The sequence below is a fragment of the Ylistrum balloti genome, unplaced genomic scaffold, assembly GCF_031769215.1.
Source record: "Ylistrum balloti isolate Yb309-2 unplaced genomic scaffold, AGI_CSIRO_Ybal_v1 Utg370208, whole genome shotgun sequence".
NCBI lineage: Eukaryota > Metazoa > Mollusca > Bivalvia > Pectinida > Pectinidae > Ylistrum > Ylistrum balloti.
In genome coordinates, this window is record NW_026782179.1 from 359695 (window position 1) to 481590 (window position 121896).

The 121896-nt window shown below is 35.4% G+C and overlaps 4 protein-coding genes across 7 annotated transcripts; 2 read left to right on the forward strand and 2 right to left on the reverse strand.

Annotated features, from left to right (window-relative positions):
• Positions 1-1722: 1722 nt before the first annotated feature.
• Positions 1723-3593, forward strand: LOC132551582 (angiomotin-like). Its single transcript, XM_060215736.1, has one exon. It carries the CDS (start codon positions 1851-1853, stop codon positions 2826-2828), a length of 978 nt encoding a protein of 325 aa, XP_060071719.1. The 5' UTR covers positions 1723-1850; the 3' UTR covers positions 2829-3593.
• Positions 3594-32508: 28915 nt separating this feature from the next.
• Positions 32509-34602, reverse strand: LOC132551630 (inter-alpha-trypsin inhibitor heavy chain H4-like). The gene has a single exon (XM_060215807.1). The coding sequence runs from the start codon at positions 34600-34602 to the stop codon at positions 32509-32511; it is 2094 nt and encodes a 697-aa protein (XP_060071790.1).
• A 9774-nt stretch (positions 34603-44376) lies between these two features.
• On the reverse strand, positions 44377-47633 carry LOC132551631 (inter-alpha-trypsin inhibitor heavy chain H4-like; the record flags this gene model as incomplete). Its single annotated transcript, XM_060215808.1, has 1 exon — positions 44377-47633. A coding segment is annotated over one exon (1947 nt), but the record flags the coding sequence as incomplete, so codon positions are not given.
• Positions 47634-48689: 1056 nt separating this feature from the next.
• Positions 48690-121589, forward strand: LOC132551577 (phenazine biosynthesis-like domain-containing protein 1). Of its 4 annotated transcripts, none has more exons than XR_009554250.1 (10): positions 48690-48879; positions 51003-51105; positions 51753-51851; positions 53004-53113; positions 55860-55889; positions 56571-56659; positions 57097-57278; positions 57680-57742; positions 120128-120266; positions 120474-121589. XR_009554250.1 is itself a non-coding variant. In XM_060215731.1 (9 exons), the coding sequence occupies exons 1-9, from the start codon at positions 48781-48783 to the stop codon at positions 57959-57961; spliced, it is 888 nt and encodes a 295-aa protein (XP_060071714.1). In that variant the 5' UTR covers positions 48698-48780; the 3' UTR covers positions 57962-58818. The 4 variants fall into 4 exon arrangements, 1 of the variants encoding a protein (XP_060071714.1); XR_009554249.1 differs by having other exon boundaries at positions 120904-121589; XR_009554248.1 differs by lacking the exons at positions 120128-120266; positions 120474-121589 and adding exons at positions 57849-58530; positions 58630-58818 and having other exon boundaries at positions 48698-48879.
• Positions 121590-121896: the final 307 nt, after the last annotated feature.

The window sequence follows — 121896 nt, forward strand, 5'->3', positions numbered from 1 at the left end:
AGAAAACCTGGAGCTCGCCATGTTTTGTGTCAGAAACTTGACGTGTATCCAGCCATTAGTGGAAGGCCTATACGGTACAGCATTAAGCACGTTAGACCTCATAACCTGTTACATTATGTAAATGAAACTCTTTTGCTGAAAGCCACTTTGCAGACAGGTTTTTGTTTTAGAGTGTGTGTATGTATTATGTATATATATATATATATATATTACACATATATATACATAGTATAAGGTTAGGAAAAAACACGATAAACCAAAAGTAGATAAATTAGTGTAAATATAGGGATATATCTACAGGAAAAATAGAATCCCAAAGCAACTTCTTTGATTACATAGAGTAGCTGTATTTATTTTGGGTCGAGGAAGTATTGGTGAAGAACAATATTAACATTACTAATTGGTACAGTCTAACTATCCATTAATATGTTTCTCTGCCTGATACACTCCCGTGTGCCCAACCATTTGGTCTTTATGTTACCGGTGTTAAATATTTAATTGATAATTGTCTGAAGTATGTTATCGGATACGATCTCAGTATAAACAATACAAAGTATCGACATGGACTCATATCTCTCGGTGTTAACCTGTTATGTGCTCTCGTAAGTATCCATTACTTACCTCTTGAAGTAGGGCTACACCTGGTGAGTTTGCGAATTATATACACAGGTGAAAAAAACACAGGTAACAGAAAATGTTTAATATAATCATTTACTACAACGCATTAGTAATAATTATTACCGCAACTATTAAGGACATACCATCGAATTAATTATTTAAGCACATGATTATTCTATGTACAATTTATTAACACGTATTATACACATTTAAAACAGAACCTTTTAATTTGTACTATAGCAATTTACGTCTCATGTAAAAACATTGGCAGTTGGTGTCAGATATAATACCTTCAAGTGTTAATCTTTATCTTCATTATTTACGGCTGCTCAAACCCTTTAATATTGGTAAGAACATTTAAATCCTTACCATTGTTCATGTTTATAAAATATGAGATTAAAATAAAAGTGTTTAAGGACATAACTGATATTCTATCCTGAATATGTGCTGAGGTTACTCAAGAGCACTCAATGGTGTATTACAGTAAAGATTGGCTTTCGCCCCCCAGATGTGTTGGCGTATTAACACACAAATCCTCGTAGAAATACTTTCACGCGAACCTAAAATCCTCTTACTTTTTCTAACAAAAGCAATGGCGAGAAAGAGCAGTATTTCTTGAGCCTTAGGCGAGAGATAAGGTAACCCAACCTGGCGACTTCGGAAATCATCATAATCTCTCATCTTGTTGACGGCGGCTAATCCGCGCGGCAACATTAACACTTCAATAAAAACATTTCTTCTTTATTGTCGTGTGTCTCACCCCGTGTTTCACAGTGGACTCATCCACTAACTGAAACATATTGAATTTGCCCAACAACTAGCAAAAACCTTGTACGCAACCACCTGGCGAAGCTATTATATAGGTGGAGTATTAAAGGCGAATAAAACACCCGCTTTCTAATTTCCATATTCTAATTACTTTGAACAGATGAAACCGTACAAGTACGGCTGACTACGACGGTAATGTAGATATATAACAGTTAGGTTTGTACCGCAGCAGTGGTGGACCCACACAGCCCACGTCTATATCGCCTCAATTGCCGGTATGAAAGATAGCCATCTGAATAAGATTAGTCAATAAATAACACGCATCCGAGGAATTCTTTAACATTTAACATCTGGCCGACTGTATGACTAGGTCGCTGGTGTAAACAAGTTGGCGCTGTATAGACCGAGCCACACAGCACAGCGAGACGATCAGTCAGTCGTGTACTAGCGCCACACAGCACAGGATGACTACTGCCTCGTCCACCTGTAGTGGTGCTTACCCTCGCTCGCCCTCCCCGGGGGAGCTTAGTCCGGATCCCGACACTCACGGGCGCGTGTTGGATTCTAAGAAAATGTTTCAAATATCGGATGTTAATAGTTCACCTATGAAGAAAAACAAAAGGAAACGGAGTGAACCAAGGAAAAGAACGGACTTTAGTATTAAACGGTTTTGTCCAGATAGTCCAGGAGGGGGTAGTGCTGGGTCAGAGAGTGGTCGGAGTAGTGAGGATGTTCAGGAGGATCCTCCGGACACTCCTGATCGGTCAAACACTTCATCTGAACAGGAAGTTTCCTTACAAGGTCCTAGTGATTCTAACATTACACCACCTGTTGTTCCTCATGGGATGTTTCTGTTTCCTGGACATTTTCCTCCCAATTATCTTGTTCCTAATCTTCATTACAAACACCCAGCTTTCCTCCCTAATGGAACTGGCTACGGTAGGATGGATTTAATTAATAGTGCTAATATTCAAAGGGATTCTCAACAACAGCAACGTCAACAGCAACAACAACAACTTCGTCATCATGAACATCATAACGAGATGGAGGAAAATCAGGATTACGACGAAGATGACTATATGAACGATGGTAATAAAAATGGTAAAAAGACCAGAAAAAATTATAAGAACATGACACGAGAAAGGCGTGTGGAAGCAAATGCACGTGAAAGGACAAGAGTTCATACAATTAGTGCAGCATTTGACAGCTTACGCCGGGCTGTCCCGTCGTATTCTTACAATCAGAAACTCTCTAAATTAGCAATTTTAAGGATAGCCAGTAGCTATATCAATGCTCTGGGTAGACTTGCGGACATTGACTACAGCAGTAGTTCTAGTAGTACTGCTTCGTCTCCAACTAATAGTGATTTGTCCTTTTCCGAATTAGTGGATGTGTGTACTCGGACGATACAGACAGAAGGACGGGCTAGACGCCGACACTAGTCACAATATAAGTATGTATGGTAACACAAGTGGGTGGAAGAGAAGTACGAGGAATGTATGTTAGGTTTGCATCAGACAAATAGATATGGATTATATTTACAACACAAGTAGATATTGGGAGAGAAAGGGGAGCTAGATGGAGCCGCGAGGCCGCCAAGTGAACACCTCTGTGCTAGGGAATGGAACATCTGGACAACATGCTTCTATGTTTAGCAGACGACGTATTCTATATACAAGTGAGTAGGAACCACCGACTGCTGATCCTAACTGATAATGTCCAACTAGATCCCCAGATGGCAACACGGCTGTATAATCTGATAGCGGCGCTTTGCGCAGAGGATGTGTATGAAATGGTGTAGAAACGTCATTTACGAGGGGTGCGCAATGCAGAACCTGTGTTGAAAGCTAAACTCTGACGCTGCCAAATTTTCGACATCAAGACTTCGCCAGATGTTTTGTTTCTTGCGTTTCTGTGATATTTTTACATTTTACTTAAGTCCTACCTGTTTTTGATTTGAAATACTTTATTTCTATATGTGAGTAAAGAAATAACTTTTATGTTCGGGAAGGAAACAGCTGAGATTTGGATAGATCTTTATCGATAAGAATTAATTACTGAGAGACGTCTCCCGAACATGGGCTGTGAACTGAACAATATGTTAGCTTCTAGAAGTCGAAGTGTGTTCAATGAATTATTGATTCAGTTCTTAGTTGATGTGTGTTTTGTTAAATGGTGCTAGATTAAACGTACAAAACTGCTGAATATTTAATGAATTCGTCTTTTTTCCCTTCTGCAGATGTTTTTTTTTATAAACGATTTAAAACTAGCACTTTTGGCTTAGGGTACAATGCTGATACCTGTGATTGCTATAAAAATAATACTTTAGCCATTTCCAGATTATATTTCCATTTTTGTGATGATACTGTTTTTTTTTTCAAAATTTCACTTTCCGATTATACATGGTATTTCCTTTTTCATGACGATGCTATTTTTCAACATTTTTTAAAAATATGTATACTTCTTAATAAATCAATTTGTTGAAATGAATCATCAAGATAAATTTTAAATATAAAAAAAGTCTTGAACTCATTCTATAGATATCCATGATATCATGTGAAATGTTTCCTACGCCTTCTAACAGGTGTTTATAGCAATCAGAACGTACCCTCTGACACTAAGTGTTGATTTCACCTCGGTAGACAGGTGCGCGGTGTCGACCGTCAGATATCATAGGTATTACCTGTTTGCACCTGTAGGTTATTTCCATAAATGTCTCTACCTGGTCTTCAGGTAGCATTGTCAGATTAATTAACCCCTAGATTGGTGATAATATTCATAATAACGAACATAACAGAGCATTATCAGAGACGGTTCATTAACAATATAGTAACACCAAGATTGCCAACATTTGGTATACTTAAATTTCACTTTCGTGAACTTTTAAGTGTTTAACTGCTTGCGATGACTGGGTGAACATGGTCACTATTGATTAATCAGCTATGTCGTATTATGCAACGCAGAAACGCAATTTTTATTTTACCTTAACAACATAAACTTGATTGATATGAGCTTGGTATATAACCTTGTTAGAAAAGTATTTTTCTGGTCAGAAGAATTGGTTTTAATGTTCACTAAAGTTATATGGTTTTGGCAACCAAAATGTACAAAGATAAGTTTTGTTGAAAATTTATTTATGATAAATTAGAATAGTAAATTGAATGTAACACAAAATTAGCTTAGATTGGGATAACTAAGATTAAATTGAGAGAGGTGTCTTATCAACAGTGAAGACTCAATTTTAAAAAAGTGATACATGTAAAAGAAATTATTAATGAAGATTATTGGAGGATCGATTTGTTGGATTAGGTCATTCAGACAAATGGGAATTTTAATTCACTTCAGATAAATAGAGAACTTGAATACCAACATATGGTGAGCCTGTCCCACACAACGTTGATAATTCACAGACCTATTAAATGATGCCTGAGACATGTATAGAATACCATGTTGTCTAAAATGAGACAAAGACAAGACGGGAGTCACCTGGTCGACACCTTCCACAGCTGCCTGTGTCCGCTAACTCCTTTTTACGTTCAGTCACTGTAAGCCAGGTTGTGTGCAGTCCTCTTTGTTTGTCACTTTCTCTCTCCTGGACAGCAGGGATGCAATCAAGCGTGACGGATGCACACCTGGACTATAGTTACCGGAGGCTTCCCATCTGTAACCAACAAAGCAAAGAGAACAACAATGAAATGTTGGATTCATAAATCATTATTCAATGACTACATCTGGCTAAGAAATCATAATGTTCATTACAATATTTTCTCCAAATTACTTAAAAAGCAACATAATAATCATATTACCAAGTTGCTTAAAGCTGGGTAAATTATATACATTTCTGGAAAAGGAATCATTGCAGTAAATTTTATTTTACATTTAAAGATAAAATGAACTACTTCTTTAAAAGTGTTTCAAAATTTGCAAAGAAGGATTTCAACCAAGAGTCAATTGGCAATGCTTATATAATCTGTGAACGGGGTTTGTCTCCAGAAAAAAGAAGTGATTGAATTTACACAATTGAAAAAGGGCATTTGAATGTATTCAAGTGACATTCAATTAATGCATTCCAGCATGTCTCAGTGAATAATAATTTCTAAATACGGGGGTGGGTGGTGTAAAAGTCTCAGGACTGTCTACTCTTTAATCAAGAAACCAAAAATTGGTAAAGCATACAAAACCTGAAACAATAGTAACACCACAATAATTCGTAATATATTTATTTAGACATGTACTCGAAACTTCTCGACCAGTGCTACTGATTAAACTTAAATACCTCCTAAGCGGGTATTACCTGGCCATACCTAATAACACTTGTACACTCATACACAGATAATGCGGTCTAGGTACGTGCTCGAGGGATTCGTTTTTATAACTTAACCACTTTGGTTGTGCATCAGTCGTTTTGGAAACACCTGTTGTAAAAGTGTTAATAACTATGGAATATTTAAGCAGGTATTATATAATTATAACATATAATATATATATATATATCCTGTTTTACTACGTTCCGCACTACCTCGTACAGAAGTCTGTCTTTAATTAATCTCAGTGTCAATACTTTGGTGTAAGTGTGTGCAAGTTGTTGTATGCATAAGAGATATAGTTGTGGGTCTTCACTGTTCAGCGCACGTTAAAACCTGTCTAGCTAACAGGTGGCAATAACTCTTTATATTCTAACAAGAGCCGTATATTTACCTCTGGCTTCAAAAGCCCCGAACAAACACGAGGTGTCTAATGTCATATGTAATATAAACGGAATCAGACATACCGGAGACAGGTGTTTATCTCGTGGTTTTTATGACTGCCACCTTTCACCAGATTTTACCTGAGGCGACTGGCACGGATCACCTACGCTTTACGCTTAACTATCTCTCCTACATTCAATTTAAACTAAAAATCCACCTATGTGAAAGTAGCTCTTATAAAGCGTTAGTTTCCTCAACATATATATAAGAATAGGGAAAGTGACAATTAAAATGATATTTGAAAAGTCTGACTGCTGTGAAATTTGACACTATTTGTGAACTAGCCGTATGTGGGTGTTCTGCGCCAGTGCCCCTGGGAGGTGTATGGTTTCTAATTATCTCTCTCGTTACGATCGCTCTGGCGCCGAGTAGACCGAGCGCTATTCTGCCCTGCCGTATATAACTGAGTGCAGAGGCATTGTTAACACGTGCTGAACATGCAAGGTAAGGTCTCCCCGTCAACATCCCCAAATACCACACACCACCACACCAAGCAATAAGGTCATTTGAATGTAGCAAGATTGTCGCCAGTGGTCGATCGACTTGTTGAATCGAAACTGCTCCTTGAAAGGGGCCGAAAGATTAAACCTTTCAAACACAAAACACATGGTTTATGTCAGCCTTCCCATTTACTATCCCCAGTTATGTTAGATAGGTGAAGATAAAATAGCTATCTTGTCGTTCAATTAGGCCGTTAATACACCAATTAAGAATTTATCGAGTAGAGGATTGTAAGAATATGTTTCCTGACATGTATGAAATATTGCACCTGGACTAAAAAATAACTATGATTAAACTGTTTACATAAATAAAATGAATTTTAAAGAAGCACACCTTAACAATGATGTATATATACAGCAGCATCTCGATTTAACGCCGCGCTATCTAATGACGCATTCCTTACTTCCAACGTTTCCCATTTTGTTTAATTAACATTTTAAGCAAGGTCATTGCACATATCGCTCAACCTTAAATCAATTGACATCAAATTGCTTTATGTTACTAAAGTTTGTCTGAACTAATAGTGACATTAGACGGAGGTTTTGCTCTAACATGAAATGCATTTTGATACATAACATGCAGAACTAACTATTAACTTATTCATTATAATCAATGATTTCTTAATTTTCAAGCATGGGCTGTGCTCAAACATTTTACATTTTGAATCACTGACTTACAAATACTAAATTTAACTGTATCCTGTAGCCACATAACATTCATTTTTCGTATGTCGAAAAATGAATCTTAAGAAATGATGTCTGTTCTTAAATCTTAAAAGTATAAGACGCGTTCATGACAATACATTCAAAATTTAATCGATAAATGTCATCTACAAATCCGGTAGCTATATTTGATATTATAAGGTTGGAATGACTTCTCCAAGAGACATTCAAGTGTAAATGTAGACGTCGATCAGCATAGATCCATTAAGTTAACTCCCCAAAGTGATAAATTATCTATAGGGCAAAACCTATATCATCGCTGTGAAACTAATGCCAAATGTTCATGGTGTCAGAAGAATGGGTTTGTTTTTACACATATGTAATGTACATTGCAATTCACCTACAATTGAAAATTGATGTTGTGTTCTACATGACAGGATATTTTCGTAATATTTTGTAAGGTTTTAAATTATAGTGTTTATCATTACATAAAGTTAATTTCTTTTTTTGTCAACACAGCTAAAACTTTATATGATATTTTTTGTAGTTCTCCATCAAAATATTTATGAGACGGTCTCTGTAAGTCAGTTTACGGAAGAAAGTTGGTTAGTCGCTCAATGTTTGTCTCTCTTTATGAAGATATCAACATAATACAACTAGATTGTCATTATAAAGTGTACCTTCGATAACATACTCTTTGCCCCCTACCTATGGTGTTTACATGTCGCAGCTGATTCGATATTCAAGTGCTTGTTACCATTGTCACGATATACTTGCACGATACCGACAGCTGAAAGATTAACTCACAATAAAAGGTTTCGAGAGATGATGAGTTATGAAGACTATGGAGAAGTTTTATCTTGGAAAATATTCTGTTTCCTTGAACGATGTCAAGTTGGATGTCTTCAATACTCTCAAGCATACCTGGTAGATCTATTGTTTGTATTGTTATCATTGGGAACGAGACATTACGTAGTTTTTATTTACACATTTGACAAAAAACTTGCCAGCTAGACCTTCGTGATATTTTCCATGCATATTTTACATGACCATAGTGAATCCATCAATGGGTTTTTACATGTGTTGATGGAAATAGTTCATCTTCAAGAAAGAAGTTATTGTCTTTAAAATGATGTAGATATCAACTGGAAATGAATACAAATTAGATGTTGTAATGCTGTTAGGGTTTCTTCCTTCCTGTGTAAAACATGACTGACGATGGTTTTTTCATAAATAGTGGTTGTGTTGGTGTTAAATGTTTATCGATCGCTATCTACTTGGGGAAAAATACACATTAAAATCCTTAGATGATAGTTTGTGATATATTTTGCAATAACGGCGATCTTGAATGAAAAAAATAATTCTTTTCTTTTTGCATTAGCAAATCTTCTAGAGCAGCCCTTGAACATTGTATTGCTACCCAGACATGCTAATAGTTTACATTTCGTTTCTTAAGGGGAGAGTTTAATTAAATTATTGATCTAAAAGCTTACTTAATTTTGACTTAATGCTGTCATATCAACATTGAACTGAAAATTTGAAATCAATACTATAGACTGTCTGTATATCTCTCTCTATATAGAGTTTTTCGTTCTGCAAAACTCCCAAGTCATCTAACCTCACATCATCTTCCTTTGCTGTTATAGAGATACATTAAACAATACGAATATGCAAATGTAAAGAGTAGGAATAAAATTGGCTTAAGATGTTATACAGATGCTGGAGCTGAGTTTAGAAATCTTCAGCGCTGATTTCCACTAACACGCATACACATAATTCCCCCAAATATATCTATGAATTACAATTATTGTAGCATGGTTCCCTGAAGTATTATTCCTTTTAAGCCGTTTAAAAACTTCCTGATCGATAAAGAAAAACATTATTCACTGCATACATTGAAAACGTTCACTATTTCAATGATATGATCCTCTCGAGAAAAGATATTAAGATGCTTAATTGCAGTTTTGAACATCTTTTCCAGCTATCAATGTGTGGAAATGTTTTATGCGTCGTTAGTTTTCCACTTATGCTTGCGTTAATGGCCGATTTTCAAAACTAGTTAAGTGATAAGTGCAACGATAAATGTGTCTCGGTTATCATTTTCATAGCATTACGTCACAGATGTCACCAACAGTATTATTTAAAACACCATTACAGGGATTGTTTTAATATCACTATCAAAATAGCACCGACTCGTTAAAAATTTACCTGTTACAGATACATTTTCTCGTGAATGATATCGGATACATAGCTATCACAGAAACCTCCACAGACCTGTAATAATGTTATTTAATTGAAACAGCGGAGAATGCATGGTCATTTAACTTTTCTTTAATGAAAATAACGAAGGAATATTGTCTTAACTGAATCTCTTTGTGTAAAATAATTGTAAATCCATTTCTCCGTTATCAATACTTATCAAATAACAGCAAATTGACGACAGACTTACTGACACCTTATTTAAGTTAAAAAAAAAACCCAGATGAGTCGAGCGATCATACAAACAAACGTTTGCAGTGATTATCAAGGAACTCTCTAATTAGATTGTAACTTGGCTGTCTCTACATTAATGAGTTTATCGGTGTGAGACACCTGCTTTCCCCACCTCGGGCTAATAGATGTGTCCTGCCACTTGTGTTATTTACATATAAACACTCCAGAACAAGTTAATATAGCAGCACTTGATGTCACCTGTAATCCTTATAAAGAATGTAGTCATATTCTCCACTTCCGTGAATTCCATAATTACAGCGCATTCCTCTTTTAACTTTAGGTTGGTGTCTTTTGATATAATTTTAATTCATTTAAATAAATCACATGTTATCGGTATAATGTAAAATATGATCATGAAGACCTGGCGAGAGAGTTTGTCGATTCGGGCAGTAAGTTTAGGTAGGTGATCTTTGTTCGTTTAGCACTTTTACCTGTTTCACTGATATTTTTTTATTTGGGAGAGAGAGAGAGAGAGAGAGAGAGAGAGAGAGAGAGAGAGAGAGAGAGAGAGAGAGAGAGAGAGAGAGAGAGAGAGAGAGGGGTGTTAGGGAGGGAGTGGGGTGTGTGTGTGTTGCAAAATCAGTTTGGCAATTCATTGATATAGCATTTTCTGATCAAAATATTTTCATTTACAACATGATCTCAAGTGTCTTTAATTACACCTCGCTCTTATATTTCAAACTTTAAGGATCAGTTTACCAACAACCTCAAAAACATTAGAGTAAAAATAGAGATACAATGATTAATATCCTTCTGCATTCTCCATTCTCTATGACTCCTACTCGTTAAAGACTTGTGAAAACTACACAACCCCATTATCTAATTCTGGCGCCGAGTATATGCCTGGCTCACAGTAAGACGAAACCACAACTACTGCCATACATAAGATGTTTTACGATCTAATGTGTTTTCATCACTTAGAAAGAAGGGGATAGAGCTGTAATATTTCAATTACGTATCTCTTCCAGATGGAAACTATTTTTTATCGTTTTCGGATTTTTTACATACAAATTATCTAACAAATAACCTTGTACATGGAAAGTAGTTTTTTTATTGCATTATATCAACTTCGAACTTGCTACACCACTCGTATAGGAAAGTATCAACGATTTTGTCAATATGTTCAATATTCATACTCGATGTAATTTTTGTTTTAAATCATTTGATGAATTCATCGCAGTTTCAGCATACGGCAAAGGATTTAAAAAGTCTTTGAAATTAAGGGGTTCCTCTGTTGCTTAATATATGTTTATCACCTAACTCTTTAATCACTGTAATTTTATCACTTACGTAAATTATGTTATGAAAACAAGTACTACAACATCTAGCGGATCGGTAATTGGCTAAAAGTATTCATTATTTAAATTATGACCTATGATAATTTAATTATGGATTTCTTTTATATAATAGGAATTTCATAAATAAGCCTTCTATCATGAACAATATGGTGGATGTCTTGAAACATCATCGGAAATCAGCTTGATGATGATTCCCTTTATTCTGCTGAATGTATGAATGTGTATAAAAATGGTGCGTTACGTTTGTAATCTGTTGTTTCTTCACCAGATGCTAATATTTCAGGAATGAACCACTGCTACCCACACCTCCTCCTGTGTATTACGGTGTTAGTAGGATGGTATGTAGACACGCTGTCCATCCTAACTCTATGATGTGTGGAAGTACACACAAGTCTGGAACAGTTCCCTGTCAGTTCTGTCACCTGTTGCTGTAGCTATACCAGCGAAAATAAACGCACCGTGCATTACCGTCTACAGTGGCATATCCGGTGAGCCCCAGATCGAAATCTTTTAAATACAAAATTCTGCTTTCCCATCTTTTTGTTTGATGTTTTTAAACAAATAGTTTTATTCAGTTAGATGTGTACTATACAATGCATATATTTTTTCAGATCAGTAAGTATGCGATGTGTGCATTCGATTATAAAATCTATTCATTCGAAACTGTCAAAATTCAAAATGGAAAAAAAAAATATAAGATTGATTATATTTTTGATAAATATACTTTATATTTTATATATTAATCAAATTCATGATCAATAACACCAGTTGTTATGTATGACGCGTGTGTTTGGTGCAATGTATATAAAAAACGAGACCGATTAACTAGAATTCAACTATGGTCTACCATGTTATCCTTGTATAAAATATAAAACATTAACGGTGGATAGCATGTACATATTTGCATAAGTATACGGTGCGTTTCATAGTAATTATATTTCAAGTTTATTAAATATCAGACGGGAAGGTGAGATCTGACTACGCCAAAGTATATAGGTAAATATAAACTACCGCTCCCTTCCTTATATCGGTTACAACATACGACCACCTGTTGTAATGTCTCAGCTTTCTAGAAAAGAGACTTAGTCCCGTTTATAAATGTTATAATTTGATCCATATGTGGTCGTTGACAAGTATATAACAAGAGGCATCTGTCGCTGTACTTACATAGATTCTTCTCAGTTTATCAATAATGACATGTTGTGATTTTATCATTTTTTACCTGGTACGATAAGATACATAATGTGTCCCATCACAAGATGGCGTCACTAAATACAGGTTGACTGAAAGTAGATAAGACAAGTTGCACAAATGTATGCAAAATCTACAGGTAAGATAGAAAGATATCTGTCGACGTCAAACGTCTTGGATAAAAAAATTCAATGAACTCATGAATATTTATTCAGAGATAAAAGCAGAATGAATTTGATGTGAAGGATGTATTCTGTAAATTAGAAAGTATATACGGAATTCATATAACTGAAAAAAATAACCATAACTTTCATCTCATACTTGCATGTTTTTATAATGAGGTTTGTATACAGTTACTTGTGGTAAACACATAAGTACCATTTCTGGATCTTGTATGTCTGTCTATGAAAAAATAAGTTTTGGGGTAGATCGGTTTTATCTTGTATTGCTAAGCGGTAACTGTCATTTTCACATTTCAAATGTGCTTTTTCTATGTGTCTTTAGTAGCTCTAACGGTAAGGGTCAAACGTTCCTTATGTAACCTTTAAAAAATTCTTTTTGAGATGCGTTTTCGTATAATTATCAAATTAATTGGCTTGCGATAAATACTTATTTGTTATAGTTAACATTTAACCTAGTTCCTCACCAGGTTTGATTAACGCCATGCTAGCCTGTTTAATTGGCATTGCGATAACACCCACTTGGGGAGCGTGCCCTGAAACTACTTAATAAATATATACATAACGAGTCTGTAACAATATAAGTTGATCACAATACTTAAATAATAGACTCGATGAACTACGACGAATTAAATGGATCTAATGATATCTATATAATCAGTGATAGATTTAGAACCTAATCATTTAAAGTATTCATTTCAATCGATAAAAAAGAGTTCATTTGACGGTTTATTGTTGGGTAGGGGTGTTGTCAAAGTGTGTAGATACCGTGTGAAATGTTCATCAAGCCGTTGAAACTAGGCATCATTGTCTGGCATATATTTATCAGGGTGCCAAACGTATAAATTGGTTTTAACGGTCTATAGATTACAGGCGCTTCTGGCAGATATCTGATGATCAGATAGAAATGTCTGTACCACCTATCCACCCAGTGGTAGGCCATTACCGGCTGGTGGAGATGTTAACAGGTGTCCGAACTGGTCTCTCCTCGTCCGGAGGTTATGGATCACCACGCTCCACTGGCCTCCAATACGGCTCTGGTAATTTGAGCATACATTCCCGCAAGTAGTAAACATCTTCTCATTTTCTGGAAATAAAATACTCGGGTTCTAGAATAAATTGAACGGAAGGTAACGTATCTCTTCACACGCAGTAGCATTTTCGCCTGCAATGGAATTCCCAGCGCTTGTAATTGAAATACATTTGTTTGAAAGCAAACTATAGACCATAATCTTAGGTTTTGTGGTAGCATGGATTTTTTCTTTTGTGCATTTAGGAAATGTTGGGATTATTATTATTATTGTTATTATCATTATTATTATTATTATTAATAATAAAAAAAAATAGATAAATAAATAAATATGATACATCAGTAAATATTTCTATTTTTGGAGAGAAATATTAAGACATGGAGATAATGACATTATTTTAAAAAAAAAAGCAAATGAAAAAAATCTTTAAACCAAGAAAGAAGTATTTCAGTATAAAAATCCTATGTCAAATGATATTTGATGATCGTAGTATGTAAAATACCTTCTCAATTAGGTCAACCGAATGCACCGTTTCCCCCCCCATCTGAGAGTAAAAGAATTGTATACAAGGCGTGGAATTTTATATGTGAGTATTTTTTCTATCAGTTAACAAGTTTAAATCCCTTTCTTTATATATTTCTTTCTGGTTCCATGATGTCTGAACGCTTTCGTTCTTGGTGTTATCCTACACATTATCTTCCCTTTGACACTTGCTATTATACATAATACCTTCCTATCATATTAACTTCAGTCTGTGTAGACTTGGATCACACCTGTTTCACTGTGCAGTGTGAAACTCTATAGGTAAGATCTTGTCAAGATAGGCCGAATTCGCCTTTTCTGAATGGCGTTTAATTTCTCAAATGTAAACAGACCAACCTCACAGGTAAATGGGGCTACTAGAGGAAATTCCTTATGGTAAAAGGTAACGCTATCATTTCAACACAGAAAATGATGATCCTATCGAAAGACTGGCGAGACAGTCTGGAATTAGGTGATACGGTTTGGTGTTCAGGGAGTCTTCTGAAGGATGATAAAGAAATGCAAAATATGCATCGACTAGACAGGCCGACGAGTAATCATTTCTATTTATGTTAACATAATGGATATATCAAACATAACGTTCAGTTGCCGTTTGGCCCTTCTTTTTTATTCATAAGTTCTGGAATATTTCACTCTTTTGCTGTATCAAAGTATTTTCCTTTTCATTCAAAAGCAATATATAGATAATGATAAATATCTTTATAACATAACTACTATATTACCAGTGCAACAACAGCAAATCCTATTATTACCATACGGGTATTGTGACGTCACCAAAGATGAAAATAAGGAGTGAAAATATCTCGAATTTCTACGTAATGTCATAGAAAACATTTCAACGAATGCCTGCAAATCTGAAATTAATTCCATTTCATATTGACAACGTTTTATTAAACTCTGATTCACCAGACAATTAAAAAATGAAAAATAGAATCAAATATAACCTTGCTTCTTCAGGATCTATAGAAAAATTTCATTGAGATTCTTCATTTATAGTATTTTTGGAAAATTGAATGTATGGCCCAAATTTTTGCGAAGAAACGCAAATCTACGTTTTGCGAAACATAATTGATTAACAATGGGTGTAATTCATATTTTTATGGGTGAATACTCAGCCACCTCTTTGCAACCTAATAAAAGTAGGAGGCGGAATGTGCTTGTATTGACAGGTCTTGCGATCATTATCAGTGAACTCCACCCCGGGTCGTTGTAATGGATCCCACCATGCCATTACCTGCTGTTTACAGAGGCTATATCTGACACAAACACACAATTACAAACCAGACCTATCGCCATCATACATGCTATACCCGATCAACTGTAGGGCTTCGAGTTCTTGCTTAATCGAGTGTAAATTTTATCAAAGCACATGTCCAGTGCCATATCCATTTATGTGTGTTTGCCCTTCAGTTATCCTTCCAGTCAGGGGATGCCTCAATCCTTTGACAATGGTAATTGGATAGTCAATCAAACCAATTATTTCATGATATAAAAATATAGATTAATAATCAAATGTCAAGGGATCTCCCGCTGGTACCTGAATTGTTACGTTAAAGATGGTCAATAAACTAGTACCAGCAGAATCTCTGGTGATATGCCGATACATCAATACAACTGCACAGTGGTGATAGCTTTCATTCAGTATAGGGATCACTCATTGTTATTACTACTTCAGTTGACAAAATCCCTTGATCCAGATTACATATTAATGATATATTACTGTCATAAAAAAACAATCGGATTAATAAGGTGTGATTTTTTTTATCCAGCTGAAGATTTATTATTCGTGTAATTCAAACGAATCTCCTAGTTTTATCTCTGCTGATAAATTGCTCATAATAACAATAGTAGGAAGCTCAGTTTGATTAATCCAATGTTTAACGATTCAACTTGATGGGAAGGTCTGTTTATAAGATCAGCACATACACAAAAGAAAAAGATATCGTATTCGGAAATATCTTATGGGGAGATATTTACCCTTACCAATTACGTTATGACCTTCTTTTGTAATGAAGTAGCACATATACAATATTCAACGTCAATGCCTGATCGTCCACTCAAGTCCTTAGTGTGCAAAACAAATTTCCAGTCGAAATGGTGCCCGTTTACGGAAAATTAACATCTTCCAAATACCTTTTATTATATACATGTGGTTGACATGTAACTTGGGTTACTGCTATCGAAATCAAAAGGTTTCATTGGATAAATTGGAAATCAAAGATCCAAAGTGATGTGAATATACATATACAGTTTATATAGAAACTCGGTTTTCCTACACATGTTGCTTCTTTGATGTAAAGGGATTCAGAAGGTATAGTTTTCTCTGATCTTGAAAAGGGAAGTAGAGAGAAACTATTGATACAAGGAATGGCTTTAACACCTGAGATATGATATACATGTACATTTACAGATAAAAAATATACCGAAAATAAGAAAAATATCGATACTGTCTACGTGGACACAAAAAGGAGCAAATCATAGACCTGACGAGTTGAAGACGTGGTGACTGGGAAATAGAAACATTTTCTGTATCGTATGTAACAACAACTCTTTAATACCTAGATCTCTCTTATCCTAGATGTTAGAGACAGTGAACAGGTGTTTTAATCCTGGCAGACACCGAATGTTTAAAAATGATTAAGGATCCCTTCTGTTTCTCTCTTTCTTATGAAGACTTGGCGTCGTTTTGCTCCACTTGTTTGACGTCTCATCTGCAATATGAAGGCTTGTGAAAGGAGAGTGTGTATATTTTTCACAGTTATGATGGTATTCAGAGAAGCTGTTTACATAACTATTCTGCAGGTTTAGCTAACACGAAATGCGTAAGGGTCAACTGAATTGGGCCTTGTCAGTAACCAAATAATACACCAAAGCTATTTACAGCGAGATTTCCTATTACACTCTATATGATATTTATCAAAATATACGCAAGCTACGGTTCATAATTATCTGATCAACAAATCAGCCAAACAATCATTTAATACATACTTATGTGGGGGAATTGTAAATAACAAACATTTACATAATTTTCTAGAGATCAAGTGGACGGACGAACTTTTCCGTTTTTGCTGTGTAATTCTCAATATACTGGATACTTATCAGCATTGTTAACCTCTCTCAAACAGGATAAGATGGTTAGTTTTGAACTACTTGATAATTAAGTAAAACTTTTATTTACTATCATGTTTAAATTCGACAACTGTATTCAAGAATTGCGAAATAAAGAATATATTCGTGTTATCACTGGTAAATGGTGAACTCTGTCTGGACCTGCATGCATATGTGGTAGAGTCAACGGGGAATTCGTAATGTATTCCATGAAGGCTTGATATTATTTAACATGTGGTGTTATAAGTGATTAAGACTATGATAAATGTCTTTGAGTGCACATTAATGATAGATTTCAACTCTTAAGTACTAATACATTAACGTTTTCAGGAATTTAAATTGGTTGAAAAATGATAGGAAGATGTCCTTGAACCGAATTTCTAGTATTTGTCTTGTCATATCGATTTCAACATCCATTTATCTCGTGCTGATCGTTATGTCATTTAAGAAGTCAATGTGTAGAAAGAATACATCATTTGGGAGCTCCAAGTCAAACTTTTAGGAAAAAAATTTCTACAGATGTTTTATCAGTTGACATAATACCTTGTACTTCTAGAAGGAGAAATCTGTCTACATGAGAGTCAGAGGTTATGCCATTCATACAGGGCATTGCTGACAGCCATAATAGACAGTGAAGAGACACGGGATCTTAGTCTTACTAATAACGAGGCTGTGACGTCACTTTTACAGGTGTTTATGTCGATGTGAGTGAGTCCGTTTCGAGACCTACCGTGACGAGAGGTCAAATGTTATATGTACCCATGTCACGTCTAGGCAGGTAAAAACCGTATCAAATTATCAACCTGTCTAACATATCACCTGGCGAGTTATACTGTATAGTTGCATGACAATTCTCATTATCTGTATAAAAGTGTTCTAACTACCCCATTAGATATATTAGATTTTAGAAATGAAATATTGATTATTACTACAACAACGGCCCTGACTGACGCCAAATGAATTCAAAATGATTACATATGCTTAATCACAAAATGGTTTTGTCATTTTAATTTTTTACCTGTAATTTCAAATATTTAATTTTTCTTTGTCGATCGATCCCGTGTGTACTTAGTTCTTGTTTTGATTGGTGTAATATGCTGCAATACAACGTCCTCTTTAACTCAGTAACAATGGATACCAGAGATAGAAATTAAGAATCGATATTGTTGAGATCACTTTTTTGTTACATAGGATCACAGAAAAAAAAATTCATGTAAGATTAATGAAATGCATTAAATTCTTCCTATTTCATCGAGCTTAATTGACCAATATATCGTCTCGATATTTCAACATTCCAAAAGACGACATTTTGATCTCTCACTTTTTCCTATTGTGAGCTGACAATATAGCCGGAGGTCAAAAATGTCATCAAGTCGTGACGTCACAGTAGAAAGTAGAAAAATCATGTGACGTAATTATGACAACTAATATATAGCCTTTAAGTAAAAAGACACTTTGGTAATGCTCATTTAACCTTTAACCACCAATTTTTATTGGTAAGCCATGACTCAGAAAAGACATGTCGCACTTATTCAATAGTCAATACTCGTTATGTTTTCCTTGTTTTCCATGAATGATGAAACACATATATGCCTCAAAGGTTTTCTAAAGGCGTAGGATAAGGAAAACATCGTGGGTCACTTTCGGAATCACATTTTACTAAGATATCTTGGGTCTCTTTCGGAATTATATTTACTAACAGTGAACTTTATGGGTCTCTAACCCGTTTCTCTAAGAGCCGTAATTTACATGATTACATCAATGAAACAGAAACCTATACGCTAATTTGTCTTATGCTAACGTCACTACAGTGAAGAGTCCCTTTGTAAATGTTTCCTTTTATTTCGTTTGCCGTAATCATTATTTATGTATTGAGATATGGATTTGCTGACAAGTTGGTGTTCTCCAGTTTTCGAATAAACGCATTTGATGCACCATGTTGTTAAACCTTTTCGAACAATTCCGGAAAAGACACGTATACATATACCTGTACTCTATGTCGCTTTGTAAGGAGAGATTTCTTGTGTGAGTCACGCTGGCAAAATTTGTCCCCACCAAATCTTTGTTTCTGCTTTATTTTTGTTTGACATTGAATAAATGAATAATATTAATAACAAACTGATATGATTTGTAAAATATTTGCAGATTTGAGTCTTGTAATTATGACGTCTGAACGTCTGATTTACACAAAGGTCTCCAGTAAAAGGTATATATACATGTATAATGCGTAGATCAGATTTAGAATTTCATCGTCTTTTTCGTCCATATTCTTTTGATATATGAAAAGCCGTTTGTTTTTGCCTTTTTCTTTTTTTTTTTTTTTAATAAATTCTTCAAAATAACACCAAGTTTTAATGTGCTCATCATGGAGTATATTTAATTAGACACCTCAAATAGATGTTTTCATTTCCTTTATCTTAAATTATCTTTCAAAATGTTTATACACAGACATGTATATAAATATACGTACGTACATTAAAATACCACTCTAGCAGTTATTTACCATTATATTGCACAGAGATAGGAATTTAGCTGGATGCAAAGGACATTAATGTAAACTTGATGTTAAAAACCCAAATTAGTGATTGGATAATAGTATGTGTAACATTTATATAGAAATGTACATTTTTCTATCTCAAATCAATAAATGAAAAAAAGAAAGCTCTGCCTAGATTAACAACACAAGAAGTAGAATAATGTGTGAGAACAGGTGTTAGTCTGATTAATATCTACGGCTGTTTTCAGAACTTCTACATATTTAGGTACCTCACTTGTTAATGATGGTGATAAACTCGCTGGGCATTTACCACAATTTGTACAACATCACTCGGCTAAAATTTCATAATCTTGACAATGATATTTAATTACGTCATTTTATTTTGACTTGTTTAAAGCTGTGTTATTGCTGCCATTAAAATGTGTATATATTTGAAGTACTGGATGTTGATTTAGGTGGCCATTTTCAGTATCTAAATGGATTATAGTTTAAGGAACATGAAGAAATGGAGAAAAAGAATGCAAATCTAATAAAATACTTAAATGTTGTTTGAAATGACGAACATGAATATAAGTAGACAATTGCAGCTGGATGAAGAATATCCGACGAAGGATACTCGATACGCGTCGACTTCCTTGTGACGTCGTTGGAGGTTGGCGAGAAGGAAAAGCGCTATCAGAAAACTGAACATGGTGGGCGAATGTGTTACTTGGGGATTCATACAAGATGACTCTATCGAATTTATTGTGATTTACGTGTGAAACAATCCTGTTCCTGGTAAGCTCTGGTGTGATTATAACACTATTAGGATAAGTACCGTCACCCTGACGTGTCCAAGACATCTACAGTGAATGTCCTCTACACCAGCGATATTTCCGTATTTTGCCGTGGCGGTATAGTCAACACCGTATTGACAACCTCCACTGCCCGCGAGGGATATGGATCTCATTCTTTAGTTAATTTACGCGTGGATAAAAAAATCCCTGTTTGTTGAACACATCGAGATGGAAACATCTGGCCAGTATCGATTCAATCTCGCGACAAAAATCGATGGTGCTTTCCTTTCAGCGACAGCCAGAAACATCAGACAATTAGAGTTAGTATACCAACCCCATACACCCATGTAGAAATATTCCTACCATATAAAGGTATACCACCGGCGGACAATATATGAAAAATTGATCGAAAATATGTTGGCCCGCTGGTGCGAATTTGATTTTTTTTAATATTAAAGAGAAGACCACTGATAATCCGGCACTCTATGCACTCGATCTTTACAAAGGATGTGGAACTTGAATAGAGCATTAACGGCGCGTGCATCTATTCATTAGCCTTAATCAATAATGTTAATAAAAATTGTAATTTTCACTTGTTCGATAAAAAAATATGGTTATAATGGAGAAGTATAAACCATCTGTTGTGTTAGTGAGGAAGAGAGTGTGTGTGAAGGATGGCACTAGATAACGAGAGTTGTCGTATCGATCTTGGTCCAAACAAGACTAGCCATCTAACCTTCCAGCTGTTGGAATCAAAAGACGTTCACAACGTGCCAGCTTCCGTCAAGCTCGAAGTCTTTCATTATCTCATCATCGCTCATTAGCTCCGTGTATAAAATAGGTTTGGTGTTAAACGTGCAACCTTAGTTGTGACTGTGTTAATACTACTGTATCATTGTTTTATTAAATAGTATTTCAGTTACATTTTATTGTAAAATAATTGTTTTAAAATATTACATAAGTGTGATAAAGCAACGGACTTACAAGTGTTTTTTTTTATTTTTTTAAAAAAAATAAAGTCTGTTCAAAAGTAGGGAAAGATATTTATTGTATGAAGAATTTCCTTGGTCCCATGTTTTCATTTTTCAGAGTCAGTTTGTGTCCTTTTAGCTTTTGATTTGAGACCTACATTTTTCAAATGATTACCCTACACGTAAATTGAACACGTAAACAGATGATGCTTACCCTCTTCCGCGGCACCTGGTTTCAATAATTCATTCAAACATATTTTATTGACAATACATCAAATAGATTAGTTACAAAATCTTTAAACATACAAGGGCTCTCCCAACATTACCATGCACCTGGTCTCATTATCCGTGTAATTTCTCGCTAGAATCTCAATGGAAATCTGTCATTTGTTCCCGTGTTATCCTCGTTTCATCGATTTTGAGTTTGAGTTAATATTTTGCTACTATCATTTTTATTTTGTTTTGTTTTTGTTTATATATGTACCATTGTATATAATATATAAATACCTTAATCCTGTTTAATTCAGATTTTCCTTAATTTATCAATTAAATATACATACATATATATATATATATATATATATGTGTGTGTGTGTGTGTGTGTGTGTGTGTGTGTGTGTGTGTGTGTGTGTGTGTGTGTGTGTGTGTGTGTGTGTGTAATATTCGTGTCTTGATAAAGGGGCCTCGAAAATTTGACAATTCACTTGTGCGTACTGTTGATATTACATTGATCACATATCTGTCCCAGTAATACTGATCCAAAGAACATATGTATGTTAGGATCCAGTACCAATATAGGACCATACCGTCGATGTTACTTACTAGATTCTGTATATAGAAGGTCCAGTACCAATATTGGACCATACCGTCGATATTACTTACTAGATTCTATATTACCTTTGATATATATATATATCCCTGCGATTGGTCACGTCTTCGCGCTATATTGGAAAGAAATAAATCATTTATCATTTCATTTCACAATTGAAAGAAAATAACAATAAGATTTAGGACACCCTGTTGAAGCATCTTTTCTAGATCAGGGACTACAATTTATTTGTGGATTCGTGTTAGGTTTTATTTTATTTACGTTGTTTTGCTATTTTGTTCGTATCAAAAATACACTCTGACGCTCGATCATATATGTGAAGGGTGTACGAATCAATCCATGGCTTTTAAATGTTTGCAATCCTCTTGTGCAGCAAGTGACATTATGGGAAATGTCAGTATGGTTAGGTTATAGCTCAGTAGTATTTTGACTGTTTGCATGTAAAAATGCCTTTATTGGTTCAAAGTACGTGAAGGGAATCGGTATCTTGGTATCTGGTTTTTGTTTGTATTAATTGGACCAGAATAGACCACATTATACGAATCGCACAACCTCGGCAGCTGTCGCGCCCGAACATCGATCCGAATTTGCGCCTCTTTTCCAGCGCCCTTGTGGAGAGGTTGCGCTCCACCTGGCCACGATCGATACTTGCGCGTGTAGCACCCGTCGGGCACGTGCTGTATGGTGACATGTCCCCTTGTTGAGCGTCATGCAACTGTGTTATAATTTTCGAAGCATCCTTAATCATGTTTATTTAGATTTTTCTTTATTTATTTAAAACAATTAACCTTTGTGAGATATTACCTTTCATTAGTTAGTACAACACCGGTTGTGAGCCTGATGATAAAGTACATGATGTAACCAACCAAAGTAATTCTTTGATATTCGCGGCTTAACTTGTTTGTCAATTATTTGAACTTCTTGATTATACCTTTATAGACGTACACACGTTACACCATTTTTGCTATAATTTGTTGTACAATAAATCAGTTATAGATATGTCTTAAATTCAGTTTTCTGGAAGATGGCCTTAGAGCATCACACTATTTAGCTTAGAACCCTGCTTTGTCGAACAATCATCTTTCAGGGATTTAGGAAGTATTTTACTTTCGCTTTCGTTATGTTATTGGTGAAACACCTGCTACTCAGATTTACCTACATCACGTTGTATGTTCTGAGTGTCAAAATATAAGGAGGTGTGGACATAGTAACACCACCACAATGTCGTAATTTGTTTCACGACTTATTTCTGACGTTGTTTATCGTTAATTGTAGAATGCAAACTGCGGCCCAACAGTTTTGTACGTCTAATAAGACATCATGGATCATAAGGGAGGGAGCAAGTGGGCCTGAAGCAATTCAAAACTGTTTCCTACATTTTAGTTATTATTATTGTTTTTTAACATTTTCATTCTTAAATCTTATTTAGATATAATTTTTGACACTGATTAAATGTGGCTGAAAGCGACTGATTGCTCTTAGCTTTCAGGATTTTCCCTGTAGGCGGTGTACCAATATCAACCCACTGTTGCTTTGGACCTAAAACGAACCATCTGGATATGGAAATATGTAAAACCCTACATATTAAAGGGAGGTAATCGCATCGCAATCTAATAATGATCTGAACATTCAGTTGCATATTATTTTTTCATAAATTCTATTCTGCGGCGAAAACAAGACAGATGGAATATTTTTTAGATAACTGATGAATTGCCTCACGAGAAGGTGTTCACGTTGGGCAACAAAAGCATTTTCCTAATACAGAAGTTACTTTTTTGACCCTTTGGTATTTGACTGTGGCGTTAGACAATCCTGTCCGCCATGCGTCAGTGATGGTCAGGAACTGACGAAATAAGAGACCGGGTTTTGACATTGAAGGAGGATGTCTTGAGCTGATATATGAGCAAATATCAATCAATGTTTTTATTTCGAAGAGAATAAAACGAAAGTAGACATAATGTAGACACATGTGCTCGTATATGAGTGTTCAGCTAATACTGAGAGAAAAATTGCTTGATTTTCCCATTTTTTAGAGCACGTAACCCTGCCAAATGATCATTCGTAGGTATTTTCTATATTTCAGAATGATGAAGTAGAAAATGTTAATCTTTACACAGAAATATTCATTTTTGTAATGTTTTATTTTTAGGTATTATAAATATACGGCCATTTTCTTAATTTGGCAATGAACTTTATCCTATATCAGTCATGTTCCCTTGTGGTTTTGTGTACAATTGTATACGTATACGGGAAATATTGTCTAATATCTCTTAATTTTAATTAGCATGATCTGTTTTTACTGAAGTATCACTCAATTTAATTTAATTTTCCCAACGATTTGTTTGTAGTTTCTTAAGTACCATCACACAGGAAACTATGACTTAAATTTGTACACTGCAGCCCTTACCAAATATAGTAGATGAACGTTAAACAGAGGCCAGTACCCGAGGCACCGAATTTATGGGTTTTAATTTTGCGAAGTCAAGGGAAACACTCCATGTCCTTCCTCTCTTCCTTTAGGCTTCATGTACTGAACAAGCTGTTTATTGCAATAAATAAAGTTTATTCTGCGATATCTTTGTGATGTCGATGAGTCATGATTCATCATTTGTACATATTAAGTCTCTGATCTACATGTGCATTGTTTCTTTTGTGTCTTGTCGGCGTGTCGGTGTCATTTTCTTGTCACAAATACATAAAACTCCTCTTTCATTATTTATTTGATTTAAATTTGATTTTTCTTATATTGATTCTGTCATCATATTGTTATCGTTGTTCTTGACAACATTGTGATACATCATCAATGATATTTAGTATAGAAAGAGTAAAATTCGTGGTCTTTCTTAAGTGAAATTCACTTTACGTCTTGTTGTTATACATATCAACAAGACGTATCGCTAACTTTCTTGTCACTTTATTTATGGAAATCCTCTTAAAATAATTATTTGATTTGAATTTTGCTTTCTTAAATTGGTTCTATCATATTTCAATCGTCTTTCCTTACAACGTTGTAATACAGCTTCAATCATACTTGATAATTAAGAAGAGAAAAGTCGGTATTTCCACAACATAGTTGTCTTGGCGACTGTCTACCTGTGTCGCCAATCTAGTCTTCGGATTAATACAAGTTCTCTCTTTACTCCCTTATTTCGTTTAAGATTATTTCTAATTCAATAGCAAGATAATCAGATCTCAATATCGTTGTGATATATCCCTGTTAAAATTCAATAATTAGAGCTACGAAATGGGGCGCTACCAAACCTTGCGCTCGATACATTTCCTTCACGAAGACAGTGCAGTCATGCGTGATCTTACGAGATAGGAGGTAGTTGCCAATCTCTCTGTTATATATGTCTCTGATAAAGCATATTATATAGATTTCTTGGCGTGAAACTCTTTTAACTGTGAATATCACAGTTCACGATATATTAGGACATTCACTGCCTTTCATTTCCCGTTTCGTACGGTTTACATGTCAATCCGGTCATCGTTTGATTCTATTTCCTGCTCAGTATTTTCCTTACTTCATGCTGTGCTTGCTATCCACATTAAAAAAAGAGTATTAGTATATATCGAGGCTGCCTGGATACCAGAAATGTTGTATGTATCGAATCCCGCGTTCTGAAAACGTTTTAGATCTTCGATTCCCAATATCATATTCTAGACTTAGTCGTGACAACCTGCTATCTGTGTGTGACATGCAAAGGACTTAACTTTGCCTCTTTTGTATCGATAGTTGCCGTGCTCCCGAGATCTCCGTTTACAGACTAAAACTTTATGTGATGTTAAAAGCCGACACATTTTGACAAACAGACTCCGGAGATTTCCCAGCTCCAGTACACGGCATGATGTTCAAAGCGATGGGCGGCAAAGATTCAACAGAGTGAAAATTCGGATTTTTTTTCTCCTACTCTTAAATATTGATCGTCGTGTTAGCAATGAAATGATTGTGTGCAGTTTATACATGATTTATAAATGTCTTTCAGTCCGTTTTGTTTTATTTCTAAAGGGTTTGAAATCTCAGTGCTGCTGAATTGTTCATGGTGGTTAAGACATCTGTGTCATCACTATGGTAATTCCTGTGTAGTTACATTTGAATTACTACAGACCAATATCAGGCAGGTGAATATTCTGTTAACATGACAACCTACTAAGAACTTTGATATAGTCGATATACATAAGACATTTTTTTATTGTAGAAATCAATGTTAGTGATACTTAAAACACTCGTCCTTGAAAATACCCATCCAAAAGAGCAGAACGCTTTCGCATATGCATTGTACAGCATGTAAATCCAAGTTTGTTGGAGGAATGTGTGAAATAAAACAAGGACAAAAAAAAATGACACCTTTAAAAATAATTTATCACAGAATATTAAAGTATGAACTTTATTTTTATTTCCTTCCGAGCATTACACCAGTATTCAGTTATAAACAATATCTTATTTTTCATTTCTGAGTTCAGTATAAACGTAGATCTCATAACATTCACCAGATATATAATGATAATTGCCTGTATTTTCTCCGCTGAATTCTGAATAGAGGTAGATGTCACCATGTTTGAATATCCTTCGTAAGTGCTAACCCAGACATTTCGAGACATGTAATTCTGTTATAGTTTTAGAGAACAGGGTATGGAACATCTACGAACATTAGGGAATCCAAATTGTTGGCTCTCTAGTTACATGAACTTCTGATGGCGTTAACAGGCAGTGTTTATCGCACCTGAGAGTGGACAGGTGTGTGTATGTTATGCCGTTGTCGCCGTGGTGTTGATAAGCATTCAGACAGGTGACCATGTATCATAACCTCAGGTGGGAATTAATAGTAGCTTTACATTTAATTCAAATCTGTCAAAAAAAAAGGGTTTCCCGGGCCTTAAATGCCAATTTGGCTACGTCAGGTACAAAATAAAGCCTGGCAATAGTGTGAAATCCATTGGGTGCATGACATTGAAAGCACTCTTGAAGGCCGTTGTATAATTGGTAGGTCACAGCATGGTGAAAGGATTACAGTCATCGCACCCTGAGGTCCTCACAAGAGTTACTATATTAAACTTAATACTAAAGCAAATACCGATTACTTACAGTGCATCGCGTTTGCACAAAAAGCTAAGTGCTAGTTTTCTCGCCTTTGCAATAGGTTTGTCCGGAGCGCCCGAGGTAGGATTTGAGAATTATAAAGTAAGAACTATTACTAGTGTCCTACCTAACCTGTGGAAAAGTGTTGTTTTGAACTAGCCCGCCCAGGTGGTAATGTACAATCGTTAGGATCGTCGTATCTCTTTTACCTAGTCGTTTGTATCTGTGAGAGATAAAGATAGTGTACGGAAACACGGTGGCACCGGAGTTTACGTTTAAGATTAACAACAAAAAAAAAAAAAAAAGAAAAGAAAAAACACACATAAAATGCATTGAATCTTTCATCTCAACATTCCTGAAAAGTTTTTATTATTACTTGATAACAAACTTACTTTTATGATATAAATAGCAGAATTTTGAAATAATTATTGTATTAATTGAAACTAGGATCTAAAGGATAGGCATTCACCACGCAACAGAACATTAGACTTAGTACACATTATTTTACATTGTTTCTATCCTAAGAATGGGTCTGCGATATTTGACAAACATGTAAAATACATGTAATTGTATACTGATTGGGTCGGAGGGGGGGGGTGATAAATTCTAAAAAAGAGTGAACATCATAATCTATATTTGATTCTATTCCGAACGTGACCTGTAGACGAAAAAAGTGGTTGACTTCTAAATATGGCGATTGTCCTACAGGGGTGATTGGAGTCTGTGGGAGCCGTGTCTATCTTGGCGGCCATCAGGCCTGAACAGGACCCACCCATTATCAAAGTTGTAATCAAAGAGTTGTGGGAAACAACTAGGTGTCCGAAAAGTGTCACTGTTGTCAATGGACCAAGGGACGTAACTCTTACTCTGACATCATATTTATTCAATATTAGATTGATAATAAGTGATTTCAAGTCGTTGCATCGGATACACGTAGCCTTTATTTTCAAAAATCAACGATGAACAGCATACATATATATTTTGCATTGATATTGGCAAGTATATACGAGAATAAATTCAATTAACAAATTTTGAAACAATTTTAAATAATATCTCTAGACATAATAAAAAATAAGATTTGTAGGGGTTTTTTTTGTCCAGAAATTCTATATCAAGGAGTTATCCTAACATTTAGATGTATCGATTAAAAATATGAAACTTTCTCCTGTTCGTGATCAGAAATTGATAAAACACTTTAACAATTTAAAACACACAGAAATCAAGAAAGACATAATGAAAAATGAAGGAAAAAATTTAATTTAATTTCTGCTGAAAATCTTATAGTTAATGGTGTGTAAAGTTGAGATGTTACAATACTTACAGCTAGAATTCTGTATAACAATATCAATATGCTCAGTGTCTGGTTAAAACATATATATTTATAAAATGTTTAATGACAACAAAGTATGTAGAAAATTAAACAGAATTTAATACATATGTATCTTTTTCTTTTTGCAAAAGCTATTGCTTTGAAATAGCTAACACTTTTAAAAGCTAGTAACAGGATTAAGACCATAAAAATACATATAATTTTAACAATTCTAAAAGTCTTCAGATAAAGCTCTGTAAGATCATTAAGCTCATCAAACAATGATGTACACATATTTTTAATGTAGAAATCTAATCTTCAGTGGGTTCTCAACATATGAACACTTAAGTTATATTCAGAATAGAAGACAACTGCGATTAACAAGGGAAGACATTTCAAGCAAGGGATTCCGTATCGTTGTTTGAATATAGATTAACGATAAAATGGAGAAAGTTAAGAATTTTTGTGTCGGTATAGTGTCTTCAGTTTGGTCTCAATTAAGTATTAAGTCGATGTATGTGCGTTTCATTTTAAAAACGATAATTACAGAACATTGATACAAAATGTATAATCTAGAAATACAAAAAAATGAAACGCAGCGAAGTGTGCCGTATTTTATGTCGTGCTCATCGGAACACTTACCCGAAAGATTCTGTATCTTATATATCAAGTCCCTGCTCAATGGAACACATATCTAAATGATACTGTATCTTATATATAATTCCCTGCTCAATGGAACACATATCTAAATGACTGTATCTTATATATAATGTCCCTGCTCAATGGAACATGTATACAAATGATACTGTATCTTATATATAATGTCCCTGCTCAATGGAACACATATCTAAATGACTGTATCTTATATATAATGTCCCTGCTCAATGGAACACGTATCTAAATGATACTGTATCTTATATATAATGTCCCTGCTCAATGGAACACGTATCTAAATGATACTGTATCTTATATATAATGTCCCTGCTCAATGGAACACATATCTAAATGATACTGTATCTTATATATAATGTCCCTGCTCAATGGAACACATATCTAAATGACTGTATCTTATATATAATGTCCCTGCTCAATGGAACATGTATACAAATGATACTGTATCTTATATATAATGTCCCTGCTCAATGGAACACATATCTAAATGATACTGTATCTTATATATAATGTACCTGCTCAATGGAACATGTATACAAATGATACTGTATCTTATATATAATGTCCCTGCTCAATGGAACACGTATCTAAATGATACTGTATCTTATATATAATGTCCCTGCTCAATGGAACACGTATCTAAATGATACTGTATCTTATATATAATGTCCCTGCTCAATGGAACACATATCTAAATGATACTGTATCTTATATATAATGATACTGTATCTTATATATAATGTCCCTGCTCAATGGAACACATATCTAAATGATACTGTATCTTATATATAATGTCCCTGCTCAATGGAACACGTATCTAAATGATACTGTATCTTATATATAATTCCCTGCTCAATGGAACACATATCTAAATGACTGTATCTTATATATAATGTTCCTGCTCAATGGAACATATATACAAATGATACTGTATCTTATATATAATGTCCCTGCTCAATGGAACACATATCTAAATGATACTGTATCTTATATATAATGTCCCTGCTCAATGGAACATGTATACAAATGATACTGAATCTTATATATAATGTCCCTGCTCAATGGAACACATATCTATATGATACTGAATCTTATATATAATGTCCGTGCTCAATGGAACACGTATCTAAATGATACTGTATCTTATATATAATTCCCTGCTCAATGGAACATGTATACAAATGATACTGAATTTTATACATAAAGTCCCCGCTCAATGGAACACATATCTAAATGATACTGTATCTTATATATAATGTCCCTGCTCAAAGGAACACATATCTAAATGATACTGTATCTTATATATAATGTCCCTGCTCAATGGAACATGTATACAAATGATACTGAATCTTATATATAATGTCCCTGCTCAATGGAACACATATCTATATGATACTGAATCTTATATATAATGTCCCTGCTCAATGGAACACATATCTAAATGATACTGTATCTTATATATAATGTCCGTGCTCAATGGAACTTGTATACAAATGATACTGAATTTTATACATAAAGTCCCCGCTCAATGGAACACGTATCTAAATGATACTGTATCTTATATATAATTCCCTGCTCAATGGAACATGTATACAAATGATACTGAATTTTATACATAAAGTCCTCGCTCAATGGAACACATATCTAAATGATACTGTATCTTATATATCAAGTCCCTGCTCAATGGAACACATATCTTATATATAAATGATACTAAATGATATATCTTATATATAATTCCCTGCTCAATGGAACACATATCTAAATGACTGTATCTTTTATATAATGTCCCTGCTCAATGGAACTTGTATACAAATGATACTGTATCTTATATATAATGTCCCTGCTCAATGGAACACGTATCTAAATGATACTGTATCTTATATATCAAGTCCCTGCTCAATGGAACATGTATACAAATGATACTGTATACATATTATGTTCCTATAAAAAGGAACATATTTTGATTATTTCTGTTTCGTTGATCTTAGTATCTCGCATATCAAAGGGATATGAAAATTAATGTAATGTCTGTACACATTTGAACAAGTATCAAAATATTACATTTTTTAAACCAACCTCTGTGCAAATAGGAAAACAACATGTAAGAAATGAAGTTTCTCAGTTCTTATGTTTGTGCACATCGGATCAAGCAAGAAATCGATACATTGTCCTAATTCTATATTGATACTATTCTTTTTATTCTATTGGTCGTGCACATAAGTACACTTATACAGATGGCGCTGTTTCTTTATTTTAATGGCCGTGTATATAGGACTACAAACAAAATGGAACTGTTTCCGTTAATATCGAAATACGTATAAATACAATACTATCTGATGATGATAATGTCCGGGCGCATTGGAAAGCATATCAACATGTAGGGCTTGTTTTATGTTTTCTCTTTAGTGTAAAGTGTTTTAATGGAAGGAATATGAAATAGTAAATTATGTAGTGAATTATTTGTATATATCATAAAACAGTTCTACAAACAGACAGTTTCCGTAGCCATGACCTGTACTTGATAATTTTACTCGGAATTTCAGTCAACCTACCGAATTCTACATTTGTTTTCTTATTGAGTAAGAGTTATATATGTTTCATGTGCATCTTGTCTACGAGTTTTCCAGTTGTATAATCAAGTGAGAGTTACCTCCCTTGAATTGGTACACTGTATATGAACCAGTCGGGTAATGAATATTTATTGACGAGCCTATTAATTCCACTGTATCATCTTCATCAACAATTTTTTTTTTGAAATGATATGTCACTTTAGTTAATAAATTTGTTCATTATACTAATTTACCTTTGTATTTTTTTCTTTAAGTGTTATGACGTCGCCAAGAAAGATACAAATAATGGCGTCGCACAAAAACAACGTACTATTGTTTTACGCCAAGAACGATAAGCAGTGAATAGTTGGGGTTGCGCACCCCCGTTTCTGTATTTCAGCACTATATGTTATGTGTATTTCGATCTTCTTACTCGTTATTTATATATTCACAAAGTAGACCTTTTAACCTCTTTTACAAGTTCTAGACTGACCAAATAGTTGTACAATGCAATTTAACAAAAACATTTCTATAGAAAGATCTTATTTTTGTACATTTGAAAAAAAAAAAATAAATAAATACATTAATAAATAAATAAATAAATAAATAGATAGATAAAGCATCAATCAGTATTTTAAGTAAAGGGGCTGTCGGGAAACAGATTCACAAAAATATTGATAAACTAGAGAAGATGCCCAAGAAAATACAATAGAAACGTTACAATGACATTCGTATGAACAGTCGGTGAAACAGGTGCGCCATCATTTATTGCCTTGGAAGGTAATACTGTACGTTCTATATCCATATCACTCCCCCGATTTCTGATTATACGTTCTGTATTCCGATGAAACCCATCGTGAGCGTAGACACGATTCCTCGCAACGTTCAAAGCAGTGGTCATGACTTTCCAATCATTGCCAGATTTAGCATAACTTTTCGGATCATGTTTGGCTCTAGCCTTCATATTGCGATAAATCCCAGCATTAACACCACTTAACCAACTATTTTCAGCATTGACTGCGCCAGTGACGACCATTGAAGTTAGGCGTGTCACAAAACTGTATCTTAAGGAAAGAGTTAGTGCTTTTTGTTCGTATTTGTGTCTGTCTTCTCTACTTGATATCAAAGCAAGGTCTAAATATTCCTTTATTTTCTTATACGCCCAAAGCCTCTGTGCAAAATGCAGAGTTTCTCCTGTCTCGGGTTCGGCGGTAGAATGAAAAGTTACGTCTTTGTCGACACCAACAGCGATGATCGACGCCGTCAAAGGATTTGATGCGATATCCACTTCTGGTTGAAGGTATCCAGACACAACGATTTCAGATCCCTCGAAGAAATTAGGAAAGGATGTATCTGTGAGATCTTCCGTCACTACAAGGTCAGCAGGGTAGTGGAATTCGATATTCTTAAGTGTGACTGATTCTACACCTCTATAAAAATCATCAAGTTGCACACTTGCATCTTCATCTTCGTATATAACATAGGCTTTTCCTTGATTCTGAAGGGAAATTTGTCTCAGAAAATCGAATCTCACTGCATTTCCGAAACCGAGACAGAATATAGAGACTAAGCCATCACTATTAGTTCTTTGAACGTTGTCTAATATAAGGGTTTCGTTCGACTCACCTGCGTTTGGTAGGCCGTCCGTGAGAAACACAACCAGATTTCCTCTATTTCTAAAGGCATTGTTGATATCACGAACTCCCGATACCAATGCATAATTGATGTTGGTCCTCCCCATGGCTATCATGTCATCTACAAATGATATGGCAGAGTAAGTATTTGTAACGGTAGCTAACACTGGATCTGGTCTCCACCGGTGCACTCTAGTATTGAATAAAATTATGTTAAAAAAATCGCCAGTCCTAAGTCGTATCAATATCGAATGCATCGCCACCTTTACTTGTCTAATTTTGTTCCCTCTCATGGAAGCACTAACGTCTATGACAAATATAACTGTTTTGCTCATCTTTGATAAACCAGATGGTGAAAAAAAGTGGACAAACGCGCCATTGTTAACAAGGAGTGTTCCTCCATTGGTTTGTGGCGCCGTCAGAGTGTACTTTATTGTCAAGTCACCTTTCATTCCGGAGCCAAAGAAATCTAGCTGGTTCGCCAGCGATGGAGTGTACACAAGCTTCCTCTTTCTTTCGGACATGTGTACCAAAGTATTTTGAGAGGAGATCGAGTTTGTCAAAGAGACTTCAGAACCAGGAAGCGTGTACGAGAACTTGTCAATTCCCTGTGGTTCTTGAAGCGAGACAACGACTGTGAGATTTTCCACAATTTGGTTTGGTTCTATATGTATTTTTTGTGTGTATGTCCCCAAAACCTTTTTAATGAGCTCTTGATATGAGAGTTTAAAAATAGCGTCAGAATTTGCTGCCACATTCATGTACATTACGAAATTTTTCATAGCGCGTCCAGGTGGCGGAGCGACTTCTGATATCCGACCTGCAGTCTGTCCGTCCTGACGGGCAGCCTCGTAAGCAGCATCAGCTTCTATCTTCTCTTTCACGACACCATGAATAATTCGGCCATCATTTTCCATCGAGAAACTCGTTATAAATGCTTCTTTGGGAACCTGTATTGAAAACATTGCTGTTCTGCTTTCGTCTGCGTCGTTTTCAACTTGAACCGTGACGTACACATTGGCGAATCGAGAATATACACTCGATTCGGTTAAGAATGATGTTATGTAAGGGGATGACACTACATCATTAGCACCGCACGCGCGTATCAGTAATGACACGAATATACCAATGATATGAAGCATTTTATACCTACGTTCTGTCGGCACCTACCAGCAAAACCAGGAAGTCAACATATCATTACTGCGTCTGCATGTTGTAAAACACTCTGCTGATACTGATGTTAACGCATTCAAAATAAGTAATCAATACACGCCAAGAGGTACAAAGGGTGAAGGCAGCAGAAAACATAACATAGACGGGTACGTTTAAGACATTTATAAAAAGACATTTAATTGAATGTAGTAGATTTCAAATATAATTTTGAGTAGTATTTACTATAGATGAGTTTTGCCTTCTTTTTTTAAATTCCTAATATGTCTATGCAGAAATGGATGCATATACATGTGTTTGGATAAAATTCGAAAGAAAATGCCTTAACACAATTCCGGAATGTTTGTTTAGATGACTGGGTCAATAATTTTTTTCCGGCGGAAACACTCTGTTAAATCGTGGTCAAAGACATTTAAATGGTCAACAGTACTTCTAAATGTTGTGGATACACTCAGAGACAGGCAGTAATTCCACGATAATCACACAGTCAGGTGTCTGTGAAACAAGCATGTACTCACATATGCGTAACAGAAAAGCGTATCTGTGGAATAAGGATGGTTGTTCTAAATAAGGTGAAGGAACACGGAATGGAAACACGAAACTTAAAAAAGAATATTTATATCGATTCTTCTAATAATCAAAGACAGCACGAAATTCTGTTTCAGATATCAAATCTTGATTTTAATATTGTGGGAAATCTTATCACATACATTTTTTTGACGTCAAGGAATCTCTCTTGAGACTTGATTAATTGGTGAGTTTATCAAACCTTGTAATAAGGCCTTCACTTTTATACTTTAAGATATATTGATGATCTCTATGTCTTGTCCTTTGTGTTTCTTAGGAGGTAACTTCCCTAGAAATATGTTGACAGGTTTTAAAAATATTCTGTGGTTACTGGCACTCTAAGGGGTTACAATTGGTATAAGCAGTCATTAAAACCTTTGGCATAGACCATGAATATTTGTAGTTTTTCATATATGTAGTATCAATAGGATACTTAATACGAAAATTAGATATGTGTATATCAAATGCATAATAAATGTATATTTTAGTTACTATTATTTTCATTACAATCGTTTCAAAGTGAATAATGTTGCAATGATGATTCCCTGGATGTGTCTGTTGCAGAATGCTGTTACAATCATTGAAAGTAACTGTTTATAAATGATGTGGCCATAATGTTTGTTTTGCAGTAATCGTTTAAAGAGGTTTGGATGTGATCGTTCAAAAGATCATTCAATAAATTAAACATTGATGATGTTGTTATGGTGATCAATTTATTAATAATTCTGTATTGATAATGTTTTCATTTTGATCATTGAATGATTGTGTACAATTGTTGTCATGGCGATCATTTGACAATGATTGTGAATTGATACTGTTGTCATGGTGATCATATGTCAATGATTGAAAATTGGAAATGCTGTCTTGGTGATCATTTGTCAATGATTGTGAATTGATACTGTTGTCATGGTGATCATTTGTCAATGATTGTGAATTGATACTGTTGTCATGGCGATCATTTGTCAATGATTGTGAATTGATACTGTTGTCATGGCGATCATTTGTCAATGATTGTGAATTGATACTGTTGTCATGGTGATCATTTGTCAATGATTGTGAATTGATACTGTTGTCATGGTGATCATATGTCAATGATTGTGAATTGGAAATGCTGTCTTGGTGATCATTTGTCAATGATTGTGAATTGATACTGTTGTCATGGCGATCATTTGTCAATGATTGTGAAGTGATACTGTTGTCATGGTGATCATATGTCAATGATTGTGAATTGGAAATGCTGTCTTGGTGATCATTTGTCAATTGACACTATTGTACATTTTCATGCTTTTTTTGTTTTTTGTTTTGTTTTGTTTTTTTTGTTTTTTTTTTATTTTGTTATTTTCAAAACGTTAAAAAAGAAAAGAGAAAAGAAAAATCCGTTAACGATTTAATGGTAAAGATTTTAAACAGCACTGTATAAAAGAGTACATATCAGAAAGGCGTGCGTTGCAAGTACATAATTTGAACTGTCGATAATGGTAGCAATGGATTAAAATTCAGTGCAACATAGTTTCCACGTGCGAATTACTTCCAAAATTTGTGTACATGTAAATAGGTCACATGAGGTCATCCTCGGTGTACCCATTTTTGATAGCATCAACATTGCATAAAAACAAATAACTTTTTTTGCCACATTTAAGTCGAATCAGGCATTTATGCACCATACCTCGTTCAAAAAGCGGAGTAAACTGTAATAGTAATTACAGCATACACGTAATAATAGACATCGGGTATGACAGAATTACAGAATGTTTTTGAATATAAATATGACTATCTGTATTAGAGACATTATGACACATTAAATGTACATTGAAATAGGATATTACCATTAAAATAATAATTACAGAACACAAACAACAATAGACATACTTCGTATGTATTAGTATATTAAAATTGTCGAAAGTTATAATAATGTGTATGTTTATCTGTATTAACAGACATTGAAATAGGATGTTACCATTACAACAATATTATATTTTAAAAATACACAGTAGCAATTTTACACGTCAGTAGACAAACAAGTGAGATATAAGAGAAAACATATCTACATCCACATCTGGCAAAAATCATTACCTGATCATAATAAAAATAGCATTAGAATATACATACTACTTCCAAAATAATGTAAAATAAACCCTCGTTAAAACAACGTTTAATCAAAGAGAGCAAGAAACAAAAATGATACTCGTAAAAACATAGAAACTAATTTGATAATTTGGTTTGATAAGTTACTGTAATATATTAATTGTAAGATATATTCTTTAACACAGTGGACTTAGTATCAAGGTATAATTCTGCCTTTTTTTATATACTTTTTCCCTTTTATTGTTGGTCATATTTATTTCGAATATGGAGTTATGCGCCATACCACTTTTACAAAAGTGTAGTGAATTAGTTGCCAAGTAAATTCTTAGGAAAAGTAAAAGTTACTTTGTTTTATTTTAAAATAATCCAATATCCACAAATTTAAAATGATGAAATGACGCATTTAAATGCATTGTACTGTGCAGTTTTATTCATTACTCGGCATGTCTTGTTTTAGGTTCTCTATATGAAATGTAATCAAACATATCAGAATCAAGTAAAATGTAGGAATTTCCTAAGAAAGCTTTATCTCGAAGAGAATTGTCACGTGATAAAAACAGTTTTAAAATAGTTAGGATATGGCCACTGAGATAGAGAAAATCATACAATTTTACCTAAATTAAGTCCCCATGATATCGGAACTAAAAGTTTTGTAATATTGTCAATAATTTGAGTGTTAGTAAAATACGACATAAACATTAAGTATCACTGATAACTAGCGATTATATTTTTGATAAATTTTACGTCTGAACATATTTTTCGAAAATATCTAAAGACTTTGAATGAAAAGGTTGTACTATTTACAAAATTTTATGTAATAATACCCATCTTTATTTCCAAATGTTTTAAGGTAATATTAGAGATAAAAATCATCATGTGTATGCGCGCCTACAGGCCGCTAATCATAAATATAACATTGAAAAAATAACAATATCCTACTTCTAAGAAAAAAGAAAAAACTGAATACTTACTTCTTGTCTTAACTACATAAATAAAGTCTGCACTTGTTGTAGAGGTAGAGATGTCTTTAATAATGATTTTTTATTTCTAAAAATGTATATGTATATCAATCCTTTAAAACAGCACGCCGGTTACAAAAGTTGATAACCCAATGAGGTTTTGGGGGAAATGCCTACGCGTAACAAAATTCTTTACCTCATCAAATCATAATATAATAACACTTTCTAAATAAGAAATATATATATTGTACAAACCACTTCCGTTATGCAAAATGAACCTCTTCACCAAATTAAATTGAACAGAACAAGAAATAAAGGCAGAAATGAATCATCTCTATAATAAGATATGGAACAATATAAGAGGAATACTGTTTCGAAAATAAATTGGAAGATTACTTCTTTGAAATAATACAGGATAAAGATATAGCTCACACTATTTCTAATTATTCAAATCCCACTAGCACATGGAATACGATTTATAAACAAAGCCCAGAATAGGAATTCCTATTTTAGAAAGAAAGTTACAATATCTCATTACAAACAAATTTTAACTCGCTGCAAATTATAAAATTTAGCAAATATGAACGACACCAAACGGTCATATCAAAATGCTTGAAAAGAGTACAAGCAATGTTTATGCTTACATTTCTTCGTTCTGTAGACAGAGAATCTTATAAGGTGGTGTGGCGAACGAATTACAAATTAAACTAATCATGTCTTTTCAGTAAAATAAAAACTTATATTATTTCATTGTTATGCGTAAAACACATTCCAAACTAAATTTGTACTCTTTAACACATAAAACTTTCTACAAAATAGTGATAAAGATTGGCAAGACCTAAAGCTTAGCATTTATGTCTTCCTAAGATTCGTCAGTCCTGAAAAGTTCAGTAATGTTATAGAAGCCAAGTGATCAGTCTTGTGTGTTCATTTCGTTTTTCTTCGTATGGTTGCACATGTTACTAAATATATGAAACGCAAAAAGTTCTTCTGAAATATTTTCGTTTTATATATAAGTAAGTTAAAGAAACGTTCTTCATTCTATTTTTACTGATGGAAACATTGATGGGAATGATCAATATATTATGTTTGTTTTCCTAAAAGACATCCGTGCTTTCCATCGGATACTATCACCTAAGGAATGTCCGTAATACAATGAGTATTCTAGAATCTACAGGTTGAGCAGGCCAGTATTAACAACATTCTCTTGAAAATATCGCACAAAATGTAACAGAAACGGCACACATGACCAATATTGAAGCACATGAACCTTTGCATGTACTTTTTCTTTCCACTATGCATTTGCCTGCATTGCTGATGTCGTTTTCACTATACCCAGCGTTGATAATTTAGGTAAGGCGCGTCAAAAAGTGTATCTCAGAGCCAATGTTAGTGCTTTTCGTTCTTATCAATTTCTTTCCTCTCATTTGTCTTCAATGCACGATTGATTTTTGTATGCTCAGGACCTCTTTAGAAGTGTTGGGTTTCTCCTGTCTCGGGTTCGGCAGTAGAGATGAAGGTAAGGTCGTTGTCCACACCAACAGCAATGATCAATGCTTTCAATGGAGTGGATACGATGTCCGCTTCCTGTAGGTTTAGAGCTACAATCATTTCAGTTCCCCTTAAAAATTGGAGAATGTTGTTTCAGATCTTGTGTTGATACAGGTAATATTGAAATTCAATATCTTTGAGAACAGATTCAATTCCTCTGAAAATGTAATCAATTTATTCACTCGCATCTTCATTCTTGTATATAATATAAGCAGTTACATCATTCTGGAACGAGATTTGTTAGGAAGCTGAATTGAAAACATCGCTGTTCTGCTTTCGTCTGCGTCGTCTTCAATTTTGTTTTAAAGACTTCGAATGCATTTAAAGCATTGATGCTTAACTTCCGGGTGCTTTGTCAACCTCACTGGTGACGTTGACATTCGTGAATCGAGAATACATATTAAATTCAACCAGCATTGTTTGTATAGAAAGGGGTGTTATTTCATTGTTTACACCGCACGTGCATGTCAGTAATGACAAGGTTATGCAAATGAACAAAAGCGTTGCATACGTACCAGGAAGTTATCCACACATGCCAGAATGTTTATCGTCTGTATATGCATTTTTAATAATAATATACTAAATTTATATAGCGCCTTATCTAATTCGTTAGGATTACACTAAAGTGCTTTACATAAAATTAACATAAAAAATTAAGCATAAAAGTATATCATTCATTGTCCATCAATGTAAAATGTCCATCACAAAAAAACCCCTAAAACATTAAAACTATGCCATACACTGTCTATCAATAGAAATGGTATCACAGTTTAAAAGCTGTTTTAAAAAGGTGTGTTTTCAGTGCGGATTTAAAAGCAGACAGAAAATCTAAGTTCCTCATGGAAAAATTAAGATTATTCCACAATTGTGCTGCTGCTGTATCAAAGCAGCGGTGTCCATATGTGGCAGCCCTTGCTTTGAGGGAAATAAGCAATGCACCAGACTGCGACCTCAGTGTCCGAGTTGGTTTATAGGGACGTAAAAGTTCCTTGAGGTACTCTGGTGAGTTCCCATGGAGAGCCTTAAACACAGTCATGAGCAGCTTACACTGACAGCGGTATTCAAACGGAAGCCAATGTAACGACTCCAGCACAGGTGTTATATGGTCCCTTTTTTTAGTTCGTGTAATGAGTCGCGCCGCAGTATCTCTGGAAACGCTTAGCCAATGTACCTGGAATGTCATATAACAAAGCGTTCCCATAGTCCAGTCTGGATGTTACGAGTGAATGCACTAGAGTCTTAGAGGCATCAGTGGACAGAAATTGCCGAATACACCCGATATTCCTTATATGAAAGTGGCATGACTTTGGTACAGAAGTTACTTGTTTTTCCATAGTCAGAGAGCTATCCATGAAAACTCCAAGGTTCTTTACAAATGGGACAGTCCTGATAGAGTTGTTGCAAACTTGAACCTGGAATGCTGGAATGTTTTTCAATTTGTGTGTTGGAGTGAACACAATGACCTCCGTTTTGTCTTTATTCAGTTTTAAAATATTTGAAACTGTCCATGAACTAATGTCTGATAGACATGCTTCCATCCATGCAGATAGGTCAACCAAATTGTCAGTGGGTATTATAACCATATACAATTGGGTATCATCCGCATAGCAATGATAGGACAGGTTGTGACGGCGACAAATATCACCGATCGGTTTGGAGTAAAGACAGTACTTTCTTGGCCTAAGTACTGAACCTTGGGGTACACCAAAAGACAGTGTTCTATCCTTGGAATTAGTACTGCCTATAGCCACACTTTGCCTCCTGTCAGTTAAGTAAGACTGTATCCAGGAGAGTGCATCATTTGACACACCGTATGTATGTTCCAACCGCTTAAACTGTATACCGTGATCAATAACATCAAACGCGGAGGATAAGTCCAACAGTACAAGAACAGCTGAACAATTGCTGTCCAACGCATTTGCTATGTCATGGTGTACCCTCAAAAGAGCAGTCTCTGTTGAATGGAATGGACGGTAAGATGGTTTACATCAAGATGTGCTTCTAGACGCTTTGCCACTACCTTTTCCAGAATTTTAGACAGGAATGGCAGGCTTGATACCGGCCGGTAGATTTTCATCACCTCCTTGTCCAAACCAGGTTTTTTTAGCAATGGCTGAATGATGGCTGTTTTAAAACAAATCGGTACCTTTTGCTCAACCAGAGACTTGTTAATGATAGCAGAAATCAGTGGGAGCAGGTGTTTCACACACTGTTTCAAAAGGTATGTAGGAATAGGATCAAGTTCACAGGATTTGGAAGGCGCACTGATGATAATCTTGCGAAGTTCGTCAATAGATACCGGGTCAAACTTTGTCAAATGTTCACCTTGAAATTCACTGTCTGATGACATAGAAACAGTATTAACATCCACCGAAGCATTCATCAAAGCAAGTTCATTTCCTAATGTGACAATTTTGTTTAAAATTTAAATAAATGCATAGGTGAAATGCATGTAAGTAGTATTATTTCTATCCATGTAATTAATATAAAGCGTTTTATTAACATTCAATTGATTACTAATACTTTTATATGCTTCAGAAGTTGACATTACTTGTCAAGCGATAATTGGCATTGTCCAGTGTTTACCTAAATGCATGAATATGGAGAGGTAATGTTTTCTGAAATAATCATATGTAATCCAAATCGTAATTTCTGCTGATTTGTCTCTTTTCAACATTTTTTTTCCTGTAGTGACGTACACTTGTGTATTGATAATGTTGTCATGGCGATCGCTTTTCAGTAATTGTTTATTGATGATTTTTTGTTAGTGACGTTTTAGTAATGATTGATGACTTAATAAAAATAAGCTGATTTCCCCCTTTCAGTCCCGCCAAACAGGCTACTGAAGGGTTGGTAAAATACAATTTTGAGATTTAGTTTGCCCATGTTCGTTGAACATATCTTCAAACTTTCAATGCAAGAAAGAAGAGAAAAGAAAAAGTAAAGATTAAATAATGTTTAGAGTGTATAATATACTCCGATAACAATTGTTTCTCAAGATGCATGTACAGGTCTATCATGCTAATTCAAATTTTCATGAAATATAGATAATAATAACCATAGGCTCAATAATTTCCCGAATTACTCTGGAAATTACTCTCCACCAAAAATTATTTGACTTGATTTGCCACCTTCGGCACATTTTGGACATCGACATTACCTAAAGAACAAAGAAATTTTCATAAATGAAAAAGAAGACTAGTCTTTGCGATGAACCGAACTAATGAAATATCCAGTAAAAAACGAAATTAAAAAATTTGTCACGTTGAATTCCTATTAAATCATAATAGGCTTCAGAATGAATACATCATCATTATTATTTTTCCAAGAATTCTTACCTCTAAAATCATGAAATACCTTGGCATAATGACAAAAACGAGTGAATTGTACTTTTTTTTTTTTTCGTCATCGGCAAAGAAGATCAGTATATTTTACTCGATGTAAATAGGCTATTAAACATATAATGATTACATGAAATAAGATAAAGGGGTTTCTCAAAAAAGCTTTATCCCGAAAGGTATTTCACATGTGTGTGTGTGTGTGTGTGTGTGTGTGTGTGTGTGTGTGTGTGTGTGTGTGTGTGTGTGTGTGTGTGTGTGTGTGTGTGTGTGTGTGTGTGTGTGTGTGTGTGTGTGTGTGTGTGTGTGTGTGTGTGTGTGTGATAGAGAGAGAGAGAGAGGAGAGACAGAGAGAGATGGAGGGAGGTGGGGGTGAGAGAGAGGGTGTGTGTGTATGCGTAATTACATAATTATTCTTCGTATCATAAATTACTCGAAATACAAGACCAAAATGTGCTGAATTAGACCAATTTATAGTTCAACGGTCAGGTAACAGGTGGCTTATCATAAACAAAGCAGTAAAAAATGACATTAAACATTGATAGATACCAGTAGGTTATGTTACACAAAACATCTCAATATGGCACTTCTAATAAAATACAATTAAAATATATCATTGCATATATACAAACATTCCTGTATTTAAATAATATTATTATAAAATATCACAGGTACAGAACAACCAATAAGAAGTGAATCTTGATACTGGATTTCTTATGGAAACTACAGAAATAAAGTGTCTTTAATGTGATGGGAGATATTTGGTTGCCATCTCTGAAACAATATCTTTTATTTCTAAAAATAAGATACGATGAAAAAATGAAAATATTCCTTTACCACAATGAGGACACAGAGAGCTATATCGTATCGCATCCAACGAAAATATGTAATTCACCACGCCTATTAGTAACAACATTCTTTGTCCTATATCAGTAATGTTGAAAAGTATCATTTGACGTTTCATTAGCGGATCAAAATGAAATATTCGGAATAAGAAAAATTAAAAAAATAACCTGCATCTAATAAACCACGTACCTGATAAAACAATCAAGAAAATACCAACATGGCAACATAATCATACTTCAAACTCAAATTCTATAAAACAAGGACAAGATATTAACAAAAGAAAAAATTGCACGGAGTCTCCTGAAAAGTTATGATAACATATAACACAAAAAAATATACGTATCACTTCTAAATGTAAAATTAAGATACAATACAAATAAAATAATGACAACACCTCACGAACAATGAAATACCTGATATAAAAAAAAGTATCAAAAATGTAATAAAAATAAAATAATAATAACACTAACACTAAAATATACAAACTTAAACATTATCATACTGTAGACAAACAGAAAATTTCCCAAGAAAGTGAAATGATCTGTATGTTACGTTTCATAACATCGTCCTATTTTGATTGTGATCATAATCGTGTGAAAGTACACGAATACATACTATTTCACAGCCTTGCAGTAAGCACACATACAACTTCTTGTTAAAGTTTACCTATGTGCCCTTTGGGTTTATGATATGTTGAATTCTGGATAACTGGAAAGTAACAAACACCAGAAAATTATTCACCGCATCGCCATACGATGCACTCTCTAATTTCGCTTACAATATCTCACTGCAAATGAAACTTTGTACAAAATGAATGTATCGTGCAAATATAATACTGTCTTCTACGTTTGAGCTGATTCGCACAACTGAAGATTGAAAAGAAGTTTAAAATATGTGTTGTACAGTAAAACAAAACTTGCGTAATCCTATAACACAAGAGGTCCAGAGGCCTAAACGGTCACCTGAATTCCATTAGTGCTGTCGTAGTCCTTGTACAGATAAAACATCTGTCATAGACATCATCCTCTTAGTACTATCCCTTCTCCAGGTGGAAATGCGAGACCCTTGCAGAATTAAATTCACAATTTTGGTTAAGAACTTTAAGACCCTTCGTTCCATAAAGAGTATTTAAATCTGAATCTGGGTGTTGAAATGGCTTTTTAAAATTTGAATTTTTTTACTCCGTTCCTCAAACACCTTGGGGTGGGACCTCTCATTTTGATTCACCTTTGGCAATATATTGTTTCTGAATATGGTTCTGGTTATGGTTGAGAAGAACTCGTTAATTATTTATGGGCGGACCATGACAGACAAAACTGACTACAAAAGATGACATGAACTTTCGTCTCAAGTAACTTTAAACTGACGAAAGTGGCTGTCATGACGAAGTATCGAGGAATCCCAAAAAATAGTGTTTTGTCGCCTTCCTTTCCTCAACATCCCCTCCTATTTCAGCTCAGTGGCACTATTTAAACTTACGAAGTTTGAAATACATTTTCCAAGATATAAAGTCATATGGGACAGACCTGAACAATATCTACAATTGGATCATATCATCATGATTTGAATCAAGTTTGGGCCGAAACTCACTTATGTAACTTATCAAAGATGAATTTAAGAACTTTGGAAAAGTTACGCATGGCGAACGGCCTCCGACGACGGACGATATACCATGACTATAGGTCGCCCTGACCTTTCAGATCGGGTGACCTAGAAATGTACTAGAAATGTAATCACAACACAGGTGACCGAAATTAACGCTGACGCACGTGCGCGTAAGCCTTCGTTTGAAACCACGTTTGTTTGTATGCCTACCCCTGCTTTGAATAATGAACTTTCGTCGTTTTCACTAAACCCAGCGTTGACAGCCTCTGTGACGACCATTGACGTAAGGCGAGTCACAAAAGTGTATCTCAGAGCCAATTCTAGTGCTTTTTGTTCATATCTCTTTTTTTCGTCTCCACTTGTCTTCAATGCACGATCCAGATAATCCTTTGTTTTTTTGTACGCCCAGAGCCTATGTACGAAGTGTTGGGTTTCTCCTGTCTCAGGTTCGGCCGTAGATGTGAAGGTAACGTCGTTGTCCACACCAATAGCATTGATCGATGCTGTCAATGGAGTTGATACGATGTCCGCTTCCTGTTGGAGGTTCCCAGCTACAATAATTTCAGTCCCATTGAAAAAATTGGAGAATGTTGTTTCAGTTAGATCTTCTGTTACTACAAGATTAGCAGGGTACTGAAATTCGATATTTCTGAGAAGAACAGATTCTATTCCTCTGTAAAATTTATCAAGCTGTTCACTTGCATCATATACTTCGTCTTCGTATATAATATAAACATATCCGTTGTTGTCAAGTGAAATTCGTTCCAGAAATTCGATATTTACTGCTCGACCAAAACCGAGACAGAATATTGAAACTAAACCGTTATTGTTAGCTAGCTGAATGTTTTGGAGTATGATAGTTTCGTTTGTTTCACCAGCGGTTTGAACACCGTCCGTAAGGAACACGACCAAGTTCCCTTTATTTATCAATGCGTTATTTAGATCAAGAACGCCAGACAACAAGGCGTCATTGATGTTGGTACTGCCACCAGCTTCCAATCCATCGACGTATGACTTTGCAGAAGAAATGTGTTCATTGCTTGCTAACACTGGACTGGATTTCCATCGCTCCACATTACCACTAAATATGATGATATTAAAATAGTCACCATCTCTAAGTCGCATCAATATCAAATGCATTGCCTCCTTGACTTGTTCGAGTTTTCTTCCCCCCATCGAACCACTTACATCTAAGACAAATATAACCGATTTCCTCATCGCCGACAAACCAGATGGTGAAAAATAGTGAACAAATGAACCATCATTGACAATTAGTGTCCCTCCGTTGTTTTCCAGAGGCGTCAAGGTATACGTCAGTGCAATATTGCCTTTTAAACCAATACTTTCACCATCTCCGGAAACATCTTGCTGTGCCTCTACCGAAGGATTGTAAATAAGTTCCTGCTTTGTTTCGGACGCGTACACTAAAGTGTTTTTTGATGGGGTGGAACTTGAGAGAGATACTTCTGAGTCTGGGAGAGCATATGAAAACACGTCAATTCCCTGAGGCTCTTGAAACGAGGCAACGACTGTAAGATTTTCAACAATTTGGTTTGGTTCAATATGTATTTTTTGCGTATAGTTTCCCAAAACTTTTTCGATGAGCTCTTGGTATGAAAGTTTGAAAATGGCTTCGGAGTTTGCTGCTACGTTCATATGCACGACAAAAGTTTTCATGTCGCGACCCGGAGAAGGTGGAGCGGATTGTGTCACCTGTCCGGCAGTCTGCCCATCCTTACGTGCTGCCTCGTAGGCTTCTTCGGCTTCTTTCTTCTCTTTCACCACACCATGGAGAATTCGACCTTCATTTTCCATTGAGAAATCTGTTACAAAGGCTTCGGTTGGGACCTGGATTGAAAACATGGCTGCTCTACCTTCGTTTGCTTCGTTGACAACCTTACTTGTGACATGCACATCAGCGAATCTAGAATATACATTGGATTCAACCAGCAGTGTCTTTATAGAAGGTGGTGTAATTTCGTCGTTTGTACTGCACATGCATGTCAGTAACGACACGGTTATGGTAACGAATAGAAACATTGTATACGTACGTCAGACGAACCTGTATCCACTCGCACACCAGGAAGTATAAACAGGCTCTGCGCAATATATATCAAAGTTGTAAACTTTATACGCACAGAGTACTATGCTTATCGACTATATAGGTCTGATAAAGGAATGTTGACACTAGTAGAAATAAAAGTTTTTGTTACGTTTAGCTGACTAACATAGCTTATTACTTGTCAAACTTTTCTATGCGTATTTACTTCTCTTTACGTGATAAACAGTTTTACCTTTAATTTACCTGTTTGCTCTCTCTCTCTCTCTCTCTCTCTCTCTCTCTCTCTCTCTCTCTCTCTCTCAATTTTTTAGCTCACTGTTAATTATAGAAATAGCAAAACGAGATCGATACGTGCGGTTTTTTTCTCCGTGCAAATCTTTTTTTAAAATATGCCGCTTCCATTAAATTCACCAATGGCAAAGTTATTTAAAACCGAACTTAGACCAATAGATTTTCCACAAAGCAACAGCTTACATTCTGCGACTTAACATATAACATCAGTGGCGTAGCAAAACATTTTTAAGAGTGTATGCTTTCAAGAGAGGATCAAAGGGCGAAGCCCCGGTTAAGGGAGTCTAGGGGCGCAGTAAGGTTAAAAAAGTAGGGCAAATATATCTCAATGGAATTCGAGTGTATGTTTAAGCATACAAGCATACATTATTGCTACGCCTCTGAACATCAACACAATTTACATAGTAAGTATTATATCCAAAGCTATCTCCTGATTTAATGTGTTGGGTTTTTCGATTTGACATTTTGTTTAATTATCGGTGAAACCAGAGACATATATAACACACATATATATATGTGATACATGTATACGTCTCTGGTGAAACTTATCGTGCAGATTGCAATTATATCAGGCTGATGTAGTCGATAATAACTTGTCGGTGTTTGCTATACTATTAATCATAAATGAAAACATATATAAGAAATTCTACGAATTCTAAACAATCTATATGAAAGGAGTAGTACTAAATAACAACTCGTTTGCTTATTGGAACCAAATAGTTTAAAACACATATACAACATACTTTAAAGAAAAACTAACACAACCTTTATTTCCGGAAAGTATGTACCGACTATTTGTTTGACAACTGCCTCGTCTTATATTTATTGGCTGAAGTAAGAACAAATATGTCAGCGGCGAAGGCATCTCTGCCACTGTACATCGTGGATGCATTCACAGATACGCCTTTCCATGGCAATCCCGCAGCTATATGTCTATTGAAACAGGCAAGTACTGGTTCTAAATGAAGTAAATGACAGCATTAGCGTAACCCACTGGACCTCTATACGAACGTTATTTGTAATGTTCAAAATGCACAGTTTCGGAATTTCCTTTTAAGCATAAATCAATTAAATAAGCTACCATCCATTTTACTCTAACTTTTTAGCATAATGCTCCGGGAAATATGTGAGTGCACCGGCCCTACTTAATGCCGAAATTAAGAAAACTTATGATATTCAGCAAGTTAGTTTCGGACAGGTACGGTTAGATCTCTCAAACTGCACTTGCCAAATAATCCGCAGTCCAACCTCGGTCCTGATCTGTTCCTGGCGTTTTTCTTGCAGGCTCAACCGCAACTGCTTACACGAAAGCACCCTAAAGGTGCATAACACCGGCTTACAGATGACCAGTCTGGTGATACTAAATATGATGACGGAAATTAGAAAGGAAAAACGACATGAAAATATTTCCTATCATATATATCCAAAAGTAACATGCAACTGATTAAATATTATATAACACCAAAGTTATGTATGATTTTATTATTTCTCTTTCAACGAAAAATTGATATGTTCAATATTAATTTGTACACTGATTACTTATATCAAATTAATAAATTTCACCATTAGATAAGCAGGTTATGATCTCGTAACAGAGTTTGAACCCACAGACTAGGAAATTATCAAACGCAAGGAATATCATGATAAAAGTGTTTACCAAAACAGAAAAAAAAGTTGAAAAAAAAAAGAACAAGGAAAAATATTAGGATGTATTTTTATTCAAAAGAAGACATTTTTCTATCACTCTTAATAGTTCAAGATTGTTATGTATACCGAAACAGCCACTTTGTTGAGCTATAACACATAGACTTCCTGACAAAGCGTCCAGATAATTTTGGTTGTTGTAACATGTCACACTTCCAGAAAGAATAAAAGTATGTGATTTTAATCATTCACCATAAAATATGGGAAACACTGCATTGGCAAATTTGTATATTTTTTCTTAATTCACATTTTTACATGTCCAACATCCTCCAAGATATGATGAAATAACCTATCAATTCATCCTCGGATGCATGTATCATTGTCGTCTGCCATGTGGATGAAAGTTTATGAAGAATAATAGGCCACACCTTGTCGCGATTTTTTCGGCTAGGAATGTCCAAACTTGCACGTCTGATATTGAAAGAATGATGATTTATAAAGTATCACTTTTGACAACTCGGCTCCAATTTTATTGACAGATAAAAGTTCAACTTCATTTGAATAGTTTGTATTATAAGGAGAAAAAAAAAGAAGTTTACCACGAAATATGGCTCATTTGAGAAAAAAGGATCAAACAATAAAAAGTTAAATCTAACCCTTTATAAATGTACACACATAAGCACAGATGTCCACTTCTTTCTTTTGCACCATAAACGTATTTCAATTTTAATTTTTTTGAAATGTCATTCCTGTTGAAATGATAATTTTATGTAATACATGTGTGCTTTTGGGTCTCACTAAGCTAACTCTAGCATGTCTGTGATTTAGTGAGGTCATCAGAAACAGAAGTGCAGTCACATGTCTGATATCTTACAAAGTATGAACACATTTCAAATCATTTATGTATTTGTTTGGTGGCAGTTCATCAACACAGCATAGTTAGGGAAAAATTATTCTTAAGGGGTCCGAAACAAATGTGCCAAGGATTTGTATTTGATTTTTCTCCATCATTATTCATGGAATCATTCCTACCACATTTCAGCCCTCTTATCTCCTGTAACAGTCATACAGTAATAGAATTGAATTAAAGTTGTTATAAATAATTGATAATTGATGCCAAATTCTTGCATATCTGTGATATGCATGTTTAGTGGAAAACTATTAAATCCAACCTACTATGAAATTCAATAAAGTTCTCAAATTAAGCAGCATATTAGGGAAAGCAAGATGTTTTGTATAACATTCTCTTTGACCTGTAAATCAAATTAAATTAAGAAGTTCTTTAGCTCCCTAAACAATGAATTTAAAAGGTTTTAATTTTGGACAATGATAACTACATGTACTACTAAACACAGGATTGTCATTACCATGGTGATTTTATTGGTTTTACTTAATTTAATTTGCATTGTATTAAACTTGAACAGACATTGTCCGAGGACGATATGCAGAAGATAGCTGCAGAGATGAATCTATCAGAAACAGCTTACATACAAGGAATAAACAGTAACAACTGTGACTTTACAAAAGGTGAGATTAATGATTTACAATTCAATAATAATGTTAGGTACACCAGTTTTGTAAAGGACTGGCACAGGTTGCAAGACTTTGATCAATTTGAATCTTAGGATTAATGGATAGTTTCATCAATGGTGATTGCCACCTGAGTCAGAATAAACTCCATTTAACTCGTGTGTGTTTTTTTTTTTTTTTTTTTTCCCTATTTCGTGTTTACTTACCGGTATTGATGTAATTGTATATTTGTAATATCTTTCCCACCCACCCTCTCCCTCTCTGTCCCTCTCTTTTGCTCTCTTTCTCTCTCCATATATTCCATAATATATGTAACAGTCCATCATTTTGATGTACATTGTTAAATATTGGGTTATTGGAAAAGGGCTTATCATAATATAAACTTGATGACATTTGCACAATCCTATTGTATATATTTGATGCAAATTCAACATGTTTAAATAAAAAATGGCTTTCCTCAGGCCGGCGAGAAATCCATGGTTAATTCAGCTACTGTAAATGTCTTTTCTGTATGCTTTTTCTAAACTCTTTTTATATTATATTCTCAATGTTTATTAGATCTCATAGTTGTTATTTTTCTATTATAATGTTACTGCAAATCAATTCTAAAACTAAAAGACTTTTTCCATAACATTTTTTTCTAGATGACAGGTTTAACTTAAGATGGTTCACACCGACCAATGAGGTTCCTCTATGTGGTCATGCTACCATGGCATCTGCTGCTGTCATCTTTTTTGTCTGTGGTGAGTCTGATGATATCTTATTGCATCTAAGTCACTGCCATTCTGTGATGAATTTTCTGCTTTGATGTTATGATTTTGAAGGTAGGTAGGTAAACCTGAATATTGTTAAAATTTTTATTTTTTATCTTGCAAATGCCACAGCTGTTGTAGTAATACACATACCACACATATGTTTGCTTTATTCAGTGGTGATGGAAAACACCATGTGAATTCATATGAATGAAATAGTTGAAATAAGCAGTTTTGTTTATTTCTTTAAATAAGTTTATTTAGGAAACATTGAAAAGCCGTTGTTATAAACCATTACATTAAAATTTGGAACTATATTTCTGAACAGTACTATTTTTTTCAAGCATCATTTTGCCTAGATTAACTGCAAAGTCAGTGTGAGGTTAATACATTTTTCAAACTTTACTGTCAATAATTTGACTGTCTGAATTTTCATATATGGTAAGTTTCTCAAAATATATCTGCTTTTTGCCTTGAGACAGAAAGACAGAAATGGCTAGCCACTAGTAATTAAGGCACTGATTTTGATACACTGTACATCCTCTTAGTATGATCATTTTATATACCAAATTTCATTCTCCTAGTCCAAATGAAAGCTAAGTTCTGCTCCAGACACACAATTACTTGCTATGAAGGGGTTGTGATCATTGGTACACTGCACTTTGTCTTCCTATGATCAATGTGTACACCAAATTTGATTATCCTGCTTTAAATACACGCAATTTAAAGTTATGTCCTGGACATGAAATTTTATCAAAGGGCAATAACTCTGAAATTTAGGGGTTGCATGCCCTGAATTTGGTACATTTCACATCAATTTAATATGACCGATGTATACAAGTTTCATGATCCTTGCTTAATCTTGGGCACAGTTATGCTCCAGACACGAAAATTTTTATATACTCCTTGCAAAATTTTCAGGGAGCATGATAAAATGAATGAGGAGTATAATCAAGGAAACCCTAGATTGAGGAATAACTTTAATTTCAGAAAGTCAATCGATTGGTTTATTCCAATCAGATATTTCAGAAAAGCTGCAAAGTATAGAATGATGCTAGATGGGAAAGAAAAGTAATGAATTAACAGTAAAACACAGGTACACAGAACATCTTATTTTTTTTTATTTATGAATTTTTTTGGTAGACAACCCATCGCCATGTGTAACGTTCCAGACACTAAGTGGAGACTTGATAGTCCAGAGACAGGGACAGGGGATCACAATGAACTTCCCTCTCAACACTCCACAACCAGAGGTAAGTTATAAATAATCTGAAGACAAGGATGGGGATACCCATGAACTTCCCTCTCAACACTTCACAACCAGAGGTAAGTTATAAATAATCTGAAGACAAGGATGGGGATACCCATGAACTTCCCTCTCAGCACTCCACAACCGGAGGTAAGTTATAACTAATCTGAAGACAAGAATGGGGATACCCATGAACTTCCCTCTCAACACTTCACAACCGGAGGTAAGTTATAACTAATCTGAAGACAAGGATGGGGATACCCATGAACTTCCCTCTCAACACTCCACAACCGGAGGTAAGTTATAACTAATCTGAAGACAAGGATGGGGATACCCATGAACTTCCCTCTCAACACTCCACAACCGGAGGTAAGTTATAACTAATCTGAAGACAAGGATGGGGATACCCATGAACTTCCCTCTCAACACACCACAACCAGAGGTAAGTTATAACTAATCTGAAGACAAGGATGGGGATACCCATGAACTTCCCTCTCAACACTCCACAACCGGAGGTAAGTTATAACTAATCTGAAGACAAGGATGGGGATACCCATGAACTTCCCTCTCAACACACCACAACCAGAGGTAAGTTATAACTAATCTGAAGACAAGGATGGGGATACCCATAACCTTCCCTTTCAACACACCTCAACTGGAGGTAGGTATGAGGTAGTCCAGAGACAGGAACGAGGAACATCATGAAATTCTCTCACAATACACTATAACCAGAGGTAGATAATATATCGCCGTGAACTTCTCTCTCAATACACAATAATAATGAATAGTCCAGAGACAGGGATTGGGGATTACTATGAACTTCCCTCTCGACACACCACAACCAGATGAAGTTCTAAATAGTCCAAGGATAATGACAGAGATTACCATTTACTGCCCTATCTACACACCACAACCAGATGAAGTTCTAAATAGTCCAAGGATAATGACAGAGATTACCATTTACTGCCCTATCTACACACCACAACCAGATGAAGTTCTAAATAGTCCAAGGATAATGACAGAGATTACCATTTACTGCCCTATCTACACACCACAACCAGATGAAGTTATAAATAGTCCAATGATAATGACAGAGATCACCATTTACTGCCCTATCTACACACTGCAACCAGATGAAGTAATAAGTTGTCCAAAGATAGGAACCCTCTCAATACTCCCTAGCTGGAGCTAGGTCATGAAAAATCCAGAGCTAGGGATTGGGGATTGCCATGAACTTCCTTCTCAACACACAATAACTAGAATAAGGTAATAAATAGTTCAGAGACAGGAGATCAGCACAAAATTCCCTCTAAACTGAAGGGAGATAAAGAAAATTTCAGACAGGGATGAGAAATCACCATGAACTTCCCTCTCTATACTCCACAACCAGAGATAGGTAAGAAATAACCTAGAGACAGAGATGTTGGATCACCAAAAACTTTCCTTTAAACTTTTATTAATTGTAGGTAAGTAATACATAATTCAGGGACAGAGGCCACCATGATCTTCTTTAACAACACACTTAATCTGGAGGCAGGTTATGAAAAGTCCAGAGATGGGGATCACTTTGAACACCCCTCTCAACACACAACTAGAGGTACGGTAATGAATAAGTTCAGAGATGGAGATCACTTTGAACACCCCTCTCAACACACAACTAGAGGTACAGTAATAAATAAGTTCAGAGATGGAGATGGTTAGTTGTTTCTGGTCAGATTTTGTTCAAATCATTTCAGCAGAATGATTCGTAAAGGATTACTCAGTTTATACATTCATCATTATATTGAAATTTACAAAATTTACATCGAAATTTTAAAAAGTACATAATGTTTATTGTGTTTAAGTCTGTTTATCATTTTATTTGAAATGTACATCTGTCAATATCTTTATTCTGTACAGTCACATTAAAAAAAAAAGAATAAACAAACAAAATATAACAATAATGGGTGCAAGGATGGCACAGGAGATACTTGCTTATATTTCACTGAAGCGTTCAGGGTTCAATTCTCGGAACATACATGCAAAGGTATTGGGTCACCTGCTCTGCTCAACCACGTGGGTTTTCCCTGGTACTCCAGTTTCCTCCCACATTAAAGTTTGGTTTAAATCTAATTTGATGATTTTAAATGGAATCGAAAAGGAAAGACATTTCACTGCGGTTAAGTTATATTGGACAACTTCATCAATAACCCATTGGAGTAGCCTTGTGGATCAATTGTTCCATTACACCCAAAATCTTGTTCAATATACCTTTTGTTTAAACTAGAGAAATGCTATTGAGGTGCAAATTTTTCTGTTGTCAGACTTTACATAATCTGATAGCATATAAGTTTTTAAATCATGTTGATCAAGTATCCAATTTAATTCATTTTTGGTACAAAATTATCTAAGTACTTTTCATAGTTATTTTGACTGCATAAAAGGAATCTCTGTGCTGCTGCATAACATATATCACAGAACGTAAACATCTTCAACAGTCATTTCAGAGTAATTGTAGCATAACATCCCCTTTTCCTGATGTGTGTTCACTACATGAGGTGTTGTGATGAGGTTAACACATCCACACTGCAATTCTGTTTCCCTTTTCACAAATTGTTTTTATACATTTGTGTGTAATTATTATTAGCTATGAGATCATCTTACATCTGAAACATGTGTTTATGTTGATATGTTGAAAACCTGCTTTAAATAAATCTGTGTTAATTCTTGACATTTATAATAACTGATTAGTTTGTTTTTTTCTATTCCAGAATTTCGAAAATGTTGAAAATCTATTAAATGTGAGTATTACTCAGTGTATTATTTTATAGAAAAAATAAGGAGGTCAGGCTGTACCTACACTTCTATCATATCATGATGTAATGGCAGATATACAGAGCACATGTTTTTCCAATTCATAAGTATTTCTACCCTAATTGCATGTGGAAAGTATTTAAATTGTTTCATAAGAAAAAAGGGGAAAAAAATCAAGCAAATAACAACTTTTCTTCAAACTCAAAATATAGACAAATGACAAATGTACATACGTAATAAGATGCCTTTATGACCCTGCTTCACTGATGACGCCCACCATTTAAAGCCATGCCAAATAATGTATTTCTTAAATAACGAGGTTTATTGAAAAACCAACAATCAGACATACTGTCGAGTATTAACATCACACAAGGAAATGGAATATTTCCCAATGAAATCAGAATGGAGATTGTTAGTAAAGGCAGGTGGTTTCCAAACTATTAGCTTTAGATTCCTGAAAGAACTTCGATTAAACGCATTAATGGTAGATATATTAGATGTATTATTCATTCAAGTTACAATGTTTTAGACTCTGATTTAACAAGTAAAAGATGATTTAAAGACATATCTATCAACATGTTGTGGCGTCTTTTCATGAAAAATAAAACCATTTCACAAGTACAAATAAACGCAGGAGACACTCCAGCACACTTCTTTTCTCACTATAGTTAGTTACCAAGAAGGAAATGATTGACAGCATTCATTATTCCAGCAACACAAAGAAGCTGTTAGTAAGACTTACAGACACCTGTTCAAGGTAAGTATGTATATCATTATTAAATCAGGGTCATTATATGAATTAGGGAGTGGTCCTTAGTGTATAGCTGAGGGTGATTTTAATAATACACAGTCTTATTTATGTAAACCAGTATCCCTTTCCACCATCAATGGATCCATCATAGAAAAATTTCAGATGATAAACATCCGATCACAATCTATATAATCTCAAAATTGTAACAGTATAAAAAACCATCTAAGAATAATGATCTTATATGAAATAAGAGGTGTTGGTCAATTGTTGATATTGGTATTTTCTTCACTCCTGTACTATTTTCTCTTATTCCAGTTGCCAGACTTGGTCATTCCTTATGGCACTTGCTTGTGAATTCTAATTTCTCTGCTTTTGTTAAAGAGAATACTTTCACATTTGTGGTCTGTTGCTCTAAACATTTCATTGTTTACGCTTGCAATAAGGGCTGACTTGGAGAACCTTCAACCTGAAATTACAAACTTCCAAAAGGTGGAGTCTTCTGGACGAATCATGGGTGTGATAGTGACGGTAAGAGGAGAGAAGGGGGATGGAAAACAGAAGACATATGATTTTCTGTCCAGATACTTTGCTCCATGGAACGGCATACCGGAAGATCCTGTCACAGGTAGGAACTTCTGTATAGATAATCGAATGACTTAATTAGGTGAACCTGCAGTGTTGGTCATCAATGCTATTGATATCTCAATTGATTTCATGATTTACAGTTTATGGTTGACTGCTATTTTCATGTTTAGTTTCTTGTCAGTTTTGTGTTTTGTCTTTCTGTAGAAAATATCTGTGGGCATTGTATTAAAAAATACGTATAATTTTTCCATGATAATCACAATTTTAATTTATTTCAATGATTGGTATTGCATATTACTTACATCAAAATGAATAACCGACCACCTGACTTTATTCATTAGAACACCAAAGTAACGCTACCCGGATTTGACATCACCAGTCCTGTTTTGTAACACTAGTCCAGTTCGGTGTCACTAACCCAGTTAAATAAACCTATTTCAGGATCAGCTCACACAGTGCTTGCCGGCTATTGGTCGCAGGTTCTAGAGAAGACCACAATGCAAGGTAAGAAAAACTTTTTTTATTCTGGAAAATCTATGTTTTAAAACAATTCAGTAAATTGATTAATGAAATCTGATAAACCTTCAGGGGCCTATTCTGTCTCCTACAGCTCGGCAGTGTTCTGCACGAGGTGGTGACGTCACTGTGCATATCCGGGACGATGGGAGGGTCGACCTTACAGGAGAGGCGACGGTTGTTCTCAGAGGGTCTCTGACGATCTAAGGAAGGTTCCCTGGGGTCAATAATGAAAGTAGGCATGCTTCAGCAGCCCCTGGGCATCACTAGTGATCTTACTAACGTCCTTAGGGTATAACTAGAGATATATTGAAGTATGTCAGACTTGACATGCTTCAGTGCACAGAGGCTGCTTGATATCCGAGATTATCAACTGGTTATTGACAATGCTAAGAAGAAAACCATGAATCTCAGGCTCTGGTGTAAACAACAATCTTAGCTAAGAATTTTGTGCCTTTTGCTGTTGGTAGAGTTATGTCCCTTATATGCTGATTCAACATCACATCTCTTAGGAATCTCAGCATCAGGTAATGACAGTTACTGTACTTGTGAAGCGTGCATGTATAATGTGTACAATAACATATAGTATGAAAAAATAATCATAGTAATAAACGGAGTAAGAATTTATCATGCAGATATTTATTTTTCATAATATTGACATTCCACATCAAACATTTTGAAGGATTTGGCCATTAAATTAATATTTAATGGTGTCATTGTACAGGTTACGGTTAAATTTTCATTGTACTGGTTACTTGAATTGTGTCATTGTACAGGTTACCCTTAAACTGTGTCATTGTACACTGTGTCATTGTACAGGTTACCCTTAAACTGTGTCATTGTACAGGTTACCCTTAAACTGTGTCATTGTACAGGTTACCCTTAAACTGTGTCATTGTACAGGTTAACCTTAAATTGTGTCATTGTATAGGTTGAAAATGAATTCGTTTTGTTTTACTTTTACCAATCAATCTGAATTTACTCTGTGGTTTTTATAACAAAAATTTATTTCATTTACTCAGGTCATACTTTGAAAGTAATTAATAAAAGATATATTTTACATATTTTACTTGAGTTATCGTTCTTGGAGTGCCATGAAATTCACAATTATTTTTGCCCAGGATTGTAGTTCATATCAACAGATGTATTTTCAATCATGATTAATGTTCTTATGACACCACTGTCAATACAAGGTTCATTTTATTATTATGGAACAGTAAAGATGAGCAATACAAAGAAGACCATGCCATATTGCACTGATATATTCCAACAACAATATAAAACTTCTGTTTTGTTTTTCACCTTCACTAGGCAGGGAATTCTTTTGTTTTAAATTCACCCCAACCTTTATAACACGCCACAAGTTTTTTTTTTTTTTTTCAACTTTAACATTTGAAGTTTCATATTTTGGAAAATGTCTTTTGGCACTATTCTGTGCTACTTTGGTCTACTTTCATTCTCTTTCTTTTATTCCACTTTTCATGAAGTGGCAAATGACTTATTTCACTGAAACCCCTGGGACCTATTTGAAAACCCAATTAAAATTGTTGCAAGCTCGTTAGTAAATAATCCTGAGCCATATCTTTAAACCCCCAGAAAAACTTAGAATAAGTGGGCTTATTCCAATGCCCAGTTAATTGCTGCTCAAACTGATTGCTAATTAAAGAGAAAGCAAGATGAAACCATACATTCTCCTGAATGTGGCTGAGAATAAAATGGAAATGTTTTTCGTTTTATTAAAAAAATTATTTTGGGCACAGGTTGAATTTCATTGATAATCGTTAAACAAGTTGCAGTCATTTTAGGCTTTTGTGGCCTTGTTTTACTATTGTCCTTGACACCTAGTTTGTCCAAGTCAAAACAAGGTGACTTGATTGATTGTCATTTCTATGTTGTAACATATAATAATGATAAAATGTTAAATGAAAATTAATTTTGGACAACATTGTCATATGACCTCAATTGTCAAACAATAACAAACATGATGATGTCATGATTTACGATAAGGCATTTATCCACTTGTCCTTTCTCTTCATCAATCCTGCCTTAATACACAATACAATCTGATAAAAAATGTGGATCCTAGTTCTTACAGAAAGGTTGAAATGATATTATCAAATCATGAAAAATTGTCTTGTCTTCTGTGTTTAAAATGTACTGGTGATAATGATTATATACTAAGGTTTAACAGTGTTGGAAAGAGAGACTTTTAATATTAGACAGTACTATTAACTTTTTTCACTCAAATTTCTTTGCAAATATTAATTAATCATTAATAGATGTCAGTATGGAACCAATATGCTTTCGCGAATGGAATATGTTAAGAAATAGTATAGCTTCAACTACATTGTACACAATAGAAAATAAACAAATAATGTTCAAAAATGTGATTTCTCTGTATAAAGTATAGTACACTTTACTCTTTCCCTAAGTTTAAACTATTTCCAATAGAAAATAAACAAATAATGGGGGAAACACTTTACTCTTTCCCCGGGGGGAAACATGAGACCCTGGGGTCATAAAATTTACAATTTTGGTAAAGTATCTGAAGGCTTTTCCATTTAGGAATGTAACTTGATCTACCATACCTAGGATTTGAGAAGATTAAAGTTTCAGTCAATTTGACCCAATTTTGGCCCAGCTCAACAGCCCCTGGGGGTCAGCGAAGGTCAATATGTGCATCTCATTAAACTGTCATCTTAAACTAATAATTCTATCCAGGTTTGAATTTTTTGTAATATGATTTTTCTATATAAACAATAGTAAGCTTTACCCTTACCCTAGGGGGAAATGTGAGACCATGGGGTCTTGAAATTTCCAAATTTGGTAAAGCATCTGAAGGTCTATCCATCTATGAAGATTAAATGATTCTACCATATCTGAGATTTGAGAAGAATTTCGAAAGTTCAGTCATTTTGACCCATTTTTGGCCCCACCCAAAAGCCCTAGGAGTCAGCAGATGTCAATATGTGCATCTCATTAAACTGTCATCTTAAACTAATAATTCTATACAGGTTTAATCTATTGTCAATTGAAAATAAATAATGTTCAAAAATGTGATTTTACTCTATAACTTCTAATTATATGGAGTATAATTTATACTTTTGGTGTGCCTTTAGCCTTGGAAAGTTTTTGCACAATTTCACTGTAAGCGGTTCAGGCGTTTTCCAGAAGTTAAAAATGCTTTAGGTAACCTAAAAACCAATGATTTACAGACAGTAAATATATAGATTACTTGGGTCCCGCTGTCTTTGTAGCTAAGGTAATTTTATGGTTGTTTCGTTATTCAATAAGATCAGTTGCTAATTAATCCCTAGAGAAGATTTTCATTAAGTTGCAATATCCTCAAAGCAATAGAGACGACAAAGGAAACATTCTACTGTACCAATGCTTACACGTAAGCAGCATATATGCTGTCGTAATTAGAAAGTTACATATTTAATTTGTCTCGTTGAAGTTTGTGACAAGAGATCCTGTTTGTGTTATCCCCAAGGCTGTCGGCCCAGTAGGGTGGGCGGGAATGATGTTCTGTACTATACGCCACGTTAACTTTACGTTGTCTAGTATAGTCGGAAACACAGGCTGCAGGGTTTCTCTTTGATCCTCGCGCAAGCAAAGGGCAGCGTGTACTTAATAGGAAGGTTGGAGAGTACCGTACCTTTGTTTTGTTCATGGCCAACAGTTGTTTACACGCCAGATTTTTCATGAGGAATGGTAATTAAAATTACCGTCTGAAAAAAACACCCCAATATATGCAAGTTATACATCAAGCGTGCCAAAAACATCTTTGCCTTATCTTAGAGGTCAACAAGGACGCCGTAACCTAATTTAGAACACTGGTACAATTTACTGCATTCGGAACATAGACATTGCTTACAGGTAAACAAAGAGAAAAGTACCGAGGAGTACCGGGTCACTTTTAACATTAAAACGTCAATGTGTGAAATATGATCAAATCAATTACCGAACAGAATAGATGTAGTGTGAAGAGTGTTACCTCGCTGAGTACATGTTACACCAAATATTTAGCACCAATGTCTGTTCTCGTGATTGTATTTCATACCTACAACGCACGAGCGTTTGATTGCACCGACTGCACGATGTATATTGCGATGATCTATTGCCATTTTTACGCTCATTAAGACAGCTTTTTATATACAAATCAAACAATACTTACACGATGTACTTGTCTGTTTCTTTTTTTTATTTATTCAACGTTAAGCAAATATTGTCTAATTGGAATCGGAATGTGGGATTCCGTGCAATTGACATGTTATGATCGAGCTGTGGTCCGGTTGTTTTTGAGTGCATATGCTATACTTAAGGGGAAAACAATTAAACCGCTGACTGTGCTCGCTTAACGTTTAAAAAGATATTCGAAAACGAGCGGTGTGCGAAAAATGAAGAAAATGAAATATGGTGTAGTTTAAAGAATAAATGCAACGAGGTGTACCGTTTCGCTCTAAATATCAATGATTTATTACATAGAAACATTGTTTGTACACAAATATAATTCAATAATGTATTTTGGTGAGAAATATCTATGAGAATGGTGACAACATCAATGGAATAAAAAAGTAACTTTGCGTGATCGAATCGTTATGAAAATTGAAATATCTCGGGATTTTTTTTAATTTGTGCGTTATCGATTAAAACCGCCTAACGCCTTCGTCTCGTGCTGTTTATCTGATCTGATCGAGGGAGGACGATTATTGTGTGACCTTGATTTCCCTCGGTGAATGCTACCCTCATTTATAGGTCGCAGTCACTTAAAAAATTGATCCCGATGTATTGAATCGATCCGGTAACAGATTGGTATCATATATTTAGTTATGTGTTTTTAGGTCACCTTAGACAAAGTCACTGTGATCTATTGCGATCCCATTGTGTCCGGCGTCGTAAACTTTAAACATTTTTGACTTCTTTTGGAAAATCCTGAACCGATTTCAATGAAATTTTTCAAAAACCTTCCATGGCTTAAGACGCATAAAAATTGTATTCTATGGTCTCCAACCCCAAGGGACCTGAGGGGCGGAGGCGAAATATGGTCATACTTGATTGAAACTTCTAAAATCTTCTTCTCATATCCTAGGTTTGGTAGAACCAAGTACTCTTTTTGGATAGAAAGGCCTTCCGATCTTTACCAAAACTGTAAATTATATGACCCCAGGAAGGAGATAAAGTTTACTACAGTTTATATAGGCAAAACACATTTTTCAATATTATTTGTTAATATTTTATTGGAAATCGTTAAAAAAAAATGGATAGATTATTAGTTTAAGATGACAGTTTAATGAAATATACATATTGACCTCGGCTGACCTCAGGGGCTTATGGGCGGGGCCTAAAATGGGTTAAATTGACTGAAATGTCAAAAATTTCCTTCTCAATCGTCAGATGATGTTGAACCAAATATCTTCATGGATGGAACTCTATTACAGTGCTTTATGAAGATTGTAAATTTCATGAGCCGTGGTCTCACATTTCTCGCGGGGAGGGGGTAAAATTACAATATTTTTGTAGGAAATTTTTTTACCATAATTTTATTCATTTTCTTTCAAAATAGTTCAAACTTGGTTTGAATTTATTGCTTATTAGTATAAGCTGACTGTTTGATTAGATGCACATATTGACATTGACTGACACCCAGGGACTGGTGGGCGGGGCAAAAAGTGGCTCAAATTGACTGAAATTCAAAGATGTGAAAATCTTTAAATTCATACTTGGTTAGTAGTATGGGACAGCAGTTAATGTATACACAATTTTGCATTTGCATTATGTGTACGATATAGTTAAAGAAAGTTATATCACTCGGGTGACCGTTAAGGCCGTCGGACCTCTTGTTCATTGAATATTTGATTCTTGTTTAGAGCGATTCGTTTGTACATACAATACCGAGAGTTAAGAAAACACGATTGTATATTATATTTCTTTTTTTTTCATTGAATTGATTTTGTCAACATACGAAAAATATTTTAATGTCCAAGCTGTTCTATGTTTTCTCTTGACAGAAAGGCTAATATCAATTCATTTAGTTTATCAAAATGTGTTGGTACATGATGTAATGCCAATTTCGAGACCGAAAAGTACAAACGCATTTACAAATATTTTCATTTAATTCCGTGTTTTCGTACTACTTAATATTTAAACACGAAATGAAGTGCGAGATCTCGGGCGTCGTCGGTTTGAACGATCTAGGAACTGTAGTATATTTTGCTATAGATTAATTGGCATGAACGGTTTCAACTTCCCCGTTGTTTGTTAATGCCGTATCTAAGAGACGTTGACTATATACCAACTTCTATTTCCCTTTAAACCCTGCAAGTTTCTGTTCGCTACGTTGCTCTTCTGTATCACCAGTGCTAGCGGGAAGTCTGTCACGAAGTTATGCAATAACGTGATTGATGCAGGAGTGGTGTTAACCTATTGAATACAGCGTGTTCGAAATGCGAAGGAACGAAATCTCAACAATACGAGAGATAACCATTCATATTATCGGAGCAACAGATGGAAATCATTTGCGTGTCAATTTTTGTAATGTTTTGACCTATTTCCTCACAGCCCTCCCACACCCAGTCGTTACTATCAGTCTGAACATGTTAACCCATCAAAACACGTTCCCATAGCATTTGTCGACTATTGTTGCATTCAGGTCGCCTCAGCGCTCTTAAACAGCGATAACTTTTCTCAGTTTGTAGCCAATTATTAAGATGCATCGTGTTTTCTCTGCAAAACCAAACTCAGTGGAACCCATATGTGTATGTTCTTGTGATAAAGCTTATGAATCTTTGTTTTTAATGTTTGGTTAGGGAAAGTGTATAAAGTTTAGACCACAGGTACCAGCCTCGTCTATCAATGCTCTATCGTCCTTTTGAGATGACCCAATTTCTGGAAGAGGTTTCTCCCTGGGAGTAACCAGAATGCACAGATAAACATTTTTTCCCCTTAATTTGGTATATATATGTTACAAGAATTCATCAAACATTCAGTTAGTCGGACACTCACCTGGCAGCGAAATCAGATACTGAATCCTTATAAATTAGTTTTAGAAAATACCTTTAGATGACATATACACAATTTGACTTAAATGCAGTTGTAAGAGTAATCATCTGCTGACTTGTGGTTTATTTCTATTCCCTACGTTATCCTGTCAAACATCACAACTGGGGATTTAAAACGGTACACTATCTAAAAAAGGAAATGTCCTGTAATAGTTTGTAAGTATGGATTGTCTCAATTTTCGAAAATTCGGCGTTGATTGTCTCCTTTAATCTAGAACACCAATTTGCATTTTCTCAAGTCAAAATTATTGCCTTCATGAGACTTTTTGAATGTATATCAAAGACTTTGATGTTTATAATGGCGATTTGCGTTTTTGAGGGCGTGAAAAATTGAATGAAGCTCTCAAACTTGAAATTGTTATGAATTGATTAAGTCTGTAAGACATTTAAGATATTGAAATGGATTTTTAAAGAAAATGATAAAAAAAAGACTTAGATTTTTTTGCTCTAGAGATATGAGTCCTAGATTGTTTTTCGGGATCTGGGACCGAGTACCGCATACGCTAGTGAATGACGTCATAAAAGAAAACATGGCCGTTAAGGTTTCGAAAGTGAACGCCGTAATGTGAACGTGGTAATTCTGAAACGTACGAGACCTGACAATATCAAAGGACACGCCATGTAGACAAGGTCATTGGTACTGTATACCACAAGAAGCGTTGTGATTTCGGCATAGTTATTAAAGTACCCGTTAGAGACGAGGGAGTGTTTCAGCTAGACAGGGAAATGTCTACCAATCCATTTCTACCTATATTTCCGAATTCTTCAGGTCATAACTTGGTTTATACTTGGTCGATCTCGTTCCTCAAACACTCAGTGGAAAGATAAAACATTTCTCTTCTAGGAAATGTGTGTGTTTCTAAGATCTGCAGCCCCTAGAATTAAAAACAGAATGAAAATAACGTGTTCAAATGTTCCTTCTCGGGAGTTGCAACCCTTGTCACTATAATACATATGTATATGGACCCTGGGTTAGTAGTAATTGTATCGCACAAAATACATAGAACTCATCTTTACAAAGATGGAGACCTACTTTGAAGAAACCATTGACGGTATTATGTCATCATGACTTGGTCGACCTCGACAGATTACGTATGAATAAATTGATAATGTATTCAAATACTTCAAATGCTTTAGAAAATTCGATATTAATTACAAGCCAGACAGTAAACCAGGGTCTGAACCATTACTGAATCAGGAAAGGCTTCAGATAAATAACGTGCCCAGCAAAACTGGCTGACAATGTCGCCAAGGTATCTAGACAGCAATTAACATAATTATAGATACCCAGACATATCTGACTTTCCCTAGAAGAAATCGATATATAATACCTTATATCAACGGGGTCGAAGTATCATACTGAAGACCTTGGTGACCTCTACATAATAGAACCATTCTCAAGAAATCATGACCATAAGCGAAACTAGAATTCAATAAAGCTAGGGCATTATACGAACAAAACAAAGATTTACAAAGAGACTTCTGAAAAGTAGAAGAAGACCAGTTATTCCGGAAGAGTAAAACATCTTCTACTTCATGGTCAGTTCAAGTATGTTATGTAACGTTCTCAAGTGAGAACAAGGTAAACAACAACGGAACCATCAGGCAAATTAACGAGCATCTAACACACACAACTTCATATTGCGCAAAAATATAGAATATTTATTAATAAATTAACTCTGATGACCGTAAATTTTCATCAACTTGCATCTTTTGATACCCTGTGTTACGAGTTTGTCCGTCAGTTGACGACTTCTTGCACGAAAATCGTAATACTGGGAGCAAGACCTGGAATATCGAATCAAATGCGACACGTAGAAAAAAAAAATTCGGATGCATGAATGTTGCTACCCAGATATGGAAAATTCACAATTGGAAAATCAATAGCATTAAGCTTATAATAAAACTTGGCGGAAAAATGTCCATGTTGGTTTCGTTGTAGAAAAAGATTTTAAAAAACCCGGGTGATGTTGAAAAATATAATTAAAAGATGACCTTCAAGAAGTGTTCTGCAATCAACTTGCATCTTCGATTGAATTTCACTGAGATTCTCAGGACTTGTAGAATTCGCCAAATATGGCTATCAATCATCTTTACCAATATGTTCCGGAAGTTACAAATACGGATAGAAGTAGGCGTAGACACGGCCCAGACAGGAAAGTCTCGGCGTCGAGTGGTACAGAATTTTAGTCAAGATAATGTACCAGTTCAGTTATATAAATCACACTGCGGCATGTACCGTTAAACGGCCACAAGGGATGACCGACGAAAACAATTAATACACTTGCGCAATCGATTCCTAACCATAATGTTGATGACAAGTACGTTGTTTGGGCGTCTTGGACTTACGGCAATGGAACAATGTTCTGGTTTTAAGATGAGCCCCGATTTTGGCTAAGGCACGATGACAAAGTGTTGAGGCGACGAGGGGGGCGTTTTGTTAGGTGCTGCGTCGCAGAACGTACTACACTGGCGACGCGTAAGTGTAATGGTTTTGGGCGATACTAAAGCACAATTTAATCGGCATTCTGCATCGGGACGAAATTTTAAGACCAGTGGTTCTACCATTCCGCAGGTGTAATGGCAACGGTGCCATTTTCTAGCAGGAAATTGCGTCAGCGTACACCAGTCGCGTTATCAGAACTTTCCTACATCAGAATAATATGCAGGTGCTAGATTGGCCATCGAAAAAACATGATTTATCACCGATTGAGTATGTTAATGACGTTCTTGGGAAAACACTATAAAGAGCATGAAAACCAGCCGTCAAACTGTCAGGAGGTGACCTAAACCTTGAACGATAAATAGAAGAATATAATAATATCCTAGATTGAATCCAGACATTTCATGTTGTTACACATGTAGAGTCGTATGAACACACCGGATAGCGTAAACAAAATGACTTTAACTGTTGTGAAAAGTGCCGGTATGCGTGATGTCTACCATAAAATATTTCGTGTCATAATTTTTTTATCTATCGTCTCTGACTTTGACCTGCACGTCACCGTCATTTGCTTTAGAAATGCGTAATAACGAACACATACATCATTCTCCATGCTAAAGACGGTTTCTGTTGGGTATTTCATCATTTTGTATATTCCTCGTGCAGAAATTACCTATAAAAGAGAGCTTTCATCGACACCAGATATTATTTCTTTGTATGGTATACATCGCCTTTGGTTGCAATAAGGATGATAGGAACGACATCTATTAAGTCGAAGATTTGAGACATTTGAAGTACTACCGTTGGACATTTTTAGCTCCAGAATCATTCATCACCCAGACTGAGAAAAACTGTAGGTTAGACGGCTACCATCGATCGTGAAAGTCAGTATCAAATTATTGTAATTTTGGGATAATTCTTGTCCACGATTTTTAATCTTTCGTGTCCTGTACGTGTCTTTTGTTCTGAAATGTTCGTGTTGCCGCTATTGGATAGAGTGGAAATATTCGTGTTGCTTGTAAAAAAGACATTCGTGTCACCTCTTACGACGACCTTCCGGTCTGTTCTTAACAGGATATTCGTACTACCTGAAGCTGTTCGTGACACGTCTAATGTTGACGTTCGTGTCATTTGTAAAGAAGACATTTTTGTCACTACCTAAAATGATGTTGGTGTTATCTTTAATAGAGGTGTTCATGTCACTCAACTGAAACATCAACTTCAGTGTTAAAGAAAACGGCCACGTTGTCGCTATTGAGAACGTTCGCGCCTGCTTTTAGACAGACCTCTCACCTCTAATATAAAATAGAAACTTCCTATGAGGAAGTGAAATGTGATCAATACTGTGAGATATTTTGTGTTCTCGTATATTCTTAAACTAGATGCATCCGTTGGTACATCAATTCTTGTCACTCTGACGCTACATGTGATGCACGGCGCACTTGATATGCTCACTTGATCTTGAGATGATAGCTCTATACATTGACCGGATTACCTGCCTTAGTATAACTTTTCTCTGCTCCGTATTTCAGTATATTTTTACACTTTATCCTACCGTACAGTGTTAAAGTAGGCCACACACTTTAAACCAGAAATTAGATCAAGCAATCAAATGTACTTTGCCCCTTACTGGTCAAAATTAACTTTATCAAACAAGTTATGACGTTACGGGTTTAAACGTTTTAATGTATATGTTTGCTCACTTTGTTTGAATTATTTAAACAGTTTGATATATTTTTATTTCCCTAATGAAGGATAGTTTGTAAGTCAGTCTATTGAGCAAAGTCCGCTCAATAGAAAGTTCAAGCAAGTCAGGTGTCGGAGGCTAATCTCTTGTGAAGTTTTTGGAGGGTGGGAGTTGGGGGGATTCTATTTTGCCGATGAAGCAGAAGACGCTTACTATTCTGAAACCTATTCTCCTTCTAATTCACCAGGAGTCTCCGAGATTTTGCCTTAGTTTTATTGAATTTGAATCATGTTTATGTTGACATGTTAGTATTTTGTTGCTTCAACCATTTTATATTTCCACACAAAATAGCATAAAACACCCGCTGAAAGAAGCGTTTGTGTATCCTGAATATAGAGACGTATATGTTTCCTCTAAAGAAGATCCAGAAAACCTTTAGAAAGCCATGCCACCTCTAACAATAATGTTATCATCATACTTGATTTTTTACGATTGAATGATGGCACTTCGAGTCATTTCCTTTGCATCCTCTCTGATGGAGAACTTTCGTGTCAGTTTTTTCTTGGAACGTTTATACTACCACTAACATACAGTCTAGATCGCGTGCTAGAGTACCTATTTCCTTTAATAGCTTCATTCAGTTGTTAATGAGACAAGCTAAACCCAACTTATGTAGACCTTATACTACATTACTTTCGTACATATCAGGAAGGATAAATTCGAGATTATAAGATTTCGTTGCTCTGATACCAGTTGTTCCTTATCTAACCAGTTTAAAACGTAGCATGTCAGTAGGAGTAGATACAGTTTTTATCATGTCAAAGGGTCCTATATATTCTCTCATTGGCAGTGTGATTTTGACGAGTAGTTCAGAGTAATTCAAACTGAAGGAGCGAGATAGTAAACTATACCAGAAATGAATACTCTCTGTGATAGCTTAATGAAAATCACTATCATCCAATCAAAAAGGCCGGATGGATTGACGTGACCTGTCACCATGCACTGAAATGACGATTGACAAATAAAACTAAGGCATGTAATAGTTACTGAGTAAAATAAAGTTATGCAATTCAGTAAAACTAAAACATGTAATCCAGTAAACGAGTGTAACAAAATGCATGTAATCGAGTTGATGAGTGTAACTCGGGCATGTAATCGAGTTAATGAGTGTAACTTAGGAAGGTAATCGAGTTGATGAGTATAACTCAGGCATGTAATCGAGTTGATAAGTATAACTCAGGCATGTAATCAAGTTGATGAGTAAAACTCAGGCATGTAATCGAGTTGATGAGTAAAACTCATGCATGTAATCGAGTTGATGAGTAAAAAACGTGCACGTAATCGAGTTGATGAGTGTAACTTAGGCATGTAATCGAGTTGATGAGTAAAACTCAGACATGTAATCGAGTTGATGAGTAAAACTCAGGCATGTAATCGAGTTGATGAGTATATCTCAGGTGAGTATCTAGTCATCTAGATATGTTTCTTCGCTTGAACTGATGGAATAGTTGTGTGTCTGGTGATTCCTCATCCTATCTCACGTTCAGGCGGTATAACATTCTGTTAACATATCCTACCTTTCCCTACATTAGATGTTGTGTAATTACTCTACTTTAGCATATACTGGAGACGTTCATGTTAAAACTACTATAACCTCTTCTTGAGTTGTCCGTCTCACCTCTACTGGATATGTTTGAAATTGTTTGTGTCATGTCTCAAGAGACCTTATTTGACTTGCAGTAAAATATTCCATGTGAAGGTATGGTACAGTGACATTGCCTGTACTTGTATTATTAAGATATAGAGTTCATGTTAAACGGTTATATTCAAACACAACCGCATAGTGTTTAAAAAATGATAATACATGACATGCTTTTAGCTGCTAATTCCATCAGCCCGCTTGGCTTTTGGTAACATAAATGTTCTCCCTTCTGATATCATTATGAAACTTGTACTTCAACGCAGCGTGTTTGTTTTCAAAACTGGAAATCTGTGACAGAATATTGCTATTTGAACACAGCAACGGATATCCCTATCCAATATTCTTTAGTTGTATCTGACACCCATCAAGCTAAATCAATTCTACAGGGGCATTTTGATTTAAGTAATTGCTACAGAAGAGTGACATTTTCAATTACATTAAAACATTAATTTGCTGCAAAACTTCAAGATCGTTCCTCACTGCGGACTGGTGATGACGTAACAATTTGATAATGATATTTCTCAAGCCATTTTACGAAAGGACGAAAGATCATATATTGGAGTATGATATTTGATGATCATAACGTAGAGTTTTAATGGAGGGTGATTGTTTGGATTTGAAAGTAAAATCCCAGTTATAGGTTAAATGTTCTAGTTATAGTAAAAACTTGTATGGTAATTGATTGGAATGTACTTAACCCATCATCGGAAGTACTTTTGGTTCGCTTTTGATCTTTAAATTTGTAACTGAGTAGACGATTCACGGATATTTAGCTTTGCTCACATCTCTTGTGTCTTTCCCATCATTCATAAATGACAGATAGATATCAAGTATTGTGTAATGTGTGCTCTTCTATCTCTAATATCTTGTGTAACTAAGTACAAAAAGAAACCCACTAGGACAAAACAAGCAATACATTTATCAGTTAAAGAATGATTTGTTCTGAGACCATGTTTGGTCTCAAATCACTGGCCGATTTTGTCGGAATTGTGATATCGATACCGTTACGTTTCAAATACTGTATATTTTTTATTATTCGTGGAAATGTAATTTCGCTATATTCGCAGTCATAACAAACAGCGCGAAAGGAAATATCCATTTTTCACATTAAATTGAAATCGCAGAACACGCATGTTAAATGCATGTATACACAGAGAACATACATAGAACATGAACGTTACTTGTTGGGAAAATCAATGGAATGTGTTCTATGTAAGAAAAGAAGTTAACGCAATTATTGCCACGTGTGCTTCAAGTCAGCATTGGATTTTGTTTCTGCAATGTACCCAAAGCAATAATTACAGATGTAATCGACCAAAGTTTGAAATACAGTAAGCCATACCCTTCGCTCAGATTCTACCAGGAGAAAGTAAAAAGTACAGCCTACACGTAACTGTTAGTAACGCGTACCGCTAATCGAATAAAGTTTCAGTAAGTGTCGCTTTTATTATTGTTTTAGAATGGAAATTGTTGGAATTCTGACATTTGCTTTACGCTTAAATGCTGTAAAGTCGTTCCACGTGCAGCCATATGCAGAAAAGAACTCCCCAGAGACTGCATCCTACCATCTACATTAACGATCGACACAAATTTGTTATTGGATGTAGTTTTTATTATATTTATTAAAAAAAATTCCATGTCTGGCTTATTCTTGTTGAGAACCTTTTTGTCTGGTCTTGTTAACTCTGCCTAGGGGTGTACCATACAATGCTATCGCATAATTCTGCATCCCATGTTTTAAAACGCAGATAGTGTGTTTGTTGATTTCTAAACCATAAAAATGCCATCGGTAATGCTAGTTAAAATACACTTTATGACGAAGTTTGATGTATAAACACACAAAAATAGCAGTTTCTATCAAATGGAACACGTTACTGTGTGCTTTTATCACCAATACACAGCAGTATAGCTTATTCATTGCTATGTTCGAATGCGCCAACGTCTCGTGATTGTTGATATGTTAATATTGCTGGCGTGATAGCGACTTGTCAATGGGGAGGCAACTACATGAAATCAAGCTAATTGTACGATGTCAATTGTGAGACAAGCTTTAAATTTGAGTTAACGGTCTTGATCTTTACCAACTCCAGCTCCTGTCTTCCATTTTTGTTTCTTGAACCAAAGATGAAATCTGACATTTAACTTGTAAACGAGAAAAGAAACGATGTTCGTGTTAACAGTTTTAGAAACAGTAGGCTCGAGGTGAGAATTGTCTGTACGTAATGTTGTCAAGACGAGTTACGTATTACTGGTCGACTTTCACATACGCTATTGTTATTTTTCTCTCGTCTGAAAATTCCTCAACACATTCTTCGGCTATATGTAACGTACTGAAAATTATGCTATTATTTCGTGGGAAAGGTATAATGGTATAGGGCTTTTTTTCTATTCATCGAAAACTGAGAACAATTACAGTTTGCCTATTATGCTAAGCTACACGAGAACTGTTTGTTTTTGCTTCTCTTTGCGCTGTATCAAATATCGTATGAACTGGAAATGCTATACACATAATACTTTAGGTATATATGATTGATGGAAGGTAGCGTTGCTGAGAGACTAGTGGACGAGCATGTGTATATCAATACATTTTGGTATTTGGATGATTGATGCCCTTGCCTATCTTCAATCCATCTGACGTTTCCAATGTGAATAAGTGTTGGATAACGGACCCGGAAACATGGGTTTGTCTCTTATTTCATACTTCTTAAGTGCAACTTAATGCCACTCTCAAGTGTTATTGGAAGGAAAATTATTTCATAAGCCTACTACTGAAGTTTTAATTGTAATTAATGATTAATTCCGACGAAAATATAACAAATCCTTTCAATCGCAGTTAATGATTAAAGGAAAGCTTAGGCAAAGGCCCTTTAGTATACTCGCCTGTGTTTAAACAGTTGCGTATCTTTATGATGTTTTTAACTCTCTATTTAGTGGGAATCTTCATTACCTGACCCTTAAGATATGAAAATAATCTCTTATCGATGAAAGTAAGATAAAAGCTGATAAATGATGGTTTGTTCTACTCCCTCCTTGAATTCATCCTTGAGGTAATGAGGTTTAGAAAATAGGCAGCTACATTCTGAGTTTGGCATCACACCACATCCGCCATTGTGAAGCGCAAAATGAGATTACAAAAATATGTCGGCGATATAGAATGGATAATAGAACAGATATTTTATGAGTGTAGACCTATTAGGTCACAAGAGACTTTGTAATTACATTTGTCTATCTCATATTCTGATAGACATGAAAAACAGCTCGGCTCATCTTCAAAAGCTCTTTAATATGTATGACTTCATAAAGCATGCATAAATTACACCTCTAGTGATTAATCCTTGATTATACGCACCGACTAATCAGTCAATCTGGAGTTATAAGGAATGAGAGCGGGAGGGTTTGATAAGGTGGAAGAGGGGGAAGGGGAGTGGAATCAAGAGGGTGGATGTTGGCACGAAGCACAACTATAAAAAAACATAGGTCAAATAATCGAGTGCAATAACACTACAGCTGTAGGTGAGATCGTGTGCCAACTCAGTGTTTACATAAGTAAACGCTTTTTGTGGGATATCACATGAGTTTCCTTGTAAAAGTTTTATTTTATGATTACTGAAACGTGCGAAGAATTTAGGGAGCTAAGATGGGGGAAATGTGCCGAGTTTCATAACATAATGCAGGTATCAAAACCAATTGTAGAATTCGTTTCTATCACATCAATTTTTCAAACAAATACTGTTCAAAACGGACATCCCATTTTGACTCTACATCTGTTGCGTCACTATGCATTGTGAGTGTGTAACGATTATACTGCACTTACATAAATCGAAAATAATTCACCGAAGACAGGCATAAGACAGGTTTTCTGACTTTAAAAAAAGTAAAACCAAAAAGGGACGCGTGGAAGTTTATTTTTTACGGTAAAAGGATTCACTATACCGTTTTGCACATTTCATCCAAAATCTACAGTGTACTCAAATGTTTATTATTATCATTTGTTACTTTATTTGTGTTAGCAACCCGTCAATTTAACGAGGTAGAGACGAACTTCATTTTAACTATTAAGATTAGTATAAAAGCATTGCATATTAGTACATTTTTAAGTGTTCGTTACAAAGTACTTCATTATATACATATTGTACATACCGGTTGTATACTTATTTAATCTGATACGTATCGAAAGGCATTTATCGTCCTGGAGAAAGAATTGCATTCTTGCACGAAATGTATTTAATTTACTATCCTACCCTTCTATATATAAATCATATAAATTTACTTAAGCAAACTCTCAGTTGCCTTTACGACACGTTCTTTGACCTTGGCGTTTTTGTAAGGGTATTTCGGAATTTACCACACGAATATTTCTGGCGACTAGTCGGAAATAATTACGAAGACCATCCACCAGCTTGCGTGTGATCTTCAATTTTTACACGTTGTCCTGACAATTTCATCCCAGCTATTTAAGAGTTGGCCTGTCAACATTAGACTGTTAGCGCAACCGTTACCATGCCACGTCCTTCTCTCCCACGCAGACGTACTGCGCAGTACCACATTACTAGCGACACCTTCACTGGCAAAGCGTTCGCGGGTAATTTATGCGTACAAACCTGATTTCTATGTTCGAAGATCTGCTAGCTTCACAACAGGATACTTCGAAATTGCATTTCTGCTGATTTTATTCTGAAGAATGTTATCGTTTTTAAGTATGTAGCTTTGATAGTTTTGATATGACGCGGGGCAAAGTCGTTAAGTTTGGAAATATTTGGGTCAATCTATATACAAACTTTGTTTGCATTCTTACCTTGGTTTCCGGAATAAAACGCTGATTTTTCAGCATCCACATTAAATCAAATTTGATCATTTGTTTCATATGTATCGTATATTTAAAATTGTTTCTCTAAAGACAATGGAATTTTCTTTCATATGTTAATATACCGTCGTACTTTACAACTGCGCCATAGTCTTTTGAGACTGGTTTTGGTTTCCATCCAAGCTGTATCTCTTTAAACTCAACACTATTCACAGTGCTGACAACATGGAGTATATCATAGCAAGTACAAAATCTGCTGACATTCTGAGGTAGTGCCCGAAGGGTGCCGTAACTCCATTCCTTTGTGTACACTTGTCAGCAGCGGCAAAAAATGAAACTACAACGGCAATTGAGACGGATCTCCAGAATTTAGATGTGTATAGTGTTGTCTGGAATGTTCGTTTGCTTTCTCTTTCAATGCAGACAGATTTCTGCTGTGGGTTGCATTTGTATGTCAGCAAGGATTCCGTTACATATGGTCATAGAAAAGAATATACTGTATGCTATTTGTATAACGTTCTTGGATGCACGTTGCATTGTATTTTTAAAGACATTTATCATGAAAAAACCTAATTAAAGCAATCTGTGTTTCACACATGTCGGTGATGAATTTTTTTGTTTGTGGTAACATGTATAACGGATTATTTGATGTGACACATGTCTGAAGTAAATAAGACACACAAGATGTTTGTCTCCATACAATTGTAGTATTCAAATCCCCCAACTCATTATGTACTGTAAAATCGTAATTTCTGACGGGCTCATTTTTAGTGGTTTTTCTAAAAATAAATTTTGTTTTGGGTACACTTCATTTCGCGGATAAATGTCGCTGAATGTGTACTTATATAAATTTGGAATCTTCATGGGTAAACGTGTATTAAGGGTACCCAAGAAATCATCAAGAATGACATCCCCTACACCCCCACACCCCCTCCACTCCGATCATGTATTCTGACATTTACGCAACATTTTGTAATTTAATGTTTACTGAATGAATTAACGTGTTTAAGATAAAAGTAAATATATGCTGTAATCTCTAGTGTTTTTTTCTTTACAATGCTATAATTGTAAAAACATTGTATACATTTTGAATTATCTTTATAATAAAGCTGTCCACGTGGTAACTGAGGTAGTCTGGTATTTGTAAAGACGCAATACTGGGTAGTCATAGTCATACATCTGCATTACATTGTTCGGAATATTGGCTAATAATAAGGACAGATAGCCGACTCGTTTGTGTTATATAAATACCACGCCTTATCTCTGTCGTGAGTCTGATGGTTTTGATTTTTCTGTTGTACCTTCCAGAACTAAACCGACAGGTTAATGTAGAATAGAGTCCATCAACGAGGAAAATTTTTCTTTGTGTGATATGTAGGTTTGTCTTTTACTTTTTTCGGTTCTTAAAATAGGACAGTGAGATTCGACCTAGATTGTTCGTGGTATCGATAACAACAAACCAGATTACGTAAACCTTTCAGAATCTGTTCTTGTGTTTCCTTGCAAGTACTTTTCAATATTCACTGCCGTTCTATTTTGTTCTTGTTCCGCCGAATTTGATTTTCTATTACGGTGTGTTTAAACACATTAAATACAATATGAATTACGAATGCATTTCAACTCTGATGGAAATAACATATATCCTCACCCACTTCAGGATGGATATGAAACATATAAACATCTTTTCTCTGTATATGTTTTTACACAACACCATACTCCCTATATCGTTACCATAAACTAGCATGTATTACATTTATGTAAAGTTAGTGTATGTTTGTCTGCCTTTTAAAAGTATGAGAGTGATACTATGAGCTCATATAGTCTTTAGAAGTTCAACCCAAAGCAAATAAAAATATCCTTGGGTGCAGTGGGATGAGGTGAGTAGTAAGAATGATTACAAATGATGTAATGTGGATAGATCCTTGACTTTGACAAGTTACTTCGACTCCAGTCCTCAAGCCACTCTGTTTGCTTTAAACCGATTTAGTTTACTTTCCGCCGTAGATTGTTTGAAACATATCCATAAGAGTATTTGGAAATACTATTTTCTTCATATACACACTATCCTGTCCAATCAGAGTCATAATGTTTCCACTGTGTGTCTTTAAAAAATTGATGTTAGAATTTTGTCTTATTGGTTCATGTTGCTGAATCAATAGGACTTTAATAGCTACGTCGATTAAATTAAGATGTTTAAAAGTAACCATTGATAAAACACTGATTTAGAAAAAAAAATCTGAATCTTTAGAAATTCAATGGTTTCACGTTTAAGACGACGAGTATGACAAAGTATCCGTATTTTTCGAGAGTGTATAGATAAATTCTGTCATACGAATGGAATATAACTAACAAGAAACTGTTACATATCCTCTACATATCTTACAAACATTGATCCTCATTATAACACAGGGAAATAGAAATAAATCGTTTTTAACGATGTGTTATTTTTATGTAATTGGCTTTCATGTTTAGAAACCTTTATTGACCCAAGATATTCCAAATCAGACCTATGTCTTCATTAAAATACCTGGAATCACCTGAACATATCCAATTTTATACAACAAATTAGTACATTAAGATTGAATGAGAGGTAATAACCAATTTACTGAAACGTTACTTTAATTTCTCATTATGGATGAGAAAGTATGGATTTTGCAAGATCTGTTTTTGCCCGCATTAAAGATTCGCGCTTTTCGTAATTAAAGGAGAAGTGGTTTAAACGCCAGAGCTGAAAGATCAGCCCGACAGCAGCAATAACATATTGAACTGGTTCCTCAATAACGTTATCAATCTCCACACTACGTAGAATATTGGTATGTCTCATCAGACAATCCAAACGGCGACACCAACACATATTATACATATTCTTTGATTAAAATCGATATTCGTTCAAACAAGTGTAATATGTATAGACTGTGATTAAATTTGGTCGTAACTCTAGCGCAAATTATCACTTTAACGATATATCACTCAATTCATCACGTGCAACAGCACGGCTGCAGCGTATGCTATCAAACTAATTTACTTTTAAAGTCAAAAATTATATTTCTTAGATTGTACAAAAATATTTTTGACGTTTGTTGTGGTGTATATTTAAGTAAGAGATTTCTTATCTGGTTCCCAATTTCAAAACATTTGATCACAAATCCATATTTTACCCTGTGAAATACACATTACAAACGACGGAGCATTCAATACGGATAGGAGTTATTACACTTGACGGAAACCCATTAAGGGAGATGAAGGAAACACTTTTGGTTTAAGATTAACTGTCGTGAACGTAGGGTTTCGTTTTATATGTTTTATCAGCATTGTTTCATTATGTTGTAATGTTTCTTTGTAATCAGGATAATTTGTGGATGGAATCATATCATTTTGTCGTAACGACTTTCCTAGTTTTCCTATTTCATACAGATTGCTTTTTGCATTAAAACGTCTTCCTCATTATCGATAACATAAACAATATTAAATCTTGATATGTCCGACCGTGAAGTTCGGTGTTCCAGTTTTTTTTTTTGCATCTCCATATATAGCTGATATATTCTGATGCCTTTTAGAATTCTGTCAATTTTAAAAACGGTTAAAATTGCGCGTACATGTTCTATATAGCTTTTATATCTTCATTGTGAAGTTTATAAACTCTATTAAATCCTTTTTTATCATTGATATATATATATACATAAAACACTCGTTTTCCAAATTAATTACACTTTTCATTATTTCCTCGGTCTCTGCTTTCATACACATTTAAATTGACGCCGATTTAATATCTGGCCGGGAAGTAGAAGTAGTTTTCTGTGAGCGAGTCTTCAATCTGGGACCTATTCGACTATATTCAGAATTACATTTTTGTATATATATAATTTGTGCATTTAACCGTTGATTTTTATCACAATATTCTTCATTGTAACTATACATTCATTAAAATCTTTACGATAGAATTCCTTTTTTTAATCAACAATTCCTTTTTTAGAGTGGGATCGCAATGTGCCGGTAAACTCCTTTTCTCGATGTGTGACACTGACTCTTTATCTCTCTCTCTCTGCGGTTATATTATATTTTCAGTGGCTACTGTGCACAATGTATCGAAATTTCTGTAAAACATTTTTGATATTTGTATCACAATCTTTCATACATCAATTTAAGATGTGTTTAACCCTTGTAAGGGCCTTTGGCGTCCATCGGCGGAAGGGATTATCTGGAAACCTAAATTAACACTACCATTCTCGATTGTATCTTGACAAAGGGACGGTTTGCTTCGAACCTTTGACAATTGACTTGCCGATACTGTCGTTATTACTTCATTGATTATTTTTTTATTTGAAATTTCACTTTTTTGGTTTCAGATTGACTTGAAATTATATTATTTATTTGAAATTAAATTTCCATACCTCTGTGGTTTAGGTAACCTCAGAATACACAGGTAATGAGCCAAAATATCGTCTGCTATATTTGCCACACTATGACGGAGCATTTTGAATAGCATGCTACTTATTTTCTTAATATACTTATGAAATATTATTTACTACCAGCGAAATCATAATCTTTCCCATAAAATGCGTCGATTAAATGTTTTTCAATAAATGACAGAGGCAATAAAATTTACATTGATCATTTACTGGGCCTGTACAAGTTAAAACTGATTGTGTAGAATTTAGAAAAAAAAGTTAGACCTCACACGTCCAATCATAATTTAAACGAACCGAAGAAAAAAATGAGATATTCTGAGTTATCTCTCTTTATGTTTTTGATGTCCCGTTTGAACTTTCATTTTGAAATATCCTTATATGAATAAGATAGTACATCTGACATTTCTGTGAATGTCGGAGTAAATTCAGTATATTTGATTACAAATTCCCACATTCTGTGAGCTAAACAGTTCTATTACATATCCATTCGTCTGTTTTCCCCTTAAATATGTGTATACACATATAACATTCCTAAGACGAAGCCTCACTTATTACCTGCCTAGTGTTTCTATCGTAGGTGAAATTTTCTGCGCTGGAAATGTTGATAGATTACAAATCATTTTTTTAATCATTGAGTTAGTAACGGTCTGTTAAGATGTCAGGGCACATTCTGTGCAAATGTTGACCTTATATTGGTAACAAATCCTGTTGTTATACAGCTGAGGGATCTGTTCTATCAAAACTAACGAGTCACGATAACACTAATTATCACAAGCTATTTTGCAAGCAAATGTGGTTCCGTTTTTTTCATTTTATTTTGGTATAATTTCTGACAGTCACCTGTATATCTAAGCACACCTGTACAAATGGGAATTATTTGAGCACCTTAAATATTTTTGAGAATAATTGACGCACAATGCAGGTATTTAGGCTAATGTTCATGCTTATATAAGAGTGGCGAACATTTATGTCATTACAGAAAATAGATATTAATCATATCAAATAAAATTTAAAAAAAATAGTTACCGATAAATGTTTTGACCTATATTTTTCTGCTCAATGATGTGTAATTAATAACTACTATGATATAACATAAGTTTGGACATGCGTGTCATTTGGATAAGTCACAGGTCTATTTAGGTTACTCGCTGTGTATGCTTTTAATATATATTCATTGTCTTATCATTTTGCCCGTAATCAATGACCCAGAAGTACACAACTTCCAATAATTCTTGAGTCTGGCAGACGTGTTGGCGCTAGCACATACAGATTTTATCCAAATATCAAATATGCTATGTTTTGTCTATCTTTGTTTTGAAAAGTACAATGTGTTCAATTGGTAGAAATATTTTGTATCAGGGGCATGCGCAATGTCTAGTTATGCGTGCTGATTTGGTGGCCGCCATTATATTTCACCTGTCGGCCGCTGTCAGTCTGTCAGTCCCGACGAACCAGCAACTAGATAATATTCCTATCTGATCAGACCACTAGGGGTAGGATCTGTGTTCCTGGCAGACGACACAATTAACCTTTGTCTGTTGAATGTCATGCAATTATAAGCTTAAAATGTTTTAAGGACGAGTTTGTGTCACAGGAGATCTCGTTATCAATACTGATAATGGCTTTTTAAATAAAAATATTTATTTCCTGTCAATAATATAACCACGATATCTGCATCTCTCTATATATATATTATCTCTGTGACGTCATGGTTAGATTTTTAAATGTTTCAGAATTTCAAATTGAACCTTCACCATTTAAGATTGTTTCTGTCACATGCAAGATTACGCGTTATAGTTGATTATCGTTAGAAACAAGCCCTGTGTTAATAGTCATTTGAACCCTCCGATACATCGTGTCGACATTGCTTCTAGAAGGTATCTCAGACTTTAATTTTTTTTTCTCAAACATATCAAAAACATTGTTACTGAAAGCAGTTTTCTGTTGAATGTCATCATCCTATTGATAAGTATGGCTGCTATAGGTCAGCGCATAATGACGTTTATATATATATCTGCTGTATGTCAGCTCATTTTGATTTTTATTGTATTTATTGTCGATCATCTCATATAAATGTTTATTATATCTTATGTAGGTCAGCTCACATCTATGTTTATCTATCTGATGTAGGTCACCTCGTATGAATATCTATATATACAGCTGCTGCAGGTCAGCTGATTTTGATGTTTATTATATTTGCTGTAAGCCAGCTCATATTGATGTTTATATACAGCTGCTGCAGGTCAGCTGATTTTGATGTTTATTATACTTCCTGTATGCCAACTCATATTGATGTTTACATACAGCTGCTGCAGGTCAGCTGATTTTGATGTTTATTATACTTCCTGTATGCCAACTCATATTGATGTTTATATACAGCTGCTGCAGGTCAGCTGATTTTGATGTTTGTTGTATTTCTTCTCATGTCGATGTTTATTAGATCTAACATATGTCTAATCTAATGTAGGTCAAGCTCATTTTGATATCGATGATCTGCTGTATGGCATTTAAATGTCCTAATAGGATTAAGGTATGTTACTGCTATATGGAGGTGAATAGGGTAGTGACGGTGGATATCTTATCATGACTCTTTGACTTTTGACTTTTGAAGAAGGCAACTTTTGTTTGTATTCAGTGATCTGAAGAGTACTTCGTACTTTTGTTATTATTTGAATATAATTTTACAATTTAGTTGAAGCGAAATCCCCGTTGGAAGTTTATGAAGTTGTGGATATCCACGTCATTGTATTATATGTATGACAGACGTGTGTAAAACATTGATATATCAATATCATATGAGAAGATACAATTATATAGACGTTTTAAAGAATAAGAAAGCATAATGCAGCTTATGAACCTTCCCAGTTCTACCGCCATTACACACCCCAGTTAATGAAAAATAAATGACAATAAACTGCATTGTAAAAGTATTGTGTTTCGACCTTGACGGTCATGCCGGCTGGTACGTGATCAGACAAATGTCGTCTAGACGACATATTTGTGGAAGGATAAATATTCTTATGTCGACGCATCAGACTGCTAAGACACATCTGCCTTGGGGCCATAAGCAGATATCACTTGAGATCGTACCAGTATGAGGCTCCTCGATAAATAGATTTTTGATCTTGTTGAGAACCAATCTCTTTCTAAAACTGAAGCAGTCTGGTATTGATGGAATCAGTGTTCTGGATTGTGCAAGAAACCAACGTATCAATGAATGGCAACATAGTTATGGAATGTTATCATTGAACTTATGTATGTGTACCTGTCGTATTGTACTAAGTATTCGCTGTGTTTTAACCAGTTTACTTACAGATGTACCTAGTATCCGTTGTATACGTTTTGATGCATTGATAATTCGGCATGATGTATTTAGCATCAGTTTCAATGTGCCAAGTACCTGTTGTGATGTATCTAGTATCCAATGTGCTGTTTCTTATATCCGTCGTGTTTTATCTAGTATCCGTTGGTGTGTACCTAACCTAATATTTGTAGTGGTGTATCTAGTATCCGTTGGTATATATATGTACCTAACCTAATATTTGTCGTAGTGTATCTAGTATCCGTTGGTATATATATGTACCTAACCTAATATTTGTCATGGTGTATCTGGTATCCGTTGGTATAAACATGTACCTAACCTAATATTTGTCATGGTGTATCTAGTATCCGTTGGTATATACATGTACCTAACCTAATATTTGTCGTGGTGTATCTAGTATCCGTTGGTATGTACCTAACCTTATATTTGTCGTGGTGTATCTAGTATCCGTTGGTATATACATGTACCTAACCTTATATTTGTCGTGGTGTATCTAGTATCCGTTGGTATATACATGTACCTAACCTAATATTTGTAGTGTATCTAGTATACGTTGTGATGTATGTACTATTCGTCGGGTTGTATCTAGTATCTGTTATGAAGATATCTAGTATCTGTTTAGATGTACCTTTATCTGTCTTGATGAAAAGAACATCAAGATATATCTAAGTGTATCCGTCAAAATGTATTGAACCTCCGTGATGACATATCTAGAAACAGACTACTCGTAATAGTGTATTTAATAATGTTTCTACTAGGCATTACTATTTAGGTCAGTTTTCAAGTACAATTATTCTGTCGTAATGCATATAGTATCATGAATGATCAGAAGAGATCAATCAAGTTGAGAGATCAGTACAAATGGTTTTTGGTCATCATTATTGATATCTCAGTTATGTGTAAAGTATAAATAAATCAATGTTTCCCTAAAACTGAGGTTATTCCTTTATTAACAACAAATTGGTATTTAGAATCTTAACTTTCTTTCTCTCTTTCTAATACGTGATTTGCTCAGACTCGATATTTCCTGAAATTTCATTTAAAGTACCCTATAGTCATGAACACAGTATATCTTAAGAGATTTTCATAATCTTCTGATACAAATCATTAGCACCAAATAACGATAGGAGGCCATTATGTTTCCCGAGGGGGAAAAACGGAAGTAAGCAAGGTTTCTAGGGAGTCTTACTTATATCTTTCTTATTGATACTGAACGAGCAGTTTCATTATTCAATACTGAGACCATAACATTACAGAAGTGCGGTCTAATATATAGAGTGTTGCGGATTTTATTGATTGGCGATTTTTCCTCATCTGTTCTCGATATCGTTGATTACTTCTCAAGGATCCTATCTTGTCGCTGCAATTTTCTTGCGCAAGTTGAGTATTACTTAACAAGATTGGACTGCAGTCGCGATCAATTTTCATTAGTGACAGATTTAGTTTTTTATCTGAATCACTCGAACTTGTGGAAATATTGACACTGGGGTGATCATATGGTCATTACCATGCTAATATTTACTTTTTTGAGGCATATTCTATTCGGTAAATTTTTCGCTATTCAACTCCTATGTTCTATTTTATTGTTTTTATGTGTGATCCTCACGTACACGAAAGGTTGGTTGATAATAAAACTTAATAATGTTTATTGTTGTTTATACCTTTTTTTAGATAAATCTATCTATTTATTTAATGATACCTTATGTCTGTTTTAGTTTACCTATCAAATGAACTAATTTTAAAACCACGCGGTTCTGTATTGAATGATAACGCCAATTTCTTCAATAAGTTTTTGTCGTATGGAGAAGTACGAAGTAGTTCGATTATACTGTTTTGGGTTTTAAAAGGTCCAGCGCACGAGTATTTAGATTTAAGATGTTCCAATATATAATTATAATAATGCCCCTAATCGAAGGTAGCTTTAAGTTGAAGTTATGTTTAAACAACATCATGGCATCACTGCACGAGAACCTATCATTTTTTTTCTACAAAATATTGTTTTCATGCTGTGTTATATGTTAGATAATGATTTCATCATACCTGATACCTAGCTATGACAGAGTAGTATATTTCTTGATTTGCGAAACAATAGGCAGTGTAAATCTCCAACGGTATGTGTATCTCTGTAACGTCATCCATAAGCTAAGAAGGGTTCCTTAAGATTGCCAGACAGGCATGGATGACCTTGGTCTGATATTACTCCCCAATGAGACGAACGCGATAACAAGATATTGCAGCTTTCGGATCCGAACACAATTTACGATGGAAGACCTTAGAGATAAATTTTATTTAATATCTGGCATGTTATGTGCCACTTCGCCATCTACTAGATTATTTCATGATTGAATAATTACCTTTTACACGATAACCCACGTCTCGTGTTAACTTTAGTATACTTTGGTTTTATCTTTTAAGTATCAGTATTTTTTTTTCAATTCTTTCATCATACTTAAATATCTTGTATAGATCTGTCCCAAAAGTGTAGTCAGATATGATGATTAATTTTCATTTAATGACAAAGGTGTATATGTCTTCCAAATACGTAAAGACTATTCCCCTACCCCAACAATAATGTCAAAAATTCAGATGAGAACGATTTATGCTGGCTATTCATTCTGTGTCGTGTAAATGGACTCAACGAAGAGCAGGAAATCGGTTTGATGTGATAAAAACCATGTTATCGAAGAAGCTTCCCTAAAGGCACAGCATATTCGTCAATTACCTGTGCACGGGAAGTTATTGACTGGCCAAACCCTTCATATCATGATTGCAGATATTTCATTTTTCCATAATTTGATGGAAGCCACGAGACATTTCAAGTACATGAAGTCATCATGAGGTACATATTCATTGGAAACTATTAATCACGAAACCTAAGGCTACGACAGATAAATACACATAATGAGTCATTTATTTTGAAATTATTAGAGTATACTATTGAGTTTATTTTTACACTGTTATAACCTGAAGGAATATAAGAATCTATTTCTCCTAAATTCGTCAATCTGTTGACAGCATAAATTTTGTGGATATGTTTGGGACTTGCTATCTATCAAGTAATGACGGTACCAACGCATTATCTAAACCCATATTGTGGTTATTTTTCAGTGCCTTCTGCATGAAATACTTACCATGAACACACAAAATCAACCTGTCCGTTCTTCCGGGTTAATTAGTTAAGACAGGAAGATTTTTAAAAAGTCACACGAATAAAAATTCCATGTCTGAAGTATGCCGAAACATACAATGGGATAAAGATCCCGATTTAGCGTGAAATGTAAACATGTGCTTTCATTTAAAGTTTTTAGCGTTGTATAACGAGGTGCAATGTGCTGTAGAACCCAGTAAATGATTTTGGTAGTGGATACATATGTATCAAAGAGCAGATTATATTTCGAAGCGGTTGTCGTTCTCTGCTTCGTAGGTATACCAATGTGATCATGGACAGATGCTTCTTTCGCAGAAGACTATCACCATCATTAGTACCGACATGTCTTCCGCCAACCAATTGTCCTTTGCGATGAAAGGCAATTCGAAGCAGTCTTAGTTTTAATTCCCCGCCTGTTAGCCCTAAAGGTCTGATGATCACGAGAGGAATTGAGATGTACATTTGCCCTAACACCTGCCAATAATGTTCTTGGAGACGTATGCCTACGACGAGTACTCGGATACAAAGCCCTGTTCTTTATAATGATGTATCTTATTTCTCTGAAATGACGATCTCTTTGACAAATGTAAAACATTAAGAAAATACCAACATGACAACATAATCATAATTCAAACTCAAATTCTATAAAACTAGGGCAAACTATTAACAAAATAAAAATTTACAAAGAGACTTCTTTTCCTTTAAATGTAATGTAATAATGTATTTAATTACATTATACATCATCACGTTGTTTTATCATTGCTGATAGGGACCAGGCCCCACTTGTATAAAACATCTCAACTTGAGATTTCCTCAAGTCAAGATTTTCCTCAGCTGACATCTCCTCAAAAACGGCTTGTATAAAATTTTCTCAAGGAACAGGAGGAAGTCATCGGCTAGGATGTCCTGAAATTCCTTGAGGAATTTTCATACAAGATATTTTCAAGGAGATATTAGCTGAGGAAAATCTCGACTTGAGGAAATCTCAAGTTGAGATGTTTTATACAAGTGGGGCCTGATGTGTTAAAACTTAGTAGGAAATTTAAGCTGGTTGAAATGAATGTCAAAATACAAATAGGAAGGTGCACTTACCCAAAATGATAATATGATCGGATACAATGTAGCGAAAAGATTGAACAAAAGACTAAATAAAAATGAATGGAACTTCATTAAATAACTAATGAAAAAGTATATCCATGGCTTTTCTAAAAGGGTATAAAACATCTAATTGGTCGATAGATATGAACACAGCATATTGAAAAGATATCTTTATAAGTGACATCGATTGATTTGGTTCTGTGTTCAATTAGAAATCTGTTGTGTAAGGAAAAGTATCACTATATTAAGATATCTATGTCTACTTAGAGATCAGCACTTTGTTTTAATGGGTTAGACATGTCTACTTTAAACTTCTGCCTCGAAACTAAGTCAATGCATAAATTTAATCTCAATACATTTCTTCTGACATTTGTCTGGGACTTTTATCACTAAATATTTTTGTTTAGAAACAATTCACAGCAAAGTATTTGTATAATTGTAATATGGAAGCGGCACTTTAATGATAGACATTAATCCACTTATATACAATAACTCCATTTCTCCAGCATAATGGTGCTTCATGTGTTTTCATCAGTTGATATGATAAACTAAATATTAAATGAATAAAAAGATGGTATTTTCTACATGAATTAATTATAAAACCCATCAATAACAATTTTGGAGTGTGATTGGAGCATTTCATTATAATTAATGATTTAATCGTTCTGTGATGGCTTTTTATACAGGCTAAGATTTAATGGTTCAATTAATCACAACGTAAAATTTTCAAAGTTTTCCATAAAAAGAGTTCTCTCCATTTTCGTGTGATGAAGCTGCAGCTAAAAAGAAGCTTTGTGGAAAGCGCCCCGGCGGGCCAGGTCTGGATCGAATAATGATCCATAAAGTAGCGCACACTACTAAATGATAAAGTGAACCACTTTATTGTATTTTTGTGTAGTGTTTCACCTTAACTTTTAAATCCTTTTCTGTTTTAAGTATCTGGGATTAGTGAAAGTGAAACGGTGCATCGCGCACTATTCAGTGAATCGTTACAGACGAGCAATTCACTTATTGCGTTATTTGAAGCTGTGTAGATTTATATAGATACCTACCGACCGAAAAAAAAAGATACAAAGTGTCCGATCAGTTTTCACTACGTCGATCATAGTGGAAACTAAAGAGAATGTCGCCATGAAACCGCCTGTATGAAATGAGGGCTATCTATGGTCAAATGAACGATTTACACGTAGACACTTTTAAAAAATAAAGTTAATAACTCCAGGTGCTCCAGAAGGAAAAACGCCCCGCCATGTAAATAAGGGTAAATCTAAATTCAATCCAGTCAAACAATAATGATGAACGTAAAATTTCTTTGACATAGCCTAATTATTCTCTGGTTGGCAACCTTGGTACGTTAAGATAATCTAGAAAAGCACGTGACCTAATGCGGGTCAGTAGAAGGTTATCAACTGTAAAACAGCTGACAGTAGTTGAGGGTGATTTCTGGGTAATATCTATATATATCATATGATCATATTATAGTAAGTCATTAGCTTTGCCATCATACAAGATACCTAATTGTGAAGTGGACAAAGACAATTTTGAAATGTCGCTAATCTTAATCTTGTGGGAAAATATGAAATTCTCAAAATAATCCACATACTCCACAGAAACAAAACATTATCATTTTGTCTGATTATGAAATTAAACAATCAGAGAAGTATCGGAATCATTTGTTCAATAGTCCTTACATATAGCTACGAACAACTCTACGATATCTCGATAGCTGTTGACTCCTGTATACCGATACTACACTTATACCTAAATAGATAAAAGACTCTATTATAAGCGTATCGGAAGATTTTTTAAGCAAGACGTTGTAATTATGTACATCTTAATATTTGCAATTGAACGCCATGTGGAAAGAACATCGTTTTCGATATTCCAATTTTCGTGATTTCATATTTTATTGAGGCCATACAGTGTAACTCATATTTGTCTGTTCTGTCTCGATTTATATTTTGAGAGCCTCCCACCAAATTTATTTTATATTTCTCCTATAGTAGCATAGTATCAATTTCCGCATCTGTTCAGATTCTGGTTTGCTACAAGCGGGGGCATTTATTACTTCATTTAAGTCTTCTTGAACTTTCCTGGATTTGTTTCTTAAGATTGTTATTAATTTGACGGGTTTGAAACAATGTGTTTAAAGTGAGATTCATCAGATGTGGAGAAAATGAGTTAGACACAGTGAGGAGACACAGAAGACTGCATGCCTCAGTATATTGCACTATCCAAGGATCAAATTAGGTTTGGGTAATTATTTCAATTCAAATGTCTCTTGCTTTAAAATTAATCAAATATTTTGTTTTGTTTGTGCTTCATTGTGTAACTTCATTACTGTACTGAGCAAAAATGTACTTTTAGAATGGAACAGTGTCTGTGGAGTTTATTCTATTAATTACATATGGCGAGTCGATGGTATTCCAGTGAACTATATCAAAGTTCGTGTTTTTAATTTACCATTGTAGAAATAAATGTTCATGATTGCATCAATATTAAATTTAAGTAGTTTTCTTCACAACAAAATTCAATCAATTAAAAAAATCGGACATTAAAATGATATACAAACAGTTCTTCTTGCTTGTAAGTTCAGTGATGTCGAGAATTGTCAATCAAGTTATCACTAAAAAGTTGACCTTGAAAGGACAGATATATTACGTGATAAAATGTCTGTCTAAGATGAAACCGAGAGAGAACAGTAATATTGACAAACACGTACGTTACTTGTATAAACGTTTGGTATTTACACCAGTATTTAAACGTTGTAATAAATTATTTAGAAATTGACATTAAAATGCTACTGACGGACCAATATGTAACAAAATATCGATTATTATATGCACTGTTATGTAAAACAATCGATATTTTGATAGATAAAAAACAATAAATAAAATGTAGGAAGACAAATAGCGCTAATATGATATCCATTACATTGGTAATGATGTTTTAACAATAACAATTTGTAAACAGTAAGAAACCTAATGATTCGTAACCACTTTAGAGATAATTACTGCAATGTGCATTAACACACAGTCTGAGTGAGTATTCGAAAAACCAAAAATATAGGAATAGCTGCAAACAGTCATGTAAAACATAGGTTTAAAAAGATTACGTGTTAACTAAAATATGCAAACCCACAATATGGTAATCAATCACATTAGCATAGTCAAACAACACTCAGAAATGACGAGATATCGAACTTCAATTGACATTTTAAATAGTAATTAGCTTGAAATACGATGTTGTGCGTTCTGCTCTTCCCACGCATATTTACAACGAGAAGACTGCAATTACATATTAGTATTTCAGTTTAAATACTGACTCTATGATATACACTGATACACTAGAGTATTAGACATGATCGACTGAATAAAATATTGATATTGATTTTATTGAATAGAGGAAATGAAGACAGTTTGTTCAATTATACTACGACCCTTTACTGTCTATCTATTGTCAGAGTAAAAAGAAGCATGGTGTATTAATAAATTGGCTTTAAAATCAAATTGATCTTGTTAGGAAATACCCATTTACTTGTGGGATATACAGTTTGACCAGAGTGATTCTCGTTAACATTTCTGGTGATACAGCTTTTGCTAATCTGTTCTCAATTAGGAACTTGGATTGACAAAGATTAACATGCTGGGAGTCGTCGATGAAGAAAAAGACACTTACCCTTCAGGAACACTTGGTATTATCCTTCTTGCACTTTTTCTGGGCTATCTGTGTCTATGTTTTTCGTTCACATTTTGCCTTAGTTTCATCTCGAATTTCAGTATAGATTAATATTCTGTTCACGTGTCATTATTTTCTCCGTTACTGTGAGACTATAAAAGCTATAGGCCTAAATATTAGAATGAATTTGATTTTTTAATGTTTTAACAATACCTCAACTGGTATGGATATTGAATTGAAGGATAACTTATAAAGGTATGCATCGTTTGAGTTGTTGCGCTATAAGGGGATAAAGAATATCAAATTTAGCATGTAAAGCAAACAGCACTTAAAATCGATAATATTACTGAATATAATCCAAAACAATATGCATGACTTAACAATTACTCAAAAATAATTATAAGTGGATATCAAATACAACAAGATGACATCATCATATTGAATATTGATATGGGATGTTCACAGCTAATTAAGACACTGATTGTGAAATTGAGACAGAATCATCCACACGACAAAACATGGATATTGATTGTGATCTGTATAGTTCAGCATCTCGGTAAATCATAATCACATAATGGAGAGAAATATAATAAAACGCACGTGCTTCTACGCGGAAATTAATATTGAAATTCAACATGATTATGTGTGTGTTATAAGAATGAATATATAAGCCGATGTACATAGTTCAATGACATTAGAATGGTAAGGATATTATAGAATGTTAGCCTGTGTACTTAATTACATATATACTACCTGCGTATATTAACCAGGACACGGAGACCAGTAGAGCAGTACAGACTTCAAGTCGCTCCTGGCACTACCAATATACAGGGTACAGAGGAAGTTGGTTAACCAGTTATATAGAGTATGTAGTTCGTGTTTTTATAGAGACAGATAGGTCTTCATGATATGCTTTCATTATTGATCTCCATAGACTTTAGTCTCATAATCAGTAAAAAATGATGCACGATACTGACTTAATCAATTATACATATTCACTAATTTAGATGTGAAGGTAAATTTTTTATTAGCTAAGTGTAAAAAAAAAAATACGCCATTGATCCATATTTCATACAATTCAGAGGACATATTTTGAAATTGTCGGTTGCAGAGTTACGTAATCAAATGGGATCTATTTCTAATGCATTCCTTTGATCTGTCATGTTAATCTCGTGAAATCTCGAGGTACAGAGAATTACTCGTGACATTCTGGTCTGTGAAGGAGTGCCGTGTCGTGATGACACAGACGCTTTGTATTAACTCATTAAGCGGCTTCACGCCGGTATCCAAGCTAAGTCGCGGAAAGACTACGATTTCTCTGATGAGATGTTTCGATTTTCAAGACAGCATTTTTTTGTCCTCATGGACTCATTATCACATATATTTTTCCCATTTTTGTTCAAAGCAAATCGCTCGAGTCAAATAACTTTGTAGTTAATCCTTACGATATGATGTAAGAAAAAAACACTTTGTTTCCTAACCTTATTGACATAAATCATCTTCAGACGATAGTCACACATGTAGCGTAGGTTGCAGTTGCCTACGTAACATTTAAAGGTTGATAGCCATTTTTGAATTTTCACGGTTACAATTGTTGTCGTTAGCTCTGAAATTGGATTTTCTGTTTTGTCGAGAACAACTGCAGTAACAAGGATCTTGAGAGGGACAGAGCGGAACCTTGTCAAGCATACACAATATATACCGCCGTCGACGATTTTGATTTACAGCCTTGCTAGTTTCAAATGCAAAAATTCTCGCAAAACTTCATCTTCATGAAACTTTAGAGAACATGTTCGGTATAACCTCAACTTTCCTTTGATATATGTTAAAAGATGGCATTTTGGGTTGCATTTTTTTTCTCTTATATTTTATTCATCTTTTTATATTTTTGCATCACAACTGTGATTTATTCATTCAAAGATGTCTCGATATCCTGAATGGCAGAAAAAATAAATAGTATTCGTCATAGAAACAACATTTCCTTTAACGAACAAATACAGAATAACACTATAGTGTAACATGTATCGATTACATGGGAATTGTTTATCTACAGGCATGCCACTATGCAGACTTAGATCGTCCGGATTCACGTGACTCGCTGTGCCGAACCCGGGGAACAATCTAGAACAAAAAACTTCTACGACAAAATTATCAAGAGATAACGTTTTCATAAATAGTTCAACATTGCACCTGTAATTACCATCAGAATAATTTACACACATGTTTGTGTATAAACGAGTAACGAAAACGTGACAATAAATAACAACACGGCGGAAATCACCACTTAGATAATCATAGCAATGTCAGCATGTATTAAAGTGTGGGCTTGATTACAGTACAGAAACATGCAAGGTTGTCATTTTGCGAAAATAATACAAATCTGACCAAACAAACACGAATGAAAACAACGAAAGGATGGGCGGGTGACACAGTGGTAACACATTCTCCTTTCATCTAGGCGTCAGAAGTTCGATTCTCAGAACGGACATGAAAAAGCATGGAGGTCACCTGCCCGACCACTTGAGTTTTCACGGATTCTCCGGTTTCCTCCCACAGTAAGACCTCTCGCGCGCTTCTTTCCGAGGTCATCAAGACGGATTGATATAAGCTTAAAGCTTGTTTCACAATTGTTGTAAAAATTATCATATCAAAACAAGGAAATAAAAATATCTCAACCTTACTATAATATATAAATGCTCGTTTTCTGCACAGGATTTAAGTTGTGAAAAAACGATCAAATTGTGAATATATTTAAAATTTCATTCAATCGCGAAAAATGAAGAAATATACAACCTGTGTGTAGTGTCGTTATGATTCTTTTTTGACAGTAAATTTTTGTTTGCGGCGTGCATCTTGTAAACGTAAGACTCCACATGACTATAAGCAACAAGTCTGTACGTAATATTCTGGCTTTCAGCTTTCTTCTATTTTCATCATATCATGAGAAGACATCGTTGTACCAATAATACTCCTTTAATTTTGTTTCAATGAGAGAAACGTTGAACTTTGATTCAATATTGTGAAGGTGATTAGATTATGGGCGGATACGTTTCTGTACCGGAAGTGAATCATAAACATAATCATTCATAATCAGCTAAGCAAGAGTCACTCTACTGATGATGATTGTATATAGAAGGAAACAGTCAGGATGTACCGGATAATTGTAGGCGAGCCACTGACAATATTGACGCGACTAATTGTCCCACTGGAATAGCCAGAATACAGTCCTCGAGACTTATCGAGCAGTATCTTCGGATATGAAATACGGAGGTAATTGAATAACAGAAAATGGGTTTGGATGATGATGGGCAGCCATTTCCAGCTATGTCACGGTGGAATTCTTTTACAAGCCTCACAGCAACACGTGCGAAATTCCATGAGGGTTTGGACTCAGTTTTGAGTTACAAGCGTGAATACGACAGAGATCGATCTATCTTATTGTCGCCTAATAAGTACAGATGGCTTCGATATTGGTCCTAGCATGACAAAATACGTGTGTTAGTCATGCCTTAGTAATGCTGTATACAATGAAGACTTTAGTTAGTGATACATAATCACAATCGATGAACCACAAAGATGGCCAAACTACGATATTGGATTGAGTTATGATAGCAAACGCACATATTTCATTTTTTTTTCTTTTCCAAATGGCTACGTTTGTATGTTCCAGAAATCCGTTTTCTTTTCCAAATGGCTACGTTTGTATGTTCCAGAAATCCGTTATAACAAAGCTAACCGCTCTTGTCTAAGAAAAACATCAAAAAATCAAATAATTGGGAAGGTCGCTCATATCTCTTAGCTTAAGCATTTACTAACAGCATAATCATATCAAAATAGTTTTAATTCAATTGACGACATCTGTTTCCCTCGGTAATTATAACTGCACTATGTCTTATCAAGGTGTGGCGATGACGTCTTTACAGCTTACTGCAATATGGTAACACCAGAAAAATATACTTTAAAGCATGAAACATGTGGTTACGGGGTTTAAGCTGGCGATTGCTTGTACTTCAATCGTCAGTTCCAGAGTCATGAAATTCTGAAATGTTAGATCATGTCTCTGGCTGTGCGTTTACAAAAAAACAAACATTTCTCTTCATCCAAGAGCAAGAGCCTGTATTGACGGAATTCACTTTAGAAGGATGGTCTCTTAGTGGTCCCAGAAGACTAGGAAAAGAAAGTAACATGGTGTGGGCGGGTATCTTTACTACCATTTTAGAAACATGCCAGGTAAACATAAAAGAATATGGGTAATAGAACAGATAGGGGACTACAACATCCAACTTGAAGACTAGCAAGTTCAGGAGATTGATACAAATTGAACTGAGGACCAGGAAATTGTAGCAATGCAAAAACCTTTGGTAGAGATTGAGATCCAGATCCTTCACACGAGTCTATCAGCGAGGTTTGGTACTGTCCAACCGCAGTATCATACATATCTGTGTGCTGTATAGTCACATGACAAAGAGAAAGGGATTCAAAGATACGGTATCGAGCTTTCATCCCATTATATTCTACAAGATGCTGTCACTTCCGTAAAATGATGTCAACGATATGACGAAACATCTCCTCTAACTTTCGTTTTGATGTCGTTGTCAACTGAAGCGTAGCGGGTTGGATAGTGTTCTTATACGAGTTATGTCAGTCATCTAACATGGAAAACTCGCATATCTCGATACTGATGAATTTGATATAGTATCATTTTTTGGTGCGGGAACTAAGGGACACAACCCTGTTCGGGTTGAAAACAATATAGCTATCATCCTGTTACGTCAGCAATAGACATGCGTGTTCATGTATGGACCTTCGTATACGTGAAATGTTTCTGTCTTGTCGTCTATTCGGGAACACGAAATTAAACAAAATCTATCTACATAACCCATTGCAGTTTTTTTTCGTTCTCTCAATTTACCTTGTCAAGTCCATACACCGTATTACGCAATCCTTCACTTCAAAGCAGTAATAGCATGACGCTGAAATTGCTTTCTTTGCAAATCAGATCCCTATTCGATCGAAAGGTAAAGAATTTATTGAAATTTAGGAAAATACCTCGTTACTTTTGGAGAATATGTAAAGAAGCCAGTGGTTTGTCTCTATATGAACGAATTCCAATATAACAAATTGATGACTGTCCTTTTAATTTCTGGAGTCCATAAAAAGGCTGATGATTAGATCGATACAGGACGCACAATGAACACGTATACACGGGTTCGGTGTCTAAACAATGGACGAGATCAATAGACCGGTACAATTACATTCATTTGCAAGATTGATTATCTCTGCTAGTCTGTAGTCTACCTGAGAATCGTCATATACAAAAAGTCACATAAAATTATTTTACCCATATTCAGTTAGCCATAAATACGTTATGACATACGTTTACAAGACACGCGAGCACGTCCCAACATGCATCTCATTAAATATGTACTCGTAGTTAGAAATTAGTTGTTTCATTATCGGTGTTTCGACGCCGTGTATTTTATTTCCGTTTTCAGTGAAAAGGGTTGACGATTCTAAATGTAGAAGAGAGTGACTGAAATAGAAACAGGATTACATTACACAGCGTAAAAATAGCTAGAGAACAAGATTGGTATCTGTCGCTGTTATTTGGATACTGTGTCGTTCACTGCTACAGTCGAAATGGTTAAGGCTTGCTGTAGAGGCAGGGATGTTCATGGGAATTCAACATCATAGCTATTGCTTCGCAAACTTTTATGTGAACGAGATTTTTTCTGAGTCATTAACCTGTGTGTGATTATATAGAATCAATGGGAAAGAATTGTGCTCAAACTGTCTCTGTTTAGAATATTCTACTCTAAACACCACATCAATTAATCAAAATATTACAAGTGAGATGGTGATTATTGTCGATAAATTTCTCATTCGTAAAAAAATGTATTTCTTCAATCAAATTCTCTCTCTTGTGAATGACATATGACGATTCAATATTTAAAATATTTCATTTAATTATTTGTTATATCTTTGAGTATTACCTGATTATTGTTATAATCCAAATAACAAACACAAAACTTAATACCTCAGCTCATATTTGATACGCGATAATAGATGCAATGTTGTTCTCCCGCTATTAATTCAATGGGTGGTATAGATTTTCTCTCGCATAATTGCACATTCTCATAAACCGTTCATTAATCTAATATGAAGCATTTGTTCTTAAGCTAGGCACTGTGGGAGGCCTTAAATTTCACAAGTTTATGTCCTGTGTTTCTAAGTTCAACGTTCGCAGTTCACAAATGAAATAAATCACTGAGAACGAAATACACTTCAACAAAAATATTTTCTGTTTTTGAGGAAATCGTAAATCATCGTTATTATGTTTAGGAACATGACTGGATATTGCCAAACTTCCGGTTTACTCAGCCTGGGTAAAGATCCACTTCTGGAATACTCAGTCTGGGTAGGGATCAACTTCTGGGAAACTCAATCTGGGTAGGGATCAACCTCTGGGATACTCAGTCTGGGTACGGATCAACTTCTGGGATACTCAGTCTGGGTACAGATCAACTTCCAAGATACTCGGCCTGGGTAAGGATCAACTTCCGGGATATTCAATCTGGGTAGGGATCAACTTCCGGGATACTCAGTCTGGGTAGGGATCAACTTCTGGGATACTCAGTCTGGGTAGGGATCAAATTCCGGGATACTCAGCCTGGGTAGGGATCAACTTCTGGGATACTCAGTCTTGGTAGGGATCAACTTCCGGGATACTCAGCCTGGGTAGGGATCAACTTCTGGGATACTCAGTCTTGGTAGGGATCAACTTCCGGGATACTCAGTCTTGGTAGGGATCAACTTCCGGGATACTATGCCTCGGTAATGATCAACTTCTGGGATAATATGTCTGGGTACGGATCAACTTCCGGGATACTCAGTCTGGGTAGGGATCAACTTCTGGGAAACTAAATCTGGGTACGGATCAACTTCTGGGATAATTTGTCTGGGTACGGATCAACTTCTGGGATACTCAGTCTGTGTAGGGATCAACTTCCGGTATACTTAGTCTAGGTAGGGATCAACATTCGGGATAAAAAAAAACATAGATATGTATTAATCTTTTGGATACACTGTGCGCACTTTAAGGTTTTAATTCAATAACAGTCGAAACCTCGGACGTAGTAAGTTATATTTGATGCCATGGTATTCAATTTTCCGGAGAGAGAAATCGGGTTACAAACGCTAAATATTTGGTATTAGTATATAACTTGTACAATACGATATCATCTGATCATGCATTAGAGACCTAAATTGTATGATGAGGAAGTAATCAAGTCTCTGGCTAAACCCTACCTATCGTAATTAGATGGATTGTGTTTGCTGTCTGTACTATACACAATGCTAGACTAAACCTTGTTACTAAGTAGCACTATATTTTACTCGTGTTAATGACTCTGACATATTTATATCAAGTCGTTTTATCAACGAGGCGGATGTGTGACGTCAACTGTATACAATATGTATTTGATGACGTCATTGATATTAGTTAGATTAGGTTAAACGTCACTGATAATAGTATTGTTATGTGTTAAAATCATGACCATGTGTTACGTGGGCTGTGACAGTGATATACACTGTAAGTTATCGACGGACGGAGACGATTGTATAAGTATTTGGGATTCGACAGCGGTTTATGTTGACTGGAATAATTGATGACCAAGAGAAGATGAACACATCAATGCGTTATGTCCATAGAGAAATTATGAAGCAGCATGTGTTTAAAACACCAATATCAGATGTGTCAAACCAATATAAGATTTTTGACCTCAAAATGTGCCACACCAATACATGTACTAGACTTTTCACTTCAGAAGTACCACACCAGTATCGGTCAAACGTTTGACATTGACATACCAATGTCAGACATCTTACACTACAAGTGTCACACAGTATCACAGGTTTGACATTGCCACACCAATATCAGACATCTTACACTACTAGTGTCACACAGCATCACAGGTTTGACATTGCCACACCAACATCACACATCTTACACTATGAGTGTCGCACAGTATCACAGGTTTGACATTGCCACACCAACATCACACATCTTACACTATGAGTGTCGCACAGCATCACAGGTTTGACATTGCCACACCAATATCAGACATCTTACACTATGAGTGTCGCACAGCATCACAGGTTTGACATTGCCACACCAACATCACACATCTTACACTATGAGTGTCGCACAGCCTCACAGGTTTGACATTGCCACACTAATATCAGACATCTTACACTCTAAGTGTAGCACAGCATCACAGGTTTGACATTGCCACACCAACATCACACATCTTACACTATGAGTGTCGCACAGCATCACAGGTTTGACATTGCCACACCAACATCACACATCTTACACTATGAGTGTCGCACAGTATCACAGGTTTGACATTGCCACACCAACATCACACATCTTACACTATGAGTGTCGCACAGTATCACAGGTTTGACATTGCCACACCAACATCACACATCTTACACTATGAGTGTCGCACAGCATCACAGGTTTGACATTGCCACACCAACATCACACATCTTACACTATGAGTGTCGCACAGTATCACAGGTTTGACATAGCCACACCAATATCAGACATCTTACACTATGAGTGTCGCACAGTATCAGATGGTCGACATAAGAATACCACACCAATATCTTACACCAATGACCATAAATACTGCGTTATTGCTTTGTAAGCGACACGAAACATCTATTAACGCTAACTTTCCACTCTGACAATCGAGCTCTGTTGAGACTATAAAGTTATTGATTGCTCTAGAACATGGGTTTATCAAATGTGTTCAACGAAGGCGCGGAGTCTGTCACCCTACTGTTAGTTTTTATCTACTTTTGCACTCGACAAGATATCCCTAATGCAATTTGTCGTTGTGGTCGATGCCGGATGAAGGGACCTCTCTTAGTTCTGTGACGCATATACATGCTCTTCAGTCTCCACAAGTGAAATCGCTGCATAGGACTAATTAAATTGAGCTATCATGCTCGTTGTTCCTAAAGGGTTCGCTGAGGCATTTCTGTTTACTGTGTGTTGAATAAAACATGCATTCTCAATCGGATCTCGCTTGATGCGTATTATACAACAACTCCATGAAATAGCGTCCGCCTACAACCCGACAGCGAGCCACGCTCACTTCGCATGCAGTGTTCACGCTTGCTGTAGAGTAACGTGCACGCGATAGCTGATAGTCGAACAATCGACGAGCCATTGTCTTACAGTAGAATTTCAGGATGATATTGGTACGACACGAAATGAAATGATTATCCGGAATATCGAATTTCCGGGTTACATCTTTTTCACCTCAATGATGATACACTTTGATAATAGTCTATAGTATTCACGAATTTACATGGACGAAAACGAAATTGATTTAATACATTGTAAATTCTTAAATGCCATTCAAAGTAGCTAAGAATACATGTAGTACAAAAGCCCGAATCAGCAACTCGTGAGGTAATTATATCATTCGATGTCACATTTGAAAGGTAGTGAAAAGTCGTAGTAAGATATTCATTTCGTGACAGAACGGAATACGAAACATTGTGTTAATGTTTTTTTTTATAAAAAAAATTGCACAGCGAATGATTGTTGTATATAGTATTTCTTTTTTTTTCCTGTTAGTTTATTTTTGGAAATATAAAAAAAAACACGAGCTAGTTTATTTTTGGAAATATAAAAAAAAAACACGAGCTACTATCTGTTTTGTTTACATCATTTGGGGCGTAATGATATGACCTTAAGTGAAATGTGAAATGCCGCTATTTTATATAAAAAACTGACACTTTCAGATATACATGGAAATATCGTAATTCATTGCAAATCAAAACAAGTAATGGATTGGCTTGTTATCCTTTGAAAGATAAATTGATTGAAAAATAAAATTATTCCAGAAGTTAAATTCTTATTGTGCGTTATAATTTCCTCCATTGTGAGAAGTACCGATTCGGCCAAGATTCACCTTTTCAAAAAATCAAAAGAGCGGAAGATCATATACCACTTTGATAATTCATCCTCTAGAAACCATTGTGTGTCGTCATTATATGTGATATATTTATATAATGCATTTCTCCAAACGTCATCACGTTTACACAATGGCCTGAGAATCGAATAACGGGAGGTTTTGTGGTAGAAACATGTTTCCGGATCTTGATAAATTTCTGTGTTACACATAACCAAGAAATGCCACTATTTTAGTGAAAGATAAACCACTGATATTTTCACTTCAGTACCAAGGTTATACTGCTGATGTATTCATTACCAAGGTTATACTGCTGAGGTATTCATTACCAAGGTTATGCTGCTGAGGTATTCATTACCAAGGTTATACTGCTGAGGTATTCATTACCAAGGTTATACTGCTGATGTATTCATTACCAAGGTTATACTGCTGAGGTATTCATTACCAAGGTTATACTGCTGAGGTATTCATTACCAAGGTTATGCTGCTGAGGTATTCATTACCAAGGTTAAACTGCTGATGTATTCATTACCAAGGTTATACTGCTGAGGTATTATAACCAAGGTTATACTATACTGCTGATGTATTCATTACCAAGGTTATACTACTGAGGTATTCATTACCAAGGTTATGCTGCTGATGTATTCATTACCAAGGTTATGCTGCTGAGGTATTCATTACCAATGTTATGCTGCTGAGGTATTCATAACCAAGGTTATACTGCTGAGGTATTCATAACCAAGGTTATACTGCTGAGGTATTCATAACCAAGGTTATACTGCTGAGGTATTCATAACCAAGGTTATACTGCTGAGGTATTATAACCAAGGTTATACTACTGAGGTATTCATTACCAAGGTTATACTGCTGAGGTATCATAACCAAGGTTATACTGCTAAGGCATTATAACCAAGGTTATACTGCTGAGGTATTCATTACCAAGGTTATACTGCTGAGGTATTATAACCAAGGTTATACTGATGAGGTATCATAAACAAGGTTATACTACCGAGGTATTCATAACCAAGGTTATACTGCTGAGGTACTCAATATATTTACCCGACACACGTCAAGCTAACGCAGTGTACTAATACATTCTATGTACTGTTTCGATCAATGTTTAGATTACATACAATTTGGATGAAATCTCTTTAAGAAAAACATAAAGTGCAACACTATCCATGGATTGTGGGATGTGATGATATCTATAGAATGGAATTCTGAAATATGTATTGCCTGAGAAGACAAATGGCGTCAATGCGTGTTTTAAACAATGCATTGAAGGATAGGCCAATATTTCCAAACTTGTTTTATGTAATATGATAGAGGATAATTTAAAGGTTTTCGTGACAAAAGTGTATAAAACCATTGAGAATAACATTTCAAAGCATGTTTTAAACGATGCAATGGAGGATAAAACATAGAATTCATTGTAACTTGTATGTGAAATACTGGAGGAGAGATTAGTGGCTTCAAGACATGGTTTTTTGTTATATAATGGAGGAGGGCCCATAAGCTTCCATGAATATTTTATACGAGACAGTCGAGGAGGGGGATAATGTCTTTAAGAAAAATATTGTCAGTGTCGTGCTGCTGGTCGCCAGCGTAGGACGAAATACGGTCTAGTGAGAGTAGATATATTTTTATTGCTATCCGGAGCTGGCAGTGTTGCATGGGACTGCAGTCTATTTCATTCGTCACTCGGAAACATTAATTATAAATGTCACCAATCGTACACCCCCATCCCCTCCAAGAGAAACAAGTCTCTGCTCTGCCAACTCACGTACACCTCGGCAATAAATACCTATTATTATGCCGCTTATATCATTTGTTGATACAACGAAACGTAAAACGAAGGGTTTTAATTAAGTTATGGTGATATATACAAATAATGAAAGCAAAACATGATAAAACTAGTAATTCCCTCTGGCATATCATTCCATTAAACCTGTACCACGTGACCATCTTTGTGGCACTTTGAAGTCTCGCGTCCCGCGTTCTGAACGAGATCCTTTGACATGAGCCCTATAACCATCGCCATTTCCTATCGATCTTTACGTCACCCAGAAAACACACTACAAGGATAGTCAATAGCGAATATAGAATCATATCATATAATATGAATTATTTAAAACAAATTTCCTTAGGGAATGGCACGTTTTTCATCTGCTCTGCAAATTCTCAGCTGGCTGACATGACGATTGGTTTTGGCAAAAGCACAAGATGAAAATACTATTGGTTTTCAAGACCTATGCCAGTCTGCAGGACCTTTGCAGTGAATTTAAAACAATACGTTACTGACCACCTTTTCTCTCTCTATACTCGTGAATCATAATTCTGAATTCGAATCTCTTTATTATTCCACAGCAAATATCAATTATTATGCATATGAATCTATGTTTTATCTTTTGTCACCCTTTCAATACAAATTTTGATGGATTCCCGTTTTTCCACGACATGCCAATTTCCTTGATACACATATAATTCTATAGAAACAATACCGAACTCCTATATCTCTGACAAGTCCAGGTTTATCCTATCAGTGTTATTGTATCATTTCCTCTGTAAATATTTACAGCCTGTGAACAACTAAGTATGTGCCTTTTAAGCGTTGTTACATCGTGCAAACAAACTCCTGCAACTTCCGCTAATATGATTTTAGACAAAGACATATTCCATTAATACTGCTGTTTTCCAAGTACAGTTTATCCCCCTGACGTGATTATCTAAAATCAATAAGTAGATATTAATACATATATAGATTAATAACGTGAATATGGGACTTTATTCATCGCCTGGACTCTTCGACCTTACCAGAAACCAATACCCTCGTTGCCGTCCCATATAACATTTATTTGACCATGATGCGACCATGATCTGTCGGCAATGTCGCCCTGTTTGTATTTAGTCACACATAAAAAACTTAATTAGTGGAGATACCCTGATCCTGTGAAGGTTTATGTGTAATTTCTCGTGGGACACGAGCCGATCAAATCTATAGCAAAGATGTTCGTCAAACGTGAGATATCGTATCCCGCGAGATTTCGTACATATTTTTGGAAGCGTTTTAGAGAATTCAAAGCTATCGGAGAGATTTTTTTCTTCATAGATGATCGTGCAGATCAGTGTTTAAAGGGAATATAGAAAGACGTTATTCTGTTTATAGATCGTTTGTATAAACACTGTTTTCTTGGTAAATATTAATACATTCACTTCTTTCTTGGTATCGTGGCCATCAAGCTGTCTCGGTCGGACAAATTGGTACTTGACATAGTTTTAAAATTCATCTAAAATATGAAATTTACGAAATTTACTGAAATATAGTGTTTGTGCACCTCCTCATTCAGATTTTTACATTACATTATATCATTTTGGACTTTCAGCGGTTGCTTTCCTGGTTTAATATCTAGGACTTTGACATCACTGACGAATCCTAGAAGGACGAACTGTTGTGTGATGCAGTTAGATTTACTATTTGGTTCTACTCTGTCTTATTCTACATTTGTATTGAAACGTATCCACGTGTGTGTCTTTTGTACAATCTTCGTGATAGCAGGCCCAGCCACTACTGATGGACATACAGTTTTGCTGTAACCTACATGCCGCGTCCAGCCTGTTAGCCACTACTGATGGACATACAGTTTTGCTGTAACCTACATGCCGCGTCCAGCCTGTTAGCCACTGCTGATGGACATACAGTTTTCCTGTAACCTACATGCCGCGTCCAGCCTGTTAGCCACTACTGATGGTCTTACAGTTTTCCTGTAACCTACATGCCGCGTCCAGCCTGTTAGCCACTACTGATGGTCTTACAGTTTTCCTGTAACCTACATGCCGCGTCCAGCCTGTTAGCCACTACTGATGGTCTTACAGTTTTCCTGTAGCCTACATGCCGCGTCCAGCCTGTTAGCCACTACTGATGGTCTTACAGTTTTCCTGTAGCCTACATGCCGCGTCCAGCCTGTTAGCCACTACTGATGGACATACAGTTTTGCTGTAACCTACATGCCGCGTCCAGCCTGTTAGCCACTACTGATGGTCTTACAGTTTTGCTGTAACCTACATGCCGCGTCCAGCCTGTTAGCCACTACTGATGGACATACAGTTTTGCTGTAACCTACATGCCGCGTCCAGCCTGTTAGCCACTACTGATGGACATACAGTTTTGCTGTAACCTACATGCCGCGTCCAGCCTGTTAGCCACTACTGATGGACTTACATTAATGCTGTAACCTACATGCCGCGTCCAGCCTGTTAGCCACTACTGATGGGCATACAGTTTTGCTGTAACCTACATGCCGCGTCCAGCCTGTTAGCCACTACTGACGGACTTACATTAATGCTGTAACCTACATGCCGCGTCCAGCCTGTTAGCCACTACTGATGGACTTACATTAATGCTGTAACCTACATGCCGCGTCCAGCCTGTTAGCCACTACTGATGGACTTACATTAATGCTGTAACCTACAAGCCGCGTCCAGCCTGTTAGCCACTACTGATGGACTTACATTAATGCTGTAACCTACATGCCGCGTCCAGCCTGTTAGCCACTACTGATGGACATACAGTTTTGCTGTAACCTACATGCCGCGTCCAGCCTGTTAGCCACTACTGATGGACATACAGTTTTGCTGTAACCTACATGCCGCGTTTTAATTCATTCGAGTTGTGACACGAATCAGAATAAACACATCTACTCGAAGTTCTTTTGAAATTAACAGAAAAAAGAAATAGCTGCAATTTGATTCATTACTTGACTCTATTTTATTTATTCTAGTGGAGTATAATGCAATGCCACCTGATTTCACCTACAAAATGGAAAAATAATTTTTCTATTTCGACGAATTCAAAAGGCTAATTTCTAGTTATATCCACACGCTATTTAGCAGAAAATATCTTGTGTATGTGTCATGTGTTACAGATAATCAAAGTTACAACCGTAAGCAAAATGCACTAAAACAAGGAGGCTTTCTCGGCTTCAAAAGTCATTTCGACACATAGAATATAGGTACGAACTTCTAGACAGCTGGACCTAACAGGTGTGATAGATCAAACCCTAATTATATCTTAAAGAATTTATACAATTGTACGCTGATTCTGAAACTTTGAAAAGTCAAATTTGACCAAGAATTTTGTGTTTTTGTGCTCTTCGTCTTGAATTTACGATGAAAGTATCAATGATTTCTTTATCAGGGTCTACAGCACAGATGGTAAAACGTTACACCCACGTTAGTCATATTTTCATGGGATCGCACGTTCGATCTGAGTTACTGACGTCATGATATTGTTTCTTTTTAATAAACTAATCCTAGTACCTAGAGTGATTTGATTTGATTATTTACATGCATGTGCTTTGCAGCGATTACTGGTCAAACCTGACTTATTATCTCTTGATGCAGACATTCTTGATAGTGCTGAAGACACAGTATAAAAATGTTATCTCAGTGTTCAATGTATCTTTAGGATTATAAAACGTCGGAGTAACAGAACAATGAACCGGAAATTGATTTTTTTTTTTTTTTTTGCTTTGTTTTTTCTTGTACATTTCCCAGCTTTAAATGTAATATCGCCAGCGAGATACGCGTTAAACAAACCACTTTCAGGACGTACATGTTCTATATGTAGACACGGTGACTCCAAATGCACGTTCTAGATTGACTAAGGTAATGAATAAGTGCTCCGTCATGGTAAAGCGCCATACTTCTTTTAAATTAAATAAACCATTCTCTTGTGTCTTTTTGTACAAGCATTTAGGACTATTTCAAGGGTCCCTGTATAAGTCTTTCCCTTGTCTGTATTTTGTCCCCGTTTTTATTGATTCGGAGAAAGAAATTCTCTTTTTCTCCTACAGACCTAATGTCGGATACAAATCTCTTAGTGAGAGCCTGTTTAATTCAATTCGTCACTTAGTAGCCATTTAGTAGTCATTCAAGGTGTCAAAGTTTGGTCCAAATGACCTTATCTAAGCGAGACTCTCCGTCTGGAAGAACTTGCCGGGGTCATATCGTTTGAGAATCTAGTTGATTCAGTTTCATACTCAACCTAGCATTCCAATGTGTGGGATACACTTTCTAAATGGCGATACGGCGACAAATGCTCGCTGCTAACACTACTTCCTGGTATGTCTCTTGGGCAAATAGCGATAAGAAAACGTCACGTCTTCCTGGAACGGGATGTTAGCTCTTGCAAATCCCCGGATGTCACGTGATCGTATAACATCCAATTTCCCGCCACGATGACCAGTAGTAAAATATGAGTGGGACTATTGCTCATACTTCACAATTACGCCGAACAGGAAGTTGTGGTGAGGCCTGACCATGTAGTCTTACAGGAAGACGGAGTAATTCAAAAGGCATAACATCAAACCACATGCTTTCATTTCGATCCGTTTAAAGCTTTAGTAGGTCATTTACGACGAAAGTTGATGGTATAGAGTGTTTTTTATTCTACTTGACAACAAATTATATCGGCGATTTTGTCGTATTTCAAACAATAGTTAGGGATGAATTTATGTTATTTTTTCATCAATCAGGTTTACTTTCCCCATAGCTATATATACTTACCTATTTTGACATGGGTTTCAAATGTGTGACATACAAGAAGTTTTACATCGGGGTAATAGCAGCTACACAACGCTACAGTAACGGTTTTGTTTAAATGTAACAAAATGATTTCTTAAGTGCCATTGAGAATGAAAGCATATTCCATATCGCGTCCATATTTTTAAGTATAATTTACTTTTTTTTCGTGAAAAAACGACACGAAAATACCAAAATGACAACAAGATCATAATCCACACTGATATTCAATAAAACTAAATAAGATATAAACAAAAGAAATATTTACAGAGATTACCGAAAAAGACCAAGAGTATCTCTTTGATATGTACTACAAGAGCTTAATAATTGCAAACGTATATAGAACATTAATTATATATAGTGGCATAAACTATGAGGAAGTACATTGTCCTTTGTTTGTCGTAGGTATTTAAAACCAGTTGATGAGTCATATTTTCATCTAAACAAAATTGTCCTCAGGATGGTTTTGTTTTATAAACAATAAGGAACGGTTCCATGTTCAGCAAGATGCAAAACAATAAAAAAAGCTTCATAAAAGCACAAGGTAGCACTGTATATAGTCTCATTGAACTGACAATTGATTAACCAGTCCCTAAGGTCACATTTCTAAATCTGCGTATCAATCAGGCAGCAGGAAGTAACAAGTTTATTGTCTCTCGTTGTCTTGACCAGGACCTGTATCCAATAACCTTCATTGCATGTCAAAATAAAGTCAAATACAGAACACAATATCACATTGAATGAATCTTTTCATTTCAGCCGATTTTGTGTTCAACAATTTCATGTTAAAGGTTTATTTATTCAACCTTAGTCGCCCATGCAACATAAAGGTACACCGTTTTCTTTAATCTTTGAACTTTGAGTTAGACATCACCTTTTCTTGCAAAGCATATGCATACAGAGAGGATGTATGTGTGTGTCGTGTCTATTTTTAAGAAAACTGGTGAAATACTAGGAATGGAGTGAATAATACATTCAAATACAAATTGAAAGAATCAAGTCGTCCCAATAGTAACCAATAGCAACGATTTGGGCATGAGGAATTGAAATGGATTTCATTTGTGTCAGACAATATTCTATCGTCCTTGACCATGTATGTCAATGACATGTGACTTTTGCAAATAAACCGAAACTGGTATTGTCAAACTGTCAATCACTACATCCACCACGAATATTTCACTTTCATTTTTTTCCCAGTATTAATTTTGAAAATGTGAAAAGGAAGTAACGCCTGTCATGTAATATCTGAAACCGACATAACGTATGACCTGTTCCGGATGTGCTTCCGGACTACTTTCGTGTATAGGACAGAATATTATCTTTGACGAAATGAACTTTCCCCATTGAATCACATGGATGTCAATATCACCAACATGCATGGGCAGATCAGACGCGTAAATATGCAGTATAATGACTGTACATTACACATCAATTGGTGCCATTATAAAGATATCGAGTTCCTGGCCGCTTTGTTTACGACCTGATATGCAAATCTGATCCGGTATGAAGAGGCGCAGTATTACAGAAATTGGTCGTCAGGATAGTTATCGTATCCCTTTATCTCCACATAGGCCTATCACAGTACAATTTCGCGATGTTGCGGCGTTGGAAGATAGGCCGTGGTGTCTCCGATAAATATTGTTCTGAGCCAATATACCCAGGGCTATTGCTGTACTACGACAGAAAGATGTCCTTTTGGGCCACTGACCTGATGGATTGGAGAATACAAATATAGTACATGCCACATATATAAACTATCATGATTTAGTGAAAATTACAAAATGATAAATAAAAAAACCCATTAAACCTTGTGAATGTAGTAAGATTTGGGTTAGTGATACATGACTGAAAAGCATCGCCTTAAAAATGTTATGGAAACTGGAGTACACTATTCACAATAAAACTGTTATTGACTTCATCGGTATGTAATAAACATCATTTCAGCTTAAATATCACTTTACTGTGTTTGCCGTGATATCATTTAACGTTATATGTAATGAAAGATACATACAAAATTAAAAAATGCAATAAGATACCAACAAAATATCACCGACGAGTCGCCATGGGCTTTCAAGGAAAAAGGAGATATGGGAAAGGTACGTCACCAAAAATGCATGTTATGGAAGATGTGTAACAAAGCTGACAGCTGCGCCGCCTATGTAACCGAAGCCGTCCCTGGGCGATGATACATACTTTGATACACCGATCACCTGCCTCGCCTATGTTGGATTATTGCACAAATTGCAGCCGCTGCGATAACTTGCAGTCCGGTGTTGATGATACCCATCGCACTGATAGCTTTGATTAATGTATTTTCAATACTCCAACCTGAAAATTGCTTGGGGCTAATTGGCTTTGGATGATCGAAATGTTTGTTGACATAAAAAGACTACAGCTGTTGTTAGAGCTGTGAATCTACCCGGACCTCATTGAAAACCCCTAGAAACACCGTCAATAATGACATAACCTTTCCATGGCGAACAAACATGGCTGATGTTTGTCCTAGGGAATGAATATCGATGCTTCAATACTTTGAGGCCGGGCATAATTACATTATTCCCACATATAATGTTTGTGTGGAATAAAACGAGATTGGGTTTCTATAATAACACCGTATATCATGTGAACACATTTAAAGTAGAATTCGTATCGATTTTACTAACGAAACGTTCCGAAAACTAAACATTCTAATATATCTCAATTCTATTCCACATGTCAGCGATACAGTGAAATGTCGTTATCAAGTTCTCGGCTTTTATGGTTTAATTCACAGACTTTGTAGCATCATTTCATTTTACCATAGTTAAAATCGTGACTATTTTGCTTATGTATGAGTTAGACATAAACAAGATCCGTTTATTTCTGGAGGAAACATGTCATGATTTATTTCCTCTGATGGTTGTTAACTTGACTATTTACGGATCAAGTTGCAATACTTTGTTCCGTATTAATAGGGAATGTGCTAATTTTATACATTAATATTATAGCTGAATTGAATATATGTCACTTTCTATATATTCTATATTCCGCAATAAGCCAATGACATTTTACGAGATATAGCCGAATTGAGCCTCGACTGGATTAATGTCGTATTAAGTTACCATGTGACAATTGTGAGATGCCTTTCCATGACGGTAAAATTCTTGATCGATTTGCGTACTGATTCGTCAGCGCTGTTAAAATTATAATAGGGACTTAATGTAAAACAATGGGGTTTTTTGCATTATATAGAGATATGTAGTCATGAAACGTGCATTCGTAGGAGACGCAATTATATGCATAGCTACAAAATTAAAACATTGTTGTTTAAAATGTATCCAACTTTAACTTTATCATGAAATATCAATCTTGAAGCATTGTTTCGGAAAATGAAATTCCAAATCCAATATGACATGCCACATTAGTCGTGGCGGCTTAGAAGCGTAAACTCTAGTAACAATGAAAAGATATTGCTGAAAGATAAGCTCATTTTCGTTAGATCAAGGCTTTTAATTACGTCAGGGAAATATTTTCAATGGAATTTCAGGAATCTCGTTAAGTTAGCAATGTAATAGAAACGGGTTCCCTTTTGAGGGGCCTGAAAATTCTGCATAATGGGTTGAGACATTCTATCAGATGGGTTGGCACGTTCTCTTTTTGGGAATTTATCTGTCGTAAGGGTTTACACGTTCTATCTTATTCTATCTTTCTATCTTAGAGGATTTATATTTCTTTCTGGAGTTTGTGTGTGAATATAGGGGGTATGTTCTGAGATGCTCATATTCTTTCTGAGGGCTTGTTACCGAGCCTACCAAATGTCCTGTTAGGCAAAAACAATAAATAACATCAGAATAAGTGTTCCAAATACTGTTGTCAATGTTATTATTTCTTCCAAATATAGTAATTTGACGTCACCAAATGATTGGTCGTCGTAGACGGCGGTAGACGCTTCCGCCAGTTGACATAATGATGTAACAAGCACTTCATGGTGCAGTGATAGCCAGACGTGAGGGCCTCATCATTATGTCCTTACGGCAGCAACAATGGCATGACTTTATTTCTTAAAAAATACGCTGTTGAGTGTTTTTTTTATTTGCAATATTATTTTTATCAAACAAATAAATAGGTGCCAGGTAGTCTGGCCGTCAAACATGACATGAAATTAAAGTCAGGAGACCATTTCGAGTTAAAGGAGGGGAGTAAAGAGGGTGGTTAAATGCATAATTGTCCCCATTTTAACTAAACTACGATAAATGTTTGGAATGTTGCTACATAGTTTTGATGCATTGTGCAATTCCATAGCTGAAAAAAAATTTTAGCCGAAAGTCGAAAAGTAGGTCACGGTGACCCAGTTTTATAAATACTTAGTGATGTCAAAGATATACCCTATTTTCAGACTAAATGCATATCAGGACAATACATTTATCATGCTATGTTTTATGAAATTATGTTTAAATTACTAAAAGCTATAAAAATGATTGCGTCCATGATAAATGAAAATATTGAATTGTATTGGGTTTTTTAGGGATATGCATGAAAGCGTATATATACAGTTTCTCAACATCATCATTGTATTATGACATTCTCGAAATGGATTTTGTTGTGTGTAACTCTATATCTTAACTTTAGATAATTTGATATGAAACAGCTGACTTGTGAATGTCCTTAAAGTACATACAATGTACCAATTCCTTAAACATCTCTCCTCGACCATTAAATATACACTATTACTGTTTTCAGCGTCACCACAACAGAGAAGCCTTCTTCCTTATTATGGCACAATATAATCTGATAATGAATTAAACTGCAAACCAGATGTTTTCTCTTTTTAGGATTCGTCGCTGAATCTCGGGGCCGAAAGTGATGACACGTAATAGGCGTCCTTGGAAAAAGCAAATTTGGCCGAAATAGGTATAGAAATATTAATGAGGGGTGTACTACACACATTCTATTTTGTTATGGTATGATTTTTACTTCCCGTTTCATGCATAAAGGACTGAACTGTTAACAGGGTTATGGTCTGTAAAATGGCTTTTATTGGCTAACAAATATGCAGTGTATTTTATTTCATTCAGAACTAAGCTTCACGACAATAAAGAAGCATTATTCCTTTAAATAAAAGATGATGAACTCAAGCTGTGGAATGTCTCGAAGACACTGATAAATAGTTGACACTCTGTAGGCTTACAGTTAACAGCTAGATCATTAAGCACTTAACTGTACTACCAACAGCTCCCAGTAGACTGGTTGCCTAGGGTCTGTTTTTAACGGAGTGTATGTAAATGGTGAAATGTTTTGTTATGTCACCGATATAAATGCACAGAATGCAGCGTAACAAGGTCAGCGAAGGGGAAACGCTGATTAGAATTTTAATGACAAAACGTAACAAGGAAGTAAATTTATATACCACTCGGGGCATGTTAAGAATTTTCCTAATAGAATCCCTTCTGTCTTCAAATCTGAATCCCTGAAATGAAAAAACAACCGAAGAATGCGTTGATTGTCGAGATTGAAGTAATGCGGTTACATGAAATAAAATTAACATTTTATGAAACCTAAGGGTGCAACATCATATTCGTTGAGTATATCAAATACCTTCAAATACAATACACAACTTAACAGTAGAATATTGTAAAAAGTTGCATGAGTGGATTATACCATTACGTACATATATATAGTTACAACAGAATTACATTTCAAATTCCAAATGATATGTCCATGCGATGCCGTTCATGCTATGCAAAAAAGGTGATTCATACATAAATGAATGCAAACATTGTTAGCCAATGTCGTGTCGACCAGAGTACATTTTGACAATTAATGTTTAATCCTCTCTGTTCTCTTGTCACTCCTTGTTCTTGTGTTGCATAGTATATATAGTCTATACCTCCTATATTCCATGTTTCTAGTAAATAATTTATAAAGGATTTTGTCGACATTAGTATACACAGTCAACAGTTCTTACGACAATGACTCATAACATTCGTTTTCTGTCGCTGGGTAGATGTATGAACGTAAGCTGTGGTAATTCTTGTTGTAAATGTTCAATAGGAAGTACAGTTATAGAGTAAATTACCGGTAAATGATTATCTGGTGGTGTTTATCTCAGCCGTCATGAAAATGTAATAGTCAACTGATCATTGCGGTAATAATGGTTCATCTAGAACTAAATTGTTCATTGCTTACACTAACAAGAAAATACCGACAACATATCATTTCAAACTGAAAATCAATGAAACAATAGCAATATGTATATAATACATTTACACACATGTTTCTGAAGAAGAAGAAGAAGGAACAATCACACTACTTTTCCTGGAAGGGGAGGCGTCTTCAGCTTTACTCAATTTTCTTTTAAATGTATTATATTTGACTCGATTGTACCTAGAACGGTAACTCAAGAATTTTTAGTCAATGCGTCTGGTATTTCATATATATTCATATTTAAATCTTTCCCAGGGTGCATTGCTCTTCCTTGTAAAGAACGACAACTCTGGTGCTGTAAGTTAATTATTGCACAAGAATTTTTATAACGACTTTGCTGTATAACTTTCATTTCGTTCAAGGTTTGAAAAAGACATTTGAAGTATACATTAGCGAAATGCCTGAAAGTAATTCGATAAAAAGAAAATCATGAAAAAAACACTAACTCTTCTATTCATTGGAACAATCGTTGCTATAAACTGAACTCAAATAATATTCTATTCTTGCAATGATAGTTACCTTTATATCCAAAACGTGAATCCTTAATCAATGTCAATAGTAGGCATTGATTATCTACTTCCGGTTGATCTGCTGCGCATACTTATTAGTAATTGAAAGGACTTATTTCAAAACTGTTCTAGTGGAGTGAAATAAGATGGGTTTTTTCTTTCTCTCATCTAGCTTAATAACCAACGCAACGTGATACTTTATTTTGAAAAAAAATGCACTAAAGTGGTATAATAGTCGACGTTAAACAGTGCATGTTACTTATCAGATATCAGTTTTTGGCCGAAACAAAAGAATACTGATTGAATTTTCAAGCACTTGATAAAATATCCACCTCTTCTTACTAGCAAGATACACTCATTTCCGTATCGGAAATACGAAACTAACTCTATTTCCAATCGGCATGACTGTCTGTGGCAGTGTCACTTCCTGTAGAACTCTTTAGTGCTAGGAAACAGTTTCCTCGTCCAGTCACGTGGAAGAAGCACTTGACAATATGATATCGTTGGAACGATTCGTTACACACATAAATATAGCTTGAATGAAAGGGTAACAAACCAGATGTAAATTTCTCTGACAAAAATAGTTGCAAACGATGATTTAGCTGGTGTGAGAGATATCACTTCGAAAATGTGATCGTGAGTAGAACAAGTTAAAAAGACATCAGCATGATATACTTCTACTTGATGCCATTAAAATATAATCATGACTGAAGATTTCGTTGGGTTTTACCATTGCATATACAGAATAGCGTCGCTCTGTTTGTATTTTACTGATAATGGGTTGTATAAATATGGTGCCAGCACGTCTTTCGTAAACAAATTAAATCATTGTTTAAGCCTTCTTTCACCCATCATACAAACCTTTCATACAGCGTGAGCCCCAAGATAGTCTTATCTCATGGGAAATAGCATGTTAGAACCGGTAACATTAAACACCGTGTACTTAACAGCAATAGTACGTAACAAATCACAAATAGTATTTTCAGCTAACATGTAACAGTTCAAGTGTGCATACAAATGTATTTCGTTTTGTGGGCCCCAACATCATACGTATCCATTCAGCCTAAGAATCGTCTGTTAATTCACCATCCCCTTTCTTCCGTTTGCCCTTCTGGGAACCATTAGCAAATTTAGAATTACCAGATTTCCCAGTCAAAAATGAAACGACATTGACACATGACATTTACTGATATTTGTGTTTAGTGTTTGTTTTTGTTTTGTTTTTTGTTTCAGGTATTAGTTGTGATGCCTGACAGATGTTTACCGCCTTTGTTGTTATGGATGTTCCCTATAATGATATAAAATATTTATGTTGATGTATTAGACTTCACGTAAACATGTTTATGAGATAATTATAACTATCAGGTATTGTTCACATTAGTCTGTCATATACGTGCGTGTTTCTGAAGTGTGAGCTCAATTAAAAATGTCACGACTATAGTTCAACAGATCAGAGACAAACTGTATAGGTATAAGCTGGTTCAGTTCTGTGGTTAACATTCCAACCGCGAAAATATCAAACCACAAAACGATGTGCTCGCTACACTTGATACAGAATCTCCAGGACTCATTCGTCAGCATTCAGTATGTAACCAGTACTCTGATAGAAGCCAACCTAGGAACGATGCTTATTGAATTATTGGTTTATTTATTTATTTATTTATTTGTTTATGGTTTTCATAATCCTACAGACAGCTGCTAAGGATCAAGATTATCCATTATAATTTCGGATGGGAAATGCAAATAGCAGCAAACTGCTTTGTTTCGAAATGTAGACAGTCTGTTACAAACGTTCAATAAAATCTTAGAGGCAAGATAGCCAAGAGAAACCTTTGTCATAAGATTCGCATGTCTGCAGAATTATGCACATCGTGCCAGAAGATATGCAAATGGGAGTCTCCCGGGTCAATGATTCACACAAATGTATCCCAGAAGACAAGTCCATGTTAATTTTTATAGGCTTTCGGGCACTTCCGGTAGAAGTAGGACTGGTGCAACATGGTGCGTTTATAAGGAAAGTCTAAGAAAACGTGAGACGAAATCGAATATTTTTACATGCTTTCGTGTCACATAGATTTTATTGAAAAAAATCGTTGGCCTTGGGCAGCAGGCTAGGAACCAATATAAGCCCTCTCCCTAGGGTGGACAAATGGATACATGTAACACATTGCATTTACCGATCACACATTCACTGCAACACGAACGGGTATCTTTATGTTCTACAAGCTTCATTAGCAATACCGATACGTGTAGTTCTCACGTTGCTACATTCAAAACATGTTATATACAGTTCAAATATCGCTGTGCTGATCGTTACAGATCAGATTTTGAATTTGAATTCATTGAATTCAACTTGACTTGCCATGCAGTGACCTACATTGGCCAGTTGCCGTGCAATGACCTACATTGGCCAGTTGCCATGCAATGACCTACAATGGCCAATTGCCATGCAATGACCTATATTGGCCAGTTGCCATGCAATGACCTACATTGACCAATTGCTATGCAGTGACCTACATTGGCCAATTGCCATGCAGTGACCTACATTGGCCAATCGCCATGCAGTGACCTACATTGGTCAATTCACCTGAGAAGGAATTACATTGACTGCAATGCAATAGTTCAACATGATAATTTATTGTTTACAGCAACAACTCAGTAACGTTCATGTGTACTCTACCTCTCTACGTAAATTTTATTGGTATGAGGTGCCATTCTGTGCCCATTATTGGCAATTCAGTATTCTGAAATGATAATTCACTGTTATTCAATGATAATTTATTAAACAGCTATGTCCTGTAGTGTGGTCCATGACGTACTTGTCAGTTTATATAAGACATGTGGCGCTTTCTCTATTTCTCCTTCCTATATAAATACGCGTCTTGTCTAAGTATCTACTCCCCCGCGTGATCTTATCGAACAGCTCGGCCATTTCGTTTGATTTATTAGAAATGGGCCTTTGGGCGACCAGGACCTAGACTTGTCGGTTACATTAGACAGAGATTGTACAATGATGTCATTATTGGTCGGAGGCCAGACGGGCCGTGATCGGTAAAGAAAAGCTCTGCAAACTTGGGCTCTTATTTTCGATCCGGGTCACGATTAATCCCATTCGTTTATTTTGAGTTATAACGAGGCTATCGAGATTTCAGGTCCTATGCTTAGAAGGGAAGTTCGTTCGTAAAACACCGTTCGCCCTTTACGGCTTTCGATCAACTTTAGGAATGAAAATTGTGTGAGTGATGTATCGATTTAAAACAAATTTCCCCCGAAATTTAGCTGTAAACGGTTCATTAGTGCGAGGCTGTACTTATTGGATTTTTCGTAAAAACAAATCGAAAGGTTATAAGCTCATTGTAGTGTTGGTTAGACAGATGGTAACCGCCAGTCAATAACTGTCAGTAAGTCTAATGGATTGTGTGTTGCTCTAGTGTTTACCTTCACGTAAAGCCTTTGATTGGTCGCACTTTTACTGGAAATCACCACAAATCTTAATATGTTCTAATATTGTTACTTAAGGCAATATGTGTTGAGTCACTGATTCAGATTGTCGAAAAACAAACTTAATTTTTGTATATTTTTTTAAACGTTTAATCGACATTTCTTAAAAAAAGATTAATGCTCTCGGTCTTGGTAAAAAGAAAATTTCCAATTATGGAACTGGAAATTAAAAGCTCGTGGAAGAAAGCAATACATATTATAAACTGAAACCTATTGAGAGCCCCCCACCCTCTTGCTACAGAATTTAACAATTTTACAAATGCGTCTATGTGAAATATATGTAAAAGACATTTTTTGTTCCAAGTCCAAGTCAAAATCCAGGTTTCACCTGACACGACAGATAAGTTCATAATTCATTTTTTTAAAATAGCAATGAATTCTTTTCTGAGTAGGTAAAATACAGTTCATCTTTGGGAAATGTTGGTGTAAGTATTCATTTGAAAGGAATTTAGATGGATGACGTCGGCAGAGCCGGAACAGGTCAATTGCTATTTAGACGAATACTAGAAACACACTTCGTATGATACTCCATAGTGTACACATACATGGAGAAACATCACTCAATAGTATCTTTAGTGTCGTTAAGACAGTCAAGCGTCCAAGCAGTCAGAGACTATAATTTATTTGTTTGTTTTATACCTTCTATGTAACCTATTAAAAAGTCCAAGAAATGTAAAACACTCAATAAGAAAACCAGGGTAAAGAGAATTAACCACCAGGTATTGTAACGAGCACTAAAATCAATTATTTCTGTATCGCACAAGGATTGAGGTGAGTATTGCCTTACGACGTCCTATCAAAAGCCATGGATATTCCAGAACGGCTTCTTTATTTGTGTGTCCGAGGTGACTGATTGTGTGTGTGTGTGTTCGGCAGGCTGCGATAGTAATCCTCCTTACGACAGTGCAGAACTGATGCCGGCTTAATAGTTGCCAAAGGCTCCCAGCAGGACACCACGCCCGATCACATTGTACTGACAACGGACAAACCAGTCGTTACACTTCCACTTTTGGTCGTTTAGCACGAAGTAGTAATTTGTTTGAAAGATGTAGTTGTACCTTAGCTATACCGTAATTGTACTTTAGCTATACCGTAGTTGTATTTAATTATGCCCCATTTAAACATGCTAATTAACCATGTATATGACATATGAGTAACGCTCAGTCTGTTTATTTTCTTTCTACGTTGACACAAACACCTTACCTGATACATTCCTGATACCAAATGCATAAATTGTTGCAAAAAACCGCAATAACATATTCATATATATATATATGATTCATCCACTGATCTATGTTATATGCAAAGTGCAATTTCAATTCATCATATACACATTATTCAAATACTTTCAACTGTTATCAATTAATATGTATATGTATGACTGTCACCTATCATTTCAGTACGAATGCTTGATCAAATCATTCGTTTCCCTAATAATGAATTTCCGATGAAAAATTTGCCCAACCGTTAATGTCATTTCTAGATGTGTAATAGGTAGAAAACGCTGAAGGCAAAATGTATGAAAAGCAGGACAGAAAAAAACGGGTCACAGGGCAGATGTTCCCTATGTAGGTGGTATTGAAGATAAACTGACATTTGTGCCAGTATTCCAAGATGAACGCGTATCTACATTCTATTGGAGTATACCACGGTTTAGGTCCACAATACCGCATCCGCCTACAATCGCATCCTGTATCGTATATATATGCATTCATTTGTTCTAGGGAAATTGAATCTGTTGTACAAATGCTTGTAGGATGTGTCACGTTTTGGAATAGGGAACGGTCTTGAATTCGAAGAAGATTGGATACAGTCACTGTTTCAGTTTCCACGATAGCTGTTTTGCCATTGGTCCCCAAGGCCTCGCGCGCAGTACGTGACCGCGAGACTAGGGTCGTGACGTAGTTATAGTGGGAGTTTGTATTGACAGAAAGTGAATTAGTTTCGTGCAACGTAATCAACTAGCGAAATCGGCATCCTCTAGCTTAAGACAAATACGGAAGCCTACAAGGTCATTTTGTTATGATATCTCAAGGTTGGGTAGAGAGAAAGCCGCGCAGATAAGAAATATGTAAACCATTTCATACAATGAGATCAGAAACCTCCGAGATACTACACTTTTGTTACAATAGTGTGTTGATGCTATAAAAGTATCATCAGTGGTCCCGTCGTCCATATCATATTATCCGAAAACCGAAATAAAAAGTTTGTGGTTTTGGGGATATGCGCATTAATTCACTTTAAGCTATTTTTTCAGGAAACGTAAGACTGCGTTGACATGCTTGATCCCGGTCTTTGGTGGACACGACTGGATAAGCAGCAATTTTGAGAGGATGTTTCAGATAGAGTACAAGTCAATAGTAGCATACCCTGGATCGTCGGCAAGCAGCTGCTATGTAAGTAACCTGACTGCTTTACATTTAATACGTGGTTGCTCTAAATCCATAAATTGATATGTGCTCGCCATGAAAAACATAAAAATTGACATTGATTATAGGACTAGTAAATTTGTTGGTAAGATTGATACAAAGCAAGTGCCATCGAAAATGCATATTTTTGGAAAACCACGAAATTGAATCCAACGAAAATATCTTATTTTACAGTATGAGGATGTCCCTAAAGGGTAACCAGTAGCCTCTACCCCACTGTGTTTTATACATTGGTATGGAACTGTTGGTAGAGTCGCCTTCTGGAGGGAGATTCCAAAAGGATTATCATTGCCTTTACCCCTTGGGTCTTCCGCGGCACATTAGTTCCTAACTGTTAAGCGAGTCGCCTTCTTTTTTAATATCTCGACAGGTTCTGATAGATTATTGTTTTGTTTTAATTCGTCTTTTATTAATTGTTTGTTTGTTTTTTTACTATATTCCACTATCAACCATTGTAATATTCCTCAATATTTGTATCGATCCAAATTTTCTGTGTTTATATCCACTTTCATAGCATAGACTAGTTCGTAAGAATACCATTCAAACTACACCGTTTACCGCTCTTGTCTTCCGTATGATTGCATCAATGCACTCCGGATTTCAGGATATCGGTGATACATTCGGATAGGATATTCTACATTGGACCCATGCCTGCAACTACAATTGCCTTTCCGGATGTTAGTAGAACGATTAAAGGCTGCTGTCGCGAGGCATGTAGCTGAAGTGGTCGGCCTGTTGTGTTAGCGGTTCCCTAAGGATTTAGTACGCTTTGCGACAAACTGCTCGACAGCGAAGGCTGTCAACCAGTTGCCCATCCCTACCACGGAGTCAGATACAATTGATCACACAGAGACAAAATACCAATAGGTGGCGCTAAACAACAAAATACCAAAAGGTAAAAACCATTAGGTGATGCTACACAACAAAATACCAGTAGGTGGCGCTACATAGCAAAAACCAAAAGGTAGCGCTACACATTCTTTTTCAAATATGTTGAGTAATATTGTATTTTGAAGTTGTATGTGATTTATAAACTGAATAGTAAAGATCGATTTATGCTCGCTGATTAGAACCAACGCTTCCCGAATTTCAATGAAATAACCCAGAGTCGTCAACATACCGTATTGGTAAGTAGCTGATACTGTAATCAGTCTGGTGAGAAACACACATGGTGAACTATGGAGTTTTAAATGGGTAATTCTATGCTATTTGGGAGGTTGGACTTACCTGAGTTGTGTTAGACAGGGCACTGTATCGCCTTAGACATTAATAAATAATGATAAACATTGATTCGTGTCTTTATTATTTTGAGTGTTTTGGGTGTCGATACAAGAGCAGCGATCTGACTTAACTCTACCTAATGGACATGTCTAAACACCCTGTTTGAACTCTTTAAGATACTGTAAATTTTAAAAGCCAATGTAACGAGACGCATCTTTTTTTCTTCCTTTTTTTAAATTGAAAAAAAAAAAATTATTTCTTTATTAATCTTTTATCGTGTGATAGAAAGTATATTAAAATATATACAAAATTATCATTTGATAAAGTTATTGGGTTGATCGACTCATCTACTTCATGCCAATCAAATGTAGGCTTA

Coding starts and splice junctions, on each gene's coding strand:
- LOC132551582 (XM_060215736.1), top strand. CDS start 1,851: ATGACTACTGCCTCGTCCACCTGTAGTGGTGCTTACCCTCGCTCGCCC.
- LOC132551630 (XM_060215807.1), bottom strand. CDS start 34,602: ATGCTTCATATCATTGGTATATTCGTGTCATTACTGATACGCGCGTGC.
- LOC132551577 (XM_060215731.1), top strand. CDS start 48,781: ATGTCAGCGGCGAAGGCATCTCTGCCACTGTACATCGTGGATGCATTC. Junction 48,880..51,002: donor CTATATGTCTATTGAAACAG/GCAAGTACTGGT, acceptor AAACTTGAACAG/ACATTGTCCGAGGACGATAT. Junction 51,852..53,003: donor TGTCATCTTTTTTGTCTGTG/GTGAGTCTGATG, acceptor TTTTTTTGGTAG/ACAACCCATCGCCATGTGTA.